At 36.4% G+C, this 128396-nt stretch overlaps 3 protein-coding genes across 4 annotated transcripts; 2 read left to right on the top strand and 1 right to left on the bottom strand.

Annotated features, from left to right (window-relative positions):
* The first annotated feature begins 8528 nt into the window (after positions 1-8528).
* On the top strand, positions 8529-100277 carry ankfn1a (ankyrin repeat and fibronectin type III domain containing 1a). 2 transcript variants are annotated; one of them, XM_067369637.1, is made up of 24 exons: positions 8529-8578; positions 9664-9788; positions 9905-10057; positions 14616-14848; positions 25696-25925; positions 44275-44312; positions 55386-55514; positions 57384-57570; positions 59411-59621; positions 63905-64099; positions 66481-66594; positions 67218-67315; positions 68997-69087; positions 69802-69909; positions 78720-78819; positions 79976-80108; positions 80943-81059; positions 82695-82910; positions 83014-83180; positions 86305-86446; positions 88243-88411; positions 89086-89252; positions 97017-97230; positions 98933-100277. In XM_067369637.1, exons 2-24 carry the CDS (start codon positions 9676-9678, stop codon positions 99682-99684), a joined length of 4077 nt encoding a protein of 1358 aa, XP_067225738.1. In that variant the 5' UTR covers positions 8529-8578; positions 9664-9675; the 3' UTR covers positions 99685-100277. The 2 variants fall into 2 exon arrangements, with proteins under 2 accessions (XP_067225738.1, XP_067225737.1); XM_067369636.1 differs by having other exon boundaries at positions 97017-97266.
* Positions 100278-108540: 8263 nt separating this feature from the next.
* On the top strand, positions 108541-109626 carry nog3 (noggin 3). Its single transcript, XM_067369843.1, has one exon. The coding sequence runs from the start codon at positions 108952-108954 to the stop codon at positions 109624-109626; it is 675 nt and encodes a 224-aa protein (XP_067225944.1). The 5' UTR covers positions 108541-108951.
* Positions 109627-123931: 14305 nt separating this feature from the next.
* enpp7.1 (ectonucleotide pyrophosphatase/phosphodiesterase 7, tandem duplicate 1) lies at positions 123932-127911 on the bottom strand. The gene is made up of 6 exons (XM_067369617.1): positions 127538-127911; positions 126146-126291; positions 125259-125891; positions 124929-125172; positions 124341-124464; positions 123932-124256 (listed from the first exon to the last, which is right to left on the bottom strand). The coding sequence occupies exons 1-6, from the start codon at positions 127779-127781 to the stop codon at positions 124196-124198; spliced, it is 1452 nt and encodes a 483-aa protein (XP_067225718.1). The 5' UTR covers positions 127782-127911; the 3' UTR covers positions 123932-124195.
* Positions 127912-128396: the final 485 nt, after the last annotated feature.

Raw genomic sequence — 128396 nt, 5'->3', positions numbered from 1 at the left:
GAGGGTGCAAAAAAAAAAAAAAAAATATTGAGAAAATCACCTTTAAAGTTGTCCAAATGAAGTCCTCACCAATGCATATTACTTACAAAAATAAATTTGATATATTTACGGTAGGAAATTTACAAAATATCTTCATGGAAAATGATCTTTACTTAATATCCTAATGATTTTTGTCATAAAAGAAAAATCGATAGTTTTGACCCATACAATGTATTGTTGGCTATTGCTACAAATATACCCATGCGACTTATGACTGGTGTTGTGGCCCAGGGTCACATATAGTGTTGGGGGTATGTGAGTTATGTAATCAAACAAAGTAAGGAATTACTTTTTAATTAGTTTTTTCCAGTTGTTGACGAACAGCTCTCTTGTCACCATATTGAGAGAAAATGGAAGTGCAGAGGCTGCAACAATTAAACATGTTAAATAGCACAGATTTACTTAGATTATATGCATAAAGTATTTAAATTTAACTTTATTAACAAATGTCTTGGCTGCTGACCTTCGATGATCCAATTCAACCATACAAAGCAAAAATTACTTTAGATAAACATCACAATGTCATGGAAACAAAGATTGGAAATATGTCAATCAAACACTTTATTAAAAAAATAGGTTGAAGTTAGCAGAGTGAAAACAGGCAGCAATGGCGGTGACTGACGGGGAACTTGCAGGTGAAGATCCACTCACACACATTTAACAGTCACTGATACGCAGTGAATAACTTTCATTACTTTGCAAGATGTCCATATGGAAACTGGGGAACAAGGAGGAACAGGAACATGGAGACCGAATAGGAGCAGGGCACAGAGGTAAGTATAGCTCCAGTAAGTCGCAATCCAAACAATAGCAGTCTTAGCAATCGACGACACCAGACAATGCATGTAAAGGGAGTGTCTTTATATATATATATATATATATATATATATATATATATATATATATATATATATATATATATATATATATATATATATATATATATATATATATATACATATATATATATATATACAGTCCAAAGGTTTGGAACCACTAAGATTTTTAATGTTTTTAAAAGAAGTTTCGTCTGCTTACCAAGGCTACATTTATTTAATTAAAAATACAGTAAAAACAGCAATATTGTGAAATATTATTACAATTTAAAATAACTGTTTTCTATTTGAATATATTTCACAAAGTATTTATTCCTGTGATGCAAAGCTGAATTTTCAGCATCATTACTCCAGTCTTCAGTGTCACATGATCCTTTAGAAATCATTCTAATATGATGATCTGCTGCTCAAGAAACATTTAATGTGTACAATTGTACAAAATATTTGTGTACAATATTTTTTTTTTTTCAGGATTATTTGATGAATAGAAAGTTCAAAAGAACAGTGTTTATCTGAAATCTAATCTTTTGTAACATTATAAATGTCTTTACTGCCACTTTTGATTGATTTAATGCATCCTTGCTGAATAAAAGTATTCATTTCTTTAATTTCTTTTCAAAAAAATAAAAAATAAAAATTCTTACTGACCCCTAACTTTTGAACGGTAGTGTAAAATGCTACAGAAGCTTTGTATTTCAGATAAATGCTTTCTATTCATCAAGGAATCCTGGAAAAAAAGTACACAACTGTTTTCAACATTGAAAATAATCATAAATGTTTATTGAACAGCAAATCAGCATATTAGAATGATTTCTGAAGGATCACGTGACACTGAAGACTGGAGTAACAATGCTGAAAATAGTACACAGTTATTTTAAATTGTAATAATATTTCACAATATTACTGTTTTTTACTACATTTTTTAAAGTAAATAAATGTAGCCTTGGTGAGCATACAAAACTTCTTTTAAAAACATTAAAAATCTTAGTGGTTCCAAACTTTTGGACTGTACTATATACACAGTGGGTAAGGAAAGTATTCAGACCCCCTTACATTTTTCACTCTTTGTTATATTGCAGCCATTTACTAAAATTATTTGAGTTTTTTTTCCTCATTAATGTACACACAGCACCCCATATTGACAGAAAAACACAGAATTGTTGACATTTTATATATATGCATAGCTATTTTATCATGTCTCGACAGTATACCCAAAGGTAATCCAAGGTTACAGTATTGTTTGACCTTCATGTTAATGGACGAGAAAGTAGAGTGCTTTTCTTCTTTTAATCTGGGTTTGCAACATCTGTCTATTTATGTCTTGATCTGTCCATAAGCATCTATTACAGCTTACAGCTGTGCAGTGAACACTAGCACATACCACCTGCCCAAAGTTTTATAGTTTGACAAGGATTATACTGTAATGTACCAGATGGACCAAAAGAATAACTGAGGTCTTGAAAAGAAGGTCACACGTGGGGGACATGCAAACCATACATGACGCAGGACATAATCTGTCTACAATTTGAATGAATGTACTGCTCTGGTTTTTATGCATGTGATTTGAAGTCACCAATTTTCCATTCAAAGCAGGTCTTTTTAAACCTAAAAGTATGTCATGCGAATTGTACTGTTTAATCAAAATCTGGATATTATGAGCTTCTCATGCTGTTGAAACTCTAAACACATTGAATTAGTACATCGTATTAAAATGACAAATGGATTCCAAAACATATTTTAATCAAAGCTGTTCCTCTGACTCTCTACCAGGTCAGTCTGACTTTCCCACGATCTGCCCATTTTTCTTCTCTTTCTGCATCTCCTGCATACTGCACTGGAGCCCAGAAGCAACAGTCCACTGATGAGGAGCAGAAGTCCCAGAATGGAGATGGTTGATCCATGGGTGCTGAAACTGTAGGCTACTGCTGTGACAGCAACGCCAATGATCAGGAGAACCACACCGAAAGGAAGGGTACAGCGAGAGCAGGACCCCTCTGCTCCTCCAGTGGCTGTCGCCAGCTCCGCTCCATTAACCAGGGCTGAACCCTTCAGCGCAGAATGATCAGTGCTCATGGTCCAGTGGAAGCTGCTAGGATGCTTAATTCACTTTTGTCCGGTAATTTTCTGGTTCCTCTTGCTCTTTATTGACGAATCAGTTCGTAGCAGCATTTCTAAGGTTACAAAATAAAAAAATATTTTTTTTTTTTTAATGTAACTGTTTTGTAAATCTTTAGATTAAGTGAATTATCATATTCATTCATTCGTCCATCCATGTACATTTCTTTTTTTAATTATTGATCATTTCTATCTATTCATATGTTCAGTCATTCACTATGTACATTTCTTCTGCAACAAGCATTTTTCATGTTGCACAACATTTGTACAATCTTTGCACTAAAACATAAATAGATCAATAATATTTGGATTCGCTTCTTCTTTGGACATCTGTTAAATTAATAATCTGAATTGAATTTATAAATTTATCACACATTTCAGAGTATGTTTATTTCTATCTTTGTATTCTCTCTATATTTTTGTAGTTTATATTATTTTATGATACTGTACTGTTTTGCAATTTCGTGATTTATGTTTATTGTTTTAGTGCCTCGATTTCCCCCAGGAGATTGATAAAGTCATATTCTAAAAATATAGGCAATTATGAAAAATGAATGAAAAATTATACTAGTCACTTTGTTTTGGAATCTGAGCATTACAATTTTTCATTTTGTTTTGAAAAATAAAGAACTTAATACACAACTATTCAAAAGTTTGTTCAGTAAGTTTTAAAAAATGTATACTTTTATTCAGAAAGTATACATTCAAGTGTCTGTAAATACATTCATAGTTTAAAAAAAAATTCTATTTAAAATAAATACTTTTCTTTTGAACTTTTTGAATCCATAAAATAGTATAGTTTAGTATAGTATAGTTTATAGTTAATAGTTAGTGTAGTTTTTCACAAAAATACACAACTGTTTTCAATATAACAGTAATATAAATATTACTTCAGCACCAGATTAGCATATTTAGACTGATTTCTGAAGGATCATGTGACTATAAAATTACAATTTAAAATATATATTAAAATAGAAAACAGTTATTTTAATTGTATTTCACAATATTATTGTTTTTACTGTATTTTTGATCAAATAAAGCAACTTTGGTGAGCATGAGACTTCTTTCAAAAACATTAAAAAATCTTTCCACAAAACTTTTGAACAATATTGTGCATATGAGCAGATGTGAGTAGCTTTTTATAAAATATAATAGTAAAATTATTTGCCAGTTCACCATTGTCATGCAGCAAGTTTAATGCATAAAGAAAAATTGTGAAGCTGAAGATGAAACTTACCATGAGAAGAAGCATATGTGCCCTGGAGTGAAACCAGACTGAAATGAAGTATTTCTTCAATATGTTTCTCTTCTTTTAAAGACTACACTGATACCCTCTATATGCCGACTGCACGTATCAATTGGAATCGTCCCTGTGGTGGGTCAGTTTCTGGGCCACCAGGGTGCCACAGTATCCAAGGAACAAAAACAAATCCCTGCACCACAGCTGCAAGGCCGCACACTCCCCTAGATTCCCTGGCCATGCCGTCAATTACAGACAGATGTTCAATGTTCTCTGCCTCTTTCATCTTATTCCCACCCCCATAACTGGGTGCTGTGTTTTGGACTCCTGCTCATCTGCATTGTGATCTGTGTAGTGCATGATGGAGTTTAGCAAGGTGGCTAGAAAATCACTGAATCTCACATTTCTCAGAAAATAATTTATCATCATGTCTCCTGAAAAATCTTCAACTGGTTGCATGAAGCTGATTTCAGCCTCTGAAGATACACATGGGTTAAAACTCCCTCGTGTGGTCTTTTTAGTGACTAACAGGGAAAAAAATGTATCCACAGGGAGAGGGCCTAAAACATTAAAACTCAAGTGAGTGGTAAAAGCATCATCTCACCTTCTTTATCTAAAAGCAACATGGCCGCTGACCTAGAGAGTAATGTTTCTAACTTTTACGTCAATACAAACTGTAAAACTGAAAAAAAATAATAAATAAATCTTGAAGAAAGGATGAAATTACATTAATGTATTTAATTTTTTAAAGGTATTTTATGTCCCTTTGCCATGCAGCCTCTTAAATGTCACCAGTTAAGGCTTAAAGGTGCAGTAAGCAATTTCTGAGAAACACCAACCCAATCTCACAGCAATTCGTACACATTTTACGAGGTGGCTAATTCGAACGAATTCATACGACCTCACTCGTAAGAATTCATGCGTATTTTGTAAAATTGTAGATATTTTACAACTTTACAAATTCGTATGAATTCATACGAGTGCCCTACCCCAAACCCCGCCCCTAAACCTACCCGTCACTGGGGTTTAGACAAATCATACGAATTCGTACGAGTGAGGTCGTATGAATTCATACGAATTAGTAAAATAACGTAAAATACATACGAATTGGTCGTGAGATAGCATTGGAAACACTGTTGATATTCGAATCAACCCAAACAAACAAACCCCTCCTTTCATTGCTCCACCCACAAAATGCACAAACACGCAATGCAATAGTGGATGCTTATCATAGCTGAAGAGAAGCAAAATAATGCTTAGCGAAAAATAAAGCGAAGATGACGAATAAACAAGGGAGGAACAAAAAATTAACATACAGTAGCAAAACCAATGTTACTCATACATGGAGCAGAAACAACGCAACCTCTGCATCTGTTTTTAGGCCTTCTCGCTTCCAGCGCTGGAAAGCTTTTCTAAAATTATTGCGGGTCGTAAATGCCTAATTATAACCCTTCTTTTTTCAGTGATATTCCTCTGACCTTTTCTTTTTTTAAATGTCTCTCAGCCACCTCTCTTTCTACAGACCAGTGTTGCCAGATCTCGTGAGACAAATAAGCAACCAGGCCTGTGAAAACAAGCCCAAATCAAGCGACTTTTTCTATGGAGCCTCCCTAGGTTCCGGTAAGAGAAAAATAAATAGTGCACGGTTTTACAATCCGTGGGGACGGATTTTAAACTGTGGGTACAGATTGTCAATTTACAACTGTGCGCAGTTTTATAAAAAGTTTTACAAATGACCACAAGAGGGAGTTAAACCAGCTTTTAACATTATTTAACATTAGAAACATTAGAAAACTTCTTCCCGTAGTTCGCCCACTTTGTCCCAGGCATTGTTCCTTCAAAAAACTCTTCTACAGTCCAGTCAGTCACCATCAGTCGCAACTCGCGCGCATTCATTTAAAGTTTACGTCACTCACTGACGGCGTTTTCCTAACCAGAAAAAACAAAAACAGATTGCCCTGCTCTGCCTCTGATTGGCTAGTACTCGTTGCCATCTGGGTCAGAGCCAATTGACCCTTCGCCGGGAGTTTGATTGACAAGCGATCTAACCAATCAGAACGCTGCATCCGCCATTTTGTCCAACAAAGCAGCCAGTAGTTAAAAGATTAACCTCGGTGTAGTTAAACTTGAAAAATTGTGTATATTGACGTCTGTCCGCGTTTGAAACAACATTCAATTCTCATGTTCACTCATGTTTATTTGACGCTATAAATGGACTAGTAGTAAGAGATGATCGGTTTAGCTGAGGCGCTAGCAATCCGTCACGACCATGATCACGAAACATTAAAGAGCCACAAAACGGTTTTTATTGTTTGAATTTCTTTAATAACTACACAGTTTGAAAGCTGGGACTTTAATATCATAAGTAACCTGCTCTGTCTTGTCTGTCGACGTGTTGTCAGTGTCCTCTTTGCTCCACAATGTATTTATCACTGCGTGTGGCGTAACAGCGCCACGGCTTGTCGGACAAAGCAACAGTAACTAAGGGGGGCGGGTCTTTGCAAAGGGCGAATTAGAAGCAGGATGTGGGTGGGGAAAAACTCTCCTGTGTGTATGGGGAAAGGGGAGGACAGAGAGAACAGGCTAGACAAACTCCTACATTTAAATAACATATAGAAAATATCTGCTTGACAACTTATTATGGAGCTAGGATCAAGCCCAAATAAGCAACACTTTAGAAACAAGCCCAAAAAAACACGACCCGCGACTACCAATATTTGTAAACGACTTTACAGAAAAACAAGCCCAAAGTCGCTTATAATAAGCAGACTTGGCAACACTGCTACAGACTTAGGGTGTGTCTCAATCAGTTCCCTAGCTCCCAAGCTCGTGAATCAGTATATCGTGTACACGAATTCGGGCACTGGTAAGCACAGTAAAAGATACTGGTTCACTACACATTGGGACACTCATGACTCTATTTCCGGCGACGTGACAACGTCCTCATTGTACAACATCACTACTGGTATTTATGAACAACAACAGAGCTGATATTTTCTGACATTACTTGTAATGTTATTTAAAGTACGTTATGATTAATTATTTGCTTGTTACATATACGTGCAATATTTCAGCCGTGAATAAATTATAAATGTTAGCTAGATTATGTTCATTACTTGTCTAGCGATGTATGTTTATGCTGAAATATAATAAAATAACGGTTTGTATTTTTAAAAACATCTATCGCGTATCGTTATGTGTAGTGAGTTGGCTCACGTGATTCAGGTTTCGCGCTTCAGAACTTCCGTTAAGGGAGCATAGTGAGCATCGATGCTCCCTGGTTTTCACGGTGCATTGTGGGACTTTTCAGGGAGCGAACGTTTCAGTGCTCTAAAGGGATTCTGCGATTGAGACAGCCCTTAAAATGCCCGACTCCCTGGTCAGTGCCCTGACTACTGAACTAGGGAGCTGATTGAGACACAGGGTTACACTCCCTACTGCTGATTGGCTACAAGTGTGTTGTGCAGCATTTCTCAGAAATCACTTACTGCACCTTTAAATCATATTTGATTATTTATTTGGTTATTTCTAATAATCTATTGTATATACAACATAGAAAAATCTTTTTTACATTGATTCAATGAGTCAATGAGAATATTTCCATATATTTAAAATTGTAAAATAATAAAAAATAGCCTATAGTTTTATTATAATACTTTTGACTTTAATAATCTTTAATAAAACTATTCAATTTATAAGTTTATTAATAAGCACATTTTAGTTTACTTGACAACTTTTTTTAACAGTATATAGGATTAAAAAAGTGTTACAAATTCATAAATAGGCTACAAAAACTGCATAGTTTATATAATTAGTCATCATGTTGTCTGGTGAAAATAGCTGAGATGTTCTTTGGTTACATCAACATGAAGATGAAGCACTGTTTATGGGACATAATTGCAGTCCCTCATTTTCCTGGATAACTACATAAATATTTCCTGTCTTATCTTACAAAGACAAGTACAAAAAAATTGAACAGGACGGGTTTCAAAGAAAATCGACATTTTTAGGTCCATACAGTCGTTAGCAAAACATAGGATATCAAAACATTACTCCGTGGAACATATGCATAGATATTGAACAGATATGAAAAGTGAGTATCTTCGAAGCAGATGACAGGGTTTCTTCACTTCCTGATGGCGAACAGAGATCATATTTGGTGAGTTTTGCAGAAATCTTTAGCTTTTCTTCCTGCATGCAGTCGCAGAAGTTCGACTTTTCACTACGCCTGAGTGGAAGACACGTAACGGGAAGTTTTGAGTCTAGTTTCAGGTTTTTACGGGAAGAGGATGCAGATGTTCTGAGGATCCGCCGCGGTTCCTTAAGTCCAGAACCGGAGAACAAAGAGGTACATTCCCTCCTTTTCCAAACGAGTCCGTGTCGTATTTAATGAAGCTGTCTGAACTGGACGTGAAAATGCGTAAACTTTACAGTGTACATCGCAACTGAAGTGTTTGCAGTGTAGGTGGAGTGTTAGGAAGAGGAGTAATTAAAGATGGATGCATGTGGGATTTGAACTGTGTTGTGATGGGAAAATGTGAGAAGATCTTAAAGCTTATTTCGGAACCACACCTATGCTAAAGCTCAGTTGTTTAAAGTCATTTCTCTAGTGATTAAGGGAGTGACTGTTTATCATAGTTGTTTATTTTTGAAAGTCACTTTATGTAGGCATATAGTCACACATAGCCTACATTAAAGTCTGAGCTACAAAAATGTATGGAACATTTTCGCTGATATTGCCATGAAAAAAAGTTTCAGTTCATTTAATATTTAATATTTCTGTGACAACATGCACCAATAGCAGGGAATTCTGTCAAACTATAAGTTGTCACAATGGAACCTGCCATTAAATAACCCATAAACTTTTCCTATAAATGTAAAACAACAGCAAAAGTAAAATGTAACATTAAAAATATCAACTTATAAAATATAACCATAGTATCATATATGGCTCTGATGCTGCTTTGGTTCTGTGTTGAAATGCAGTATCAGAGCAACATTAAACTTTGTTGAAATCATAGTTTAAAATCTTTCTGTTTTATTATAATGTGATATTTTAATTCATATTTACATATTTATATACTTATGATTCCATATTTAAAATATTAAATTCATATTAGGTCAAGGCAGAATTCACACTTTGTCTTAAACCTGTTTGACAGCTCCACCATGTGACAACTAGTCCTTCTCTTCCTAGAAGGCCAGATAGTGTATGTGCACATTAGTAATGTGTGCAGGCTTGATTATTTAGCCAGTCTCTGTTTGGCACCACCAGCAGGGACCTGTGCTGAGAAGTGACCTCAGGTTCAAAACATTAGCCATGTGGATTTTGGCTTCTGTGTAATTTGGCTTCATTAGTGATTGTAGAAGAAAACCTGCCATGATCAGCATATAGTACACTAACAGGCTGAACTATTTTCCTTGTGTGCTCAGAAATGGCTCAAGATGTCTTATGAGACTGAGAAAAGTTGCCTGCTGGCTCCACAGGAATCACAAACACCATATGGTTGCCTCACAGCTAATGAGAAATATGAAATCCCAGGAATGGGAGAGGACAGGTACTGTGAGCGTGATGTTGAACACTATTTGTTACTGTCATTTATTAACATAGCTGTTTTATAGGGTTAATAAATCAAAACTGAATGATATGTTTTATTGTATTCCTGTATTGCAGTGTTTTAGAGATGCTGAGCTACTCAAAATTCTCTGATCTGGAGACATGGCTGTGTATGCCCTCCACTTTGTTACCCAGGAGCCGGGATTCAGTATGCTCCATGCTGCCACCGTCCCATGAGAATGACAATGGAGACACATATAAAGAAACCAGGTAATGTGTTTGTGAAAGAATTTAAAGACTAGTTTCTGCTAGTTCCTGTTTCTTTGTTACAGACCAGTTTGATGGCATTTTAGAGTAGGCGTTTCAGTTAAGGCCAATTTTCATATCCAACCAGAAATCTTATGTTTGTGTGTTTAGACTGTTCGCTTGGTTAGCAGTGTCTTGCTTTATCTTATAGACATGCAAAATCATAATCTTCTCTTTAACTGTTACACAGCTCTTTGGAATACACAATTCTTTTTGTGTGTAATAACTGAACTGTATATTTGACTATTGACAACAAAGTAACCTACACATTTTGCAAGTTCCAAGCCTCTTGTATCATTCTTCTCACATATTCAAATAATTACATCTCAAAAACATTTTGCATATTTATTTGTTAAGTAGCGTGCAGTAACTAGAGTAATGTACAGTCAGCTGATCATTATCAAGGGGGGAAAAAAACAGTTTCTGATTACTTGGACTTGCCATACTGAACATTAAAATTTGTAATCATAAATATATTTTCAATTTGAATTACAATATTAATGTTGAATCAAGATATACATAAAAATGCTACTTAAAATAAATATTTTATATATATACTGTATGTGTGTATATATATATATATATATATATATATATATATATATATATATATATATATATATATATGTAAGCAATTAGGTACGAGAGGCTACGCTTTGCATCGTGCCTAACAACGCCCTTCAGTGACTTATTCACGGTACAGCACTAACCTTGAGTACTTTATTGCTTTTATAAAGCGGTTACCACACAATACATATATTAAAGCCAAAAATATGTATCAATGCAACTTTCATAAAGTAAACTTTCACTAAAGCCTTAATTCCGCCGGAAAAAATAGTCCCTGACCGTGAACAGCAACAGAAGTTTCATTATTACACCATTAGATGGCGGCAAAGACCGTCTTTATGAGTGTGTCAGTCAGTAGCGAAGACTTTTACATTGAAAAGACTGAACTGTTGTGAATGTGAACACGGAACAAGACGCAACTGATAAATGCTTTGACTAGCGCTGTCAGTCATGGGAAAAGCCCTTAACAGTTAAAAGGACAAGATAATTACGGAGCCCCTAAAGGGACATGGTGGTAAAAAAAAAATGGGAAGGAAGGAAATTTTACGTGGTGGTGGAAAAAAATTTGGGATGGGAGGAATTTTTTTTTTTTAATATATTGCGTTCCCTCGCAAAGATGTTTTGCGTTCCCTCGCAAAGTTTTAATCGTTCCCTTGCTGTGAGCTCGGACGAACACTTCCTCTTTAATGTCCTGCTGGCTGGCAGTAGTGTTTCAGTTAGTAACATACGTTAATAATGCACACAAATAATGCGCGGCTAATAGAGTTTGAACTTGGACTCAAAAATGAAGAAATGCAGTCAGTGCTTATGTCAAGCAGTTCAGTTGGCAATATATACACAGATTCGAGCTTCCCGGATTAATAACTCGTTAGCTAAATGTTGTTAAAACACAAATGCAGCTACTTCCAACCATAGTAACCTAGACAACAAGCTACAACAACCCAATTTTCCTCAAATGTGCTTTATGCTTTTTTTTTTAAAAAAGCATAACGTTTATGATTATAATTATTAAATAAAATAAAATAATAATAACTACACTGTTATTGGTAAAAATATTAAATAAATTGTAATGCCATCAAATCCAGTAAGCAATCATCATGCAAAAGCTGTTGTAAGAATGTAAGCTGTGTACCAACATCATTTGTGTAAAGAAGGCCTTTATGTGCTACTTGCCAAACTAAGTGTACCTATAACCAGCAGGAGGGCAGTGATGTATGAACTGAATTCGGTGACAGTACAGTGTGTTACAGTGACGTTACTGAGTATTTTTCGTAATATAAAATGAGCAAAAGGGTTTCGGGTTTTGCACTTTTCAGACGGTCCCTTCAGGCGTGTATCTCCGCTGCCTGCTCAAAATTGGGTTGTTGTAGCTTGTTGTCTAGGTTACTATGATTGGAAGTAGCTGCATTTGTGTTTTAATAACGTTTAGCACACGAGTTATTAATCCGGGAAGCTCGAATCTGTGTATATATTGCCAACGGAACTGCTTGACATAAGCACTGACTGCATTTCTTAATTTTTGAGTCAAATTCAAACTCTATGAGCCGCGCATTGTGTGCATTATTAACGTATGTTACTAACTGAAACACTACTGCCAGCCAGTGGGACATTAAAGAGGAAGTGTTCCTCCGAGCTCACAGCAAGGGAACGATTATAACTTTGCGAGGGAACGCAAAACATCTTTGCGAGGGAACGCAATCTTTGCGAGGGAACGCAAAAAATCTTTGAGAGGGAACGCAATCTTTGCGAGGGAACGCAAAATATTTAAAAAAAAAAATTCCTCCCATCCCAAATTTTTTTCCACCACCACGTAAAATTTCCTTCCCATTTTTTTTCTACCACCATGTCCCTTTAGGGGCTCCGTAGATAATACATAGGACATTACAGATTTTTTATTATGAACATACCTGACCTGAAGGAAAATGCTAAATCTGAATGCAGGTAATAAACTCGCTCACTCGATCTCTTTCTCACAACACTCTTCTACATAATACAGTAAGCTTCAATGAACAATATCAACTGAGAACATACAGTTTACGTTGCTAAGAGTGGTTGCTAAGGGTGTTGTGTAGTGATACTTGAATAAAACACAGCAATTGACCATCAGAATCGAGGACAGGAACTAACTGTTTTATATATATATATATATATATATATATATATATATATATATATATATATATAGATATATATATATATATACATTACACATATGACATGTATATCACATATATAACATTTCGTTTTCAACTGTTTAGGAAATAATGTCTTTATTTTGACTTTACATTTGCAGTTGGTAGACTGCAATTCGTGTAGTGACCACATGATGTCATCATTTACACATTGTTTACACAAGTCAGTGTTTGGACCTTTTACTAGAAAGTTTAGGAAGTTCTAGTAGTAGCTGAAGAAACACACACACACACACACAGAGTTCTAATTTTATAACGATTGTAATGGCCATTCAAATGAGTCTTACTTCTCGCTGAACATTTCACTCCATATTTAATAACATCTAATTACTTTTGAGAATCTTATTAAATATGCTTGTTTTCTTTATACACACCTTTGAATGCATATTGAAACTAGGTGCAGAGAAGAGAGAATTACACTGACAGTACCAGCCAACCTACTACATGTTGAATCACTGTGGCTCTCGAGGTTTCAATAGCCAATCAAATCCAATCATGTCTTCTCAGCTACCTTTTATGCGGCACTCTCAAAAAAAACTGAATCATCAGAGCACCCCAAACCGTATGCTACAAAGCAGGCACAAAAATGCAATGCATACAATGACTAAGACCAGTTAATATTGCTTTAATCCTGCCTGGGGTAGAAAAGGAAACACACTGCCATCCAACTTTATGTAATCAGGCTACATTCATAAGCTTCAGCAGAGCAATTTATTAAAAACAAAAAGCCGGGTTCCATACTGCGATGGTGTTATTACATCTCTCAGTGGAAACAAAGCATTCACTGGAAACCTCTTCTTAACTTGCTACAGTTAATCAAGCCTCACAAAAGCAACAACTCGACCATCAGATATGTGCTACACTTGACTCTTGACAGACTGATATGGCTTTTGTGTGTGCGGCTGGCACACTTTAGCTGAAGGTGTAATTTAATATTTATGCTGGGCGCTGAATGCTCACTGGGGCCGCTTGCTGAGTTTTTTTTAAACCAGGGGCCTTCTTTTTACCCCGCAGCGATTACGTTGTTGATTTTACTATGAAAGGCTTTAGCTACGGGAAGTCCTGGGGAAAAACTGTGGTGTAAAATCTTGCAGGTGCATTTAAGTTTAATATGCTGCTCGTGGCTCATACGGAATCACATGGAAAATTTTTAATAACTTGTTTTACATGAAGAGAAGAAGTCCATGAGGGCATCATGTTTGCAATGGAACGGATTGTTGAGTTTTTGTTTAGAAGAAAAAAATCAGGATCCCACAAGAGAGGATCATGGAAAAGCCAAAGCTATACCCTTCCAGATTCCAGGTACTGTATATTCCTGAACAGAAAAAAGGGGTGTTTGTTTATTTTATATAACTATTTATTATTTTATTGAGGCTTTTGCTAAATGTATTAGTGCATGGTTAAATATTATATCTTCCACATTCAATTTTTTTTTTAACCATCTTGACTATAGAGTGCCCTCAATCTAAGAATTAAATTGTGCATATAATAAATGTCTATACCGCTTGATGCCTATAATATAATGCTTTAAAATATTCTCACATTTTGTTCTCACACACGTTTAATTCCCTGCTTTTTCTGACATACAGCTGAAAGCTGTAATTTTCTCAGTGTTGATTGGTATGGAAAAACCTGCGTTTTTCACTGCTGGTATGACACACTGTGCGGTACGGGGGAGCTCAATTGTGATCATGAAAACATCACGATATGACAGCTAATTATAGTGGAGTGACAGCAGAAATGAAATCTCTTTTGTTCCACAGGCCCCCTGAGAAAGAGTCTAGCCATCTGAGCCAGTGCCAGGATAGGAAAACCCATCAATTGCCACCCTCTCCGCTCCTGCCAGTTTCAGCCTCCCCTCACTCCTCATCGCCCCTGCGGACCACCTCAACTCCTCTGCCCAAGCCCACCAGAGACTCCTGTCATGGCGGAGTGAGTGTGAGGAAACGCCGGCGCCTGGCAGCCAGCCCCGGAGGACTGCACTGGGACGCATCAGGTATGCCAATCACAAACTGCATCCATTCATCATAGTATCAGATACCACCTCCTCTCCAAAACTCTTTTGGCTCTCTATATGTATGATTGTGCCAGTGCTGTGGTTCGAATCTTCTTTGAGAAAGTCAAAAAATATATATGTCTAGTATTTCAGTGTTTGAACTTCTATATTTGAGTTTGAGGTCTTGTGGGTGGATTGATTTCTTGTCTTGTTCGCTACGTTTCGCCAAGTATTGCTTGCAGTGCTGTTTGTTTTTATTTGCTCAATTGCCTGTTACATCCAATTTCATCAAGCAATTTGCACAGTTTGACATAAATATTTGTGAAATTCGAGGGCAAAGGTTCTCTGCAAAATTAATGACTTGAGTAATCTAGCTAATTGCTTCTGCCTGGAATGATACTCTCACTGTGTTTTGTTGCAATTACCTATAGTAAATGACTGTTGTTGTGAAATACTTTAGGTATATGAAATGCTAATTTATTCCCAGCTGGAAAAAAAAAAAATCTAAGAATGTTTTGCTGACATTCCTATAGAGATATAAAAATGAATGTTCCCTGAACGTTCAAAAAAAATCCAGTTTTTTAAATGTTTTAAAAACGTTTTTTCTTAGTTATACGAATGTTACGGGAACATTCAATTTTATAACTTTGCAAACATTATGGGAATGTTACTTTTTAATTTTTTCTGAACATTCTAAAAAAAAATGTTAGAATTTGTTTAGTTGAATGTTAGATCATTCAATGATCTAACATTTTAAGAACATTATTTAATACCAGATAACTTTGAATGAACATTCTATTAATGTTATTGGAAAAACATTTCTTCATAACTTTGAAAGAACCTTGCCAGAACGTTAGACAAACGTCCAACTAAAACGTTCCATGAACGATGTTTAAATAACTTTTTTGTGCTAACATTTTGAGAGTGTTATTAAAGACCAGATAACTTTAAATGAACATTGTATTAATGTTACTGGAAGAAGATTTGTTCATAACTTTGAGAGAACCTTGCCAGAACCTTTCCAAAGTTCTGAGAATGTTCCATGTTAGCTGGGTTACCGTAAATCCTTAGACATGTCATACTATTTTATATAATGGCATTAGGGCTGGAACAATAAATCGTTGAATCGCGAATCGAGAAATGATTCTGGATCGATTGTGAGATTTATCGTGACTCTATCGTGATTCTCTCTCGAATCGATTCTGAGCTTAGTTTTTAACAGCAGACGCAGTGGGCTACTTTTACATTGTTGCCGCGGGTTTATTTTTAGTCCCTGGAATGTGAATTTTACCAGGGGACCCCCGCCCCCGGAACACGATTTTTAACTTGAGCAGCAATTTGGCGGGTTTTGTTGTAAAGACCTGGCAACCGTGAGCAGAAGGCACTGCGTACTTTAGAAACAGCCATACTCTGCTCTCTTCCAATTCCTTACACACACCACTTGAACTTTATATAAAATAATCTTTCATGACAAGAGTGTTTGCAGTAGGCTCTTTACATTAATCTCGCGCGATAAAAACATTCTGAGTTGTAAGTACATAACCAAACAGACTAGCATTCTTCTTCATCAACATTTGAGTGTGCGGCCTAGAGCGCCATCTGCTGAATATCTCAGAATAGATCCACAAATTGAGATGAATCAATTTATTCTCCCAGCCCTTTACAAAACCCATCCATATTGAAACTAAAAGAGATGAGACACAGCAATTAAATCAAATAGTTGCACATTTTTAAATAACGAGGGTATCCTACAGAACATATCACTGTATGTGTTTCATATTAGTGTTTTTACCAACCTCATCCTGGAGTTCATGCTGTTATGCTGCCAATCGTTAGGGGTGACTCCGTCATTAGCGCTCTTGTTGTATGTGGAAATGACTCCTAATTGCAGGTTTAACTGTGACACTGCCCTGCAGGCAATGTTCATTAGCACTATCGCAATAGTAGTGGTGAACCTTATGGATGGCATAATGAGTAATTCATTTTACAAGAACTTAGCAGGGATACCAACATTTTCTGGTACTCTACATAGAGATGAAGATGAGATATTTATTTAGTCACCCCCCAACCCCACCAACCCTTCAAAAGAGTATTATCACTATCTTTAGGGGTGGCACAGAATGGCAGGAAACGACTTTTGTTGATGCCATAAACAGCTCTGCCTATCTCTGGAGGAGTGTATGATTGGTATGTAAACAGTGGAGGGTGCTACCATTAAAGAGTTTGTTCACCAAAAAATGTTAATTCTGTCATCATTTACTCACCCTCATGTTGTTCCAATCCTGACTTTATTTCTTCCATGGAACGCAATAGACGTTAGGCAGATTGTTCACACTTTTCTCTTTACAATGTATACATAAAAGTATCATAAAAGAAGTCTACGCAATTCATGTGCCATTTTCCACGACTACTGAAAGTAAGTATTCAGGGTTGGTATGAGATGAGGATGAGTAAATAATGGTGAACTATCCCTTTAAGAGTATATGACGCTGTTTAGAATACTAGCATACTACTCTTACTATTGTTGCAGTAAAAAAAATTATGTTTGTGCAGTATGTATATACAGTGTGCAAATTGTATGTATGTATGGAATACCCGAATAATCTACTGTTCAACAATTTATGAACACTTCAATACATTGAGCTCACTCTATTTCTAGTATGAAAATTTCAGCATTTTTTGGTTGTGGTTTGGACTGTAACAAAATGTAACATATTTACAATAGGTAAATGTAATAAAATGGAAAATAAATGTATCTTATATCCATGATGGATTTTTAAAAATGTATATAAGGTGGATAAACATTTTAAATGAGAGTTTTTCAGAGGTGGTAAATGGAAACCTAGTGTGCATAGTGTGACAATATCATGGCAACAGTGTAGTATAATACTGTTATAATATGTGTATACTGTATGCAATGATAAATGTTGTACATTTATCACTGCATACAGTATACACTATTTAAAAGTTTGAGGTCAGTAAGATTAATTTAGTTATTTTAGGACGCAGTAAATTGATCAAAGTGACAGTAAAGACATTTATAATGTTACAAAAGTTTATTTCAAATAAATGCTGTTTCTATTTATTTATTTTTTACTTTGTGTTTTATCAATGAATCCTGAAAAAGAAATGTATCATAGTTTCCACAAAAATATTAAGCAGCACAACTTTTTTCAAAACTGATAGTAGTAAAAATTGTTTCTTTAGCAGCAAATCAGCATATTAGAACGATTTCTGAAGGATCATGTGACAATTCAGCATTGCCATCACAGGAATAAATTACTTTTTAAAATATATTAAAATAGAAAGCAGTTGTTCTAAATTGTATTTATATTACACAATATTACTATTTTTACTGTATTTTTAAGCCTTGGCGAGCAATAGAGACTTCTTTAAAAAACATTAAGGTTAAAAAATCTTACTGACCCTAGACTTTTGAACTATAGTGTACTTTTTTTACATACTATTTTTAAAGTACTTTCTAGAGCTTCTACAGCATATGCTGCACAGAATACAGCTGACAGTACACTTGTGCATTCTGAACATATATCTGATCAAATGTCATTTTGATAAAGTGTACTTTAGCACAGGAAACATGCTTTTTTTAGTACAAGCTTTATCAGATTCAAAGATTTGCAAAACATCAGCGTAGCCATGCCATTGTAAGCATGATAGCAAACAACGATAGCATTTTCCACACCTTTGTTTGGTTTGTTAAAGAGACTGTGTTTTCCATACCTACTGTAGATTCACCTTTGGGCTAAAAGTGAAAGGAATGAAAAGGAAAGTGGTGTTGATGTGATGTCCCTCTAGGGATTCTGGAATTGTTTCCACTGAAGTGTTCAGTACACATATTGATGTCAGCAGTAGCGTCAGAATCAATATTTTATCCAAAGAGCTCCAATAGGTGCTGGGTGTTATCTTCCTTTAATGACACCATCTTGTGTAATAGAATGAGTGCTGCGGGAGGATTGTTTTCAGCTACTGAGTTCTCTGTTTTTTACCTGGGGATGTGAGAATCAGACTTAATGTGCCAAATGATGCAATCAGTGTTAGATAACCCCTCTGTACAGGGAACCGCTAAATGGCACAAGCCGGAAATTATAGGCTAAAAGGGTTGTCTGGGTGAAAGCAGTTAAATGTCTTTTTATTGCTTTTTTTGGCATTACTTTAGTATGAGCAATCTCTGATTATGTAATAAAACATTCTGTAAAATTTACATTTTGCAATCTAAATTAAATTACATATAAAATTAATGTTGAATTTTGTGAATCATGAATTTTCTAATTCATCAACTACCCCAGTCGTCCAGTAGAGTTCACTATTGCATTTGATCATCAGAAATGAACGGAAGAGATGACTGAGTAGCAAAGGTCTTATTACTGTTTTCAACCCACGGCTCTATTGAATTTAATTCCGTAATTTCTGAACAGGACGTGCTGTAGGGCAGTAGAAGCTCGGTCATTTTGTTCCAAAGACTTTGTTCTTTTTCCCTTAAAATGTCAGTTATCATTCAAACTGTAGCTGGTGATTAATCACACAGCCGTGTTTCAGCATTAAATGGAATTGGAGACACTTTGTATTTAATGTCTGATGATTTGCACTGGTGCTGAGGGTGAACATCACCATTACAGAAGATCTGGCTGTTCATTTTGTTCCTGATGTGTAGTTATTTTTGATTTTTGATTTATTTATCTTAGAGCACAGATGTTAAAGCTGCAATGTGTAATTCTTGAGCCACTAATATCACCATACAGAATTGGAAAAATAACCATACACTCCCCCATCTGTCATTGGTCAGTCATATATACAGTATAATCCAGCCCCAAACTCATGCCATTGGTTGAGCAAATGTTGTTGTGTCAGGCTGTTGATGCTGTCACATTAAAAAAAGAATTATCAAACTTTTTAACATATTACTTCTTTGCATCATTTTCATTTTTAAGGATTGGTTCACCAAAAAATGAAAATTCTGTCATTAATTACTCACCCTCATGACGTTCCAAACCCGTAAGACATTTGTTCATCTTCAGAAGATCTTTTTGATGACATCCGAGAGCTTTCTGTCCCTCCATTGACAGTACCACTTTATTAATCAATTTATTAAATCATTTATTATTAATTTAAATCAATTAAAAAGTTAATAAAAGTTATTATTATACTATTATTAAAATAAAACATTTTTAATTTAATAATTAATTGCAAATAAACTTATATTTTTATTGTTTATTTAATTATTTAATTATTATTTCTTTTTTCAATTAACATGATCACTACTTTCAGGGATCATTCACCCAAAAATTAAAATTCTGTCATCATTAACTCTGCCTCAAGTTCTTCCAAACCTGTATGACTTTCTTTCTTCTGCTGAACACTGTTTGGTTACCCATATTCTTCAAAATATCTTCTTTTATGTTCAGCAGAAAAAAAGAAATTCATACAGGTTTGGAACAACTTGAGGGTGAGTAAATGATGACAGAAGTTTTATTTTTGGGTGAACTATCCCTTTAATTCTGTACGGTAGCAATGTAATAAAATCTCCCTAGAAGCCTCTACAATATCGGCAAATATGTTGCTAAGCTTGAATGGCTAACATAGGGTCGTCCTCCTCTAATGATACTCATTGACATACTCTGTGTCTTTTGGCATGAAATATGGTCTTCCCAATGAATGAACAGACCAGTGACCCTAGAGCCAACACCTCTTTACCCTTTGCTTTTGAGGATGATGAAAATGGAGCCCAAACTGTTGTCATGGAAACTGGGATCATTAGCACCAGCTGTGGTTTGTTTTAAAGTCTTAAGATTCTTCTCACGTCTTTAATTTAGTTGGACTTGGTGTTAAATTACACTTATCAAATGCTTTACTCTCGACCGCGCTTGAAAGACAGCCTCGGCGCTTCATCAACACGCCGACATCCTTGTGTCCATCCGTGGATGATTCTCAAACAAAATGGGTAATTGGACAAATTGGATCACTCCTATAATTTGTGTTTTGATCACTTATTTGACTTTAAAGTGGGGTCATTTGTAAAACCATTTTTCATGCTCATTTGGTTTTTACGTGCGCTCAGCCATGGAGTTTCACTCAAGCTGTAGGAGGGTTTACAAATAGTGTCACCGCAGGTGATGTGATATAACAGCTTTACACCACACAGAGATGCTTGGTTATGAATCTATGCTGACATCAGACTGTTGGGATTAAATCTCAAACCTCTTTACTGTGTTGGTGACTCATCAGTGTGTCCTAGAAAGCTGAAAATAAATAGATATTCATACCTCTGTTAGTAGTTTAATCTGAGTATCTGATGAATATCAACAAACAGCATCAGTTGGCAAAATAATATATTTTAATATCATGTCATATATCAATATGGTGTGTGGAAATGCTGTGAACGCATCGAAGCAGATGGTATGAGTATATGCGAGCTCATGATGTGAAAATAATGTCTAGTTGTGGTAGCCAGAACACCACAGGAATCTGTCGTTAGGGACCAATTGAAGGAACTTAATATGGTTCAGTTGGATACATGACACACACAGACACTCATCAGTTTTAGGTTTCATTCTTCTACAGTCACCATCATTTCCATAGTGACGAGCTAACAAAGTTCAAGTCTATGTATCTGACAAGTGAGATTACATAAGAGTTTAAGGCTTTAGCATGCAATCCACACTTGATATGACACCTGGGTAACTAATGAGAATCCTTGAATGGTTTTCATTGGATGTTTGTTTTTGTGAATTTGTCAATGGAACACACAGTGCAGTGAACTGGTCTGAGAATTGACTGTGATTATTTTCTGGTGTGGTTCATTAATATTGGCAGTTCAGCATTAAAATACCATTCTACTAGTACTGCCATGGTTTTCTGGAACATGGTAATACTAGTTGGTATTGTTTGATGTTCCTTGGAGTGCCATGTTAGTACAGTAGTACATGAATATGTTAATCATTTAAAGGGGTGGTTCATTATGATTTCACTTGTTTAACTTTAGTTAGTGTGTAATGTTGCTGTTTGAGCATAAACAACATCTGCAAAGTTAGGACGCTCAAAGTTCAATGCAAAGCGAGATATTTTCTTTTAAAGAATTCTCTGTTTAAGGACTACAACAAATGGCTGGTAGGGACTACAACGAGCTTTTTCCCAGGTTGGTGACATCACTAAGCCTAAGATTTACATAAACCCTGCCCCCGAGAACATGCAACAAAGGGGTGAGGCCATGTTTTTGCAATATAGTGTGTAACACGAATGCAATAGCATGTCATAAAAGCAAGATAACAACATGACAAGTTATAACCGTAATTAAACTAAACTATACCTGTTCTATCTTCATGCAGTATATATTCTCTGGCTCTGTAGGATCTTACAACAGTTCCCACTCGAGCGATTTATAGATTATCATGACAGAGTATGCTAGTCAATGACTTTAAGATAGTTAACTCCACATCAGCTACATAAATTCACCAACTAACCATTCAGAAATGTCCTGTTGCATTTTACATGTTGTCACTTCTTCTTGAATCTCTCCATCATTGTCCGACTCCGTTTTGAACATAAAAGGCTGAACAGTTTCTAAAATTTTCAGTGAGCCTTTGTGAGGTAATCGACGCTGCTAACACAAGCTCTTGAAACTCCGCCCTCTTCTTGAGAGCAGCAGCTCATTTGCATTTAAAGGTACACACACACAAATTGAGCGTTTTTGCTCACCCTTAAAATCTGAAAAATTTAACATGCAATAAAAAATTATCTGTGGGGTATTTTGAGCTAAAACTTCACATACACACTCTGGGGACATTAGAGACTTATTTTACATTTTGTAAAAATGGCATTATATTTTCAAAAATGGGCACGTCTTTGCCCTGTGGACTTTCAGAAAATCAACTTAAATGAAGTGTTTTTACACTTCATTTTGACCATTTTGATCATTAGGACCTTTATTAAACAAAAAGACATGAAATTCGTTTGAATAAAAATCAACCCCTGGGGCATAAAAGTGCATGTCATTGGAAAAAACACCCATATATCAACGCATTACTATCTGATATCATCATTGTACTTTTTGTTGTTCAGTTTGGCTTGTTTATTTTCCTTAGGGAGTTACTTTAAAATTCATCTCCATTTTGTCAATAAACAAGTGCTGCCGAATTAATGTAATCTGTATGCAGCACATTTATGCAATTTGTTGACTCTTTTCACAAACTGGCTTCACATATTTGAGCTTGGTTATCAGAATGGTTAAGGTTTTTGTCAGGACACCATTAAAATCTGTTGTAAAACAGTGTAAAACAGTGGATTAGCTATAACACCGAATTCATAAATGTTTATTTGACGTCTGCTTCAGAGGAGTTTCTCTTCGCAACAGTCTCTGCAAAGAAGACAATAGCAGCGCAGTCTTCATGCAGTTTTAATTGTAAGTTGAGGAGACAGAACAATGCAGTAGCTCAGTGGATGAACAGCTAGAACTGCTGCCCACCAGCTGATGGTACAGAGAAACCAAACACCCCGCTTACAATCCTAGTGGCATACGGTGCACGTGTGTGTGTTTACATTATAAACCTCCAGTTTACAAGAACAGTCTTTAAGATACTTGTATACTTTACAGTTTAATGTTACTTGAGGTGAATTTTCACGCATTTAACCGACTTTTATTCATCTATGTGGTGCAATAGTTGGTAATTTATTTATTTTTTATGCTGTGTTCATTACTGTGAAACTGTTACAGACATGACTCACTAGAGAAGCTGTGGGAAGTTTAATCAGAGCAGTCAAATGAGAATTGAGTGGAACTGAGATGATGGGCTATTTAAAATATGTTATTACAAAATGGATAGAATTGCCTAGTCATAATTTGTATTCCTTCTTTAAGTGATTTCTCATTCATACTGTACCAAATGTGTCCTTCCCTCGTTTTCTACACACACACACACACAAAAAAAAGTTGAGGCAAATATTTAATATATATGTGAACAACAAATAAAATTTCCGTCCTTTTGGATTACATAGTTTTAAAATTAATAAACGAATGCGTATTTGTCAGTCATACATACAGTAAATGGAACAGGCAAAGCTCAAAAAGTCATGGCATAGTTTATTATTACCTTTTATTTAAATAATAATAAAAATAATTAAATTAATTTATTAAAATAGCTTAGAATCAATGGGTCTCATTCATGAAACAAGAGCAGAACAAATTTTTGTGTAAATCGTGTGTAAAGTGGTTCTGGCGTAAATTTTCGGATTCATTAAAATGTTCGTATTTTCCGAACGTATGTTAGTTGGTACGAAAGAAATCTACACCTGCTCCCAGTCACACGTAAATAGTGCGTTTAACATCCGAACGTTTTGCTCATTAATAAGGCTGCATTTTAATTCACCTTAATAAGGTACATTACACAGCATTTTGAAAAAATATTATATATATAGTAATCAAATACGTTTTTTCTTTTTACTTTTGTTGTGAGAGCCAGTAATAAGCTGCGTTCACGTCACCTTGTATTTACCGCTATCTTGAAATGACGTTATATTCGGAGCTGTTCGCGTCCTTTTGGTCCTTGGACTGGAAATTATGCGTTTCCATGGCACCACTATCAACACCTAATAATTAAATCTACAGCGGTCAGGTGGTATAGTGGCCACATGTTACATGTGGGAGCTTTCAGAAAACTCCCAGCTTACAAACTGTAATTACGAACTCTATGAGGGCGTGAACGCTTTTTACAAGCTAGAATCTTGTAACTACAGGAATTACGAGGCCACGTGAACGCACCTAGAGCATCTGCAAACGGAGCACTTTAATCAAATAATGAATTGATTTCAATAGGGCTGGGCAAACTATGGAACTTGTTTCCTATAAAATGGCCAAAATCCTTCATTTGGTGTCATAAAATGATGCCCATATATAGTTGTCAGTCGGATTTAATGGGCGGGATTTATGGTAATTGAGAATGAACGTGCACGCGCGTCCCATTTACGACTGATTGGAATTCATTAACACACACACATTTCACTATCACTTCTGACGTTTACGAAGTATTTGTGAATCAGGAGGAGAGTTTTCGGGAAAGTCTGTTTACGCGCAAATCACTCACATATTTACTCGTATATTTACGAATGTTTCATGAATGAGACCCAATGTGTTCACTGTGAAAACAATAAAATGTATTCAGTTCACAAGTATGAACATGTTTAAAATATGGCTACACATTAAAAAATATATATATATTTTCATGATTCGTTAAAACAACATTATTTTCTTTTGTCAAATCAACTTCTATAATTAATATGGTTGAGATAACTTAATCTTTTGAGTTTCTGTTGATTAAACCAGTCGCCTTCATTGTATTAACTCAAATTTTTAATTTCAGTGAACTCAAAATTTTAAGGCAACCAGGTAACTTACTTTTTTAACTTTTTTTTTTGTAACAATTCAGTGTAGCTGTGGAACAAGCAATATTCAGTTAGATGAAATGTATAATTTATTGATGATAAATATATAAACCTGGTTATAGTGTATATATAAAACATTCATTTTATTAGTAGTATTACAGAAATCCTACCTGTCTCTTTCCTGTTTCATTTATGTATGACAAATGTGCATCACTTTAAGTTTATTAGCTTGCTTATGTGTGTAATCCAAACTGACTGAAATTTCATATGCAGTTCAAATATGTAAAATCTTAAATTTAGGCCTAAATATTTTTTTGGGTCGTATGAATGAAAACCACAAACGCTTCAAGATGTGTGTTCTTGTGAGGAGAGAGGTTTTGGTTCTGTCCTCATTATCTAGTGTTTTCTTTCTCTCTGGGTGTCAGTTATCACCTGAGGTGTCTGTTTCTCTCTTTCAGGGTCAGTGCTGCGTGACCACGACCGAGGGGAGACGTCGTCACTGTCGGAAGTGAAGCGCTTCCCTCGGACTGTGAATTTAGAGAGCCGTGTCCCAGAGCTTTGGAGGGATCGAGAGGCTCTTAGGAAGACCATATCCGTCGATGACCGCCTTCTCCAGCAAACGCCTAGTGAACATCACAGACTCCTCAGCCGACTGGAGAGGGGCAAGAAGAAACTCAGGAACATCAATGTGAGTGGTAGAGATGTCTCATATTGCTGTCAGATAGAGGTTAGATAGACACTTTAATGAATTCCACATTGGTCAAAGTTACAAATGGGCCCTTTGTTGCTTGTTTATTACAATGTCTTGTTTGTTTACTCGCACATATTCTTGTGTTTAAGGACAACTCTTAGCTTTATCCACCTTTGTAGGCGGATATTGATGTAGCACATACAGCGTTTTGACAGTTTCACAGCTGCTGCGTTATTGCCGTGAGGTTCTTCATAGACGCTCAGTTGTGTAACCGTTCAAAAAAGAGGTATGCTTGCCCAGAATTCATCCTGGAGTTTGATCATGGCTTTCTATTCAGTGAACACTCATCTGTCATCCTACACCAGTGAGTCAGTGCTTTGAGGACGCATTGCCTTGTAACCTTACATTAGGGACTTTTGCAGAACATGAATTCGATCTGCATACATTTGCCTTATTTAAAAAGCTACTTCTGTGCAGTTCTGTGAAAGCTTTTATGTATAGGCTACTGTATAAATGTATATGTTAAGAGGGGATAGATAAAGAAGCGTTTGTAATGTATGCTTTTGTGAGCTGGCCTCAAATGATCATGGTTATGAATAGCAATGAGATATGTGCATTTCAAACTTCTCAGAATGAATTGATTAAACCAAACTTTATCTTGTTTAAAACTAATTCACCTCGTAGCCAATCAGCTACTACAGAACTACAATCCCATGAAGCATTGCGAACAGCATAATCGAATTAAAAACGATAGAGAAATATAAAACTACTCATTTACAAATGTTAATTACATGTATAAAAGCAATATACTTTAAGTTTATTGCAAAATATGCATATATATATATATATATATATATATATATATATATATATATGTATGTATATGTAGTATTTTGAGAGTGTAGAGAGATCGACTCTATTATGTCATTTGCAGTGCTTCATGGGAGTGGGCAGAGCTAAAGAGCTATTTTGGCACATTTTTCTTTTTTTGACTCTGATTTGTGTGATTTTCTCTATAGAATCATGGATAATTTAGTTTTTCACTAAGAATTCTGCTATTAAGCACGATTATCTTAAAAATAAGCTGAAATAATGCAGGCTGACAGCTTCAGAAGACGCCAATATCATGGATTAACAACCTTGTAGCTAAGTTTTTACTTTCAGAACCTGACTGTTGCACTCTTTAGGGGGTGTATGGAGTAAATATAATGGCGCATATATGCAAAAAAATAAAGCTGCTAATACACGTATACATTTGTTAATACGGTTAATAAAATGAAAACATGCATGTTAAACATACATGCTATTGAATAAGAGGAAACGATCCACTTGCAAGCCTCTGCTCATCGTGACAGTACTTGGATCAGTGAGCTGTGTCTCGGGCCGATGACGTCACTTCCAGGGAGGCATTTTGTACACGCCCCCGTCCCTTGACTCCACTCCCACTTCAAAACAGTTTGCAAATAGCACATTTATTTTCCTCAATACTTTAATTTTCGTATGCAAAACTTTATTTTCTTTTGCAAAACTTTATTTACCATAGGGGTGCTCTTGAGCATTGTATTCTGTAAAAAATTAAGACTATCTTTTCCGATTTTGACAGGACTAATGAAACCTAAACGATTACCCTATTCATATTTAAACCTATAATATTTTACATAGATAAAATTTAAACCTAACATTTTTATCTCACAACTCTGACTTTTTTCTCACAATTGCGAGTTTATATTAATTCTGAGAAAAAAAGTTAGAATTGCAGGATATATAAACTTACAATTCTGAGGAAAAAAAAGGCAGAATATCGAGTTTATATCTCGCAATTCAGATTTTTCTTCTTATATTGAGATATATAAATTAGAATTGCGAGAAAAACTCGAAATTACCAATTGATTTCAACTTCAGATCTGTCATTTTCTACCACCAAGTAGGCTCTGCCCAAAAAACACATCATCACTGTTTGCAAGCACCCAAATGGTCTATTTGTGACAATAGTGATGGAATATAAAAACCAACGATGCAGTGTTTTGTTGCGAAACATCACTACTTTTTTTTTTTTTTTGGGGAAAAAGTAGCTGCTCTGTTCCTGATCTACTGTTGCGCTAATAAATAAAGTATGCTTGTAGCGACTTTTTGTTGATCACTCCCCAACATTGTTTGGTCGAATATAAACACAAATTATCCAGAAATTATGCTGATGTCAGGAAGGAAATATCACTGAAAACAATTAAATGGATTTCATAATGCAATTGAACAGTAACTAAATATTGTGAGGTATCAGATCCCTTTGCATGTCAACAATGTTGAATATCAGTGGTGTGTGGAAATGCTGTGAACGCATCAAAGCAGATGGCATGAGTAAATGCATGCAAGCTTATGATGTGAAGATAATGTCTAGCTGTGGTAGCCAGAACACCACAGGAATCTGTTGTTAGGGACCAGTGAAGGAAATTGATATGGTTCAGTTGGATACATGACACACACAGACACCCATCAGTTCAGGTTTCATTCTGCTACAGTCACCAGCGCTTCCATAGCAATGAATGAAGTTGGATTCTTTTTGTTTCAAAGTCAGATTACGTAAGGTTTTAAAAGTGTTGTATGCAAGACATAATTGTGTTGACACCTTGGTAACTTTAGAATCTTTGAATTGCATAACAGATTTTCCTTGCTTGTTTGTGTCGTTAAGTGTAATTGGGCTGTTCTTGAAAGCAAAATTGATTGTGATTATTTTCTAGTGTGGTTAGTTTGGCTTGCATTTCTTCTTTAACGAGTTCATTTAGATCTCAGGAGATGTCATTAAACAAATGTTGGTGAAATAATATAGGCCTACCACTGATATCATCTTGTGCGCACTGCAATTTATATAATTTGTTTCAAGATGGGCTTTATGTATTTGAGCTTGGTATTCACAATGGATAAGATTTTGTCAGGGAACACATTCAAAATTAAAAGCATTTGGGGAAAAAAGGTGCTGGGGACAGTGGCACTGTAACAAGTGTTCTGTGTTTGATAAAATAGTGTGTTGTATATTGGTTAATTTTTACATAAGTGTAATGTATTGCTCGGGGAGATCATGTCTGTAGTCAAAACGTAAATGTAGAAAATATATAGGTAATATTACAATCAGAAATAAATTATGAAGCGTTTGGGGTTGGATTTATATCAGTGTTTTACTTTTCAGTTTGTTTTGTCATTTCATTGGGATAGATGGAAAAGCAATAGAGAAGAACAATGTGTGTCTGAGAACTGTGTGTGGTAGGAAACATTGCTGCTGTCTCTGTTCGTCACTGATGACAACCACAGCGAGCCCATCAGAAAAACATTCAAAATGTCAAATTCCAGCACCATTATGGTTGCATATATTTATAGTTGCAAATCTGTGTTGAGAAGATTCCAGAATTATTCGTTAATGCAGTGACAAATATCGCCCATATGAGACGCAAAATAAAGAATATGGTATCCTACAAGGCACTTTATCCCTGCGATTTCCCTGCTGGCCAGGTAGTAAACGTCGCATATAAACTTGTATGTATATTTCAGTAAATGCAGATCATCTGGAGCTAGAAGCAAAAAGCATGCTTTGAATATACATGTCTCATAAGAGCGTTAAAGAAAACGTTCACTCAACATTGTATCATTCCAAACCTGCGATCTGAACTGCATTTATGCTACATTTTTAAAAATGAAAAAGCAGATTTTCAGCGATGCCATAGAAGAACCATTTTTGGTTTTTCGAAGAACCTTTCAGTGAACAGTTCACCCAGAAATGAAATTTCTGTCATTAATTGCTCACCCTCATGTCGTTCCACACCCATAAGACCTTCATTCATCTTCAGAACACAAATTAAGATCATTTTGATGAAATCCGAGAGGTTTTTCATCTCCCACCAGGTTCTACGTCATTATTGGTAAAAAAACCTCTCAGATTTCATCAACTTAATTTGTGTTCTGAAGATGAACGAAGGTCTTACGGGTGTGAAACGTCATGAGGCATTTTTTTTCTTAGTGTGAAGAACAATTTAAAAACCTAAAACTTTTTACATTATAAAGTAACTTTTATGCAATGGTAAAGTTCCATGGATGTTAAAGGTTCTTCATTAAACTATAGATGCCAATAAAGAACCTTTATTTTGGTAAGAGTTATCATTATGGTAAGAGTTATGTAAACAAAATCTTCTTTTGTCTTTGTGGGTTTGGAACGACATGATGGTTAGTAAATAATGACAGCATTTTCAGTGTTGTGTGCACCTCCACCCTGGCTAGCAAAATAATAGGGCTCAAGGCGCATTGATAATCTGCATACGTTATGAAGATTGAGTGGAAATTTACATTCCAGCCGGAGATAATTTCCTAATAGTTTAACATAAATTTCATTATTCATACATTCCTAGCTCTCCTATAATTTCTTAACAATTGTTCCATGAAATTGCTCTGTGACCAAAAATACGAGAGAGCTGTGCTATATTTAAGTGTGTTTGTTCTGTTTTCAAACCATGGGCAGAATATTTATGTCACCCAGGTGTTTTTACACCTTGCATGGCATGATAAAGCAATGCGTTTGAATTCTTGGGCCAGAAGGATTTCTGAGAAGTGATGTGGATGTAAAAAAAAAAAAAAGAGAAGAAGAAGAAGAAGAAAAGAAAAGTGCATGTCCAGTCCACAACCTGAGTTCCGTTTTTTCATTCCCAGAATGCTTTTGGATGAGTTGTCAAACTTTATAGCCCTATGGCAGGAGAAAACACAGTTACACAGATATTCCAGGATTTTTCCCTGCTCACAGCTCAGGCATGACTGCATGGAAAATGTCAGTGGAGAGCTCCTTTGTTATGGTGAATAGTAAAGCCTTTAAAATCGAAATGTACCTGAAAGCGAGTCTGGAAGGCCGTCTGCAGCACTTTTTCTGCAATTATGTTGCCAGGTTATGTCAATCACTCTCAGCACCGATGGCCATAAAATTCAGGAGGCTAGAAGATTTGTTTCGATGCTTGAGTTATTGTGCAAGTCTTGATATTCTGACGAAAGTATGAATCAACGAATAGATGGTGATCTGTACTGAATCTATAAGAAAAACAACTATACGAATCAGTTAAAGGATTAGTTCATTTTCAAATGAAAAAAAGTAAAGCCCAAGCTTTACTCACCCTCAAGCCATTCTAGGTATATATGACTTGCTTGTTTCTGATGAACACTCTTGGAGATATTTTAATAAATATCCTGACGCATCCGAGCTTTATAATGGCAGTGAGCGATACCAACGAGTATGAGCTAAAGAAAGTGCTTCCATCCACATCCATCCATCATAAACGTACTTCAAACAGCTCCGGGGGGTTAATAAAGGCCTTCTGAAGCGAATCGATGCGTTTGTGTAAAAAAAAAAAAAAAAAAAACATATTTAACTTCCGTATTCAAGTTACTAAGAAATTGTAAACTGGCTTCATGTCAGTTATTTTTTTTCCGCAAGTTGAATAGGGAAGGTGTAGGACGTAGCGTAAGCTTTTTGAACTGCTTTTTTTGTAAGTGGAATACGGAAGGCGTTCTGGCGGAAGCTAGATATCTTACTTCATAACTTGTTAAATATAGATTTTTTTTTTACTCAAATGCATTGGTTCGCTTCAGAAGGCCTTTATTAACCCCCCTATCTATCTATCTATCTATCTATCTATCTATCTATCTATCTATCTATCTATCTATCTATCTATCTATCTATCTATCTATCTATCTATCTATCTATCTATCTATCTATCTATCTATCTATCTATCTATCTATCTATCTATCTATCTATCTATCTATCTATCTATCTATCTATCTATCTATCTATCTACCTATATGTCTGTCTGTCATAATTTATTTAAAACCCCCCAAACTCAATATCGCGGTCACATTTGCTTATTTTCTTATTAACCTTGTAAAAAGTAAGGTTTTAAATTATTCAAGATCCTAAAACAATCTGTTTAGTAGGTTTACATAACATTTAAAAAAATAATATTTTGAATCCAAAATTTCCAATGCGCTCTCAGACTCTTTTCTTTTGAACCCTACTATTGTATTGCAGAGAACTGCAGTATTGCAGAGAAAAATCTAACAAAAGATATGTTGGATGTTACAGACCGATGCAACAATTTATTGCCCTTGGTTAAACATGTTACCATGGTGCTTGGTTAGTGCTTGTCTGAGGGTAAATTCTTTTAGCTCAAGGGGCTCAAAGCGTACAGTGTAATGTGATAGAAGCTCCAGAAGCTTATAAAAGCAATCATTCCAACAGCTAGCTCCCAGGAATTGTTTCATCTGAGATAAATCTCATGTGTTAATGCTTTTGGCATCATTGGGTAATTTACCCAAAATCTTTAGATAAAAGAACATCTTTGATAAATGGACCTGCTATAGTTGCTTCTAAACAACCACTTGAATGCTACAATAGCATCTCCACGAACATCTACACAAGATCGCGTAAAGGATTTCAAGCAGTGCTGATTGATAATAGCATAGCTTCTCCTGGGCTTTCATCTACATGCAATAGCTATCATTTCATCTCCTGGAGACCTCTTCAAAATTAATGTATTGTACGCTACAACTCACCACCTTCCAACCCCTCCTTCTAGTGCCTCTAGTTTCAGCGCTCCAGTCCAGCATAAGATCTACATTCTTGCTAGGACTTTTCTGGGATGTTTACCTCCAGACTTCTCTCAGACGTTCTGTCCTCTCTCCCCTCCACTCCCCTCCTCCTGGTTGTGGCGGTCTCTGGCAGCGCCTGCCGGATTCCTGCATGTCTATCACTCTAATCAGGCGGCCAGACTCATTACAGAGTCCACTTAGTCAAGCACCGCCAAAAAGAGAACTTGCCTGCTGTCTAACGGGGGAGGGTTATTTTCTTTTCATTTGGATGGGGTGCAGTGGTCTAGCCCAACAGACTTGCTTTCTACAGGTTTTAGAGTGCCCTATATGAAAGTTTACTTCATTAAGAGACCATAAGGGGGCAAGCTTGCCCTCTCTCTGCCGTGCCGTGCCGAAGCCGCTGTCTAGCCCAAGGTGATGAGCGTGGGCAGAAGACGTTACAGAACAATTTCAAAGCTGTGTTGTACCCAAACTTCGTAATAGTTCGGATAACAATGTGCGGCAGCCTAGTTTGAATGTCTGATTTCAGATGTTTATGAATGTCTTGTTTGAGTGGGTGGAATCAATTTAGCAGCACATTAAGAGAGAAAAGAAAATGCCACTTATGGAGAGGAGAGTTGTGCATTTGATGCCCAGAATTTCAGTGTTTTTCATAAATGATTCATGTAGTTACCTTAAAGTATATAAACTATATAGTAAAAGGTACAGTGGGGTTCAAAATGATCAGTGAAAAGGCTTTTTTATGCATCATCTTCAAGTTTAATACTAAATGCATTACAACTCATGTTATCAGTAATTTTCTGCACTCAAAATAAAACCTGAGGATAATTGCAATCCAGCATAATTTTAGAATGATCCAAAAGAGCGTCTAGTGCTTCAATGGAAGAAAGAACATCTGGTCACATGATTAATGGTCTAGAAATAGTGTTTTTGTTGTTGTTTGTTTTACTTTTTGTCGTTTTGAATATTATAAGCTTTTATTTGCAGATTTACATGACAAAAATCACAAATTTTCAGTGTGATCTCAGAATATTGGACCCTACTGAAAGACCATGGTAAAAATTACTTTTATTTTTGGGGTATATGGGGTACATTAAAGGTACGTTGATGTAAAATAATATTATTAATTATATAATTTAGGTGCTCGATATATAATGTGTCAAGCATATCAAACTTGATCAACATCAAGATTTTATGTTAAAATGTATATGAATGTATTAATTTTCATCATCCACTAGTTTATTTTAAATGATTAAATTAACCAAAAAATCTCTCAATTAATATAAGCTCAAAAAAGCTGCATGTAATTATTATTAAATAATTCTGAGTAGGACAGTTTGAGAATTTAGCATGTAACACCTATCCATTTACATATGCAACATAAAGTTCATTAAGTTAATTAATATTGTAGCCATTAAGAGGTTACCAGTCATTTTCTTGCATATATCATCACTTTAAAAGTGATTTCACACTTGCATAACAGCTTGTTGCAAAGCAGTTATTGAAGCTTCATCCTGATAGCCTAAGAATTGCCAGTAATCGTCATAAAGGGAACGCACATGTTTTTCACACCAGGCTGGTGCGTTCCTGCACCACGGCACCCTAATGAATAATGAAACGGCACAATTTGCTAATGTGTTGCTGAACGCCTGCACCATATGAAAGCCGGTTGTCACCTAGACATATAAAACGGTTGCACAGGCCATGAATTTCAGCAGTCACTTAATATTGCTGCCACAAGGGCTGCGAGCTGCCAGGACTGGGCTGCCAGGGGCATCACCACAGCCCCCTCTTCCTCCCAGACCAGAAGCGAGATCTGGGCTATGAATGCTAGCATTGCTCCCCTAATTGGGCCTGGGAGAGGTTTAACAACCATGCTACAGTTTACTCTACTGACAAATAGAAAAATAAAGGCCTTGTTCAAATTAGCACAGTGAAGTGAGAAGTTTTAGAAGCCCTTGACTGTCTTGGCTGTCAGCTCCGAGCTTGCCTAGCTTAATCTACAGAAAAAGGTTATTTGAGTTCAGTTCAAGCTATTCGCTTCATTCATTCCATCCAGAGGTGAAAACAGACTTCAGTTTCAGCCGAGTATGATCCTTTAAGCTTGCATGAGCAGGGTCAAGAAGCAGAAGACTCTGTGAGCAGTTCAGAGGGCAGATTAGATAAACCAGGCGTCCATAATGATTCTCTGGCTTCAAAGCAATTAGCATTTAAATGCCCTGCCCGTTTACTATGCATCTTGACTGAGCCGTATATAAAGTAGTCAAAGTGAATTATTAATTACAGTAATTTGAGGTCACACACCTTCAGCTTCCTCGTGGGCTGCAATTATATCTGCGCTCACGCTAACTAATTTGTCCAATTAGCATGCTACCAAACACCATGCGGGTTCCTTGATCTATATATTTTTTTCTAAATATGTCATGAAAAACATTTATATTTATTCATGTGGATTTGCTGTTTTAAATGTAACTGCTCAAGTTTAGTGTTGTCACCTTAAGTGAGATATAGTTCATACATTTTATATTAGCTTGTAGTGTAGCAAACTATTTCAAAAGAGTAGCAACACCTGTATAGTTTACATATGTTGTAGCTTGAGAAGCAACAGTTTCCATCACAAGTTAAAATGTTCTCAATGCTCATGTGAAAATCAACTACGATGCCCCAGTGGAGATAGATTTAGTACATGCTTGTTCAGTATTGTGAAAAGGATAATTGCTGTGCTTTTTATTTGACATGTTTATGAAGGGAAATGGTAAAAGCCATCTATCTCTGAGTCTTCACTTGTAAGCCCAAAAGACCAGATGTGTGTCCATCCAAGCAGATATTTTGGGCTGGTGAATGCTTCCGTTTCCTGTCTGTCAGTGTGTGAGATTTTAATGTGAGAGTGTTTGCTCCCAACATTTATCTGTCCAGCGTATGCACAGCTGCGACCCGTTTTTCTGCTGTTTGCCGGTATCGTGGAGGTGTCAGTTTTAGTACGAGCTTTTAGTTTATAGGTGATGCCTCATGAATAAATGTGTAGAGGTGTAATTTGAACTTTTACAGATTATATGAATGAATGAACTTTGTTTGTACTGTTTTATGCTTTTAGTGCTTTGTTCAGTCTTCAGACATGTCACTTGTTTGTTGACACTTGACACTTGTTTGTTCACATTGAGTTTACAGTTTGAAAGTCTTGTTTCCTTTAGTTTATTTTCAAGGTCTGAGTGGAATTATCCATTGTTGCTTTCATTTTAAATGTCACATAATGATATTTTAACTCGCCTTACATTCTTTTAACATTAAATAAAGCACATAATCAGTACCAGCCGTGACGTTGCAGAAAGAGAAACCGTTTTTAAAATACAGTCCTCTGTCGTTCGTTGCGTTTTGCTGTGACAAAAAAACTGATTAACACGAAAAAGATACCTTTTATCACATGTTGTGGCATTGCTTCACATGTAGTTAGGACACGGTGTAAGATGAACAAACTTTTAGTAGAGCAGTGCTCTTTTAATGTCTGTTCTGCATCAGACAAAAAGACAGCAGCAGTGCATTGACTTGGTCTCTGTTCATGTTTTAAAGCAATTAGAACCTTTCCAGGCTCATTTTACTCCCACAGATTGACAGCTGTCGCCCCTGAACTGTTGTATTAGCCCAGAAGGTCCACTGACATTAAAACAACAGGCTCAGACAAGAGCAGCCCTGTGTCGCGTTCCCGATAGAGCTTCCTGAGTGTGACATTTCACCAAAATCAACAAGCTGTCGATAGCAATTCTCTCGATTAGAAATCTCAAAGCCGCTAAGCTCAAAGCGCCGGTCCGCTGGCATTTGCTGCTCTCAGACATTTTGCCATGTTCACATTTTCACGTGGTTTAAGATTGCTCTGTCATTTTTGCTGGACTTTGTTTGATCTGGTTGTTCAAGTCAAAAACATGGCCTTGCTGAGTATGACTAAAGGCCCTTTATGGCAAGTCTAGAGAGCACTTAAGGGATATGGTGATGCAAAAAATGGAAGAAAAAAAAAATATTTCAATGCTTTTGCATTCTCTCGCATATGTTTTGCGTTCCCCAGAGAATCTTTGTGTTCCCTCATAAAAACTTTTGCATTACCAGAGAACGCCTGCAAAAATTCTAAAGGTTTGTAAGCGAATGGAAAGTTTCTTGGGGGAACGCAAAACATTTGCAAGACAATGAAAAAGCATTGACATAAATTTTCTCTCTTTTTTTTCTATCACCATGCCCTTTTAGGATCTCACTCAAAGTAATTGATTTTATTTCTTTGTTTTACAAATTCATATCCCACACTTCTGTCACAATTATGACTTTAGATCTCACATTTGCACTTTTATATTTCACAGTTGTGAGTATTTCTCTTAATTGCGATTGTAGTTCTCTTATTTACGACTTTATAACACAATTTGATTTTTTATCGGCGATTTAATTATATTTTAGAATCATTGAGATACTTCAGTTTTATATTTATATTTTCAGTTTTCATTTCAATTTTAAAGTTTTAGTAATTATTATAATGACAACCCTCAGAGTGTTTGGCATGGTAATGGATATGACAATGTTGATATGTTTGGACAAACAGCATTGATATAGTAAATTTTGCGTTTGCTCATATTAATCATATAAAAAATGCCCTTTTTTTCAGGCTGGGTCAGCTAATGTACAGCTCATGTGCAAAGTAGGATAGATTTCATTTAAACATTATGGGCCAGATTTACTAACAGCTTGCGCCAGCGCAAACTCTCTTTTGCCATTAAAAAACTACTGTCAGTATTTACTAAAGACACGCAGTGCAAAATTAGTGCTGAAAAGGCGTGGACTGAGTTGTTTTTGCAGCTGACATTATTGCATATGCATATGTACGAGTTTCCCTCTCAGATGCAAAATTTATGGGAGAGTATTTAAATGAATCACACAACGCGATTTACTAATGTTTGCAGCAATTGTTGTTGCTAGGAGGAGACACCACAGAGAGCAGAGATCATGTGGTAGAAGAGAGAAAATATTTTCCACTTGTATTAATTTCTTTGGAATGCCAGAGGAAGACGTTATCCGTATATTACATGTAACTAGCTGCGCCTGTGTCGACCCGCACCTGATGAGCATCAGCTCTGCTTATTTGAGACCCAATGCTGGTTTGCACTGCTCTTGGTTGATTGCGTTGGTCATTATGGAAATGATTGTGTCTGTGTTATTTGAATTGCGCATCAGCAGTAGATCATGTGCAAAACTTGCCACTCCCATCGCTACATTTGTGGAATTGCGCCCTCGTGCTAATTCGCCCCTTTTAGTAAATCAGGCCCTAGGATTTTTATTTGCGTTACATCCACCAGCTCCTCCTGACTCCCTTGCTTTCCCATCATAAACTTCAATTCCCACACTCAAAAAAAAAAAAAAGATTTTTTGACGCTGTTCAGTTTATTTAAACAATTTATTTTGATTCAACACCATTGTGTCAGGTTTCTGGTTTAAATGTGATTGATTCATGTTAAATTGACTTGAAACGATTACTCTTTGACTTAACTTGATGTTTTCATATTGGAATAACATGTTTAAATCAAGTAAACCCAACCAGGACTCAATCAAACAGGATTTTCACTTCCCATCATGCTTTGCAAAGGGGCTGAACTAGGAGTGTAAATGTTGAAATAAAGTGTTATTTTAAGCAGTTTTTAGGAAGATGAGAAAATGGAAAGACATTTTAATTTTTACTCTTCTATTATGCTGGTATTTAAATGTTTCTGTTAATTAATAGTTTTGGGGTTACCATTGTGGCGAATTGTTGCACTTGTGCTTGGGTTGAGGACCTGCTAACAAACTTTCAAATTACTTTAATAAGAAAGTAATCACTGTGGGAGTGCTCTGGGTTGCATTTCCCAAAAGTATTGTATGTCTATGTTGATTGTAAAACCATTGCCACCAATGGACTTATGATCAATTTAGGCTTTACAATGTTTTTGGTTAAGGCTATTTAGGATGAATCCAGTATCACATCTAGATTTCTAACACAGAACATCACAAAAGTTATATAAATCACAAAATGAAACAAGAAGAATTAATTGTAAAAATCAATGTATATGAAAACAATTTATTATTTATTGCTTGTTTTTGATTTTCCAAAACATTGCAAATTAGTTGACACTATTAAATAAAGCTGTGCCCAACCATAGTAAATAAGTTGAATCAACCTTAATAAATTAAGTTGACCCAACGTAAGTACATTAAATTGGAATAACAGAATTGCATAATGCTAAAATAAAGCAACTTAATCATGTGGAAATCCTTTCCATGATTTTTTAATGTTCGTTCAAAAAGTTATTTTTTTTTTTTGAGTGCATAACCCATTACCTGGAATCATTATTGTTTGATCACTTCCACCTGTATCTCATTATCTGGTTAAACTCTGCCAATATAAGCCCTGTATTTTGACTTGTTCCTTGTGAAGTCTTGTAAGTGTCACACTGCATTTCTGAGTGCTCTCTTTCTGGGTTTCCCTGTGGTTTTGACCCTATTGACTGTTATATTGATTACGATTTGGATTTTTCCAATAAAACTGCTTTTGGATCTTTAACCCAAGTTTCAGAGCAGTCAATTTGAAAATGATGTCTGTTTTTAATGTGACCATGATGTAATATAGTGTTGATTAAGAGGAAGAGGTTAAACATCTAAGTTAACCTGCCTGAAAGGTTAGTTTTTTATGCAATTGTTGGGGAATTGGATGTCGGTTTGTTTCACACAATTACACTCTTAATGATCATTGTCATTTATCTCCAGCGGATCTCATCATGACTCTATGCGAGCAGATAAACCATGTTCATGTGGGACAGACAGTCCCTCTTGGGTATATTCACGATGCTTCACGCTATGAGCTTTGTTAGGAAGTATGACTTCAGTCACAGACGCTGCTGGGTTTGGAATAGAACATCGTGTACCACACACTGTGGCAAATGTGTCATCCTCAATGGAAATTGATTTAGCTTGTTTTGAACATCACAGTTAAGTGAGTCACATCATATACTGTAAGACATGTTCTTTCAGTATGTGAAAATATGTTTTCCTTTGTTCAGGGTAAAGAGGTTCAAGGCTGCTGAGCCTTTTGCAGATTTTAAACTGAAGAGCTGTCAGTGTAGCAAGTGTATTTTCTCTTTTCTTTTTTTTTTTTTTTTTTTAAATCAATATGATATATAGTTATTTTTATGCAGATATTGATTTAAGTAGTATTTTTAACATCCGGTGGCACAAGCACATCAATTCAGGTTTGTTTGGCTATTTAAAGGCTGTTTGCCTTACCTTGCATTCCTGTTTCCGATTCAAATTAAAGCTAATTAAGGACTCCTTTCCATAGAATTAACTTAGAATTTACTTTTTAGGAGACTTCCTTGAACAAATTATGCGTGAGATAAGGTCGTACCAATGTATAAGTGGTGTGTGGTGGACCTTTGAAAATTCATCTTCAATTTTACTTTTTAACCATTTCAGGGTATAGAACACCATTTACCTTACACTTTCCACAAGTAACCAATAGTCTATATGCAAATATGATTATATTTGCATGCTATTTAATATTATGCTATTTATCTCAATTATGCTATTTTAAAGGTTCTTAATTTTGTTTTAAAGGTCTCATACCATAGGTTTACATGCACCCAATTTCAAAAAACACTTTAATTTTCACCTCATTTCTAAAAGAGTCTGAGTCATTCGAAAATGTAGCCTCTCTAAACCCCTCCTTTCTGAGAGCCTGCTCTGCTCTAATTGGCCAGATGGCCCAGTCTGTTGTGATTGTATACTATTAACAGCGCATTTCAGAAATGAAACATACATTTCCATATCTGAATTTCAGCTCCTGAGGCTTCCTCAGAACTTGAAACACAGTGATACAAACAGTAACGATGGCGTCGGTTGTACCATATCAGTCAAGTGGATTCTCTGGGCTGAAAACAGCATTTTTTCAACATTTTGACAACACAAGCCAAACTCTCAGCTACAACTACAGTCTACAGTGCTTGAGAGTGGGTCCAATTAGTTATTGTTCACCGCAGGCATTATGCAAATTTGTTACATTGTTACATATGTACCAGGAAGGGAGACTGGAATTGCTAACGAATCGTTTCAACAGTTAAGTATCGATTCTTTGTTTTAGGAGACAATAACTTTTTTTGTCATGAAAGGTAATGTTAGGGGCACTAATGGGGTACTTTAAGGTTTAGCATTTATATATTCCTCCAAAAAATAATACAGTACAAAATCAGTAATGCAGTAAAGCATTTTATGTATTTTTTTTTTTTTTTTCAGCTGCTATTATTAATAGCTGTCCTCTTCACCTTTTTTTCACACTAATAGTCAATAAATCCACAGGTGTCATGAAGGTTGCAGACATGAAGCTGCACCTTTATTTTAATCAAGCCTAAAATAGCTCACTCACAGACATTTCACGTTTCAGCAATTTCAGGATTCGGACATGATTAAAATGATTAAATGAGGTGATGAGATGTTTCCTTTGTAATTAGTCCATTCATTTCCATCTGTTTGACCAATTTATGCAGATTTGTGGAGATTTTTACAAGACAACATGCATTTCATAATGTACTTTCTTTATATTATCAGCTCATCAAAAACCTTACAACAAAAGAATCATGTAAACGACTTTTATCTGCCATAGATGTTCCTTTTCCAAAGTTTGCATGCCTGTAACTCTAAAAGTATTCAAATTATCTTAATATCCTTCTAGATTTTTATTCTTAATAAACTTTTCTTTTGTAATCTTCATTGTTAAGGCACTATATAGATCAGTCCCATAGATAAGGGGATCTCAAAGCAGCTCCATGTTCAAATTGTTGAATTTTATCCATTTACAATGGTTATGAACCAAATGTATGAACCAACTTTTTAAACAGCTTTTATTTATTCTATTTAAAGAGGAATGTCTTAAGAATAGATAACACTGAAACTAGAAATGTATCTTGTTTCCCTCTATGAAAAACTGAATACAACACCTCTCTCTGAGTGCCAAAAACAAACATTTTTCTGAAGTTTACATATCTTTAATTCAAGAAGTGCTAAAGATATCTTAATGTCATTTTAGATATTTGTTCTTATTAAAGGTGCCATCGAATGTTTTTTTACAAGATGTAATATAAGTCTAAGTTGTCCCCTGAATGTGTCTGTGAAGTTGCAGCTCAAAATATCCCATAGATTTTTTTAAATACATTTTTTTAACTGCTTATTTTGGGGCATAATTAGAAATGCGCCGATTCATGCTGCGGCCCCTTTAATTGCTCGCGCTCTCCGCCCCCTCCCGAGCTCTCGACTCTATCACTGCATAAACAAAGTTCACACAGCTAATATAACCCTCAAAATGGATCTTTACAAAGTGTTCGTCATGCAGCATGTCTAATCGCGTAAATATGGTATTTATTTGGATGTTTACATTTGATTCTGAATGAGTTTGAGGCTAAGCTCCGTGGCTAACGGCTAATGCTACACTGTTGGAGAGATTTATAAAGAATGAAGTTGTGTTTATCAATTATACAGACTGCAAGTGTTTAATAATGAAAATAGCAACGGCTCTTGTCTCCGTGAATACAGTAAGAAACGATGGTAACTTTAACCACATTTAACAGTACATTAGCAACATGCTAATGAAACATTTAGAAAGACAATTTACAAATATCACTAAAAATATCATGATATCATGGATCATGTCAGTTATTATTGCTCCATCTGCCATTTTTTGCTGTTGTCCTTGCTTGCTTAACTAGTCTGATGATTCAGCTGTGCACAGATCCAGACGTTAATACTGCCTTCCCTTGTGTAATGCCTCGATCATGGGCTGGCATATGCAAATATTGGGGGCGTACACCACGCCTATTACGTAACAGTCGGTGTTATGTTGAGATTCGCCTGTTCTTCGGAGGTCTTTTAAACAAATGAGATTTATATAAGAAGGAGGAAACAATGGTGTTTGAGACAGCTTCTTATAAATACACTTTTGCCTCAACGACCATTTTCAGTGGATTTTTGATACTCAGAGAGTTATGTTTTGTGCAATTCTTTTGATAGAGGGAAACAAGATATATTTCTAGTTTAAACATTATTTATTATTTAGATATCCCTCTTTAAATGCAATAAGTATCAGCTGTGTGTAAAGTGAACCACATCTGGTTTATGACTTCTGAAAATGGGTAAAATTCAACAATTTGAACATGGGGCTGCTTTGAGATCTCCATATCTATGGGACTGAACTATATAGGGCCTTGAAAATGAAGATTTCAAAAGAAGAGTTTATTAGGAATTAGAATCTAGAAGGGTATTAAAATATCTTGAAAACATTTAGAGTTACAGGCATGCAAACTTTGGAAAAGGAATATTGATGGTTCTATGAAATTGAGTTGATAGAAAAACAGGAGATACATTTCTAGTTTCAACATTATTTGTTCTTCAGACATTCTTTTTTAAAAGAAAAAAGTATCAACTGTATACAAAGTCACCCACATTTGTTTTTTGACCACTAAAAATACTACAATTCACCAATTTACTCATGGAGCCGCATTAAGATCTCCATATCTCTGGGACTGAACCATAAAGGGTCTTTAAAGATAAAGATACCAAAAGGAAAGTTTGTTAAGAACCAGAATCTAAAAGGATATTAAGTGAAAATGAACAAGTATGAGATGAAAAGGGTCATTTTGACCCTCTACAAAATAGTGGATTACTCAGTAAATATACATCTGTGACATTTAATATTTTGGCTTTCATCACTATTTATGTTTGTCTACAGAAAAAATGCTTTGAGCCAGGGAAATTTGGTTGATTTGACATGGAATGACCCATTGTTCTGTATTCCATTTCTCATATGTCATATTTTTTATTGTTGTATTGCTGATTATTTGTTCATCTAAATGTTTTGCCTTTTTTTCCTCCTCTGGAGAAACTCCCCTGCTGTGTTTATTATTACATAAAATACTAAAGGCATATGAAGAACATAAAGTACCGTATGCTGCAACAAGTCAAGAATAATTTTACAAATCTTTTTTGCTTTCTTCACCTATAATTATACTTTGCTTTGGGTGGGTTTCATGTATTGGTAGCTGATCGCTGATGTGGACAGTTTTCAGCACTATGGTCCATGGCGTTAGATGTCAGATGAAAGAATATGCATATCTACAGGAAAGGTAATTTTCAAAACATATTCTCGAAAGTTGCTATGACAACAGAGAGGCTGCCATTCCCAAGCGTGAGGACACAGTTTCTGGTAACAGAAATGCTTTGGTGTCTGCATTGATCATGCTGTAATTAGAAAATTGAATATTTCTGTTTGGCATTGTGTTAGTAGAGAGTGTTAATATCATTAACTCACCTTACGTAAGCAACGAGGGGCCACATTTATACATCTGTTTTACGCATTGGGTTGTCTTCTGTGGAATTCTAGAGCAGTACTTCAGGCACTTTATTTTCATGCATTTTTGTCGTGTTGTTGCATTTATTGAACTTATGGGTAATATGATATACAATCTAGTATTAGTTTGGAAAAGGTTGTAATTATGTAACATCTGATTTATTTTTTACGCAAAAGACTAAAAATGACAGCCAATTTTTAAACAAAAAAAAAAGGTTTAAAACATTTGAGTTTTCAATTAGTATGCTGATTAATTAATAATTAATCTTATCATAAAGATTAACGTTAATATAAATAATGTTTAAAAACCTACTTTTTTTGTTTATTTAATTTTGCAGAGTCTTGGAGCCACTGGCAGATACGAAACCCATAAAAAGTAAGTGGTTTATTTTATGTACTTTACCTTCTAAAACTCCATGCAATTGCCAGAAATGAAAAGGGAAAAAATGAAGACAATGAACAGATGTAGAACTAATGATAGTGCTATCAAAAATATGATGACGCTTCAGTGTATAGTGTAAGTGTAACTGCAGGTGCCTAATGAGCTTGGTATGAGCGTTTCAGTATTATTACTTATTATTATTTTGTTGCAAGCAATAAAAACTCCTTATTTCTGGTTTGGGCAGGTTCCCACTTCAGAACTATCAGAAGGTCTTGTTATCTGTCCAGCATGGAAGTAGTTTATAATTATTATTCTTTGCGCTTCTTATCATTCCGTTATCCTTGGTGATTCACGCTGCAGTTTTTCATTCAATAAAAATGCACAGAGGAGGAAGTTTCTAGGCTATAGGTTGCCCAATCATTATATGAATCCATGGGGGTTTTGTTAAGAGATAGACCCCATCACTCAGAAGCAGCCAATATCCGAGAGTGTTATATGCGCTATTATTAGAACATACTGTAATTGGCTGTTATGGTCACCTGCTCAGATGGACCTATATGAAGATTTGCTTTGTGACATCTCAAATTGACTTAACTATCTGCATCATTTAATGTTTGATACTGAATTTATTCATTCATTTATCTGTCGCAGTTTATTTATGAGCAAAAACAATGCATTTGCTCATAAATAAGTTGACTTTATCGGTTAACAAAATGGAAGGTTTCACATTACGGCCCCACGTTCTCGACCTTCAATCCATTTTTTGCTGTGAATTCTAAATATAACACCTAGAAATGGCTCCAAATTATACTGAGCTCTGTGTTAATGGGCAGTGTGTAATAGCTCAGGCTGTGTTTGCCATTCCTGTTGATGCAGTTTTATTTTTACAGTCAAACATTGTATTAGGCTCAACACAACAATACATTTTCTATGACCAGAAGAGTCTCTTACAAGGTTTTTAAGCCCCTAACCTGTCAGTTTGTTTGGGTAATATTGTGTTTTCATGCACACGTCTAATAGCTGCAGAGGGAAACTGTTCTGAATGCTTCCCCCTTGGTGAGAAACCGTGCTGCCTGCAGTCTGAATCAGTGGAGCCCATGGTATCCATTAAGAAATATGGCACTAGTAGTGTTGCCATGGAGATCAACTCAATGGAAGCTGAGTTTAAGCCTCAGGAAGACATAATCAAGTGCTTTGGCTTTTATTCCAGAAATACGCACTGCAACAGTGTGGTGGTGATATGCTGTTTTTGCAGTTTAATCATTTAAACTTATTATAAAGATTGTTTTAGTTTATCTGATGTTGCAGTATTCCATCTTGTGCATTAGTCATGTACACATCAGCTTTTGTAGTAGTGTAAATAAAACAGAAAAGGGTGCAATTATGATATTAATGTGATAATTGACAAAAAAAATATCTGTCATCATGTACTCATCCTTATGTCTTTCTAAACCCATATAATTTTTTAAGTAGTAGTTTAGCAGAATGTTGAGCTGCTCTCATACATGCAATTAATATAGATGGCAACTATGGCATGTCAAGCTTAAAAAAGCACCATAAAAGCCTCATAAAGTAGTCCATACAACTTATGCAATGTATTTCTATACTTCTGAAGCCACAGACTGAAAAGTCATTATTCTCTAGAAATCTTGCTTGACACCTGTGGTCACCATTCATTTACATTGTATAGATACATGCAGCTTGGACTCCTTTTGAGTTCCACAGAGAAAAGAAAGTCATGCTGGTTTTAAAAAAAGACATCAAAGTAAGTAAATACCAACTTCAGAATATAAAGTCACCATGAAATCAAAAATGAACATTCTCTTTTTTTATGATAAATATTGCAGCATTTATCATAAATGATTTATCCGTGCACATCATAAAATTCACATGCCCTTTGTAAAATTTCCCTCCCACTTGCAACAACGTCTCTTCTCCTCTGATGACGTGTTGTTCAGCGTGAGGTCTGGACGACCTCTCACTCACCTGAGATTGCAGCAATAACAAACGACAATGATCCAGTGATCCAATCAACTTCCGATGGACAAAATCAAGTCCCACCCTACATTTTTTCTTATTTGAAAAGCCGTTTCACTCGCATATGACACAATAGGGAAGAAAAGACTATCGCAATTTTAATGCTGAATTGAGCATTAAGTCTGTCATTATTTTGACCAAAAATGAGGGGAAAAAATCAACTCTATGTCTAGAACAGCAGATGGCTGTCGGAGCCGATAGCCTCATGGGCAGCTCTCCGACTATAGCGCAACTGCGCCTCCAATGATCCGAGTGCAATTTCCGGCTTAAAGACCTTTTCTGATCCCATTCCCCACTCTTTGCCCTTGCTTTCCTGCCTGAACTGTCCTATCCAATAAAGCCATAAAAATGCAAAAAGTACTTACAAAAGCACAACAGATGGCTTCACAGATAAAAAAATAAAAATTTGAACGTCACAATCATCGATTGGTTTCCTATGAACAATGATAACATCAGGACCGGTTGTCAGCTGCTTGATTTATTCTTGGTCAGTCGAGACTCTCTGGCTCAGTTCTCACTGAGTGATGTACCCCGCTCGTGACACAGGAGACTTTAAAAAGTGACACTACATTGCTTTTGATGTCTGAATTTTGTGCCAAAAAAAGAAGTGTCCAGGTTGTTCTCAGGATAAGTTGTACTTTCACTGACACACATTGTTCTGGATTATAGTCTCGGTATATATCAAAAATGAGGCTGACTCACACTAGCCTGGGACGCAGAAATCCATGTTGCCCACACATAGAGGTAACTCTCGAGTTTAAGGAGGGTTATGTAAAGATCTCTATAATGTTTATATAAGCTTTAAACGACTCTTGACTTTATTATGCTGAAGGATTGAATCACAGAGTCCTTAATCGTGTGCCAATAGTTTAGCTTAACAAATTCAGTTAATCACAGTCGCAGTTTGCTAAACTAAAGTATTAGCAAATTGTGTTGCTTGTCATGTAGTAGGTGGATTCAGTTTGAAGTTACTTAAAGGGATAATTCACCCAAAAATGAAAATTCCGTCATTAATTACTCACTCTCATGTCGTTTCATACCTGTAAGACTTTCGTTGGAACACAAATAAAGATCTTTTTGCAGAAATCTGAGAGCTTTCTGTCCCTCCATAGACAGCTACACAACTAACACTTTGATGCTTCAAAAAGTTCATAAAGTGAACGTAAAGCTAAACCATATGAATTGAGCGGTTTAGTCCAAATTTTCTGAAAAGACACGATAACTTTATATGATGAACAGATTTAATTTAGACTTTTATTCACATATAAACATTCATTAACTCACACATCAGTTGTGGTAAACAGAAGCTCAAGCATGTTTGCTTGACGTACGAAAACCATTGAGGTTCATTCTCGTGATACGCGTAGGGTGATCAGATTTCTCGGAAAGGGAAGGACAGGAATCTGTTTATGGTCAATGATCAATGTTTACATGTGAATAAAAACCTAAATTAAAGGTGCCATAGAACCCTTTTTCACAAGATGTAATATAAGTCCAAGTTGTCCCCTGAATGTGTCTGTGATGTTTCAGCTCAAAATACCCCATAGATTTTTTATTATTCAATTTTTTAAACTGCCTATTTTGGGGCATAATTGCAAATGCGCAGATTCAGCGCGTGTCTCCTTTAAATGCTCGCGCTCCCCGCCCCCAAACTCGCAACTCTATAATACATCGCATAAACAAAGTTCACACAGCTAATATAACCTTCAAAATGGATCTTTACAAAGTGTTCGTCATGCAGCATATCAGATCATGTAAGTATAGCATGTATTTTAATGTTTACATTTGATTCTGAATAAGTTTGATAGTAGCCTATGCTGCGGCTAACGGGGCTAAAGCTAACATTACACACTGTTGGAGAGATTTATAAAGAATGAAGATGTGTTTATGAATTATACAGACTGCAAGTGTATAAGTCTTGTCTCTGTGAATACAGTAATAAATGATGGTAACTTTAACCACATTTAACAGTACATTAGCAACATGCTAACGAAACATTTAGAAAGACAATTTACAGATATCACTAAAAATATCATGTAATCATGGATCATGTCAGTTATTATTGCTGCATCTGCCATTTTTCGCTACTGTCCTTGCTTGCTTACCTAGTCTGTTGATTCACCTGTGCAGATCCAGACATTAATACTGGCTTGTCTAATGCCTTGACCATGAGCTGGTATATGCAAATATAATGGGGGCGTACAAAATAATGATCCCGACTGTTATGTAACAGTCGGTGTTATGTTGAGATTCGCCTGTTTTTCAGTAGTCTTTTGCACAAATCAAATTTACATAAGAAGGAGGAAACAATGGAGTTTGAGACTCACTGTATGTCATTTCCATGTACAGAACTCTAATTATTTAACTATGCCGAGGTAAATTTAAATGTTCAATTCTAGGGCACCTTCAAATCTGTTCATCATATAATGCAATCAAGTCTCTTCAGAAAATTTGGACTAAACCACTCAATTCATATGGAGTTGTCTGTGGAGGGACAGAAATCTCTCAGATTTCATCAAAAAGATATTCATTTGTGTTCTGAATATGAACGAAAGTCCTACGGGTTTGGAATGACATGAGGGCGGAATGAATGAGGTTTTCATTTTTGGGTGAACTATCCCTTTAAAGTAAAATTTACTCTCATAATTTCAAACCTATTTGTTTGGTTCCCTTATAACATCTTTTATGTGCCGCAAAAGAAGGAAATGCCTTATAGATTTCGAACAACATGAGGGTGATTAAATTTTGAGATGGTGATTGAATTTATGTTTTTGGATATCCATTTAATGTACACAAGGTATACATTTGATTAGTATTGCATTCATTGGAATCGAACCTATGACCTTAGCATTGCTAGTGCGATACTCTACCATTAAGCTACACAACATCATTTGTTTATAAAATCTCACAACCAGTTTTGACTCTTCAATCTCCAAGTTCATGGAGCATTATTTTGGCTCTGTCTAATATTCACTTTCCACTTTTTCTGTTCATTCCAGTAGCTGTTTCAAAACTAATCGCCATCCTACATATGGCATGGTCTTAGCCTGAGGAATCGGTGCATGTTATCATGGATTTGACTGGCAGTAAACAGAGTATTTTTTGAGCAAAATGCTAATAGAAACCAAGCCTTCAAACCCATGCCCCCGATGAGATGTGTGTCTCAGAGCTGTTGTCGTGGCCTTTGTTTTGCCTGCCATGCAAATGGAACACTTAGCCTTGAGCTGCGGAGAGGAGCTGCGCACAAAAGCCTGCTGAGAAGAGAATGCTTGCTCTTTCACGCCGTCGTGACTTGGTTTACTGTCTTCTGATTGGCTGTGTGCTCGCCCGTCTCATAGCCCCCCTTCAGTAGGTTTCTTCTTGTCTTTCCAGAAGTCAAGAAATATCTGGAAGCATCTGTAATACGAGATGACTAGATCAGGTTGGAGATGACATGAGTTTAGAAGTGGTTTTGTGATAACTACAACTTCACGTGAAGTTCCATGAGTGCTCATCAAGATGTTTCTGCTTCAAGCAATAGGAACAGAGAAACAAATGTGTCTTTTTTTGTTAGCTCCTTTTGATATCCTCCTTCTACATCACTGGTTCTACCTGTTTTAATACCCTCCTTTTGTATTTGTAGTCATCCTACACCTGTGCTTATATACTATTACTAGCCGTCCTGGTTTCCTCATTGTTTCTTTCTAGTATCACTTTTTAACTTCCTCTTGACTTTAGAAAGAAAATAAGCTCTTTTTAACAGAGCCACTACATGTTGACAGAGTTATTTGTCTTGCTTTTGTAAATTTGTTTCTTTTTCCCAGTGGTGCCAAACATGAGAAATGGAGTTTATAAAGCATAATGTTGCAAGGAGGGATTCCTGGTGGCCACAGGATGCAATAGCACTGCAGAAAAGTAGCAGTAAAAACATTCAAGAAATACTAATTAATTCATTTATTTACTTCTTATCAGAGATTGCTGTGGGCTGAGTTGGTCCACAATGATGCTGTTTTTTTTTTTCTTTTTCCTAATACCCTTTCAAGGATTTCTACTGATAGGAACCGATGACACGGGCGTCTCGCTGTACCATTAGTGTCAGTTTTCATTAAGCTTGTGTCCCCTGATTGCTCCCATGCAAGACGATGAGAGCTTTGCTTTTAAGCTGCAGCTATGGAAACAGCTTTGTTCTGCGCTCATGGAAAATGTTCTTCTAAATTTTTGCCATTATATTTGAACAGTTTTGATGCACGTCCCTCTTAAAGAGAACTCCTTATCCTTGGTGCTCTATATCATGTGTCATTTCAGCATATATACTTTGAGTATTGCATGTTTTATTTTTTTTAAAGCCTGTGTTGAGGCTTGGTAAATGAATTGAATTAAGTTTAGCTGTGTCTGAAATTGCTATTTTCTTTAAAGGTATTTGAGGTGGTGTGTGTGTGTACAAAACTAGTAAAAGAGTATTATTATATTATATTATATTATATTATATTATATTATATTATATTATATTATATTATATTATATTATATTATATTATATTATATTATATTATATTATATTATATTATATTATATTAATTCATATAAGCAATAAGGTATCAGAGGCTGTCCTGTATCGTGAATAAGTCACGGCTGAAGGGCATTGTTAGGCACGACGCAAAGCACTAGATACAGCACTAGCCTTGAGTACCTTATTGCTTTTATATAAACGGTTACCACACAATACAAATATTAAAGCCAGAAATATGTATCAATGCAACTTTCATGAAGTAAACTTTTACTAAAAGCCTTCCTCCAAAAAATAAATAAAATACAGCAACAGAAGTTACGTTATTACGCCTTTAGATGGCGGCAAAGACTGTCTTTATGATTGTGTCAGTCAGAAGCGACTTTTATTGAAATGTTGTTTTGACTAGCGCAGTCAGTTATAGGAAAACCCCATAAATATTAAAAGGACAAGATGATACATTGGACATTTAAACTGATTTTTTATTATGAACATAGGACTGACCTGAAGGAAAATGCTAAATCTGAATGCAGGTAATAAACTCGCTCACTCAGTCTTTTTCTCACAACACTCTTCTACATAATACAGTAAGCTTCAATGAACAATATCAACTGAGAACAAACAGTTTACGTTGCTAAGTGTGGTTGCTAAGGGTGTTGTGTAGTGATACACAGAACCGTTGGGTGATAGCCGTGTTTTATCGTGAATAAAACACAGCAATTGACCAATCAGAGTCAAGGACAGGGGCTAATCGTTTCATAAATTATATTATACACAAAATAAATGGTGTAGGATTCACTTTGAAACCATTTTCACTCTGAAATTGCCAGTAAATATCAGAAATATTTACAAATTAATGGCAATTAAACATGAAGTTTTGAAGTAGAAAGATTGAAATAGTGTTTTCATACTCCATTAATCTTTGTTTTATTTAGAGCTTCGAAAAATTGTTGTTTACAGTGTATACTATTTTATACCCATAATGATTTATTGTATTGTATTGTACATTTATTTAGATTAGTGTTCATATTTGGTTATTCATTTGTTTATTTCTTCATATAGTACGCATATGTGGCATTTGATGTATAGGGAGTAGTGAACGAGTGAGCAATTTTGGAGACATTTTTTCATTAATATTTCAGTTTATTTCTAATCTAAATTATTAGGCACTTGATAACTTTTTATGTTTCCAATTAGCATAACCTAATAAAAGAATCACATGTTTTTGAGAGACAGGTAAACTCACTAAACTGCAGCATCTGTGGCCGCACGTCACAAGTTTTATGTTAGAAGCTGTCTCTCAGGCTGGCATATATTCATTGGCTTTAATAAAGAACACAGCCCTAAATCTCTGAATAGCGTTGTCATGTTGCAGCCGTTTTCCATTCACTTTTTTCCGTCACTTTATTGTTTTCTTCTCTGTCTCTGCTTACTTTTTCATTGAGGTCTCTTTCTCCTCTCAGAAGATTTCGATTGAATTAACACAGGATGGCATTTATGTGATTACACTGGAGAGGTGGGTGAGAGTGTAGTAGGAAAATGTGTCTTGTCTGTCACTTAGCTGTCAGTCCATGTGGCCGTGAATCATCCCCTTTTCTTTCCTCAAACTTGTCTTTATCTTCAGCTGGAATGGTTGGGTAACCTCACCCCGGCTGCAACATGGGTATTTGTCACAAGTGTACTTCTACAACTATGATGAAGGACTGCCATTAGCACTTCTGTGACTATTTTGCATGAGAAACAAATGGTCTGAGCTATTCTCTGAGAAATTACAGCATTCACTAATATGCAAGTAGGTGGAGAGATAATAAGCCATATTAGTATAATATTCCTTTTTCCCCAGGGGCCCATTTCACACCATGTCACGACTGTAGACGGAGTAGAATTACAATGAATCTGAGCACATCCTCCCACAGTAAAATGTTTTGTTGTTGTTGTTGTTTTGTAGTTTAATTCAGATGTAATCTTTAAAAGCTAATATCACTTCTAAAACTCTTTGAAACAACCACCGCCAGTTAATGGAACTGTAATTTTCCATTGGCCGTTGGAGACAATAAAAATCAGGACATGCTTTTGTGCACTAGGGCACTAAACACACAGTCAAGCATTCCAGCTATTAAGTCAGTATTAATGGATTAAAAGCATTACATGCAGTGATTGAGCACTCATTCTCAATATTGCTTTTAAACCTAAGGGTCTTCACAAATACAAAGACAAAGAATTTTTCCTACAATGTTCTGATGATTATTATAGCAACATCAACAACAAGGGGAAATTAGGACATGTTCTAGTTAGAAAATGCTACAATTAAGTTGAGAGTTATGTATTTTGCCCTCTGAGCACATATTGAAGAGTTCGACTAGCCACAGCTAAGTTCTCATCAGATTGCTTTGTGATTTGTCAGCTCTGTTTTAAAACCTACTAAACTGCCTCATTGCTGCCTATAGGCAAATGCTTTTAAGGAACTTCATACGTGGCTGATTTGGAACACTCTAGCTGGGTAAAATGAAAAGAGTAGAAGTAAATATATGCTACACTCTAAATAATGCTGGGTTAAAAACAACCCAATTTGGGCTGATAATGGACAAACCCAGCGGTTGGGTTAAATGTTTGTCCAACATGCTGGGTAGTTTTATTTAAGCTATTGTTTAAAAATTACTGTATTGCTCACTTAACCCAAAATAAGTTGGAAATTAAAAATCAGACACATAATTACTAGAAGCAACAATAATAATCAAAAGGTGAACATTTATTAATAAGCAATTTAATAAATGTGTATTGTTTATTAAACTTATTAATAAATGTTAATTTCACTTTAAGCGAGCAATACAGTCATTTTTAAACCATAGTTGAGTTAAATAAAACTACCCAGCTGGTTGGGCAAACATTTAACCCAGCATTTTTTAGAGTGGATAATTATATAAATACAATTATAAGTCAACCATACTTAACATTTTTATCATTTATAAATTTGATATTAAACAATATGAAATTAAATACTAAAATATTTATCATTTATATAATTAACGTTTATTAAATTGAAGCTGTGTTTAATGTTGGCATATATTCAGCAGCTTTAATAAAGAACACAACCCGAAAATCTCTAAGCTGAATGCCTTTACCAGCCATTTCCTATTCACCTTTTTCTGTCGCCTTATTGTTTCATTGTTTATTGATGCTTTTCAGAAATTAAGAGTAAAAGTGTATTTATAATTGTTTATAATTATATGAATATAATAATTTAATATTAAACATAATATTCATAATTTATTCATAACTCATATTTTGTCTTTTTTTATTATTTCTATGATTATTTTATAATCCCTTTAAATGCACACTGCAAAAAAATGCTGTTCTTACTTAGAGTTTTTGTCTTGTTTGTAGCCAAAATATCTAAAAATTCTTAGATCAAGAAGCATTTTCTTGACAAGTAAAAATTATTTTCTTGTTTTCAGGAAAAATAAGTCAAAATTAAGAGAGTTTTTCTTTAAAACAAGCAAAATAATCTGCCAATGGGGTAAGCAAAATAATCTCATTTCAAACCAAAAATAAGCTATATAATCTTGTTTTCAGTTTGAAATAAGACTATTTTGCTTACCCCATTGGCAGATTATTTTGCTTGTTTTTAAGGAAACCCTCTTAATTTTGACTTATTTTTCTGAAAACAAGAAGATAATTTTTACTTGTCTAGAAAATGCTTCTTGATCTAAGAATTTTTAGATAATTGGACTGCAAACAAGACAAAAATTCTAAGTAAGAACAGCATTTTTTGCAGTGGCAGTCTTGGTAGTCAGCTCACTAGGGTTTCTATGTGGTGGGCTATGACCTGTGGATCCATATGTTTTCCGAGAATCTGATGAAAACTCAGTGGTGGTTAGTTGAGCTCAATAAAAAATGCACCCAGAGGGGGTGAAACATAATCTTAATAATTATGCTGCCTACCTTTTGGAACAGCCCTCCTGTGATGTTTTAAAATACTGTGTAGGTAGACAACTCACTAGGGCTTGAAATAACAAATGGGTGGCGAATCACCTGTGGATCCAGCTCATGTCCTCTCCCGACAGTCAGAATGCCAGACTGTTGTTGTGTTGAGGGATTAGATGCCTGTTTCTGCAGATAAGAGGGAGAATGAGACAACTGGAGTGATTATGAGAAAAGAACAACAGGTCCTTCTACACAACACCCCCCCCCCCAATCCCCATCGCTTGCACAGCATGCTCTGGGCATGCTCAGTGGAATCTCGCTTTAAACGCCTGTGTGCTTTTGTTGTCTGTGTCGCTCATCCTAGCGCCTGCAGAATGCCCCTCTCTCCCCCTCCCTCTCCCTTTTTCTCTCTCTCTTCCTCCCCCCCCCCTCCATCTCCTCTCCTCTCACCGCACATTAGCCAGCCAACACCGTGGCGAGATGCGCGTGAAGAGGAGAGCTCCGGTGAACACCTGGTACTCCGGGCAACTCCAGAGCAGGGGTGTCTGTTTTGACCTATTCCCACTTCCTGTGCCCTGAATCCGACACTTTTCCACATCTTACTGGACTTTCTCTCATCAGATCTGACAGTAGGATCTCCCGACTGGCTCAGAGACTCAACCAGAGGCAGAGCGATGCTGCGTTGATTAAGGATTTCAGACCCCTCTTCCTCCTCTCTGGCTCTCCGGGGAGCTCCCAGAGTCTGGACAGGTGAGTTCAGCATCTCTTTCGCTCTCGCTATACTCTTGTCCATCCGCAGTCACTCACTCCATGTGTACTCTTCCATCCTCTTCGTCTTCACAGTATGATTCCCTTCTCCAGTGTTGCTAAAATTACCCATCACCCCCCCTGCTGTTTCCCACAGGTGCTCCTCAGTCATTGTGGCAGCTGCCTTTTCCTTTTTTTCTAATGGCTTAATTGGATTCAAGGCATAACCTTAGAGCACCGTTACGATTCGACCACTCACTTTGCTCGCTCAGTTACTCATTGGTGTCAGAGGCTTCACTCTAGCATTGCAGAGTGCATTATTATTAGTGCTGTGAGTGGGTGTTTGCACGCTCAAAACTGCGCACAAGAAGAAAAAAAATGCAGGACAATGCCTTAATGTCATGTCTGACAGGATTATAGACCACTGGGATGAGAAATACCACATAGATCCCCTACGGTTCTGCAGCTTTTAAGGAGCATGTCAATTAAGGACAATTTTGATGTTTACTTTTTTTTTTTTTTTTTGAAGAATGAAGGTGTTGAAAGGGCAGCTGAGGGCTTTTAGGTCTCATATTTGTTTTCACATCTCAACACTTTTGTTTTGCTCTCATGCCCTTAGCATGTTCAGACAGTGTGTATTCATGCCAGATGTTTTGAAAAATGGAACAGATATTTTTTTTCAGGCTTTTATATGAATTGTTTTTGTACGCCATGGAGAGATCGATGGGTGATAAAGGTGCTACTCGTCTGTGATTACATAACCTGCATTTAACTTACTAGGTGTTGAAGATCAGAAATCTTCAGAACACTCTAAAGAGAATATTCTTTCACAAAAAATTGTGTCCATTTTTGGATGCATCAAAACATTTACATATGCTTATTATTATTAGGATACTCTCTATAGCTACTATAAATTCATTGACTGGGTTTACTGTTATTCTTAGCTTGGAATTAATTGATTTCCTGGAGGTTTTTATTATATTATAAGAACATTGAGGATATCCTTGACAACCAGGCTATGTTGACCTAGAGTGACAGACAGTCTGGCTGTCATTGTTAATAAAATTGTCTGTTACGTTTTTTTGAGCAATATCAGGTTTGACGTTGACTGGTGATGGCTTGAAATTAATCTGTCATAATTGTTTTTTTTTTAATAAATTCTTTTGAAGGAATGCAATTTATGCCTTTGAAGTCTCTTATTGTCACCAAAGCTGCATTTATCTGATCAAAAATACTGGAAAATGGTCATATTGTGAAATATTATTACAATTTAAAATAATCTGTTTTAATATAGCAGCCATTACTCCAGTCTTCAGTGTCACATGATCCTTCAGAAATCATTCTAATGTTGATTTGGTGCTCAAGAAACATTTCTTCTTATTATCAATGTTGAAAACAGTTGTGCTGTTTGATATTTTTGTACAAACTGTAATACATTTTTTTTTTTTTTTTTTGGAAAGAACAGCATTTGAAATTTGCTTGTAACATTATAAATGTCTTTACTGCCACTTTTGATCAATTTAATGCATCCTTTCTGAATGAAAATGTTAATTTCTTTAAAAAAAAGTACTGAGTCTGACCCCAAACTTTAGTGTAGATAGAGCATATTTGCCTTTTTCTTAAAAAAAATAGAAAACCTGTGCATCAATATGCCATTTTTTTGCAGGTAGCTTTTGCTTGAGCTGAAGCATTAATGACTATCCAGTGGCCATCTGTCTCTGAGGCATCGCTGACTCAGATATTAGTCATAAATTACATACCGAAACACATGCTAAGAATTTATTTCTAGTGCAGACTCTTAACAAAACTGATGCAACAGGCATCACACCTAAATGTGTTTTGTCTGTTCTCTTTCCCTTCTCGACTCCACAGGAACTTTAGTATGACACAACAGATGCAGAACCTGCAGCTGACGCAGAGTAAGAAGGGGGCGGGTCCCGCCTCCCCCAGCGCTGCCAAGCGTCTCTACCGCAACCTCTCTGAGAAGTTTAAAGGGAGCCACTCCTCCTTTGAGGATGCCTACTTTTTTGGCCGATCCGACCGTATCCGCAAAGTATCTGTGAGTATTTTGGACTATTAAAAAAAATATATATATATACAGCTATGGAAAAAATTAAGAAACCACTTCAAGTTCAGAAATCAATGTTAAGTGGTCTCTTAATTTTTTCCATAGCTGTATATGTATGTGTGTATATATATATGTGTGTATATATATATATATATATATATATATATATATATATATATATATATATATATATATATATATATATATATATATATATATTTAGTGCAGAATCTTTTATTCTTTATAACATCCAATATAACCTTCTGTCACCTCTTGACTGCAATCTTGACCCATTCCTCGAATGAAAAAGCTTCCAGATTACTGATAGTCTTTGGTTTCCATGTTACCACTGCTTTCTGAGATGAGATTTCAATCTAAAGACTGTACAGGCCACTCAAGAACATTCTATGACCGAGGCCTGAACCAAGCTTAAGTAGATTTGGATGTATACTTTCGGACGGCTATCCTGCAGGAAAGTCCATTGATCATCAAGCTTCAGTCTCTGCACTGAAGGCATCGCCATCTTTGCCAAAATGGCTTGATACTTCAAAGAATTCATGATGTCCTTCATACAGACAAGATTTCTACTTCCTGCAACAGAAAATAACCCCCATAATAAGACTGGACCACCTGCATGTTTGACCATATATATATATATATATATATATATATATATATATATATATATATATATATATATATATATATATATATATATATATATATATATATTTGAGATCTTTTTATATACTGTATCACTGACTTTTTTTTTTTTTTTTTGGCAAATAACATTCAGCTTAAAGAACCCTAATGGGTATTATCAATAATTAACAATTTTTCTTGAAATGAAAAGTTGACATTAGCCGACATTTACATTTATATAATGTAGAATCAATTGATGTTAACATTCACTTGACCTTACACATGACATGTTTTGAGCTAGAATGACATTTTGGATGCTCAAGAGACCGCCAGCGCTGTGCCATGCTCTCAGAACTTCAACAAATGTCACTGATTATATACAGCTAGATCTAGCAATCATTTTGTTGACTCAAGTGCCCGATTACATCCCTCACCCTTGTGGCCTCCATATGTTTTCATACATTGCTCCGACTCAGAACTGAAGAGGAGAAGCACTTATTATTATAATGCATTATTTTTTGCTTAATATTTGCTTAAACAACCCCCATTTATTTATTTTTTCCCTCTACTGCATTCTTAAAGGAACTTGTAATTTCTTTGTTCACCCTCTGGTGGATGCCTGGTAACAGATCTGTGCTGGTAACTGAAAGATTGTACAGTAGGTCAAACCCATGAGCAGTTAAACACAGTGCCCTCTTTTTATGTTGTCTGTGCTGATTGTAGGTAAAAATCTGTGATTTTTTTTTTTTTAGGATTTTCTCCAATCCTAGTAAGCAGTAGTATGCAGAAACATCATAAGCCATCCATATTTTGCTGAAAACCATAAACATGGCTGTGTAGTTCATTGCAAAAAAATTGTTTGTTCGAGCATCCTAATCAGTCTGTTTAACTGACTTAGGAGACTCTCTAGAATTCGAAATCTATTTGTGAAAAACATATTCAGTGTCACATGATCGATTGCCAGCAATATGCTGATTTGGTACTCAAGAAACATTTTATATCATTATTTTCAATGTTGAAAACATTGGAAACTGGTACATTTTTTACATGATTCTTTAACAAATAGAAAGTTCAAAAGAACAGCATTTATTTGAAATAGAATTTATGTAACAACATAAAAGTATTTACTGTCACTTTTGATAATTTTAATGCATCCTTGTGGAACTTAATGGTTCATTTCTCCTCACAGAACATTCAGAGCAGTGAGGCTCTCTTCGAGGCTGTTGAACAGCAGGACCTGGATGCCGTGCAGATCCTGCTGTTTCAGTACACAGCTGATGAACTGGACCTCAACACCCCCAACAGTGAAGGCCTGACACCTCTGGACATCTCCATCATGACCAACAACGTTCCCATAGCCAAGCTGCTGCTCAAAGCTGGAGGGAAGGAGAGCCCTCACTGTAAGTATGCTTATTTACCAATGATGAGCTTTAAATGGTCAATTCCCTCAGTGTGTCTAAACAGCTTCTAAAGTTGTTCCTTATTAATTAGGCACTAAATGATTATTTAGATTTCAAGTTTGACTGGAGTAAATCTGTTAATTAATCTAGTCCTTCACAAAAATGTGACATGGTAACCAATAAGGATTAATCTTTACTTAATTTATACAGTGAAGACTAAGCGGTGTTATTTCACATTTGGTTACTGTATTTAATTTATGTAGCTGAAAATTGTGATGTTTCACTAGTATCTTAAAATTTGAACCATTGACCCTACCGGGCAGGTAGAAAAATCCTTACCCATGAGCCCTGCAGGAGCAGCTCTAAATATTCACTGTCCTATTAAATGAAAGGTAAAATTTGAATAAACAGTAAAAGTAACAGAAGCTCCTAACAATACATTTTAACAAGCATAATTAGGCTAAACAAATGAAGCCAACTAATTTTATTTAGTAATTTGGTATCGGTGCATCCCTAGTAACCATAGTTTCCACCAAAATGCCATACTTAGTACAAGTACTGACCTCACCACACTTTATGATGAAAAAAAAAAAAAATTGGATAATGCTAGCATTTCGTTAGTGTCATATTTATATAGAATGTATTATTCTTATTGTACTGGGTTACTTCTGTATGCTTTGCTTATCATCACATCTCCATCCTTAAGGAATAGAAGTGCGTTCTATGTGGTTACTTCACCATCAAAAGGTTTTTCTTGCGTCACAAGCTTCTGTTTAGCTGTAGCAACCAAAAGCAGATGGCTCTGTAATTGGACAAGCTGTTTAGAATGAAGCTGACGATAAACAGACAGAACCAATGTGAGTGTTTGACACTTTGTTTTAGGGGCTCAAGTAATAATCGCCTTTAAGTACGAATACTAGAATAAACTTTTCCATGAAAGCTGCCAGAAGCACTCATAATTCCGCTTTAAACATCTAATGACGACTGTCGTAACCACTAATCAGTTAACAAATTACGTTCATTGTGTAATATTTTGGAAATGCATACTGTACCACATATAATGAAATTATCGTTGACGTCATTCGGGAATTTTTTTAAGCGTACCAAACTATTTTTGGGACAAGCTGAGTGTGGTTATCAGGTTTTAATGCATTGAGAACAGATCTGTTATAAATATCTGCACCCATTGCCCTTGAATTAATCAATAGTATATTCAGTCCTTGAGTCCTTGGCAACAGTAGAACAGGTGTTTCTTACCTTGTACACGGTGGAAAAAAAGTCCCCCCAGTCCCGAGCACTCAGTGCAATCAAGAAAAAGCCGAATGTTGTCTGAGACCAAACAGGGAGCACTGTACTGCAGTCGTAGCGGGGCCGGGGTGGGGTAGACAGCACACGGCATCCCTCAGAAAAATCTTAATAAGGTTTGTCATTTAATGGTTTAACTTTTCCAATGATGCATGTAACGGGGGGCAATTATACTAAGTGATTTATTGTACCCAGGCTGCAGTTAAATTTCAAAACATTTCATCGTGGCACAATCCAATCCTTGTAAACAAACAGAAAATAAACATTGCCGTATTTTCCCCTCCTGGGCTTTCGGCATTATATTTATGTCAGGCCAGAAGTGCCAAGTAAATCAATCAGCCAGACGCCTGACAGTTTGGAGGTCCGACCGAAGGCTGAAGTTAAAGCATGTTTATGGGCAGGACTGGGGCCCATAATGCCTATATTTAGGGCCGTCCCAGAGCCCGACAATGCCAACTGTGTGTGACAGCGCAATATCGTCCGACTCGCCCATTAATTTATAGTTTGTTCAATTAACCACACATAGTAGCCAGATGTCAATCTTCAGAGCGCAGGAAATTGCACCTCAAGACTGCTAATATGGCTGCCTTTTCCACTGCGCCGTGGACCCCCGTGTAAGAGCGGCTAGGTTAGGCCCCCTTTTTTCCGAGTTGACAACACGCACTTTATCATCTCCCCCGGAGAGCTCCCTTCTCCAGGGGTTCGGGCTGGGCCAGTGAAAGAGGGTTTCTTCAGCCATGTATTTATTTGTTTATTTTGCTGTCATGGTCTATGACTAAGGCTCTGAAAGAAAATGCAGCAGTATTCACGGCCTACGAGGAGGACTGGTCAGCCAGTATTCGTTTTACCATGACAAATCTATACGGCCAAACACAGTCCTGTGTGTTCCAGACGACCGTCGAGTACATTCATCCACACCTCTCCCCTCCACCCCGCACGGCTGACTTCATCTGCCGCTATGCTGACACAAGCAGTGTGAGCTTGGAGATTTAATGGTAGTGTAATGGGCTTCCTGTCTTTTCAATCAGGACCTTTATTTTTGGTTTATGTAAGTTTGAGGTACATTTGATCAGTCTGTTACTGCTGTCTATTTCACAGTACAGTTTATCGTAAAAAGTTATATAGATGAATGTTCTCGAGGCCAGCAGAAACTATTATGGTGCGCACTGCCTACGTGTAATAGATTTGTTTTAATGCAGTATTAACTGATGTAATCATATATGGATGATCTTGTCGACATTTCCAGAATTTTAATCCCATTCAGTGTATCCATAGATTGTCTCAAATTGATTTTTAGCAATAAAAAAGACAGAGCTACCATAAACTCAGAGGTGAACGATATTCGCGATAGGGCCAGTGCTGCATCGTCATGAAAGTTTAAGCCTTGCCAATTTAAATTTTCAATATTAATGTTTAAATATTCATTACTTTATCTCAGACAGCATGTGAATACTGACTTAAGCTTTGTTAAATGTCTCCTTGCGCTTGAACAGACAAATTCGTTCAAAATTATGTCAAAAAACGCCCATCATAAATAATCATAAATGATCTTGTCGAGAGCAGTATTACATTTCCAGAATTGAAATCCTATTCAATGTATCCATAGATCATCTCAAATTGATTTTTAGCAATAAAAAATAACCCTTCAAGACAGAGCTACCACAAACTCAGAGGTTGTTGAATGATGATACACTAACCTTCAGAATTTTTTTATGTGATCCTTTTATTCAGCAAGGAAGCATTTAATTGATCAAAAGTGATAGTAAAGACATTTATAATGTAAAAAAATATTTGTTTTAAAAAATACTGTTCTTTTGAACTTTCTATTCATCTACATTTTCCACAAAAATGTTAAGGGTTTGATTAAATAAATACAGTCTTGAAGAGCACAAGAGACTTCTTTTTAAAAACATTATTTTTTAAAAATCTTACTGAGCCCAGACATTTGAATGGTATTTGATTCCATAGACGACACAGCTGTGAATGAAAAATTATTTTATAAAAATAGCCTTATTCATGTTTAAGAACTCAACTTTGTCTTGTACTTATTTGTCTCTTATATTGATGTTTATGTAGCTTTTATTTTGTACCTTGCTTTGTCTTTTTACTTTATTCACTTCCCCTTTCTTTTTATGTCTGTTGTTTTCCAGCTGGCTCATTATAGTCATTTCTTGTTATTGGTCACTGGTTCATGTTTTTGTTGGCCTACTTTGTGAGTTTTTATGATATTTATATTTAGTCCATGTTCTTGTTCTTTGATCTTTTGATGAAACTTTGTTTCATGGTCTCTTTTTTTTTTTTTTTTCTTTTTTTTTTTTTTTTTTTTGTCATGCTATGTTTGTTTTTTGTTGTTTTTCAAATAAGTTGTTTAAAACTTGTGAGCCTCTTTGTTATACTACCCATGGTCACATAATCCTCAGAAGAGATGAACCAATCAATACTTGTTTTAAATTTTGGAATAAACTAAAAATATCCATTTTTCATACTTAAAGTCATTAATCATACACTGTAGCTTTTGTATTCAATTATGTCAATCTGAATGTTCATGGAATGAAGGCTTTATAAGTGAATTTAAGTACATAATCTAATACCTGTTTTTAAATATTTTTGCTTCCAATCAAAGATTGTAATTTTGTGATTCATCTCAAAACTGGTGGGTTTGGTTCAAGGCAACTCTTTATTGAAGAATATTTTTACTGATGATATTTGGAAATTAACAGAACAAATTCCATAACCAAGGGCACTGAAAAAGTGGGTGACCATTGTTGTGCTCCATGAGAGCCTGAATGTGTCATTAATTTTCATTCATAGCATAGAACCTTTTTATTTACTACACTAAACAGGTTTGAAATAAGACATTGTGACTTGACATGTCACCATTAAACTGAAATGCAAGGTTACCCACGAGCTTAAAAAAATCACACTGACCGGAATAAATGAAAAGCCTCATTAACAAACGTCTCTGTGTTGTGTTTCAGTTGTCAGTTTGGATAGCAGAGATGCTCATCTCTCAGCGCTGGTGCAGGAAGCCCAAAGGAGAGCCAATGAACTGTCCACCCAGGTGATGAGAGAGAGTCTCAGCTTGGAAACATCTGACAAGGAAAAACAGCTTAAAGCTTGGGAGTGGAGATGCAAACTCTACAAGCGCATGCGCACAGGATTCGAGCATGCAAGTAAGTTGAACCTGAGCCTTACTTCTGGTGCCTAACCTTTCAAAAAAAAGGTCATTCATATGCTATGCTACAATACTCAATGAACTGTTCTTTATTTACAATCGGTCCTGCTTAATCTATCAGCATCTTAGCTGAAAGGTCATCGATTCCCATATCGACCCAACCTGTTCACTTTATTAGAGCGGTAAGACTCTGCAAACAAGCCACTATGATCATTTGGCCCACAGATATTAATTTCAGGTTGATTGTCCTGAAATGACTCTTGAGCTGCAAACACACACAATAGTGTACCTCTCACCCTCCTTTCATATTGATTACTTGTTATATCAGGCGAGTTTCATGGCTTCTCTTTGTAAACATCCTCAAGTAAAGGCAGCCGTGATAAATCAGTTTAGTTTTGCCGCAGACACTCTTGTAGATTGTAGAGAAATACTCACAGGTGTCTATGAAAAGGATTTGAGGAAACACAAGGGCACATTAGCTGTGCTGTGTGATTTGAGTTACAAATACAAAATGAAGGTGCTAACAAGGAGATAGAGGCACATAAAACGTGCAAGTACATATAAATGGAAATAAAAAGGACAGTGTTCGGCCAAACGACGGCTAGACTGATGTTTGTAGAAAGTTTGTTAAATTTGTGTAAACCCTGAAATCTTGTAAACTGCATATATGTGTATTCAGAGCCTTAAATGAACACTCGCCAAGCACCAAATACGAGTAAAAATAGCCGTTGGCGGGTATATGAAATGGTGTCAATCACCTGTTGACTGGTAATATTTTTATGAATTGTAACAATGCAGTGTTGTGAGAACATGAACGTGAAAGACATCACAACGGGCCAGTGCTGCATCGTCACAAAAGTTTAAGCCTGGCCAATATTAATGTTTAAATATATGTTACTTCATCTCAGACAGCGTGTAAATACTGAATTAAGCTTCGTTAAACGTCTTGCACTTGAACGGACAAATTTAAAAGAACTTACAAAATTATGTCAAAAAATGCCTGTCTCTGCTAAACATAGTCGGTTATGTCTTAAGGGAACGTAAACAGTTGAGAATGATAACACAAGTGTTGTGTATCATTATATTGGATCCGTGTATTCTGTCTTAAAGTGACAGCACCCTAATAATCCTGCTGCTGTCTGTGTTTTTAAAGGTGCTAAAGAGGATGTTTTGTTTTATACATTTTTGCAGTATTACTTGAAACTGTCTTTACTAACTGATAAAAGACTATTTATTAGGTGCATTAAAAGGAATAATATTAATATACATCATCTGTGCACAAGGTAGGGCCTTAAAAACATCAGCCAATCATTTACGCGATCACCCTCCGGCTTGTCAATCACTGCCGTGATGTTCCTTGTGGAGACGAGCGCGGCTGCGCGCTCCAGTAACTTTCCACGCTCCACAGGCGCCGCATGCAATGTTTTTGTCAGGAGTAACAACTGCAGATTATGAGTTACCTGCGGTGAGTCCGACATAATGAATCCACTAACACAACACAGCGAATGTCGGTGTTAAACACTTGTGTTCCAATACGAGTGTTTACGAGTTTTGGGAGGCGTTCCTTTGAAGGAGGTGGGGTTGTTCTTACGCATGCGCTCATTTCAAAAATCAGTAACAGTCTTTGGTTTCTCAGTCGATGAAAAAATCCTCTCTATCACCTTTAATTTTAAAGGTTTAGTTCACCAAAAAATGAAATTTCTATCATTAATTACTCACCCTCATGTGGTTCCACACCTGTAAGACCTACGTTCATCTTCGGAACACAAATTAAGATATTTTTGAGGTTTCTGATCCCCAAGAGAAAGTAACGTAAAAGTAGTAAAGACATTGTTAAAATAGTCCACGTGACTGCAGTGGTTCAACCTTAATGTTACGAGGAGACAAGTAAGATTTGTGTATGTGTGTGTGTGTGTGTATAACTGTAAGTGTAACTGGGTGTGGGAGTGGAAATATATGAATAAAGGATCATGTAGGGAAGTACAACAGACATAACCAGAGTTTTAAAAAAAATAAAAAATGTTAAGAGAATACTTTTTCTGCGCAAAAAGAGAACAAAAATTACGACTTTATTCAACAATTTCTTCTTTTTCCCGTCAGTCTCCTATGCTGTTTACATTGTAGACACAGTGCAGCGCTTCTGGGTTCTACGTCAGAATGCCGGCTCATTATTGGCCGGCTCCTGCATCAGCATCACACGCATGTGCTCACATGTACAGCATCGGCCAATACCAAGTCGGCGTTCTGACGTAGAACCTGGAAGCACTGCACTGTGTCTACAACGTGACCAGCGCAGTAGAATGATAAGGAAGAGAAGAAACGACTGGTCAATTATTTGCTAGCGAGATGCTATGTGACCTTTAAATTTGGCTCTTTCAGGGCCACCGGAGGCTCCATTGACAGTGCGTCTGAGTGTGACTGGCAGCACATCTCTCACTGTTAGCTTTCAGGAACCTGCCAGCATGAACTCAGCTGTGGTGACCAAATACAAAGGTCAGTGAAGCCTTAATGTGCATTTGTCTGTATTACATATGCACACCAAACTGCCTTAAGAAAGGTTTTTTCTTTTATTTATTTTTTTCCTCAATTGTTTTGTTATTATTCAAAGGGACAACACAAAATACACCAGAATTGCAAATTAAATTAAATGAATGAGATAATAAATTACTTAAATTACAGTTACAGTTATTAGAACATTATCAGTTATTGTTTAAAACACATCAGGGTTTGTTCACATTCAACATTTAACATTGCACATTACAGTATCTACTTGTTAATAAATTGCATAAAAATGGTTGAGAACAGATGTTTTAAGCAATTACACAATAATTAATAAAACCATGGATGAGGGGTTCAAGTCAAATCTAGGAATCTGAATAATATAGAGACTTGGAGATAGGATCTTTTACCCATAGAGACATGGAGCAACCACCTGAACCCCCTTAGCAACCACCTAACAGTGTCCTAGCAACCACCTAGAGCACCTTTGCATGGACAAACACCACTTACATTGTCTAATATAAATATTAGTTATTCAAATTATAATGCTATTCCACTGATTTATTGATGTTCTCTGCTTTTTAATTGTGTATAATGTGTGATGACGTGTATTGCAGTGGAATGGAGCTGTCTGAAAGACTTCTCTTTATTAGCTGGAGAGCTGATCCTTGAGAATCTGCAGACCCTGAAATACACAATAACGGGTCTTACCACGGTAAGCTGAAATCACTGTGCAGTCTTCACTGTGAACCAGAGATAGACGCATTGAGTCACATTCAGTCATGAATTTGAAGTCTACAAGGAGAAATGCTTTCTCATAATATCACATTGTTTTAGACTATCATGCACTTGCTGTGATTTTTTTTTTTTTACTTGTACAAATATACTGAAATGATCTTTTTATATTCTTTATATCTTTTTATTTAAGCCTCATATACTTTCTTTTAGATAAATATGATGTAACAATAATTATAAAAAACAATAATGTATATATAGGGTAGGTGCCATAAGTGATCTCTGGACAAGGAAAATTGACATCTTCATTTAGTGCTGTAAAATCGATTAATTAATTGCATCTAACATAAATCTTTGTTTACATAATATATGTGTGTGTGTGTGTGTGTGTGTGTGTGTGTGTGTGTGTGTGTGTGTGTGTGTGTGTGTATATATTATTATATTTATAGATATTTATAGATATAGATTTTTGTGTATATACTATTTAAAAAAGTGTAGAGGACCTTTACTTACAATTGTGGAAAAATACTGAAGCTGCGTCTTAATTTTCCCTATTCTGTGCCATTTTACAGTATGAATAGTGTTTTAATATAAATTGTAAGTAGTGTTGTTATAATGAATGTTTACTTCAAATACCCGAAGTGTAGAATGTGGGACACTTAAAGGGTTAGTTCACCCAAAAATGAAAATTCTGTCATTTATTACTTACCCTCATGCCGTTCCACACCCGCAAGACCTTCGTTCATCTTCGGAACACAAATTAAGATATTTTAGTTGAAATCAGATGGCTCCGTGGGGCTTTCATAGGGAACAATGACACTTCCTCTATCAAGATCCATAAAGGTACTCAAAACATATTTAAATCAGTTCATGTGAGTACAGTGGTTCAATATTAATATTATAAAGCAACGAGAATATTTTTGTGCATCGGAGCACAGATGAATCAGTGTATCGAATATGCTGTTCAGAGCGCCAAAGTCATGCGATCTGAATCATGATTCGATACACTAATTCATTTGTGCTCCGAAGCTTCCTGAAGCAGTGTTTTGAAATCAGCCATCACTAAATAAGTCGTTATTTAGTTTTTTCTGGCACACCAAAAATATTCTCGTCACTTTATAATATTAATATTGAACCACTGTACTCACATGAACTGAAATATGTTTTTAGTACCTTTATGTCTCTTCAGAGAGGAAGTGTCATTGCTCCCTATGGAGGCCTCACGGAGCCATCGGATTTCAACTAAAATATCTTAATTTGCATTCTGAAGATTAACAAAGGTTTTACGGGTGTGGAACAGCATGAGGGTGAGTAATAAATGACAGAATTTTCATTTTTGGGTGAACTAACCCTTTAAAGCAGTCAATGGTCATAACTTTCCATATGTAATGGAAGGGGAGGCGCTATTAGAATTTGATGCAGGATGACAAACAAATTCTTAAATTCATATGTTATACATAGTGCACAGTTTAAGTGCATTGTGTGTAGTACATCATTTGGGACACAGCTTGGATTATGCATCCGAGATTGTGAACATGTCTACTGTGAGTTATGAGTTATGTCCACAGAACTCCACTGGTAGTACAGTTTGTTGCTATTGTGTAGTAAAACTTGTCCTGTGGAACACACGGTTTTTAAGATATATTTCTTGTTTGTTACAGGGTAGACAGTACTATGTTCAAGTCTCTGCCTACAATATGAAGGGCTGGGGTCCAGCACAACTCTCTCAACCTCCCTCTGCTGTTCCTTCCAGTAAGTTCTGCAAAGCTGCCACAGTTGCAAAGTAGCGCCAAAAAGGATGAAAGGATTAAAAAAAAAACATACTACAGCTCCAAACATCATTGACTGGAAAGTTCTCTAACCCTTGAGCATTCCGTCAGCATTGTTTTGTGCTTTTATTTCAAATATCATGACGTGCTTGTAGCCAAAATCCTTGGATGTAGAACTGCGCTATTATTTAACCATCACGACTTCCACTCACTCCACCGCCTTTGATACTCTCTGAATCTGGCCTTGAGTTTCCTCTTTCAAATAAGTGAAGCAATCTGTGTCACCAGGGTTCACAAATTTTTCTTCAGTAACAAATACAGGATTATAAAATGGCATATTTTCAATATGGAAGCAGAGAATTTTTTGGGTGAAATGAAATTTTCATAAAGATTTGAAGCAGAATGTACCATCAGTCAGTTCCTGTTTTGAACAGCTTCATTTTTTTTTTACTCTTTAATACAATGCACCGTCTCTCAGTAATGTGTTACTAACCCGTAAGTGCCCTGAGAACAACATTTCACCATCGTTTTGGATGATTTCAGCCACATGACTTCTGTAGTCTAACATTATCAGACAAGCTTTTGCTCTTTTTTTATTAATGCAAATTTGACTAAATCAAATTAAATGACTTTTTTATATATCTAGAGCAAGTCACAATGCTAAAACTGAGTTTTGTGTGATATTTCTCTATGTTAGACTGGAAGGATTGTGATGGGAGAGAGTGTAGGAGGAGAGGTCACATTGAAGCCATGGAGAGGCTGTTACAGCAGGTTCGAGCCACACACCAGCATTACTGCTGTGGAGGTACACACACACACACACACACATGTCGGGTTTTTTATGTTTTATGGGGACATTCCATAGACATAATTATTTTTGGTAACACTTTACAAAAAGGTTCATTAGGTAACATTAGTTAACATGAACTAATAATGAACTACACTTATACAGCATTTATTAATTTTTGTTAATGTTAATTCCAACATTTATTAAAATCTTGTTAACATTAGTTAATGCACTGTGAACTAACATGAACAAACAATGAACAACTGTATTGTCATGAACTAACCTTAACAAAGATTATTAAATACAGTAACAAATATATTGTTCATGGTTAGTTCATGTTAGTTAATACATTAACTAATGTTTAACTAATGAACCTTATTGTAAAGTGTTACCTTATTGTTTATAGTGTACAAACTGTATAATCTATCCCTACCCCTAAACCTACCCATCACGGAAAACTTTCTACATTTTTAAATAAAAAAAATTAAAAAATAGTAGTATGATTTATAAGAATTATTCCCACAAGGACAAGAATTTCAGATCTTTGTGGGGACATTTTGTCCTCATAATATAGGGTATACCTGAACCACACACATGCACATATATACACAAACATCTTTGAATTAAAGAATCCTGAAAAAATGTATCACTGTTTCCACAAAAACATTAAGCAGCAGTTTTTTAAAACATTGAAAATAATCAGAAATGTTGTTTGAGCCCCAAATTCAGCATCTGAAACTGAAGAAAAATGGCTGCTGAAAATTCAGCTTTGCCATCACAGAAATAATTATATTAAAATAGATTAAAATAGTAATTCAAATTGAAATAATATTTCATAATATTGCTAGTTTTACTGTATTTTTATTCAAATAAATGCAGCCTTGGTCAGCATCAGAGTCTTCTGTTAAAAAGCATTAGAAAAATCTTTCTAAACCCAAACTTTTTAGCAGTAATGTATTTCAAACATTTTTCAGTTTTATGAGCTTGGATTGATTAAAAAAAATACACTTGGAATGGTCACCATTTGTTTTAAAGTGACATAATTATGATCCCTGATATCAAACTGGTCCTCCTACCTGCTTTCAGAACACAGTTTTCGCCACAGAAGCGTAGGTGTATTTAATCATGTTTGAAAGTTTCTATAAAATCTCTGCTCGCCAAACCTTCGCTTATGGCCTTGTAAACAACCATACTTTAATACTGAATAATAATAATAATAATATATATATATATATATATATATATATATAATATATATATATATATATATATATATATACAGTCAAACCAAAATTTATTCAGACACCTTTAATATTTCATTCATTAATACAGTTTATTCACTACAGTTTAAAAAAAATGGTAATAAAATATGACAAGATCTCAGAGTTAAACTGTGTCAGAAAAAAATTATCTTACTTATGTCAGATAACACTTAAGCAAAACATGGTCAGGTCAAAGTGTATGAATAATTTTGATGATAAAATGATAAGTTACAGTTTACCTAATTTTGCTATCCTCACTTGCATAAATTAACTATAGTGTCCTGCACCCACTAGTTAAAATATATCAAAAATGTATATCAATCATTTTTGGTTTGGCTGTATATATGATTGTGAAGTGCTTGTGTACATATTAAATATATACATATATTTAATATATGTATATATTTAATATATATACATTTATTTTTTTTGCAGAAGTGGTTTCATTAGTGTGCTTTTAGACAGTTTGCACTCACTACTTGATTTTTGAAAATATCCATATACCTAGCTAAAAGTGGGCTGTATATCCCCTGAATCAGAAGAGGATGTTCCAATGGCTTCATCCTCATCATCTCTGTTTTTTGCTCTGCTGGTGCTCTTTTATTTGCTCTCTTTATTGTGTTTTGTCTGTCTCTCATAGTGCTCTCACTTATTCTCATCGTCTCTCTCTCTCTCCCCATTTCTCTCTCCCATCCATCCATCAACCCACTCACCAGAAATCCCTCCCTCCCATCATCCGCTCGTCTTCTAAGTCCACACTTCTTCCAGTAGATTAACTCTGTATTAAAGTGACGAAATGAAGCATGGTCAAAGTGTTTTGACTCAAGTACGGCCATCCAGAGCAGTATGAATACACTCTCTCAGCATTCCTGCTGCCCGCCCTCCTACGCTCTTCACACGAGCAGCAAGGCAGGCGTAGAGTGAGTGTAAATAAATAATATTTTAATACATTTATCCATTTTAGATTTTAACGTATATGTGTCAACCATGTCGTCCGTATAGTGCAGCACTGTAAATCACAGGGCTCGAGCCCAAACACCTTTAAAACGAGGCGGGCTGGACGTAGTGTGAAGAGTAGACAGTCTGCTTTGGCCTCAGACCCACTCTCTATCCCAGAGGCCGGCTGCTGAGGTATAGAAGAACGCTGTTCCTGGTGCTGACAGTACTGCGCTGCTCACAAACAGTAACTTCATTAGGCAGCTATGCAGTCAGCCACAAGCAAGACGGGGGTAAGCAAAAAAAAAAAAAACAGCATCACTCATCTGTTTAGAAGTCAACACTAATGATGTCAGAGTGATGGCTGCCAGCATTGCAAATGAATTTATACAGGGGAATTGATTCTATTAGAAAAACACTGTATGAGGGTTTTTATTGATGTGGAAAGCAGAAAAACAGAAGAATTTCTACGCAAAAATAACTCATCTGTCTCTGTCTGTTTTCATTTAGAGAGAGAATGTGGGTGTGTGCATTGCAAAAAAAAAATTTTCTTAATCATAATGTTTGCCTTGTTTTTCAGTAAAAATGTCCAAACATCCTAAAAACAACATATGTTTACATATGCAACTTATTTAAAGGCAGGGTAGGCGATTTCCAGTGTTGGAGTAGTTAACTACATGTAGCGGCGCTACTAGTTTAATTTTTCTACAAGTTACATTTTTCAGTAGCATGTATGTAGTTCAGCTACTTTTAAAACAGTGTAGCTTTTCCAGTAGTTAACTACATTTTCCAGCAAGTATCGGTGTAGCGCGACCAAAAGCTACAAGCTACATTCCGTTTTGCGTTCTGACGAGCCTGTAATGCACTGAAGCAGCACAGCGTCTTCAGATCACAAACTAAAATCATGCATTACCGCCATCTATTGTTATATCACACATGCGGCTTTACAGTTCATCAGCAGAAGAGATCGTCTGGTGATTAAAGGACAGGAGTGAGTTTCACACTGCACGAATCGATTACTAAAGGTTATGCTTAATTTATAAACAAATGATTTATGTGTCTAAGATTTCAAGCACATACAGGTGAATAATAGCCTTTTAAATTGATTGTTCTGCTTTATTGCAGTCTGCGAACTATTTTATTACAGTGGTGACCCGTCTAATCTGTCCCGTCATAATTTTATAATGAACCTAAGATCACTAACACAGTGTTTTGATTCATTGCACTGGCAAAGCATTTGTCAATTGAACAGAAAACAAAATCGCGATGTAGCTTAGAATGCTTATCACATGGCAAAGGCTGATCTAATAAAATCGGTTGCTCGGATATGAGAATATTCATGCGAAAAGCGCATGATTCGCGCCTCAAAGCTTTATCACTGCATGTGCTGTGAGTTTAACATGTGCTGTGAGTTTAACATGTATTTTTATGTGTATCCAATTTAAGTTCCGGTTCGGTTTAAGTGCAGGTCCGGTTCCAGAATCAAATCATTGAGGGTGTAAACAACGGTTCCACCATAATAAGAATAGCAATGCATAGTGAGACATTCAAGATTTTAAGTCATTTTTACAAATAATTGGAATATAATTTCAAAAATATTGATACAAAAATTCTAATATTTTTCTAGTCTGCATTTACATTGCTTATTATTATTCTTATTATTGCATATTTTTGTCCCGTGCTATGGTTATGGTAGCAATTTTGAACATGAATCCTGCATTTATATGTAGAAATCACTTCTGAAACTGCAGAGTGCAATTCACGAGTTCACATATCCATATAATTAAATGGAGTAAAGTTTTGCGTATTTGGCGTGCTGTCCAGGGAGAGGGCTCCGAGCTCGGAATTTTGGCCCGAACCCAGAGTACTCCCCCCAGTGTGGTAGAAGTAGATAGAACTATAAGTGGGGAGATGGGGTGGAGGAGGGATGCTGATAAACTCTCAGATGAACAGAAGTCAGTCTGCTGAATTTATACCTTTGACATTGGTTGAGTTGATTAACTGAATGCTCTCCACCTGTGCTAATTAGGTTAATTATCTGAACTTGCTCCTCCCGAATTTTGTTAATAAAACATCATTTGGTGGTCGGTCCTCTCATAGCATGAGAAACAAAACTTATATTAAAATTCTGAATGTATTATATATGAAGCATGCAAAGAGAGTCAGGTGTGAGATATAGGCTACATTAAGTATTGCATCTTTTGATATAGTTTAAAAAAAAAAAAAAACGGTACGCTTTGAAATCATAATTGCAGCGCATTGCTTTGTTTTAAACCCCAAACATCTTACTTAAACGTTCTTCATTAACAGTTATCCAGTTATTTGTAATAAGTTATGTCATTTAAAAAAAAAAAAAAATTAAAAGTAGTTTCAATGTAGCTAGCTACTTTTTGATAGTAACTTGTAGTGTAGCTAACTACTTTTTAAAAGGGTAGCTTGACTGTACTTTAACTACTTTAATTTATGAATAACTTGTAGCTTGTCAAACTACAGTTTCAGAGTAGCTTCCCCAACACTGGTGATTTCGGAGAGGCTAGCGATAGCAAGCTAGCTTTGAAAGCTTAAGATCTCACTCTCTCTGAATGCGCACCGCCAGAGCAGTCTGCAAAGCATCACGAGAGACAGCATTAAATTACCTCATGCCTCAAAGCACATAACATTACAATATCAATTAACGTAAAAAATAGGGCTGCAACAACGAATCAATAAAATCAATAAAATTCGATTATTAAAAGAGTTGGCAACGAATTTCATTATCGATTCGTTGTGTCGCGCGACTATTACGAGATGTTTGAGTATAAAAAAGCTTGGTTGAGCGCGAAGCAGAGCGGAGCAAAAATAAATAGCAGAGCGGAGGTAGAGGAAAGACCATCGGAGAGTAAGCAAGTTTGTGAATATTTTAAATAAACAAGGAAAAACAAAATAATAGCGATCCCTCTGTCATTCAGTGTTATTGTGGCTACGTTCAGCAAGACGCAAGACGTGTCGCTATGGAAACATTAAAGGCAGACGTTCTAAAATAACGGTCGCCTTAAAAAAACTATAAAATATTTTAAACTCACGCTCGAAAGGGTGAATATTAATCAAACAACAAAAGACAGAGAAAATCACTCACTGCTCTTTAGCTTTAGGATTTATTATATACTAAATATATGTAATCCATAAGGAATGTTGTATGCAAGTTGTTATAAAGAATGCATATATCATTCATTGAAAAGAAGACATTTTGTTCTTCTTTAGGAGGAGTGGTTTTATTTAATTATAAGACAATATTTTTTTATGTCACAGCAGTTAAATCTGTGTCTGTATTGCATGTTCAAATTTTAATATTATTCATATTAATAGGTTAATACAGTATATGTTTTCTCCAGGAGTATATAATGGGTTTGGAAATTTTAGAGAAATTCTTAATGCATTACAATTTAACTAAACCCGTTAGATTTAGTCAACTAAAATCTTTTGATATAGTCAACTACTAAAACAATTCAAATGACTAAACCTTAATAAAAATGAATGGCATTTTAGTCAAAAGACTATGACTAAAACTAAATAAAAATTTTCTGTCAAAATTAACACTGATCTGTTGTCATGTATTTATTCTGTGCTTTGTCCCATATCGGTTACTGTTGACAAATATATTTGGGAGTGAGTGAGTAGTGTAGAGAAGAAGTTCTACCTTTCAAACAAATCCTGTTAAGTTTTCTGAATTGATTTTTTTTCTTTATTAAAAAAAAAAAAAAACCTGTATATTTGGCAGATGTAAAGCATACATGTGTATGTTTTTTTGGGTTAGTTCATTTGTTTTTTGTTTTTTATTACTTTAACTGCTCAGGGATGTTAAAAGAGCAACCTGTTTTTGCACGTTCTGAGGATTTTTTGCCATGTGAATTTGCACTGTAAGTTCTGTTTTTGAATAAAAGGTTGGAAATTAATGTTTTTTCCCCCGATTCATCGATTAATCGTAAAAATAATCAACAGATTAATCGATTTTGAAATAGTATTGAATATTGAAATAATCGTTAGTTGCAGCCCTAGTAAAAAACATACAGAGCTCTGACTTATAACACCTGACTTCTGCATATTCATTTTGGTGTTGATAGTGTTGACATAGAAAGCATAAATCTGAGTCTGAGGACATGAACAGCTTTGAGTAGAACGTCACTGGTTGCCTTTTTGGTTTGGGAGAAACTGTAAAAGATGGCTGCAGTTTGTTTGTGGTGCTCAGTAACTGTCTGTCTACAACTCTGCAAAGCTTCATGAAACAAGCTGATGACGTGTGATGTCTGCGCAAGCTGGGTGCGCAGAGGTATGGAAATACATATGTTGACGGACATGCTATTGCATTTGGATTGATTCGGATGATTTTTTGGTCCTGAGACTTCCACAGAAGATATAGATTTTTGAATATATAGACCTCTTCTATTATTGATTACTATCAGGATGTGAAGAGAGTTTCAACCAGTATAACAAAAAGTGTTTATGAGAAACATTGCCTACCCTACCTTTAAATGAGGAATGCAACAAAGAGCCAACAATATTTGAAGCACACAATGCCAAGTTTAAAATGAATGAACAAGCTAGGCAGAAATTAAATGCAAAAAATACAAGAGAATACATTTTCTAAGATATTTACTGTAAAACAAGACAAAAATGCTTTTTTTTTTTTTTTTTTTTCCTTCAGTATGTGTGTGCATTATATGTCCCCTTAAGCACACATGCTGGCTGGGGCAATGTATTTACCTAGGTTATTTTTGGAGCGACGATGTTCGAAATAAATCTGCAAAATTAATCAGCACCGGTACAATGACACTACTATAAAAACCGCTCCGAAAAAAAATGCAGCTCGTTTAAGCAGAGGTTATCTTAATTTATGATGTGTATATGTGGAGCTGAGAGGTTGCTCTCAAGCCGAGGGGTGTGTGTGTGCGTCGTGCACACAGCTTCCAGTGTTCCTGCATGAGACACAGCAACACCCACACGCACAACGCGATCGCTCACACGCAAACCTCCGCACTCCGTCGCGGCTATGTAAGCGCTTTCTGTCAGCGAGGGCCTGGAAAGTCTGGCCACTAACGTTATGGATGATCTCGCTCGCTCTCGAATGTTGAAAAGGGTCCGTTGACCCCCGCTAAATTAGTTAGAAAATGAAGAATGCTACCAGCGCTCGCCGTCTCTCCAACTCTCACTCACCTCATTTCATGGTTGCACTCACTGTGCGGTAGTCAGATGGATTGCCAAGTCATTAATCAAAGGTGATCCATTTTTTTTTTATGCTTTCATAAATGAAAAGGCATTTCTTTATTTATTTAGTGTGACAGTTTGGCGGCACAGGAGGCCAATGCACTCATGTCTTATAATCTGCTTGTCAAAGCCAGTTAACCTTCTGAGGGAGAAATAAATACGAATTCTGCACTCAACTTATCAACACGTGCGACGGCAGCGCTGGCTCTGTTTGCGGAGACTGGAAGCTACCGCTGAACTTGACATAAAAAATGTTAAAATGGAGTTAATGTGTTTCCAAAGTGGATAATTATGTTCTCACTCCAACTTGTTGTGATACAAAAATTGTGGTTGACATTCAAACCTTGGAGTCTGGTGGTGATATTCCAGTGAATGTAATCAAATTTGACTCTTTTTCAGGAGGGACGTAATTGTCCTGCTGATTCCAGTAAGACGCGTTGCGGTTGTGAGGTTACGTTATGTAGATATCTTGCCAAGCAGGAAACAATCAGTGTGCGCATTTAATCACGTACTGTTAACAGTCGCCACTGTAGGGTCAAAGGGGCCAAGGGTTAATCTTCTTATGGGACTTGTAAGACACATTATTCCTTGAGGGTTTTGATGGTGATTTTCAAATGGAAAATCTGCCTTCCTACCTCCCTTTCATGCCCCTCCGATGGAGACACAGAGACTAGGGCTAGCGTGATTGCTCTCACGGTGACTCGCTCGCTCTGACGGCCACTTTCACGTTGTAAACAGCTTCTCAGCCAAATGGATTGTTCCGTCTGCCCTGCTGTTTACACGGGGGCCAATTACGTGACGCTTAATTTCATGAAAACAGGGACGTCTGAAGATTGGCATCGCTGAAATGTGGGCTGATATGGCTGCGCTTGAAGCGGGAGATACGCAGCTGAAATGTTCCAGATAACCGGTTTGTCGGTGGCCCGACTCCCCCAATCCCTCTCTTACACCCCTGAGGCTCTTTTACGCTGTCTGTCTTCAAAGTTCCCTAAGTTTATTCCATCATTCCAGCGTGTTTTTCATTTGCTCTGTACAGTGTTTGATATTGTGTCTTGTTGAAAACCCTAAGGCTTGGATTGTTTTCAAGCAATTCGGAAATGTAAATCTCCAAAAGGATGACCAAAACTACAAAGTTCATACTCAATTAATCATTGGATTTTCTAAACCACTAATCAATCTTAAGAAAGCCAGAATGAATCCAAGAACCCCAAGTCTTTCAATTGGGTAACTTGCACATAAACAGAATGATTATTCACACAGTTTTTCCATTGTAGGTCTCTAAAACTATCTTCGGTTTCACTTGTTAATCTACCAAGTCTGTGTATTTTGTTGTTGTCGCCTCTTTGTTCATCTAGACTCCATTTCTTTACTCCTTTGTTTTTTCCCTAGACACATCAAAGTTGCAGAATCCAAGTCGAAAACAGTCAGTGTCCCGGAGCCTGAAGCACCTTTTTCACTCCTCTACTAAATTTGTCAAGACTCTCAAAAGGTGGTATGAGCATACTGCAGAAAATAGGTGGCACTTTCCATAACTGGGTTACACATTGGTTTCACATTCATTTTATAACAGAATTAGAGACGTAAATGGTTACTGTGGTATTGTTAGATGTGCATGAAAGTAGTTTTGTGCATATCAAATGTCTGTATCCTCACTCTTAAAGGGTTAGTTCAACTAAAAATGGAAATTCTGTCATTAATTACTCATGATGTTCCAAACCCGCAAGACCTTCATTCATCTTTGGGACACAAATTAAGATATTCTTGATGAAATCCGAGAGATCTCTGACCATGTGACTACAGTGGTTCAACCTTAGAAGCAATGAGAATACTTTTTGTGCACAAAAACAAAACCAAAATTTCTTCTCTTTTGTTGAATACAGTCGATATTTTTGTTTTGTTTTTGTGAACAAAAAGTATTCTAGTCGCTTCATAAAATTAAGGTTGAACCACTGTAGTCACAAGGACTATTTTAACGATGTCTTTATGGGCTACCTTTATGGGCCTTGAAAGTGGTAATTAAATTGCTGTCTATGGAGGGGTCAGAGAGCTCTTGGATTTCATCAAAAATATCTTAATTTGTGTTCTGGAGATGAACAAAGCTCTTATGGGTTTGGAACGACATGAGGGTGAGTAATTAATATAGGAATTTTCATTTTTGGGTGAACTAACCCTTTAAAATGGTGTAATTTGGCCTGTTCCACCTCAAAGGTCTTGATCTTCTCAACTGAATCCAACAATTAAAATCATACAACAATGTCATCATTTTAAAATAATCTTTTGAATATTTAATTAACTGTTTATTATGCATTTATTTATAATTATAATTTCTTTTTTAATGAGCTGTGATAGTAAATTAACTGTAAAAAAGCATTTTTTAATTGGTAACTTAAGCAAACACATATAAGGATAATTTGTATGTGGCTTTGGATAAAAGTGCCTGCTAAATGAATAAGTGTAAAATATAAATGTAATATTTTGTTTGCCCTTCACATAGTTGATCTAATAGAAAAAAAGATTCACTTTTTGAAAGTTATTTGTACTCTGTTCTTGGAAAGTGGATTATATAATACACATTATAGCTTAATATGCTGCATTCGTCTTATTCTGAATAGGTTCTCTTGGCTGTCTTCTTTTTTTTTTTTCAGGGGAGTTTATATAGCATCAGTATTTTACCATAAGGACAGTCTGCTAGTGACTAATGAGGATCAGATCCCCATAGTGGAGGTGGACGACTCATACAGCAGCTCCCTCATGCAGGACTTTCTGTGGTTCACCAAGGTATGTAAAAACATACAGTCACCCGCGACATTAAGCAGCGGAGAGGTCAGCACGGAGATACTGCACTGAAGTAACGTGCGTTTTATTAACGCTGAACTGAAACATACATTTTCAATGTTTTCGTAACACATCTCTTTGACAAGCATCAATATTTTTGTTGGTTTCTTCCAAATGCAGCCTGTGGTCAGCTTAGCGTCCTAAATATATTCTGTCAAAGTGAACAGTCACCACACTTTTGACGTTAGACCACGCGTTTGTAATTAGCCCATCATTACAAGGCTAAAGTGGTGTGATGCAAGAAACAGAGACAGTCTTAGCAGAATATAGCTCTTTGTTTGATGGCCAAATACTTCTAGATTTTATGGTGAGATTGGAGGTAAAGTTATACTCATGGAACGAGCCTCGCAGCATTTTAAGCGCTCATGTCCACATCCAAATGTTTATTTTACAACTTGTCTCCTAATATGCGACTAGAAAATGAAAGTTTGTCAAGGCAGATTTTGATGTTGGCTTGATAAACCTTGTCTTAAAGTTTAAAATAGTTTGAAGGTTAAACAGTCACATAAACAGGCAGGCACATAGATGGACTCTCATGGGTCTCTTACTTTTCTGTTTAAAGCACTTTATTCTGGAGTGCATTTTTTTCTTTTGCGTTTTCTGTTCCGCATGGTAAAATAAGCACTCAACTAAGACACTTATAACTAGCCCAGTAGGGATTGTTTCATCACTGAAAATAAAGCACTCTGGCATTGATGCAAAGACTTTGAATGATGTCGAGGAATTAAGTAAATTGCTTCCTCCAACTTCACAAGTGTGCGTGTGTTTGTTTTGCAGCTGTCCTGTATGTGGGAGGACGTCCGGTGGCTGAGACAGAGCCTGGCAGTCTCCACCTCTTCCTCTTCCACTCTGCAGTCCAGACAGAAGATGCTGGCGGCCGCGGGCCAACTGCAGGTTTGCCAACCCGTGATGAGCCTTGCTAACAATTTATCACTATAATGGGAATGAAATTGAAAATGAGTGGGATAATCCCTTATGAGAGATTCTGTGCAGAGTGTGTGTCTGTGTTTGTGTTTGAGCATATTTTATTTTGCGTAATAATTATCCTGGCCAACATGCAGTACGTAACTGTTTTCTTATTACAAAAATATCTTTTTTTTTCCTGGAAGTTGAATTAAAATATTTTCAATATTTCATTTTACATTGGTATAAGAATCAAACCATTATTTAATTTATTTATATATTATTATTTAATGATATTATATAATTTTGTAATTGTAAAATTTTTATACATACATATATACACTCACTGGCCACTTTATTAGGTGCACCTGTTCAACTCCCTTTTAATGCAAATATCTAATCAGCCAATCACATGGCAGCAACTCAATGCATTTAGGCATGCAGATATGGTCAAGACGATCTGCTAAAGTTCAAACTGAGCATCAGAATGGGGAAGAAAGGTGATTTAAGTGACTTTAAACATGGCGTGGTTGTCGGTGCCAGACGTGCTGGTCTGAGTATTTCAGAAACTGCTGATCTACTGGGATTTTCACACACAAACATCTCTAGAGTTTACAGAGAATGGTCCGAAAAAGAGAAAATATCCAGTAAGCAGAAGTTCTGTGGGCAAAGATGCCTTGTTGATGCCAGAGGTCAGAGGAGAATGGCCATACTGGGTCGAGCTGATAGAAAGGCAACTCAAATAACCACTCATTGAAGTATAGTATGCAGAAGAGCATCTCTGAATGCACAACACGTCGAACCTTGAAGCAGATGGGCTACAGCAGCAGAAAATCACACTGGGTGCCACTCGTGTCAGCTAATGACATAAAACTGAGGCTACAATTCACACGGGCTCACCAAAATTTGATAATGGAACATTGGAAAATCGTTGCCTGGTCTGATGAGTCTCGATTTCTGCTGCAACATTCAGATGGTAGGAAGAGAATTTGGCGTAAACAACATGAAAGCATGGATCCATCCTGCCTTGTATCAGTTGTTCAGGCTGGTAGTGGTGTAATGGTGTAGGACATATTTTCTTGGCACACTTTGGGCCCCTTAGTACCAATTAAGCATCGTTTAAACACCACAGCCTACCTGAGTACTGTTGCAGAACATGTCCATCCCTTTATGACCACAGTGTACCCACCTTCTGATGGCTACTGTGCCATTTCACAAACCTCAAATTATCTCAAACTGGTTTCTTGAACATGACAATGAGTTCACTATATTCAAATGGCCTACACAGTCACCAGATCTCAATCCATTAGAGCACCTTTGGGATGTGGTGGAAAAGGAGATTTGCATCATGGATTTTTAATTTTGAGAGAATTACACATCTGTCCACACATTCATAAGTACTTGGTGCTTTGTCCTTTTTGTCAGGCACTTTAAATTCCTATTGTCATAAATCAAAAGCATAATGACATATAAAGATAATCACAACCTAAATAATTAAAAATATTTTTAAAAGGTTTTTTTATTGTTGTTGTGGGCTCCATGTACAGAGGGTAAATAAGAATTCTGGAGAACTAACGTCCTTTTCACATCTTGTCTATTCCTCTATCCTTTTCCTTATCCAAACAGAATCTTCTGGGAACTCACAACTTGGGCCGAGTCCACTATGAGCCCATTAAAGATCGTCATGGGAATGTGCTGCTTGTGACAGTGAGAGAGATGGACAGCTTCTATTCCTTTTTCAATGGGAAGTGGATGCAGGTATCCAAACTGCAGAGTCAGAGAAAGTCTCTGTCTACTCCTGAGGAACCATATGCCCTGGACATCCTCCTCATAACCATACAGGTGAGCACAGCTCTGTCATTACTGATACCTCAAATCATCCACCATTGATTTTTTTTTTTTCTTCAGAAGAAGAATCTAATTTAAACTGTTATTTTGATTATAGGACATTCTGGCCTATCAGAGACGGAGTCAGCACCGACTGTCCTCTGGGCTTTATCTGGGTTACCTAAAGCTCAGCAGCTCTGTGGATCAGATCAAAGTGCTGGTTCCTCAACGTATGCCCAACATGCTCTGCCACACCAAGATACGAGACAACTGGAATGTGTCAAGGTTAGCTTAGAGTGTTCTCATCATGTTTTTGACTTGCTCTTAGTTTTACAACTATTTCCTATTATTTGCTTTTTTTTTCTGTAAATCAGAGTTGTCAAACTCATTTTTGGTCATGGACCAGATTAAACCAATTTTTTTGGTTTGTTAAACTTACCGTACCCATAGATGGAAACCAAGCCAATGCCAATGCAGGCAATTTACCATAGGGAATATATGGTTTTTAAAGCTTTTTAACAGTTAATAATTAATAGCGCCTCCTATGGTCCAATCTCTATAAAAGATAAAAGTTTGCATGGTTGTTTATAATCATATCGCATTGGCTCACCTAATTTTGGTGAAGTTTTGAGTTTTAATTTAGGATTTATAGGCTTTTGAGTACATTTTGCCATGCCCATTTTCTAAATTATAATTATAGTATTTTTTTTATATATATATATATATAATTATTGGCCTAGACAGAATTGTTCTGCAGTGGTTTTATTTAGGTTGAGCGAAAAACCTAGGACTAGTTCGCAATTATTATTATTTTTTTTTTTAAATTCTCAAATATTAAATGAAAGATTTGATTCATAGTAGTGGTTCTTGAGGCAAAGTTGTTCAGAATGAGGAGATCTATCATATGATGAATGTTGAGTGTATGTGCGAAACACCGTGTTATTACAGATGCATAAAACTCGTTAGCACCACCTGGTGGCCGATTTCTTTCAAACTTTGCACAGACCTCTAGGGCCATGAGTTGAACAGGCCCGCCAAGTTTTGTGTCGATCGGCCTCTGTTAACCCTGTCTAATAGGTGCTCAAATTTCACTGGCCAATGGCGGCCATGTTTTTTGATACACGTGAATGTCCTCATAGACTGTCGTGGCACCTTGGACAAAGACAACGTATGCCAATTTACAAGTCAATCGGACTAACAGTTGTGTAGTTATAGCTGTTTTCATGGGGTTTTTTTCTTCATGTTATAGCATGTTATGGCAAATCTCTGCAATTCTTTTCTTGTGACCAAAGATTGAGCCCGAGTTTAGTGAAAATATCTTATTCTGTTGAAAAGTTAAAGCCATTTTAATAAAAGTGGCCCATCCACTTCAGACTTTTGCCATCCCTTAGTGATGGGGAATCAAAATTTCAATTTCAATTTCTTTTTTTAAATTTATTGACAATCAGTCTTCAGAGAATCTTGCTGCACTGGTTTGGTTTGGATTGGTTCAGATCAGGCTAAAAACCTAGGACTTTTTTTTTTTAAAAAAAATCCAAAATACCAGCCCTCAAAGTTTTAAGTCTATACGAATTATGGTTTGGTCTGCCCGATCACTTCTAGGGGAGAATGCTGATCCTTGGAAATTAACAATTACAATAGGGTTTGATGCGATGAGACGTGTTGTCCTGTTTGTTCATGTGATGTTCAACACAAAGCCTATTGTCATGAGCTACACCCACAAAGTTTTGGGAAAATAACCTGGGTTGTTTAGTTGAAAAATGCAAATTTGTGCAATTTAAAAGAAAGATATGCAACACAACAAATGATAGAATTTATTGGTCCTGCTTTAGGGAAAATAGAATATATTCCGAATATTATACTAATATAGCAAATTAATGTGAATTATGTTTTAGCATATTTTTTCATTAATTCGTCCTGCATTTTGCAGTTCATAAGGCAGTTCTCAGGAGCCTTTTTTTAATAAAGTCTGTTTTCATCTCACAAATATTGAAGAAAAAAGACCCTAGGTGTTGAAAGCATTGGAGAGAAACGGCACAGTTAAAGCATGTATTCAAAGCCTGTAATAAAAGCGTACAATGATTTTCTTCTTTTTTATTCATTTATCGATTTTACTAAAATGCCAGCAAATATATGTACATCTTGACTCTTTATGAAAGTCTCTCGTGCAGTCTAATGAATGTTCTTGAAGATTTTAACATTTTATTGCAACGAATCAAGCTAATATTTCTCGCTGGTGAAGCAAATACGAGCTTTCCAGAGCGAGTGTACCTGAGAAGATTGAAATATGCCTGAACTCCGTGTCGGGCTCCCCCTCACCACAGGCTTACATAGTTTCTTGACACCACCATTTTTTACAGTCAAAACAAAACTGCTATTTGTTTTTGTTCGGTAAAGGAGCTATTTATTTATTTTCATCTCGGGTCATGGTGTTGACCTTGGTAGGTAGCTAGAGACAGGGAGAGTATTATCCTGCAGCTCTGTGTGGTAGTAAAACTAAATTTACTACGGGGCCGGACTGTGGAAGTCAGTGGGAGGTTCACACTGGATGATGCCCACTCATGGCTCGAGGAAAACCTCTGGAGCAAAGAAATTCTCCTTTTTTTCCACCATCCTACCCCCTAGACACTAGCCTTGAGGGTGTCCTTGAGACTAAGACCAAAATGCTCTATTTTGCCCCGTCATCATCTTACCCGCATACTATAAGCTGATACTTTTCATCTTCTCACAGTTTTTGTGAAATTTAGTGAAAATTAAATGAATTTTAAATTATTTTACCTCATTGTAAATATCTATTTTTCGTACTTCGTCAATTTATTTATTTATTAATTTTTTTGGCTCCATTAGGTCACCCACGCACATAACTGATTGGATGTTTAGGCCCTCTTGCCTCTAATGTACATAAGCAAGCAAAGAATCTAGGAATTATCTTTGATTCAGAGCTTAAATATGATAAGCGTGTAAATTCGGTGGTGAAAGCTGGCTTCTTTCATTTAAGGCGCACTGCAAAAGTGAAACCTTTTTTGTCTTTTAATGATTTGAAGCAGGTTATACGGGCTTTTATATTTTCAAGTTTGGACTATTGTAATTCATTGTATCTGGGGGCTTCCTTGTGTCCTGTTGAATTGCCTTCAACTCTTACAAAATGCAGTAAATATGCTTTTTGAAAGTGTTGTTACTTTTCTATTATTATTGGACATTTAACAACTTAGATTTTCTTAGTGTAGAATGTTTGGATTAAAAGGAATGGTTTTTAGTGGTTGGTCAGTAGCATCTCAACAAACCTTACTCCTTAAGACCTAACATGCCATCCCACTAGCCTTTGGAAACCCCTCTGTCAAGGGCACTTCTGGAAACAGTAATATAGAGCTGTGTGTATGTTGACTGAACGCTGTCTTTTCCCACCCAGGGATGAGTGGGAATGGCTGCAGTCACTGTCTGGCCCTGTGGAGGTGGAAAGAGCAGATCAGGCTACAGACTGCCTCCTCTTCTCTGAGCTCCAGATGGCCATTAAGAGTCTGCTGCACCATATCAATCTACCTCTCCACCAGGTACTGCAGTCTACAGGACAACTCTGTGGTAACTTGGTGTTAAGCACCACAATAATTAAGAAAGTAAAGTTTGTCAATATACTTTATTTTTAAAAATGATTAAAATAGCTTAAAATGCTATTTAGGCATTTGATTTGAAAAGACTGCTTGAAAAGAGAGATTTAAGTTTAAAGCTATATATAAACCTTGGGTAGTGTGAATACTTTGAGATCTATAGAAGCATTGATGATGGACGGATGGATGGATGGACACAGTACATATAAATATGGATGGATAGAGGAATAGATGGAAAAATAGAAACACTAATAGACATACTAGATAGATAGATAGATAGATAGATCAAAGATAGATGATAGGTAGATAGATAGATAGATAGATGATAGGTAGATGATAGGTAGATAGATAGATAGATAGATAGATAGATAGATAGATAGATAGATAGATAGATAGATAGATAGATAGATAGATAGATAGATAGATAGATAGATAGATAGATAGATAGACACAGCAAATATAGATAGATAGAGCAAAGATAGATAGATAGATAGATAGATAGATACAGCAAATATAGATAGATGGATGGATGGATGGATGGATGGATGGATGGATGGATGGATGGATGGATGGATGGATGGATGGATTGATGACAGATAGATGGATGAACGGATGTAATGATAGATGTGTGGATAGATAGATAGATAGATAGATAGACACAGCAAATATAGATAGATAGAGCAAAGATAGATAGATAGATAGATAGATAGAGCAAAGATAGATAGATAGATAGATAGATAGATAGATAGATAGATAGATAGATAGATAGATAGATAGATAGATAGATAGATAGATAGATACAGCAAATATAGATAGATGGATGGATGGATGGATGGATGGATGGATGGATGGATGGATGGATGGATGGATGGATGGATTGATGACAGATAGATGGATGAACGGATGTAATGATAGATGTGTGGATAGATAGATAGATAGATAGATAGATAGATAGATAGATAGATAGATAGATAGATAGATAGACACAGCAAATATAGATAGATAGAGCAAAGATAGATAGATAGATAGATAGATAGATAGATAGATAGATAGATAGATAGATAGATAGAGCAAAGATAGATAGATAGATAGATAGATAGATAGATAGATAGATAGATAGATAGATAGATAGATAGATAGATAGATAGATAGATAGATAGATAGATAGATAGATAGATAGATAGAGCAAATATAGATAGATGGATGGATGGATGGATGGATGGATGGATGGATGGATGGATGGATGGATGGATGGATTGATGACAGATAGATGGATGAACGGATGTAATGATAGATGTGTGGATAGATAGATAGATAGATAGATCAAATATGAATGGATGAATAGATAGATAAATAGAAAGACTAATAGATACTACATATAAATAGAGATGGATGGATGGATGGATGGATGGATGGATGGATGGATGGATGGATGGATGGATGGATGGATGGATGGATGGATGACAGATAGATGGATGAATGGATGTAATGATAGATGTGTGGATTGATGAATAGATATAAAATACATACTAATAGGCATACTATAGATACTCTTTCCATATATTTGTCAGAAGAATATCTTTATTTTTCGTCTGTAATATTTAAGTTATACATATAGTTTTGCTACTTAGTTACGGCATAACATTGTTACCCTCCAACCCCTGTGGGTTAAAGTCTGTGTGTGTGTGTGTGTGTGTGTGTGTGTGTGTGTGTGTGTGTGTGTGTGTGTGTGTCCCACACAGGCCAAGCACTTCCGTCTCTACACACACGAGGTGCTGGAGCTGGGTCACAATGTGTCCTTTCTTCTGCTGCTGCCCGCCTCAGACGACGTTTGCTCTGCCCCGGGACAGACCAACCCCTACACACCACACTCGGGGTTCCTCAACCTCCCTCTTCAAATGTTTGAGCTCGGTACACTGGCTTCTGTTTCAACCCCTACAATATTAGCTCAGTTGGCCTTATAAAAATCCACAGATTCCTCCCCCCTCTGCCCCCAGTCACACTCCCTTAGGACCTCTAGTAAATCAAGCAGACACACACACACACATGCAGACACCAGTGGGGTGGCGGTGCGCTCCACGGCTAGCCAAACAGCCACCCACCCCCCTCGCTGAGCCCAGACTGTGTAAAATAAGGAAAGGTTAAACAAGTAATCAATATTATAATCCAATAAAATGTGTTTTAAAGAATGGCGGATCATTTTCATTCAAATAGCAGGGTTTGTTTTCAGAAGCCAAGGCAAATCGTGTGCTTGTATGCTTAGCAGTGGTGCCAGTTAGAACACTTAGTAGCTTATTCAGCTGCTGTTGTGGGGAGAGTTTCAAACAACTTTTTAAACATTATACTGTGAGGTAGTTTCAGCCCAAACACCATACACTTGTAAACCACCCACAGATTTCCATTACAAAAACGTCTTTTAAAAAGATTCGTCAGTGTTTTTGGGACATTAATGATAACCTTCCTAGGGGCTCAATTTCATACAGCACACCACCCAGTGAAGTCAATTTCAGAAGTGCAATAACATCTCACTACTGTTACAGTGTCAATTACTAACTATAGTATTTTTATTTTGTCTCCCTGTGCAGTTCACTTCTGCTCATATAAGGAGAAATTTATCAGTCTTTATTGCCGGCTGTCCTCTGTGCTGGACCTGGACGGTCTAATTACCCAGCAGGCTTTCAGAGAGGCCATCACTGACTCAGAGGTGTCCACAGCCAAACAGAGACAACAGCACATATTGGACTACATTCAGGTATGGGGCAGCCCCTCTGTGAAGGAGAATGTAATTTTGTCTCTTTGTTTTTTTTTTTCTCCTCCCAAAGTAAATGATGAAGATTTGTCTTTGTAAGTTATAATATATTTTTTACATAAGATAATTTAGTGTTATATTGAATTTTGGAGCAAAACTAATTTTAAACAAGTTTCCTTTACTCTGTTATTTATTTTTATTTAACTGTGTTTACAAGATTATAAAGTACTGTTTAAAGGCCTTGATGCATATATATATATATATATATATATATATATATATATATATATATATATATATATATATATATATATATATATATATATCAAAATCTTTTTGTGTGACGTTTAAGTAAAACTTGTTCTGGTACTTTTTCTAAAATATTTTAATATAAAATATTTTTTACACAGTATTATTCAGTATTTTATTTAATACTGATGGAACAACACAGTTTTGAAACAAGCTTCTTTTTATAAAAAAATATAAAGTAATATATAAAGGCCTAGACGCATAAGTATAATTAAACAAAAAAATAGTTTGTCACCATATGCAAATTATTTTGATATAGCAGAATTTTCTTGGGTGACACTGAAGTATATACTTGCTCTTTTAGTTCTTTCTTGCTTGTCTCAAAGTAAACATGACAAAAAAATATTCATCTTTATAAATTAGAATATATTTAGAACATTATTCAGTATTATATTAAATATTGATGTAGCAACACAATTTAAAATACGCTTATTTTACTGTTTCTTTTTACAGAAATTATAAGTACTATATAAAGGCCTGGGCTCATAAATATAATAAAAAATAATTTGTCATCGTAAGGAAATTTTAAAGGATTAGTTTACTTTCAAATGAAAATTACCCCAAGCTTTACTCACCCACAAGCCATCCTAGGTGTATATGACGTAGACGAAGACAATCGTCTAATCCGAGCTTTATAATGGCAGTAATGCGCAACCAAATGAGTATGAGCTGAAGAAAGTGCTTCCATCCACATCCATCCATCATAAACATATTCCACATGGCTCCGGGGGGTTAATAAAGGCCTTCTGAAGCAAATTGATGCATTTTAAAAAAAATAAATAAAAAAAAAAAAAATCCATATTTAACAAGTTATGAAGTAAAATATAAAGCTTCTGCCAGACTGCCTTCCGTATTCAAGTAATGGAAAAAACAGAATTGGTTTTCGCGTCAGTTTCGTAAGTTGAATAGGGAAGGCATAGGACGTACAGTATAAGCTTTTTGAAGAATACAGAAGGCAGTCTGGTGAAAGCTGGATATTTTACTTCATAACTTGTTAAATATGGATTTTTTTTTTTTTTTTTTTTTTACAAAAAAATGCATCAATTTGCTTCAGAAGGCCTTTATTAACCCCCCGGAGCTGCGTGGAATATGTTTATGATGTATGGATATGGATGGAGACACTTTCTTCAGCTCATACTCGTTTGGTAGCGCATTACTGCCATTATAAGGCTTGGATGTGTCAGGATATTTATTAATATTTCTCTGATTGTCATTTACACCTAGGATGGCTTGAGGGTGAGTAAAGCTTGGGGTAATTTTCATTTGAAAGTGAACTAATCGTTCAAGTATATACTTGCTACCATGTAGCATTTTCTGCTCATTTCTTCACTTTAAAGTTGCCGTCGAACATTTTTTTTTACAAGATGTAATATAAGTCTAAGGTGTCCCCTGAATGTGTCTGTGAAGTTTCAGCTCAAAATACCCCATAGATTTTTTTTAATTAACTTTTTTAACTGTCTATTTTGGGGCATAATTAGAAATGCGCCGATTCATGCTGCGGCCCCTTTAATTGCTCGTGCTCTCCGCCCCCTCCCGAGCTCTCGACTCTATCATTGCATAAACAAAGTTCACACAGCTAATATAACCCTCAAAATGGATCTTTACAAAGTGTTCATCATGCATGCTGCATGCATACATCGGATTATGTAAGTATTGTATTTGGATGTTTACATTTGATTCTGAATAAGTTTGAGGCTATGCTCCGTGGCTAACAGCTAATGCTACACTGTTGGAGAGATTTATAAAGAATGAAGTTGTGTTTATGAATTATACAGACTGCAAGAGTTTAAAAATGAAAATAGCGACGGCTCTTGTCTCTGTGAATACAGTAAGAAACGATGGTAACTTTAACCACATTTAACAGTACATTAGCAACATGCTAACGAAACATTTAGAAAGACAATTTATAAATACCCCTAAAAATATCATGTTATCATGGATCATGTCAGTTATTATCGCTCCATCTGCCATTTTTCGCTATTGTTTTTGCTTGCTTACCACATCTGATGATTCAGCTGTGCACATCCAGACGTTAATACTTCCTGCCCTTGTTTAATGCCTTGAACATGAGCTGGCATATGCAAATATTGGGGGCTTACATATTAATGATCCCGACTGTTACGTAACAGTCAGTGTTATGTTGAGATTCACCTGTTCTTCGGAGGTCTTTTAAACAAGTGAGATTTATATAAGAATAAGGAAACAATGGAGTTTGAGACTCACTGTATGTCATTTCCATGTACTGAACTCTTGTTATCCAACTATGCCACGGTAAATTCAGTTTTTAATTCTAGGGCACCTTTAAGGTTTTCACAAGCTGTATCTCAAATAGCTATTTTATAATATCTGTATTATTTTGTGTTTAGTACAGTTTAATGTACATCATGGAGCCATAACATTAGTACAGGAATAATCTGCAAGTGAATCTCCATTTGCACATCCATCACAACAAATCCATTTCTCCCCAATTTAAATAATTTGTTGCGCTGCAGGCATTTTGCATTCAGAGGCATTCATCTTTTGCCAAGCTAACAGTGTTTTTGGTCTCTGAGAAGTTTGGGCTTTTACCCAAAATACTATTCTTTCACATATTCACCAGTCACTGAAAAAACGTTTGATGAATCACCTTGAACAAACATGGAATACATTACAGTAAAACAGTAAAATTATGAAAATGCAGTAAAAACAGTAAAATTTGGAAATTATTACAATCTAAACAAACTGTTCTATTTTAATATATTTTAAAATTATCATTTATTCCTGCATCAAAGCTGAATTTTCAGCGTCATTACTCCAGTCTGTCACATGATCCTTCAGAAATCCCTCTAATATGCTGATTTAGTGCTCAAGTAACATTTCTTATTGTTATCAATGTCAAAAACGACTTAGTATTTTTTAAGGATTTTATTGAATCCAAACTTTTGAATGGTGTACGTGGTAATTCCAGGGATTCAGATAGCGTCTTTTCTCAGTGCATGCAATGACTTAATGGGCTAGAAGAATTTTGCAACATATAGCAACAAACAGGTGTTCTGGATAGTGCTGTGGTGTTTTTTTTTTTTGCTATTTAGTGTTTGTACGCTACCTGAAATTATGCTTTACTGCTTCATTCCCATTTATTAGCCACATTCGTGTTGTTTCAATTACAACTTTTAGCAATACGTCATGCATGTTTTAGTCCTGAGAATCATGTTTATTCCCAACCGTTTGGGAGTGTTGGAAACATCAAACTACAAAAACAATTTAAACTAATAATCCAATTAGGATAGTTTATTGATGTCATAAAGCATAACTACTAGACGTATAAACTGTAAAACAAGTTGTTTTTCTTGTGTCGAAATTTCAATAACAGCTCAGCAGACTCTCTCACAATTCGACTTGAAAGGGAGGCGTGTGTTAAGTGTGCCGGTCTGAAATAATCCCTCTCCGCCACCCCGGTCTGGACTATTAATTGAGATTGACCACAAAACCACAAGTGTTTGTGTGATGTCAGGTCCAAGAGGCGCTGGAAAAAAGCGGCACACTGACCACAGATTACACAGCGCCTAAGAGCGACGAGGGGAAAAAATAATACCGATCAATGAGTGTGACTGCATGACTGTGTGTGTGGCTGAGCAATGTGGCATCAATTAGCGTGAAAAACTTAATGTTCCAGAAGGCGATGAACGAGAAAGGGCCACGTCTGTCAAAGTGGCACGGCTCTGGAAAGTGCTTTGCGCTTCACTTTCGTGTGAGAGGGCAGGTTTATATCGCTGTGAGGTCCTGTCAAAGAGCTAACGGACAGACCGCGAAACATGCGTTTCAGATGCATGTGGCGAGGTGTGCCATTGAGATGGAGCTTGCAAATTTACTTTGTAGACTCAAGTTTTTGGCTATAAGTTGGCAGATTTATAAGTTTGCTGATTTGATGCAAGTAAAATTAGCTTCTAGTTAATCTGATAATACTCAGAGATTTTTTTGTGTGATGCAACTTTTTGGTTGTAAAAGTTCTCAACTGGTTTTAGTTCAGGACCCTGATTTTGCAGTGGACATTAACCCCTGGTTTCACAGACAAGGCTTAAGCCTAGTCCTAGACTAAAATGCATGTTTGAGCTGTTTTAACTGAAATATCTTAAAATATGTCAGTGCTATAGTTTTGTCTCAAGATGCGCACCAGTCATGTTTTTTTCGAAGGCATGTTTATAAAAGCTACTTAAATGTCCTAATTGATCTAAGGTCTAATCCTGGCTTAATTTAAGACCTGTCTGTGAAACCAGGCCTAAGTATGGAAGCTTGCTTCTGCCACTGAATAATAAAAAAAAAAAGTTAACCGACTTTTTATCTCGCAATTGCGGGTTTACATCACACTAATGATTTTTTTTTCTCAGAATTGCGTGATATAAACTCACAATTGCGAGTTATAAAGTCAGAATTGTGAGATATAAATTCGCAATTGTGAGTTATAAAATCAGAATTGGGAGATATAAATATGCTATTGGGTATTATAAACAGGGGTGCACATAACTTTTTTGGTCTGGTTCTCAAGGGAGTACCTGGAGATTTTTCTTGGTACTCACACTTTACACGACACATCCTAAAAGCTGTCCTAATCACTTTCCTCCTGACTGCTCTCCTCACTATCTTCTTTTCTCTCGAACATGGTAGATGATGATAATGATTTTTTTTTTTTTTTTTGTACTAACATTAAAAAAAAAAGCAAAGGCTGCTGTCACTTTAAGAAGGAAAGCACGGACCGAATAACTGACACACATCCGGTTTCTTTCTCAACACTTCACTTGTGACATAACCGAGAGAATACTTGCCGAGACAGGTATTTTGACATAATTTTGTGTGTATGTTTCCTTTCAAGCGCAAGTAAACGCGAAAGCGGAATTAATTCGGTGTTCGTGCGCTGTCTGACTCTCATCATCGCGTTTCGGGGGGCTGTGCGCACAGATTACAGTTCACGAGTCCTGATTTTCGCCTCTTCTTCCGCTTTTAAAGTCGTTTGAATGTGTTAATTGGCGAGACAAAACACGTCCAAATTACAAACTTTCACTCTATGATGGTTAAATATAGCAGTTAATCCGCGAATCACATGCGTGCCGAACCGTTGGACCTTATCCGTATGGATCACGGATTAACTGCGATCCGTTGCACACCTAATAATTAAAGAACACACATATTATCATGATTGCTATCTTATCAGAGATGGAGAAAAATCCTAATCCAGTAAGTAAACGTATCCCTGTGAACCGGTACTCAAAAGCGCTTCCCTCCATGTTTTCTGGTACGCATAGTTTATTTTTACCGCGCATGCGTACCTGCGTACCTCTAATGTGCACCCCTGATTATAAAGTAAGAATTGCATGATATAAAGTCAATTGCGTAATATCAACTCACAATTGCGAGTTATAAAGTCAGAATTGTGAGATATAAATTCGCAATTGTGAGTTATAAAGTCAGAATTGGGAGATATAAATATGCTATTGGGTGTTATAAAGTAAGAATTGCATGATATAAAGTCAATTGCGTAATATCAACTCGCAATTGCAAGTTATGAAGTCAGAATTGTGAGATATAAATTCGCAATTGTGAGTTATAAAGTCAGAATTGGGAGATATAAATATGCTATTGGGTGTTATAAAGTAAGAATTGCATGATATAAAGTCAATTGCGTAATATCAACTCGCAATTGTGAGTTATAAAGTCAGAATTGGGAGATATAAATATGCTATTGGGTGTTATAAAGTAAGAATTGCATGATATAAAGTCAATTGCGTAATATCAACTCGCAATTGTGAGTTATAAAGTCAGAATTGGGAGGTATATACTCGCAATTCTGAGAAAAAAAGTAATTTTTCCCTCAGAATTGGACTATATAACTCACAATTGTGAGTTTATATCTCAGTATAAAACAAGTCAGAATACATGTCAGAATTCTGAGATATAAACTCGCAATTGTGAGAAAAAAGTTATAATTACAAGAAAAAAATCAGAATTGCAAGATGAAAAGTCGCAATTGTGAGATAAAAAGTCACAATTATCTTTTAAATTGTTTTATTCAGTGGCGGAAACAAGCTTCCACGTTGAACCGACAGCAAAGTTGTTGAAGTGAACAAATAAATGCCCTTGAAATGAAATGTTTGCAAATTAACATGACAGGCAGAAAAGGAATTTGAATTTTAATGTTTTCATGCTCTTCGCATCCAGTTATTCACTACACGAAACAAATAATGGTAATTATTTCTCCTTGTAACCAAACCTGCATTTAATGTGGTTTGAGTCGTGTTTTCTTCTTCTTAGTGTTGTTTTTCTTATACTTTACCAGAATGAAGGCCTGTCTGTGTTGCATCTAGTATTGTAATATTTTTCACCAAATATTTTGCCTCAAAATTCTTTTTGAGTTAGATTGCACGGCCTTTGGCGTATATAAAAATGTGAATCGTTTTCTCATCCCATTTAATGGCCAGGCCTATTCATTTTGCTATCCAAAATATGCATCATTATATGGTCAGTTGCATTTTATTATTTCCATTTAACATTATTTTTCCCTGCTGTCGACGACCCTATCAGAACCGACCACTGATTCATTTTTGGATTGAGAGTCGCTATATTAGAGCACTGGGTGTGATATAAGCCACACTGCTTATTTATTCTTATTTTCCCCTAATTTGTTATAATATTTCCCAGCCAGCAGCATCAGCCAAACATTTATTAGTTGAAGTAGTCTATTTCGCAATCTAAAGAAACTCATACTATTGCCCTTGTCATACCGGAGTCCCCTCTTTGTCGTTAGAAGCCCGGCATATTTTCCAAAGGAGTCATCCTGTGGTGTCAAGGCTCATTCCCATAAGCTGGATCTCTCGTGGCATTTGCTAGAAAGAGCTCAGATTGCAGGGTTTTTTCGTCTACCCTGCTGCATTTTTGTTCAGCCTTTTTCCTTCCAATTTGAAATAAGCTCCTTGTAAATACAATTGCTATAGTACGTCTCAAGGATGGAAAATATGAAAGCGGTAGTTGTGAAGATTCACTGCATGGAAGTTGCTCTGCTCTGATTGAAAACACATTTTACCTCTCATTTCGCTTTTGCACACTAAATAGGAGCAATATGTACAATTCAGCTCTGACGTGCTGTGATTGGTGAACAGAGGAAGATGACACAAAATAAATTATGATATTAGTCACGGTCATGCCCCTTCAGACTTCACAGCAAGTTTTCTGTGGCCTCCTTTTGAAGCTTTTGTGTGATGCGCTTTAATGGTTTGAAAAGCTTTGTGATGTTTGTGGGGAAAGTGCTTGCGACGTTTGTGTGGGGGAAATACCACGTTTCTCACAGTGAAAGCTGCGATTTGCATTTTTATCGAATCAACATTTAAAGAGCACCCTTTCGTTTTCAAGCTAACCTTATTTTCAGCAATGCCAATGAAATAAGAGCACACTTAACCTCTCTTTGTTTTTTTCTTTGTGTTTTTGAAGCAATTGGACGAGATGTGGCGAGACGTCCGCTGGATCACCAATGCCCTGCAGTACGCCCGCTATAAACAGCCTCTCGGTTGGGTGCCTATCACCTGGCTTGTAGATGTCAGCGTGGAGCCTCCTGTCCAGAAGAATGACTCCACGTCCTCTAACACAGACTACGTGCCCACTCCCTCGCCCTCTCCAGAAATGAGGAGACGAAAGCCCACAATTGGTAAATGCTATTTTTCAATAGCTGCCATTCATCCAGGTATAAAAATATGTGTCGTGCTTGACTGCATGTTTTTGTTGCATTTATTTTATGTATTGTATTTGCAATGATATTTGCGCGTTTAAGTAGTGAGAACATAGCATTTTTTGACAGCCTTTAGAACACGAAAGAACGTTTTTCCAGGAAATAAATCAAAAGTGGCATCAAAAATTTGATAAAAGACACCAATTTTCAAGAAAATAGATGAAATTGCAGCACTCAGCAGAGGCACTTAAGTAACTGGCACCCTGTGATTGTTGGAAATTATGGGTCCTTTAGATTTCAGTCTGTAAAAGAACAAACTAAGGATTGGCAAATTATTTTTATTCATAGACCTCGGTCATCATTTAAGAGCAAATATTGATGATTTAATGATTCTGAGTTTTGCCTGTGTCGCAGTGTGTGATTAAATCAAAATCTTGCAATAGTGATAAAATACGCCTTAAATTTATTTTGAATGTATTAAGAAATGTGTACAATTAACAACAGATGTTAAGTCAGTTAAAATATTATTACTTATGTGGTCAAATGTGCACAATAAAGATGCATATTGCCAGTCTGCTGGGTGTTTTTACTTTTATTTTCTAACTTTTATATGCCACATTTTTCAGGATTTATAATTATTGCATTATGTGTATGGGATGTAAACTCAACAACCCACAACATTAAATTAGATTAGATTTTTCAGAAAGAATATGTGTATTTCTTTACTTTAAAGGGTTAGTTCACCCAAAACTTACTCATTCTCATGTCGTTCCAAACCCGTAAGACCTTCATTATCGGAACAAATTAGGATTTTTTTGATAAAATCACATGGCTCAGTGAGGCCTGCATTGCCAGCAATAACACTCCCCTTTTCAATGCCCAGAAAGCTACTAAAAACATATTTAAAACATGTATATGTTTTAACAATATCTAGTGATGGGCGATTTCAAAACACTGCTTCATGAAGCTTCAAAGCTTTATGAATCATTTGTTTCGAATCAGTGGTTCAGAGTGTGTATCAAACTGCCAAAGTCACGTGAAATATTGAAGTTTCAAAACACTTATGACATGACAAAGCCTCGTTTACTGAAATCATGTGATTTTGGCGCTCCAAACCACTGATTAGAAACAAAAGATTCGTAAAGCTTTGAAGCTTCATGAAGCAGTGTTTTGAAAGCGCCCATCACTAGATATTGTGGAATAAATGTCAATTATCTTGCTGGCAATGCAGGCCTCACTGAGCCATCGGATTCATTGAAAAATATCTTAATTTGTTTTCCAAATTTTCAGCACTGATAATAATGAATGTTTTAAAGGATCATGTGACTGAAGACTGGAGTAATGGCTGCTGAAAATGTAGCTTTGCCATCACAGGAATAAATTGCATTTTAAAATATATTAAATTAGAAAAAAGGTATTTCAAATTGAAATAATGTTTTACAATATTGCTATTTTTACTGTATTTTTGATCAAATAAGAAACTTCTTTCAAAAACATTACAAAATCTCACTGCCCCTCCCCCCCAAAAAAGGTTCATCCAATCAAATTTTTGATAGGATTTTAGACAGAAGTATCCTTTCAAAATGTTTATTTTATTATTAAAATCAATTTTTGCTTTTCTGATTCCACATACGCTGGACTTAACATTTCCATACTTATTATCAACCCACATTTGTTGCAGAGTCCCAACCGGGTTCAGATGAAGAGGGCTGCTCGGAGGTCTTCCTCCCCACAGACAGTGACTATGACTCCAGTGACGCTCTGAGCCCTCGTGACCTGGACTTAGTTTACTCCTCAGCCCAAGATCTCTCCCATCAGGCCGTGCACGTCCTCAGCGGTAGCGCACCCGACGTCCTTCAGATGCACGATCTCAAGTACAGCGCTTGCTCAAAGTCCATCCTGGAGACCGAATCATGCACTAAGGACATGGAAGACCTGTCGCTGTCGTCTTATTCTGTGAAAGCCACAGACAAGCCATCCCGCTGCAAGTTCCTGGCCGATCCACCAACAAAACGTAAGATGCTGTCAAAAAGCCATCCCCAAAGGAGTTATTTTGGCGGGCCGCACCGCTGGCTGCGCGTACAGAGCGAGAGTCACACTCCCTCGCTATCCGAAGGCATCTACACCAGACAAAGCGATATGGACCTGCCGCTGGAGACGCCGCTCTCTCCCACTAACTCCTACAGTTTGGATGAGTACAGGGCAACCTACAGAGAATCTAAGCCTAACGTTCGTAGGATCTTTGTAGAGTCGTGCAGCAAGACGTCACCCTGCAGAGATGCCCCACACTGGGAGGAGAAGGAGAAGGGATCGAGAGGAGAGGCCGCCGGAGAGACCGGATCGGGATACGGCACTACAGCGGAAGCTCAGGATGTAGATTCGGATGAGCTAACGAATGAACAAGTGTCAGAGATTCTCAGCAGCACTCTTTAGGATGATATAAGCATTCCATCACGTAGACGTGTGGTCTTCTCGACACTTGAGTCGCCTCAGAGCTCCAAAACTACCCTTTTCCTCTCCAACCGCACCATTTACAACAGCTCACAGTTGTAATGAGTGAACACTTAGCCTAATCAATTCTTGCATCCTCTCTGCAGAGGATGAAGTTGCTGGTCAACTCTGCGGGACTCATAAATGATGGCTCTGACTGTTAAAATGTCGATTATCAATGCAACGTGAAACAAAGCACTGCTTTTCCTCAGAACTTGAAATTGCCTCAGCCAATATAGCCCAACAGTTAGCGCCCACTTTTTCAGCATCATTTGTACTGAGTGTATTTTTCCCATTAATTTTCACCATAGGGGTTTCAAAAGCTTCTTCAGACTGAAAGACTTCAAAGTCATGAATAAAACCGACCAGTGTTTTTAAAATTACAGATTTCTTTATTAGAAGCTACAAGAGTGCGTATTTAAGATCTTTTATGATTGAAGTACAAAATATTTAACGAAAGTGTGTGATGTTATTATGATATAATAATTTTCCTAAGTTTAAGATATTTTTTAAAAATAAATTAATACTTTTATTCAGCAAAGATGCATTAAATTGATCAAAAGTGACAGTAAAGCTATTTTAATTTTACAAAAGATGTTTTATTTCAAATAAATGCTGTTCTTGAAAGGGTTAGTTCACCCAAAAATGAAAATGATGTCATTAATGACTCACCCTCATGTCGTTCCAAACCCGTAAGACCTCCGTTCATCTTCGGAACACAGTTTAGGATATTTTAGATTTAGTCCGAGAGCTTTCTGTCCCTCCATTGAAAATGTATGTACGGTATACTGTCCATGTCCAGAAAGGTAATAAAAACATCATCAAAGTAGTCCATGTGACATCAGTGGGTTAGTTAGAAGTTTTTGAAGCATCTAAAATACATTTTGGTCCAAAAATAACAAAAACTACAACTTTATTCAGCATTGTATTCTTTTCCGGGTCTGTTGTATATCCGCTTTCACTCCACAGTGACGCTGCTGCTTCTTCTTTCCTGTTTTATGGCGGTTGGCATCCAGCTTATTGGTGCATTACCGCCCCCTTCTGCTCCGGACAATGACGCTGATTACGTGTTATCCGGTGCGCCCGAGCTTCGTTTACAGTCTGAGGGAGACGCACGCTGTATTCAAGCTATTCTACATTGTTTGTATTTTGGTATTGCTATATTTTTTAAAATGGTGCGTAAGTGTGCATGTCATGGATGTCCTAATCGCGTCACTGTCCGGAGCAGAAGGGGGCGGTAATGCACCAATAAGCTGGATGCCAACCGCCGTAAAACAGGAAAGAAGAAGCAGCAGCGTCACTGTGGAGTGAAAGCGGATATACAACAGACCCGGAAGAGAATACAATGCTGAATAAAGTCGGAGTTTTTGTTATTTTTGGACCAAAATATATTTTAGATGCTTCAAAAACGTCTATCTAACCCACTGATGTCACATGGACTACTTTGATGATGTTTTTATTACCTTTCTGGACATGGACAGTATACCGTACATACATTTTCAATGGAGGGACAGAAAGCTCTCGGACTAAATCTAAACTATTTTAAACTGTGTTCCGAAGATGAACGGAGGTCTTACGGGTTTGGAACGACATGAGGGTGAGTCATTAATGACATCATTTTCATTTTTGGGTGAACTAACCCTTTAAGGCCCCGTTTCCACTAGTACATTTTTCGTTTTAAAAAGCATAAGTTTTGCTACGGTTACACCTGTCGGCTACAGCATAAGATTTGTTACGCTTACACTACGCCAGTGTTTTTGAACCATGAAAATGGAAACTTTCGAAAACGCTGCAGAGCCCGTTTTAGTTTGAAAATGCCGGGGTTGCATTTCAGGCCCCGTTTACACTAGTGCATTTTCATTTTAAAACGCATACGTTTTGCTACAATTACGCCTATTGATTACTCTATGCCAGTGTTTTCGAACCTCAAAAAGAGACTTTTTGAAAACGCTGCAGAGCCCATTTTAGTTTGAAAACGCCAGGGTTGCGTTTCATTATAAACGGACCAAAACGGAGACTTTTGAAAACGATGACATGGCTGACCACGCTCACTCTACGTATCCTTGACGACCGTGTAAACAATAACATGAAGACTCAACTGCAATCTTTACTGGATTTATTGTCATTTTTAGCTGCCATTGTGCAGTTCAACTCTTTTTAATACTGCAGCTACCTACGTGCGCAAGAGACAACTGTTTACACTTGTATGCACATGCCCAGTGTGCATGAATGGTCATGTGACATATGTTTTTGGTCGTGTAGTATAGATGGAGATTGTTTCTGAAACGCTGTAGAAACACCGCTGTAGGCGAAGATCGTTTTTGTTTTAAAACGCACTAGTGTAAATGGGGTCTAAATACCTATTCATTAAAGAATCCAGAAAAAAATTATCAATAGATTTTCAACATACTGTAGATCATAATAAATTTTTCTTGAGCACCAAATCAGCATATTAGAATGACTTCTGAAGGTCATGTGATGCTGAGAATTCAGGAATAATTACATATTAAAAAAAATATATATTTTAAATTAAAATAATATTTTACACTATTATTGTTTTTAACTGTATTTTGTAAATGCAGCATGAGAGACTTCTTTCAAAAACGTTTAAAAATCTTACCAACCCCCCTATATTACTATTCAAGTTCTCTGTGGAGAAAATGAATGGGATTTTTACTCCTGCAAACATGCTGTTTTGCTCTATTGTGGTGTATTTAGGTTAAGAGTGGAGTTAGGTGATTTGACGGCCGGTTAAAATTCAGTTGTGTTTACTTGCAATGAAAGATCGATGTATCCGCTAATTTCACTGCCCATTTAGAATGGTTTGCTCCTACTATTGATGTATGAAGTGACATAATCCCCTTCACATTACATCTGTTTCAAATCGATAGTGTTTCAGTGTTGAGAAACACTGGATGAATGAAAAATGATCCCATCACTATAGACTCTGTTACCAAACACGAGAGCCCTTTTCAAATTAAAAAGCTATTATGTAGTTCCAGGGAAAGAGTGCGTGACATTTGTTCCACAGAATGTGTTTCATTGAAAAATACCTTGAGTTGTGCGATGTTTACCATACGATGGTGGTTTGTGGTGTGTGATCGTTCACATTTGAAGATTCACGTAATTTGTTTGTTTCTGTTCCTATTTATGCGGGTTAATCCACTGTTTTGAAAGGAAATGAAAACCACTTATGTTTTACAGGTTGAAGGAATGAGAAAAACTGCACTTTTAATATATACAGTATATTTGCATCCCACGACTTTTAGTGTAATAAGAGTTTTGATATCTGGACTTTTTTTGAATCGGACCACTTTTGACCTTTTGCGGAGGAAGGTGCAAACTTATTTTTGCTTGTACTGCAAAATTGTGCCACTTTATATGAACACACGATCATGAATATTTGGATGATTTGTAAGTGCATAATTTCTAATTTCATTCGTTTTGTCAATAAAGCCATAGATATTTGAAATGAAATGCAAGTTATGGTCCAAGGACATAACCAAAAAGGTAGTTTGTTTAGTAAAGCATCGTTAATTCTGTAAAACTATACCACATTCGTTTTGCAATGATTATTACTTAACAGATTTATTGTGAATATAGTATATATTTATTAATAAATCCATATGTATGCCCTAATAAGTGAAACAATTTCCCAGATGAAAAAGGGCAGCTTTTGCAAGCAGCATCGTAAATGTATCTGTTGCAATGTTTCAAAACTTTGTTAATGTTTGTAGTGTTTGTTTTTGGGTTTTTTTACAAAAAGAAAGAAAAAAAATGGTATTTGCACAAACCGTTTGTCGATTTCCAAAAATATATTGAAACTGGACTTTCTCCTGAAGGATTGTAAAAATGTTTCATCTTCCTGGTTAATGTACAGTGATGTCGGCTGGTGCTCAAGATCTTGTGGGTAAAATGCACTGCTCTGACACACCGGTGTGTTCGGGCCTTGTTCTTTCAGTATGCATTCAACACAACCCCACAGCGACGAGGCATTATATACCACGTCCCACCTTACGTATTCCAGTTAAATCATTAAACTGTTTGCAACTGCCATTCCAGGTGGGGTATTATTGTTAAATTATATAGTATATTTGTCTTGATACCTTTATACTGTGCACAATGCAAGCCAAAACAATTAAAGCATCATATCTGTATATTTTTGCATTATGCATTTATTGATCCAAATAATATATTTCAGTATTGTATTTTTGTTGTGTTGGTCCATGTCATAAAAGTTTCTGTTGTAACTTGTTTGCTTTTTGTGATGCATCTTGAATATGACTCTGTGACAGATGTATTTAAGTCATAAAAAATAAACATTTCAGTGTAAATATTTTATGTTTTTTATGCTGTGTTTTGTTTTTTCCCATTAATTAATGTTAACGTGTTAATTCAAAATAACAAACAATGAGCCTTACATTTGTTACAGTATGGATTAATCTTTGTTAATGCTGTTGGGGAAAGTTACTTTTAAAAGTAATGCATTACAGTATTGCGTTACTCCCTAAAAAGTAACGAATTGAGTTACTTAGTTACTTTTTATGAAAAGTAATGTGTTAGATTACTTTTGCGTTACTTTTTCTCACCTGGTCTGGGCTTGCTTGTTTGTTTTTAAATAACAACAAAAATGTTACAGGTTTAGTTCACCCAAAAATGAAAATTCTGTCGTTTATTACTCACCCTCATGCCGTTCCACATCTGTAAGACCTTCTTTCATCTTCGTAACGCAAATGAATATATTTTTGTTAAAATCCGATGGCTCCGTGAGGCCTCCATAGGGAGCAATGACATTTCCTCTCTCAAGATCCTTTAATGTACTAAAAACATATTTAAATCGGTTCATGTGAGTACAGTGGTTCAATATTAATATTATAAAGTGACGAGAATATTTTTGGTGTGCCAAAAAAACAAAATAATGACTTATTTAGTGATGGCTGATTTCAAAACACTGCTTCATGAAGCTTCGGAGCGTTATGAATCAGCGTGTCGAATCAGCGGTTCGGAGCGCCAAAGTCACGTGATTTCAGCAGTTTGGCGGTTTGACACGCGATCCGAATCATGATTCGACACGCTGATTCATAACGCTCCGAAGCTTCCTGAAGCAGTGTTTTGAAATCGGCCATCACTAAATAAGTCGTTATTTTGTTTTTTTGTCGCACCAAAAATATTCTTGTCGCTTTATAATATTAATATTGAACCACTGTACTTGCATGAACTGTGTGTGTGTAATATTCTGTCAATATATAATTGAGAAATGTCTTACAGAGGTTGAATACAGATTTAAAAATACCAAAAATATATATATTATATATAATTTTCATTATTTTTTGTTATAGATGTATTTAAGATTTTTTTATGAATGTATATCAAGCTTGGTTTAAAGTGTTAACAATTTCAACAAACAGGCCAATAGACAGAGACTCTGTCTGAGTGAGTATGTTTGTATTTAAAGCTGACCTGACCGCATGTTAGCTACAGTGAAACCGTAACTTTCAAATCGACCGTTCAAATTGCTCTCTTGTTAGATCATCAAAGGTCTTCACCAGGAACTAAACAAAAACAAATGACATTTTTATCTAGCAGGGTCATGAAAGAATCAGGAATATTTTGACCTCGAGCTGGGAGGCCTTCTGATCCGTCATTAAGATTAAATGAACTTCAGAGTCGGACCATACATTGATGGTCATGGAGGCGCGACTGGCCTTTGCCCAGATATTCCACGAAAATCAAAGGACAAATATTCCTCCAGATGATTCGAAACACGTGGATATCGCCGTCAGTTAGCGGAAAGAAAGGAGAATGTGTGTGTGTATGTTGGAATAGTGAGAATAGTGCTATCAAGGAGATGATCTGATGATTAAGTCCGGAATGACGCAGTGTTCTCAGTTCACAGCTAAAATTGACAGCCTGTTTGAATACGGCCTCTAATCCACTGTGCTATTTGTCCCAACACACACTTCCATGGCAACCACTGGAACACAGTTAAACAGTCATTGGTACAAATTACAAGACAGAATGAAGGAATCCACGAAAGTATAACAGCATACATCAACTGAGCTGCAGTTCACAGGTTAAGACACTTATTATGAGTGACATTTAATACTAAACAGTATGGCGTCTGTTCATCACAAATGCATTAATCAGTTTTATGTTCATATAGAGGACTCTGGAAAACAGCATAGCTCTTTATTTGGCTCTGAGAAATGCCTTTGTTCAGCAAGAGACTGCGCCGGTCCTGCGTTCTGTAATTCTAGCCGGAGGATAGGCCATTTTCAAGGGCCATGGATTCCTTCGTCACTACAGTCGGTTGGCAAGCTTATCTCAAAAACATAATTTCAGCCCACTTCCTTTCTTTTAAATAAGAACTCGCATTCTACTGGCGCCGGACACTCGCTGACACAGGAGCAATCCAGAAAATTGCTCTAAGGTCAATTTAAATGTTAAAGAGGAGCACAGGAATATCATAGGAGATGTGGAACTCTTCTGGGATATCTGAATGCAACCTTGTCATTCGAAAGAGAAGCCAAAAAAAGCCAGCGGACAGTGGCATCCATTGATTTTATTTTAGAAAGCATCTCAGAATAGCTGATAGGCTACCGACTGACAATGAATTAAACAGAAGAGCAATACATGCTGTAGGCCTATACATTCACTTTTTATAAACGAGGAATTCAATAAATCTTCTTTCAGTAAACTTTTTTTTTTTTTGTCTGCATCAATTACAAAAATTACTTGAATGGCATGAAATAGTTTTTCATTCTAAATTAAAAGTGATTTTGACATGTTTTGGTGGGCCTTTCAAAAATGCCAAAGTGTTGTAACTGTGTGGAAAAGTCTAATTAAAAGGCTAAAATTCTTGGGGGGGGGAAACCCTGAGAGAAATGCAAAGTTCTGTCAAAAAAATCTAGATGGGGCAGGTTGATAGGTCCTTAACTCAATCTGCTTGCAATCACATCATTCTCTAGGGCACAGCTGATTGGTTCCTGCTGTATCAGCCAATGAGCTTGCTGCTCATCCTTTAAATATTTGGTCGGCATTTGCCGTAGCAGTTTGCAGCGTGCTTTCAGAAACCCTCCACCTTCCCCAGCTCCACCTGTATAGATCTGCTACGGGTGATTCATCTATGCTATTTTGTACAGCAGCAGCATGTCTTACTTGCTCACAGCAGTGTATGTCGTGTATGTATTGTATACAGCAGCAGACAAACTTTATAAAAAGGCACTTTTTTTCCACATTTCAATTTTTTTAATGCATTTTACTTGGTGGTTACTTGAAGTTTTTGGTCCCACTTCATATTAGGTGGCATTAACTACCATGTACTTACATCAAACAATAACTACAATGTACTTATTGTGTTCATATTGTATTGCAAAAACACTTTTGCTGCAATTGAGGTGGGATACGGGTAAGGTTAGGGACAGATTTGGTTGTATGGGTAAGTTTAAGGATGGTTTAAGGTGTAAGGGATGGGCCAACAGTGTAATTATAAATGTAATTACAAAAATTATTACAGATGTGATTTCATGCAGGTATTTTTTTTAAATACAAGTACAATGAAAAATCATGTATGTACGATAAGTGCATTGTTTCAAATGATTAATTTAAATGTAAATACATAGTAGTTAAAGGGTTAGTTCACCCAAAAATTTAAATTCTGTCATTAATCACTCACCCTCATGTCGTTTTACACCCGTAAGACATTCGTTAATCTTCAGAACACAAATTAAGATATTTTTGATAAAATCTATTGGTTCAGTGAGGCCTCTATTGCCAGCAAGAGAATTAACACTTTCAGATCCCAGAGAGCTTCTAAAAACATATTTAAAACAGTTCATGTGAGTACAGTGGTTCAACCTTAATATTATAAAGTGACGAGAATACTTTTTGTGTGCCAAAAAACGAAATAATGACTTTTCAACAATATCTCGTGATGGCCGATTTTAAAACACTGCTTCGAAGCTTTACGAATCTTTTGTTTCGAATCAGTGGTTCGGATCGTGTATCAAATTGATACACTATTGAAATTTCGAAACATTTATAACGTAACGAAGCCTCGTTTACTGAAATCACGTGACATTATCGCTCCGTACCACTGATTCAGAGCAATCAGATTTCATCAAAAAAATATCTTAATTTGTGTTCCGAAGATGAACGAAGGTCGGGTGTAGAACGACATTAGGGTGAGTAATAAATGACATAATTTTCATTTTTTGGTGAACTAACGCTTTAAGGAAACCTAAGTGGGAGCAAGTTTTTAAATCGAATTAATTTTAGAAAATGTTATAATAGTTTTTCAAAAATGTATAAAAGCAACTACAAAGATAACATTTAAATCGACGTGTGTTTTAAACTAAATTTAAAGTAAAAAGATCTCTCTTTTTTACTTTACACAAACAAAAAGGTTTATGTAGGCTAAGATATGGTTTTATATAAGTTATACTTACAATATTAGTATAAGTTTTATATAAGAACAATTATATAACTGAAAGAAATGACAACTAATGAATTTCACACAGATCCCAAAGACTCGTTCCGAAGTCCTCGCTGCTGTCATTCATCTTGACATGTCACGCATGTGCGCGCGCACCGGCAGAGGGCGACCAACGTTAGACAGGCCTCCGGACCCCCTTATTATACCCCACCCACCCCCATACCCCACTCCCGGTCCATCCCACCCCCCTCCCCTCCCTAAATAGAAGGAGGTGTCGTGGAGCTCTGGCAACAGACCCACAATTGAGAATGGGTCTTTGGGTTCTATCGCGACCCGCGAGAATAAATCAGACGAGCCAGGTGATTCTCAGTTCGGCGCACATCACCAGAAACCATGCGGATCCTCCTCAGACACCAGGACTCCGGATTCAGACGCGAGGAGCCCGCGAACTCAAAGAGGAGACCGGCTCCGGCTGAAAACGCCTGATGCTGTCATGAACCCTTCTGCTGATGGGAACCTGTGCGTAAAAGCGGAACGAGACGCCCGGCATGACCACAAAGTAGATACTGACACAGCGTTCTTGGATCTCCGATCGCATTTACGCACGAAGCGGCACCGAGGATAGTGCCGTTTGAACTGAATGAACACTTTCTAGGGAGATCGCTCGTGGATAGCCACCGCGCGCGCTGGAGACTGCGCGCTCACGGCTCGCCAAAAACTCAAGCGAACACTCAAGCGCGCGGATTAATCGAGCATCCGACACCCACAGCCGAAAGATGGATAACGTGTCGTATTTTCTGGCTACATACGTGCTCATTTTCTCCCTCGGATTCAGGATAGAAGAAGGGATGTGCCAACATTTCTACCTCCTCCGTCCCATTCCCAGTGACAGTCTGCCTATAGTGGAACTCAAGGAGGACCCGGATCCCATACTGGACCCTAAGGAGCAGGATCTGAACGAGACTGAACTCAAAGCCATACTAGGCAGTAAATTCGATCAGAACTTCATGTCCATCAGCCCGCCAGAGGACAAATACGCAGGACAGGACGACCTGAACGAGTCAGAGCTCATGAAACAGCGTCCCACCGGCACCATGCCCAAAGAAATCAAAGCTATGGAGTTTGAGATCCAGCATGGGAAAAAACACAAGCCCAGTAAGAAACTCAGAAGAAGGCTTCAGCTGTGGCTGTGGACCTATGCCTTCTGTCCGGTGGTGCACACATGGCAGGACCTGGGGAACCGATTCTGGCCCCGCTATGTGAAGGTGGGCAGCTGCTACAATAAAAGGTCTTGTTCGGTTCCAGAAGGGATGGTTTGCAAACCTGCCAAATCCAGCCATTTTACGGTTTTGCGATGGAGGTGCCTGCAGAGGAAGGGTGGGCTCAAATGTGCCTGGATACCAGTTCAGTACCCCATTATATCAGAGTGCAAATGCTCCTGCCCGAACTGAAATAAGCTCCGTGCTCCTTCTCACATGCACTGTCCAGTGTAGGAATGTATATTTGATGTATATGTGCTGCCATTTTAGGTTACACTTTACATTGGTGTTCATGTTACTGTGTAATTTCATACAGAAGTACTGAGTGATGCTGATGAAACTTTAACATGTGATTCTTTTGTGGAGCTGCTTGGTATTATAATCATTATAGTGAATAATTATAGTAATGTATGTCTAACATGGACACTGTAATGTAAAGTGGTGCCTGATTCATTTGTAAAAAAAAAAGAAAAAAGAAAGAAAGAAAAGTAAAAAAGGTCAGTATTTGCCTATAATATCCAGTGTCTACTGTAACTTTGGTTGTAATGTAACTTTATACATATTTATGTCAAAGAACATTTCGCATTCAAAGTGCGTTTATTGAAGGAATTCCAAGCTTTTTCCATTATTCGGAAAAAAAAAAAATACTTTATACACCTCAGACAGGAGAATATAGATTACAGTCTCGGTGTGCTGTAAATATAAGGGGAATGGAAAATAACTGCTCATGTAAATTAAAAGAAACTATTTATTCTTTATGTCCATGTAGTCAAAATGCATTTAAAATAAAACCACTAAAAATGTTCATGAACTGTTTTTTGCTTATTTCACTTACGGTCTGTTTAACATGCACTGCATGCAGTAAAACTCACCAGTTGCTATTTATAAAGCCCTCCACGCTGATGTGACGCTAATTGAAGTGATATTATTTTAATTTGACTTATGAAGTCAAGTCTGGATCGTAATGGACAATTGGTGATTCGTATTCCTCGGAGGGAGTGGATCAGTTACTTTGTTTTTTTTCCTCCGAGACGCCATTCCGTCCTCAGACAGTCTGAAGGGTCTTTGTAAAAGGATTAAAAGTTAAAGACCTTCATTTTCAGATTCTTTCATTTAATCTGTGTGGCGCCTGAAACACATGCTGGATGGATGATCACATGTAAAAACATTCTCTGCTCTGTCTGCTGCCTAAAGTCTATTGGCATGAAAAGTACAACTTGACCTCGCAAAGGAATGAAGATACTGAAGTTCCACACTGTATCGATTAAGTATGACAAACGCCACATAGATGGTTTTGACTTTTTTTGCGCTATATTCACTGTTTCACCATATATAATACAATTTAAACATTACACTGCAGAATTTTGCTTAGAGTAAAACATCATTTTAGGAGAGTCAATAGCAAACACAACGGGGATCAAAGTAATGCATGCATAAGCTACCACGTAACAGTTAATACACAGCTTTAAAACCAAAATGAAAGTTTCTCTCATGCCAAAAGAGAGAATCCTGCTTTTGTTACATAGATTTTGACTTAATCCACCAGTACATTGTCTAGCATCACTTGGTTTTGCACAGCAAGGAGGGTTTATGTGAAGGAACATGACGTCTTTCTCAGCTCAATACACAATAATAAAAGCAGTGCCTGCTCCTCCAGCTTTCCAGTAAGCTCAGTAAGATTATGGACCCGTCATTCCACTCTACTTAACAAGATATGCTGTTCGCAAATGTCTTTCTTTCTTTCTCTTTCTTTCTTTTTTTTCTTTCTTTCTTTCTTTCTTTCTTTCTTTCTTTCTTTCTTTCTTTCTACATGGTGCATATTTTCACACAGTGATAACTGGGCAGCGTCATGCGGGATTTTCAACAGCGGCTTAATGTACCTCAATCTGCAACCTTCAAACCTAAACACTCATAGATGCTCTGAATTATCCAATTTCATCACTCTCAGGACATCACATCCCAGGAGATATGACTGGAAACTTCATCTCGCATAGTAACATGCCACCCAAGTTCTGGAGTCCATCCAGTATCACTAACAATCAGGTGTGAGGAACAGTTGCCCCTTTACACACTGCACCCTTCCCGTGATGAAAGCCAGTCTGGCCACCCAGGCGCTCTCTCTAACCATGACAGAGCGGGAAAAACCACCAGTCATTAAATGTTCAGATTGTTTTTTACACAGACACTCCCTTAAAGAGAAAAGCCTCTCATTGGTCTAAACCTTGTGCGTGTTTCCTGGCGACTGGACCAAATAGCTGGCAAGCGGAGGATGGAGGGAACCCAAACCAAAGGAACAGGGACGTGAGTAAGTTTGTGGGCAATACCAATGGGCTGGAAACTCTTCACTGAAAGAGCTCCAACAGCATTTACAAATATATGACTGACAGATATTTACATAATGATTCAAAGTTGAAAGTTCATATAATCTCCATCCTTTAATTGCCATCCTTTTAATCTCCATCCATATATATATATATATATATATATATATATATATATATATATATATATATATATATATATATATATATATATATAATGTTTAAAAAATGCAGGGGTTAAAAACAGCCCAAGTTGGGTTGAAAATGGACAAAACCCAGCAGTTGGGTTAAACGGTTGCCCAACGTGCTGGGCAATTTTATTTAACCCAACTATTGTTTAAAAATTACTATATGGCTGGCTTAAAATGAACCCAAAATAGGTTGGAAATAAAAGTCAGACACATAATTACTAGAGGCAACAATAATAATCAAAAGATGAACATTTATTAATGAGCAATTTAATAAATGATTATTGTTTAATTATTATTAATAATATAATCTAACATATAACATATTTTGGGTTCATTTCAAGTAAGTAATATAGTAATATTTAAATGATAGTTGAGTAAAACTACCCAGCAGGTTGGGAAAACATTTTACCCAACCGCTGGGTTAAAACAACCCAATGAGTGTATATTGTAGAGTGTACACTCTAAAAAATGCTAGGTTAAAAACAACCCAAGTTGGGTTGAAAATGGACAAACCCAGCGATTGGGTTGTTTTAACCCAGCGTTTGGGTTAAATGTTTGCCCAACCTGCTGGGTAGTTTTATTTAAACCAACTATTATTTAAAAATTGCTATATGGCTAGCTTAAAATGAATCCAAAATAGTTGGGAAATTAAAAACGCGATGCAATTAGAGGCAACAATAATAGACAAAAGGTGAATGTTTATTAATAAGCTTTAATATTTTATTAATATAAATTTAATAGTTTAATAGTTTATTAATATACATTTATTAATAAGCAATTTAATAAATGTTTATTGTTTAATAATTATTCATTGAACATTAATAAATGTTCATTTCCAACATACTTTGGGTTAATTTTAATTAAGCAATACAGTAATTTTTAAACAATAGTTGAGTTAAATAAAACTACCCAGCATGTTGGGCAAACATTTAACCCTACCGCTGGGTTTGTCCATTTTCAACCCAACTTGGGTTGTTTTTAACCCAGCATTTTTTAGAGTGTATATTAAAGAATAAGTTCATGATAAAAAGACCTGAATAACAAATATGTTTTATAAAAATATAAAATATGTGTTGGCTAAATGTCAAATTGCCATGATAAAAAAACAAAACAAATTGTTATATATCCCATCTGATGCTCTTTGGAACATTCCCAAATCATGCTTTGTATATAAAATATGTAATATGAAACATTTTTGGTATTAGTTTTAGACATATGGAACCACTATTTCATATATACATATATGTATTATTTTTTGTAAAAAAACAAATTGTTGGTTTAACTTATAGAAGTAAGTTACCTGGTTGCCTTAAAATTTTGTGTTCATTTAAATTAAAAATTTGAGTTTATACAATGAAGGTCGATTGGTTTAATCAACAGTAGCTCAAAATATTATGTTTTCTGAACATTAATTATCTAAGAACAAAAGAAAAAATGTTGTTAGAACAAACCATGAAAATATTTTTTACAGTGTAGAGCTTTTTGTTTGTTTTCGCTATTAGACACATTTCCTTTTCTTCTTTCAAAGCTGGTCCTAATGAGCCTCCAAAAATCCTGAATCAACCTCAGACTGTGAAAGCATATACTGAAGAATTGAGAAATCACATTGTTTTCAACATTGCCTTTGAAATTTGTCACTTTACAGCCTCGACTTGTCAACATTTCTCATATTTTATGAGAGTGTGTCATTCAAAAACAACATGTGGTAACACTTTTATTATAGCTTGCATTTACAGTTATGCAAAAATGATGTCAGGAAGAGACATGCATCAACATAACCCTGAGGCTGGTGTCTGTCACTGCTCTGCTACAAGGAAATTCACTTCATTTTACATGTTTTTTTCTTAAACCTCAATAGCATTTAATATATAAATTATACAATTATAATAATAATATAATGCATATATTTTTTGTTCACTCTTGAGCGTGTCTTGGACTTCGATAAAATGCTGCTGTTAGACACCTTTGAAAATGACCAGATGCTATCAGGGTATCTGAGTGTGCTCTCAATGATATCACTGAGAGAAAGGTCAGCGTGATCTCAAGTTCATACCAGAGATCATAGCGATGGGGTCAGGGGGATGATTGCATGTCAGATGTTGGAAGATCAGAGCTATATTTGCAGACGTGCAGATTCAAACTGACTTTGAAGTGTAAGAGAGTCGGTACCAGATATGATTAAAGAACGTCTCCTCATTAATGAGAGGGGAACATCAATGCACAATCACCTGGATGGCAAACTGACCCAAATCCAAAAAGATTAAAAGGCATGCAGTTGGAAGTTCACAGTCATCTTAGATTGTTAAAGTTTTTTATAATTTTTTTTTTTTTTTAATATCTGGCAACTGGTTTCTTATATAGCAAAATATCACCTCTTTGAATCTGAAAGCTCACCTTGTGCATTTTAATTCAAGGTTGACAGACAGAAATGCATTAAACCCCTTCAGCCTTCAGTTTGAGCTCAAGATCTCTTCTCCCCCTCCAAAAACACTACACAAATATGAGGGATGGCAAATACTTGACTCAACTGAGGTTTAATCAAACCGCAAGCTTCATCTCCCTTTTGTTCCTCCTTGCTTTTTTCCTTAAGAAATTGGCAGCATAGCCCTATAATTTTCCCCCAATCGCCAGGCCAATGTGGGCTCGGTGCCATCGTTCCACCCATCGCTGTCTATATTGTAAAGAACGGGCTCATTCCCGTAGCACAGGCAGGATCTCTTCTTCTGTATTCATAACACTTAAAACAAACATTTTAATCCTGTACTGAAAGACAAATCTCTGTGCATGCAGTTGCCACCCGTATGCTTCATTCTCAATATTTTCAGGTCTAGATCAGGTTCTTCCATTCGAAATTTCACAGTGCTGTTGTCATGCCCGGCTGCTGCAAAAGATATTTAAAGGAGATTAGAAGAATGTATGGAGGTTTCATTCGTAATGAGGTGGAACAGATCACCTTCAGCCTGTGTGGAAACAGTATTTTGTTTGTGTTCAAGCTAATTAACATCATGGAAGCTCATGAAGAGCTCAGCAACTAAGCCACCAGGGAAATCTGTGGCAAACAGAACAACCAAGGCCCAAAATCTCAACCTTCCCTGTCCAGAACAATTACTCAGATAATTTAGGAGTTGGATTGAGAGGTGTTTTGGATGGCGGCACTGACACGGGCCTGCGTTGTCCTGCATTGATCCTCTACGTAAAAGCGGAATCCGTCACGTATCGGCCTGTGGCTGTTTGAAGGAGGCTGGACTGGTGTTGAAAGTATTGGCAAAGCTGATCCATAATAAATGCACCCAGCAGACTGTGGCGCCACTCTCGTGTGTGCCTCTGCATATGAGCATTGCTTTGTGTGTGTGTGTGTGTGTGTGTTGGGTGAGTTTGTGAGACAGCATGTGAGTGCATGTATTTGTGTCTGTATATGTAATGGAATCAAAGTTTATAATTCCTCTTGAATGATAGTCCCACTATTTATTTCCAAATGCAGGCTCAGGACTGAAAAGTTATGGATCACAGCCTTTCTTAACATGAGGAGCGGTGTAACAGAAGATGTGAATAGTCGTAAAGAATACTGGCATTAAATGTCTGTGCTGCATTTTCCAAAGTAAACCAGTGGTGTTTTTGATGGATCGAGGCGGCAGGAGATTTGCTAATCTAGTTTTCTAAATTAATTCATCTTTTATTCTTTTTTCTTGTGTTTCACCGCCAAACTAAACAAACATGTACCAATGGTTTATCTAATTGTTTTAGAATCTGTCGGTCTGACCTATAATGAAGGCCTGACTCTTATTCAGCGAATGTACTGACTTCATCCACTAATGTAATATTAGTATTAAGACAAGGCATGTGGAAGAACTGCACTTGCTTGTGGTTTTCATGTCACATTTTAACCAAAACCAAACCTCTATCATTGCTGTTTTAGCAACATTCATCTTCTAAATCTATATTTAATCGAGAAGGACACATCAGAATTGCTTCATTTGATCAGTGTCATTGAAACATAAGGCATGAAGACATTTCCAGCATCCTCTGTATGTATGCCAAGCAAGATGCGCCCCCTAGTGGACCGTTTAAGAACACGAATTAATTAAATAAATCCATGGACAGGTCGGACACCGTACAACTTTATTGTTATAAATATCTAGGTAGTCTGAATCGCTAAATTGCTTTATAAAACTTAGAACAAGTATTCGACTGAGAGGCCATTCAGCATCTTCTACATCTACAAATAGGTTTATGCCGCTACAGTACTGTACACTATAAAAACAAAATGGTGCTATATAGTACTAAAAGTGGTTTAGTACCAAATCTTGGTGCTTCAGTGGTTCTTCAGCGGTTCTTCACTGGTTCTTGGGATGACTGAGGTGCTATATAGCACCGCTACCATATACAGAATCTGTTAAGCCCCTGTATTGTTTTTCAGCGGTTCTTTGGGGTGGTTAAGGTGCTATATAGCACCACTGTCGTACAAAGAACCTGTTAAGACCCTTTAAAGGTTCTTTACGAGCTAAAGAACCACTGTTGGAGCTGTTTAACACCATTTTTGTTAAATAAAATGTGATATGGCACCTCTTATGGGTTCTAAATAGCACCATTTGACAAAGGTGCTGTAGAGCACCTTTAAAGATATGGTGCTACCCTGTTGAAAAAAACAAAAAAAAAAACAGCATATGCTGGTTAAGGTAGGTTTTGAAGCTGGTATGCTGGTTTGAGCTGGTTTATGTTGGTAAATGCTGGTCCTATGCTGGTCCTAAGCTGGTCCAGGACCAGCATGGACCAGCATTTGACCAGCATAAACCAGCATACCAGCTTCAAAACCTACCTTACCAGCATTACAAGCCAAGAACCACTTTTAATGCTGTATAGCACTTTTTTAGAGCGTATTTATTTTATATGTGCAATGGCATTTAGTTTGTTTGAGGTAAAAACTGACAATATCATCGTGTTAACAAAAACATGTAGCCTACATTATTGACACTCACTTTCGCGAATTATTCCTTCTGGAACATTGAATTGGGCCGAGACTAATGGCAGTATTTACCACATATTCTGTAAATAATTTATTTGACAAGACATGTTGCTACGCGATGAGCCAGAAGAGAAAACTGACAAAAGAAGACAGATATGCCGCCAAAACCGCCCCTTGCATCAATGTTAAAAATGCAGCGGATAATTGTCTTGCCTGTGAGGAAGCAACGACGCAGGAAAGTCAGATTGCGTGGTTAGAAGCGTGAAGGGGGAAAAATAGCGAGATGTGACTCAGCTACTAAAGACGATCAGTTAACGCACATTTACATGGACAAACAGTGAAAAGAACGTAGGAGGAATGTAGATACAGTATGTCTCTGGGAATTTAATGTGGGAACTGTGATTGCTTAGTCTGCAACTGTATCAGTCTTCTCCTTCCTGACCAGGTAAATAAGCAAAGCATTTTTTCATGGCTAGTTTCATGTTCCAATTGACCCTTCGCAAAGACCCGCCTACTTTAGTTACTGTGCTGCTATGTCCAACAAGCCATGCCGATCTCACGCCACACGTTCTCACAGTGAAAAATACAACGTATCGACAGACAAGACAGAGCAGGTTACTTTTGATATGAAACAAAGTCTCAAATTTCAAATTTTGTAATTTTTAAAGAAATGTAAACAATCAATAGGCCTACCGTTTTGTGGCTCGTGGTTCATGAACCGATCATCTCTTCTTACTAGTTAATTTATATCATTAAATAAAAGCCCCACCCCCCTTAGTTACTGTTGCTTTGTCCGACAAGCCGTGGCGCTGTCACTCCAGACGCAGTGAAAAATACAGAAAAAGACAGAGCAGGTTACTTATGATATCAAACAAAGTCCCAGCTTTCAAACCGTGTAGTAAAGTAATTCAAACAATAAAAACCGTTTTGTTGCTCTTTAATGTGTCGTGACCATGGTTGTGACAGATTGCTGTAGATTCTCAGCTCAACCGCTCGTAAAAAACGATCATCTCTTCCTATTAGTCCATGAACATGAGAATGAATGTTGTTTCAAACGCGGAAAGACGTCAATACACACCATTTTTCAAGTTTAACTCCACCGAGGTTAATCTTTTAACTACTGGCTGCTTTGTCGGACAAAATGGCGGATGCGGCGTTCTGATTGGTTAGATCGCTTGTCAATCAAACACCCAGCGAAAGGTCAATTGTACATTAAGTTAACTCTTCTGGCTTGCTTATGTTGACCAAGTGAAGTGGAAATAGGCCTTTGAGCATGTGGCCTAGCCCATGAAATCAAAATGGAGAATTATTTTTTAATGGAATATTGCAGTGTGTATTTTAAATGATTTATCCTGGTAATCTTTAATCAAAATAACTTCCCCTCCCATCTGGAACTGATGACGTGTTTTTGGCGCAAGGGCAGGACATCGTTAGCCTGGTAATACCAGACTCTGCTACTTCACTTTGCTTCGTAGACAAGTACAGAAGCGAAATGAAATTGAGCGGAAGTAGGAAGTCTGACGTAGTCAGACTAGGACATCCTGTCATTCAGAGCAATAGCAAACCACAACAATCATTCATGATGGACAAAATCAAGTCCCTCTTTATATATAGCGGTTTCACTCAGATATACAGTACAGCACAATAGGGGAAAAAATGATCACAACTTCCGTTTCCTGCCGACTTTAATTTGTGCTTTAGATATTCACACTCAGAGAGGTTTGGCTCCATTTATGACATGACTCATTGTTCTCTGATTTGACTATAATAATAAACGTGAGAATCCATAACCAGATTTTTATTAAACCTTCTTAAAATTGTATTAATGTCACATAGAAAGACGTCATTTGTTTTTGCATTGCAAAAAGCATCTTGCATATTAGTGCCATATTGCACACCTCACTGCTCACACAAATACATAAAACCAAACCATAACTGACACAGACGAATGGCTGCTTTTGTGTTCGGCCGCTTTGTGAAAACGATTCTGAGGCGTCTATCCATCAAAGTACGAATGACAGATTTATGGCTTTACTGTTGAGACCATTTCCCTCTTTACATAGATATTACCTCCTAAATCTTGCAGCTACATTAGAGTTATTCAACCTGGCAGGCATGAAAGCATGAGGCAAGCATTGGAGGAGAGACCTGCACCCACATGCTGGCACGGGGAGAAGTTATCATGGATTAACGCCTTGTTTCAGCTCAAAGGAATGCCTCATCAGGACTGCCTGGGCGGGATTGTAGGAGCAGGCGAGTGAGGATATGGAGGTGTTGAGTCAGTGTTTCCATGGCGGCGCTGGAGAAGAAAGCACGGCGCGCTCTCTGTGCAGTGACACCTCATTGACAGGTATGTCAGAGAGGTGTGCTGGTGTCCGGAGCCAGGCGGTCGTACCACAGAGCTTGTCAGAGTAAATCTGTCGTCGCAAGCCCCTACGAGGTCTCACCAGAGTGCGAGGCGACACGGTTCTTGTCCGCCCCCGCGAGACAAGGCCGCGGGAAGACATGGCGTTTGACCAAGACCACCAGTGCATCTTGGCCTGTCCTTGTGAAATAGTTTAAATGTTTTTTTCAAATCTCATCCACTGGGAGCTGCGGAGCGTTTTATTGGATAGACCACAATAAAAAGGCTCTATATTTGAATTTCAATTTATATGACTGTTCAAATTAATATAAGATGACTATTTTTGGTATATTCTGGCCGTTGAGAGGAATAAAGGCGGCGCTCAAAAAACCAATACTCTATGAACCTGAAATAGCACTGGAGAGAATAGTCCATATGATCCTCTTGATACTCCGCTCTGCATTCCCCTCAGCTCAGCACGTTTGTTAAGCCTCAGATGTAAACATGCTTGTTTCCCGGCTCAACCGTTCTTCTCGGTGCTGAACGTCGCAGACATGTGCGTAGTCGGAGGGAGAAGGAGAAAATCCACTCAGAAGAATGTGGCTGTTTGACATGTGCTCTCACTGCTAATAATGGATGAGAGCAGAGAATATTACAGTGGCCCGGTTAGGAGCTGACATGTTGTGATAGAATAAAAGTGCTATGTAGGTCTTCAGAGGGAAATTCCCAAGTGTTTACACTATGACCGGCCAAAACGACAGTCATAACAAGGTCTCACCGGGAAGCGCATCTGTTGTTACTGACAGATCCAAAACTTTGTGAAGTTTAAAAGGATGCAGTGCATGTCTATATCGACAGAAAGAAATATTACCAGTATGAGCTCAATCGAGAGCATTTGTGACATAATATTAATTACCACAAAAAGTAGTCTAATTTCAGCTTATTAAAAAAAAAAAAAATGTAAATAAAAAGAAATTGTGAAGCACTTACAATGGGGCCAATTTTTAAATGCTTTAAAAGCAGAAACGGGCAACTAGTAATTTTATTAAACATCTTGCATTAGTTGTTCTATTAAAAATTTGGTAACATTTTACAATAAGGCCCCATTAGTTAACATTAGTTAATGCATAAACTAACACTATAAATAACAATGCATTTGTTGCTGTATTTATTAATCTACTTAATACTCATTGATTAAAAAGCCGTAGCTTGATGATGCCATGTTTTCACGGAATCATGGGAGGTGTTGTCTTCACATCTACAGGCGGTGGAAAAGAATCGGGACAGGACTCAGGCAGAAATCATGTTCATGGATGAGATTATTAACGTTACTGTAGTATGAAGCAGAGCAGGACAGAGTGCTGTGCGAGCAGAAACGAGGCCTCTGGAGCGATTGCTAATGAGAGATCAGCGCGACACATCTCGAGTGCAGCAGAACTTTTATAATGCCGTAGTCGTCGCTCCCGCTTCTTCTGGTCAAGTGTATGTGGGGTAAAGCAGCGCTGTTTTATCATATTAGATACATTTGTGTTGAAAGTTGTAGTACTACTCTGCGTTTTCTCGGCGGCTACTTTGAGACACTTGTTGCACACTGCAGTAAGCTAGATAAATATTAGGCATGGTAAAACATGGTACTCACTGTAAATCAAGAAAATTAGATTTAAACAATAAGACTTACTGTGTTGAGCTATATAACATGATTGGTTTTCTTTCAATGAATGTATCCATACAAACAGTTGCTCACCTGTCTAATAAAACACATAACGTACTAAAGAGTCTTTGGTGTTTCCATGGTTTCTACAAAATAAAACCGGAAACGCGGGTATGATGTCATTGATAGGCGACACACGGACATGGTCCGTGTCCTGGTTAAAATGGCTTATTTATCTGGATTTAAACATTTTTGGAAACATTTAAGATGATGCAAGTACACAAGTCAACAAAATATATAACATTGTTCTCGTGGTTTTTGGATATTTTAATGCAAAATTTTGGATATTTTAAACCTTTAATAAAAATACAACTGTTTATTATTAATTCATGTTAGCTCAGGTCCATTAAACAATATTAACAGATACAACTTTTGATTTTAATAGATTGTGATGACGCATTTTAATGGTCATCAATATCGTAAATCCTGCAAAGTTATTTATATTTTCATTTAAAAAAAAAAAAAAAAAATGTAGGTACATTTATAACACTATACTTAGTATTATATTACCTTTGCATCAAATTACAAAAATCTAGTTAATGCTGCTGTGAGGGCATTTCTAATACAAATTAATAATAAAAAAATGACATCTTTCTCTCTTCTGACTGCCGTTATCAATCGCTCTGTATTTTTTTCCCTCTTTTTGAAAGTTGTGAAAACACTATTGTGGAGTTTTTCTTTTGCTATTTGAGCAAATGGAAACACAAAAAATATATTTAATGTATTCTCTCATTCACCACTATAGAATTTTACCCAAAATGACGACCTACGCTTCTGACAAACCTGTAGAAATGTAAAAATGTAGATTAATACATTTTTAGAAGTATTTTTCATTGTTCATGTTAACTAATGTAGTTAGCTAATGTTAACCAATGGAACCTTAGTATTACCAAAACTGAGCTGTAAAGTTCTTGTCATTTTTATGGTCGTTTTAGGGTTTCGTTATAAAATTGCATTTTATACAGAAAAGGTTTATCTGTAAAATGATTTATGTGATTTATTTTCTCACTTAAAGGGATAGTTCACCCAAAAATGAAAATTTGATGTTTATCTGCTTACCCCCAGTGCATCCAAGATGTAGGTGACTTTGTTTCTTCAGTAGAACACAAATGATGATTTTTAACTGCAACCGTTGCCGTCTGTCATTCAAATAATAGCAGTGGATGGGAACTTCAACTATAACAGTATATAAAACTTGCTTAGACAAATCCAAATTAAACCCTGCGGCTCGTGACGACACATTAATGTCCTAAGACACGAAATGATCGGTTTGTGCGAGAAACCGAACATTATTTATATAATTTTTACCTCTAATACACCACTATGTCCAACTTCGTTCAGCTTCCTGTTAGTGAGGTCAAAAAACGCGTTCTGTTGATGGAAGTGATGTCTCGCCCATATACTTCAATGAGCGCGAGACATCACTTCCGATGTCAGAGCGCGATCAGACCTCACTAGCCGGAAGCTGAACGAAGTTGGACATAGTGGCGTATTAGAGGTAAAAAATGATATAAATACTGTTCGGTTTCTCGCACAAACCGATCGTTTCGTGTCTTAGGACATCAATGTGTCGTCACGAGCCGCAGGGTTTAATTTGGATTTGTCTATGGAAGTTTTTTCGACTCTTATTGTTCAAGTCCCCAATCACTGCTATTATTTGACTGACAGACGGCAGCAGTTGCAGTTAAAAATCATAATTTGCGTTCGACTGAAGAAAAAAAGTCCTCTACATCTTGGATGCCCTGGGGGGAAGCAGATAAACATCAAATTTTCATTTTTGGGTGAACTATCCCTTTAAATCATGTTAACATGCCTATTGTTTAAGACTTGGTGCTGTACTTTTGAAATATTTGAAGGTTTACAAATTGGCCCCATTCACTTCCATTATAAGCTCCTTACTGTAACCCAGATTTTTGCTTTTTTGAAAGAAAAAGAGGGACATGTTTTTTGTGGTAACCAACATTATGCCACAAGTGCTGTCAGCTGAGTTTAGGTTGTAATATACTTCAAATTAATTTGTCCACTGAGAGGCATCTCACTGACTGTAGTGCACTAAACGTCTGCACTTTGTTGCTTTAAAAGTGTCCTGCATCCAAGAGCATAAAGGATGATCTCTGCAGACAGAGTGTGTGTCCTGCAACAGTAGTAGAGCAATAGACAAGAGACGAAGAGACAGAGAAATGTTATTGCACTGGAAGATGGATGGGAGTCTGGCGCGCGTGCCAGGGGGAGACTCCACATTTCCAGACTGGCTCTGCTCTGGCGGGTGACTGAGTGTGTGTTCGTGCGTGTGTGTGTATGTGTGAGTGTGTTTGGAGGGGGCTACACTGCAGCACACTGTTCAAACTGTTTATGCATACCAGCCTGCTCTGAGTGCCTCTTTGTCATGAGCTGTTTACTTAAACTTATTTTGGGAAAATTCCACATGACTGGACGGGATTTCACCATAAATCATTGAATCTGCAGCTTTGTGTAATGATAACTTCTGTCAGTCATTTAGTCCTCATAAGCTCCTTTTCTGCTTCGTGTTTTTCCATAGGACCGACTGGCATTGTGCAGCCTATTGTGTGTGGTTAAAGGGAAATGTGTTTGTGTGTGTGTGTGTGTGTGTGTGTGTGTGCATGCAAGAGGATTTGAAAGTCTCAGGAATTGAGTAAATAATATGTGATTGACATCATTACCAGTATTTCCTTGGATGCACTGGTTCATATACAGTCACAGTTGTTTTGAGTTTGAAAATACTCACTATTTCCACTAGATGGCATCAGTATATACTGTATAAAATTTGCTGCATAATCAACATAAGGTAGTGGAGAATCTGAGATCACCAGTCAACATGCTTCTGTTTTACAGTTTGCTCATTTAAAAACAGCATTTCTAATTACAGATGAAGTTATCAACACTTTTAATTGAATAAAACATTTTTTAATTACAAATTTTATCACAACAATATGAATAAAGGGTTAATTGAAAAATTTACATGAATTTCTGAATATCTTAGTATTGTATGTTCCAATTTTCTTTTAATGACACCTGCACTCAAGCAGTCTTTGACATGAATTCTTAGATATTTTTTTTTATTTATTTTTCTACATACACAAAATTCTAAAACTTTACTTCTATACTTAAATAAAAAGAAATCCCTAGATGTTTGATGTGGTCTCAGACTTTTGGATCTCACTGTAATATTGAAAGATAAACATACAATTCAAGAATAAGTGATTGTCGCTCTTAGAATGTTGTTTGCTTGGAGTCAGCTTTTATCTGGTCCTCATCTTCGATGTATTTTGCTCTGTTGGAGAGTGAAAGTAAAGTAATACATTAGGTAATGTGCTGAAAATAACAATAAGGCTTAATGCCGTACTCCATTTCGTACCTTTGATTCGCTTTGCTTCTTTTATACCCGTTGTAGGATGCAACAATGACAAACACAAGTACTAAAAATCCAGCCACTGCAGCAAGACCAGTGAACACGTTCTGAAGACTTGACTCACGAACATCTACAAGAAAAAAAAACTACTTGATTGATGACCTGTAAGTTACATAATTTGTGATAAGATGCTGATAGAGCTGGTTCATGTGCTGGTTCTTGCAGGTTTTTATAGTTGCTGACAAGATTGATACAGTTTGATGGTTTTGTTTGAATGTTGTAAGCATACATAAAATTTTATCAAGACACATTATCAGTACAACATCTGATGACTATCATGATAAGTTGCCCTAAACTGTCAAGTTAAGGACACAACAGAGATTGTGTTTGACATTATATAGCAGTTGATTATCGATGTTGTCAATAATTTAAATATCGTATTTTAAGAAATGTCAAGTTTTTTTTTCTATAGTATGATTTTTTTAACCTCTCAAAATAACCTATATATATATATATATATATATACAGGTTATTCTGACCTTCAAGACATTAAATAAGTATGTGAATTTATATAAGATTTTTTTTTCTTGTCACCTCCGGAACCACATGATTCTCCATTGGATATGAGCATGTGTCGGGTGTTATCCAGTGACCCGTCATTGATTTCTGGTTTTATACCCAGTAAGTGGCACATTAGAGGGTAAACGTTGACAGTCTCAAATGGTCCAACCAACAAGTTACTGTGGAAATCTGGTCCCACTGCCCTGAAGAAAGGCTTCATGTCCATGACTTGATTGTCATAGCCATGTTCCCCATTATTGGTCTGGAATGTGTAGAACTGGAAGAACATAAAACCACATACAGTATAACGTAATGTTTTTAATGTCTATTTGAATAATTTTTTAATGTATACTGAATCCTCACCCCATTGATGACATATCCTGGGTCTGCGTAGAGAACAATGGGTAGGATACGAGGATGTTTGGCGTAATGCAGTCGAGCAGGCATGTCTTCTTTTTTATAAACATGAAGGTTTGGATGACCTCCTTTCAAGGCTTGATAAACCTTTTCAAGCATCCCTTCTTTGGGCAACAACATCCCAGAAGGTCCATAATCCACCATGTGGAATTTCAGATCTTTCAAGGAGAATCCTGGGATGTCAGTGAGTATTATCTCTTTTACTTGCTCTCCTTTGAACACAGTGCTCATTCCATGGTCAGCTGTGATGATAATATTTAGATGGTCACTAAGCCCTTGTTTCTCAGCAGTTTCCCGTATGTAGCCCACAGTTCGGTCCACTTTTTTGACCGCCTCGCGTAGCTCAGGTGAATCAGGTCCATACTTGTGGCCAGTCGAATCTGGGTCCCCAAAATATAAAGTGACAAAGTCTAAGTCTTGATCTTTAAACCATTCCCTCATGACTTTATCCACATTCTCTCTCCATGCCGTCTCATTGGTGTGGTCATAAAACCTTGGTTCCACCTCCCTCACTTGGACTATTTCTTTCTGGTATGTGGCAGCAGTGCCAGGGAAGTGTAAGGATCCTGTTTTAAGACCCTAGGAAAAGATGCAAGTCAGTTTATATTTTATTTAATGCCAATGTAACTAATGAGTGATATAGTATTTTTTTTCTCTCTTGCCAAGTTTAAGATGTAATAATGAACTATTAAAAGTTAATGTCATATAGCACATTAGCATGTTAGAGGCCACCAAGTCACTTTGCTGTTGGAGGTCTAAATTATGAGCCTTAGTTTTTTAACTTTGAGATGTCCTGAGGCTTTTGTGTCAAGTTGGAATGGTTTGAGATGTACCTGTCTTTGTGCTGTGATCCAAATGGGTAGACTGCCATTATCCCAGTAGTCATCCACAAACTGTGTCATGTAGTATTGTTTCTTCTCCTGTGTGGTTGTGTTGAACCAATTGTTATGAATCACACCATGGTTTTCAATGTACCTTCCTGGAAAAAAAAACATATTTTTTCAGTGTCACTTGTAAGTGTTCTACTGAGACTTCCCCAGAACTTTACATTTGAGTTTATGCATTTGGCAGACACAGATATCCAAAGCAACTTACGTTACACTCAATGTATATTTGCTTTATCAGTTCACCAATTTTCTGGGAATCAAACCCATGGACTTGGTATTGCAAGTATTATTCTTGTGAGCTATGTGAACAAGCAATATATTGACCCTAAAACTGCAAGTCCTTTGTAGTCATTCATTGTTCTTATTCTATATACACAGCAGCCAACTATATATATATAAAGCACATTTTAGTCATATTTCATGGTGTCTCAAAATAGCACAGTTGAGTACACTTAGATGTTCTTAAGATTATCTTAAGAAGTACTAAAGAAGAATTTTTAGTATATTAAGTACAAAACTAGTGTGCAAAAATAGAGCACTTTAAGTACATAATTGAAATATACTATTTTTTAACCTGGGTAAATCTGTGTCAATTTCGTTACATTAGAGCAAGTATATCAAAGGAAGTGGCATCTGCAAGCAATCAGTGCTTAGACCCCTTGCATTTTTAGTGATTTTTATTAAAGTTAAAAATAAATAAATTAAAGCATACTTTATACACTAGCGTACAAATCTTTGTGGTCTCTGCTAACCAGGACTACAGTAAAATAACAGTAAAATAGTAATATTGGGAAATATATTTACAATTTAAATAACTTTTTTCCCCTATATTAATATATTTTAAAATATAATTTATTGATGGCAAAGCTGAATTTCAATACTCCAGTCTTCAGTGTCACATGATCCTTCAAAAATCATTCTAATATGCTGATTTTGTGCTCAAGCGACATTTAAAACTGTATTTTTCTTTTCTTTTTTTTAGGTTCAAAAGAACAACATATTTTGGAAAAAGATTTTGTAACAATTTAAAAGTCTTTACTTCCTTTTTTGCTCAATTTAATGAATCCATGCAGAATAAAAGTATTCATTTCTTTCAAAAAACAAAAAGTATATACATATATATATATATATATAGTAATATATATATATATATATATATATATATATATATATATATATATATATATATATATATATATATATATATATATATATATATATATATATATATATATATATATATATATATATATATATTACTGAACCCAGTTTTAAGGACATTATATGTATTATCTATTTACTTTAATAAGAAGTGTTATGTTATTGTATTTTTCTTACCAGATAACAGGGTGAAGTGTGTTGGACTCGTGATGGTCAGGAAAGGTGGAGTGACATATGCAGCTTTGACCCCTTCTTCAGCCATTTTGTCCAGGTTTGGGGTGTCCACATTTCGGTCGTAGTCCCACCTGAACCCATCAAAGCTGATTAGCAGAAGTTTGTTTCTGCCTGTGGTGCAGCGATCTCTGGCTGGAGCAGAGAGAGACGCAGGGATTAGCAGCAAAATGATCAGTGCTATAAACATGTCAGGTATTCCACTACTCTGTTTTACACAGAAACAGTCTTGATGAAACAGTCTTGCTTTTCTCTGGATGGGTCTGATGATTGTTTTTGATCTAATAGCCTCAGCATTTTGAATGATCCTTTTGTTTGTGTTCTTTGCCATCCCTTTCTGCACACTAAAGTTCACATTATAGACGTTTATGAGATAAATTACATGGTTATGCTATCTTATGTTATCTTATCAAGTGGCTTATCAGGATTTATCGGACAAATGCAATTCTTTTCTAAGCAACTAATAACTTTTATGATTTACAACTCACTGGTTATATAAAATGAAACATGGTGTTTTATATCAAGGCTGTGTTGTGTGAAGGTAAAGATAAGTGTTTAACCAGTCATTACACCTGCATTGCTTATTTGAGTTATTTATCTACGCTTGTAGATAACCGAAGCATTTGGACTTTATCAATCAGACAGTGCTTCAAACAAGTGAGGTAAAATATAGTATGTAAGCTGTGTGTGATGATCTACCATGAGCATTAGCAAATCACAACAAAAATAGTCCATAGCCACAAACAGTGAGCAAAGTGATCTTCAATTGTGAGTCTTTATTGAATCTTGCTTAAGCAAGAAAAAA

The sequence above is a fragment of the Chanodichthys erythropterus genome, chromosome 19, assembly GCF_024489055.1.
Source record: "Chanodichthys erythropterus isolate Z2021 chromosome 19, ASM2448905v1, whole genome shotgun sequence".
Classification (NCBI taxonomy): Eukaryota; Metazoa; Chordata; class Actinopteri; order Cypriniformes; family Xenocyprididae; genus Chanodichthys; species Chanodichthys erythropterus.
The sequence above is the reverse complement of the archived record's forward strand: the minus strand, read 5'-3'. Positions and strand labels throughout refer to the sequence as shown.

What these genes read in the sequence shown, in the direction of transcription:
- ankfn1a (XM_067369636.1), top strand. Translation starts at nt 9,676, where the DNA reads ATGTCTTATGAGACTGAGAAAAGTTGCCTGCTGGCTCCACAGGAATCA. An exon ending in AGGGAAGGAGAGCCCTCACT is followed by an intron (nt 59,622 to 63,904) that starts GTAAGTATGCTT and finishes GTTGTGTTTCAG; the next exon opens with TTGTCAGTTTGGATAGCAGA. An exon ending in CGGCCGCGGGCCAACTGCAG is followed by an intron (nt 81,060 to 82,694) that starts GTTTGCCAACCC and finishes TTATCCAAACAG; the next exon opens with AATCTTCTGGGAACTCACAA.
- nog3 (XM_067369843.1), top strand. Translation starts at nt 108,952, where the DNA reads ATGGATAACGTGTCGTATTTTCTGGCTACATACGTGCTCATTTTCTCC.
- enpp7.1 (XM_067369617.1), bottom strand. Translation starts at nt 127,781, where the DNA reads ATGTTTATAGCACTGATCATTTTGCTGCTAATCCCTGCGTCTCTCTCT. An exon ending in ACACTTCACCCTGTTATCTG is followed by an intron (nt 126,292 to 127,537) that starts GTAAGAAAAATA and finishes TTTTTTTTCCAG; the next exon opens with GAAGGTACATTGAAAACCAT. An exon ending in AGAAGCAAAGCGAATCAAAG is followed by an intron (nt 124,257 to 124,340) that starts GTACGAAATGGA and finishes ACTCTCCAACAG; the next exon opens with AGCAAAATACATCGAAGATG.